The 144,179-nt window shown below is 40.7% G+C and overlaps 3 protein-coding genes and 2 long non-coding RNA genes across 9 annotated transcripts; 3 read left to right on the top strand and 2 right to left on the bottom strand.

The window, feature by feature from the left end:
* Window positions 1–2,673: 2,673 nt before the first annotated feature.
* On the top strand, window positions 2,674–3,628 carry LOC121987893 (tetrapyrrole-binding protein, chloroplastic-like). The gene has a single exon (XM_042541598.1). The coding sequence runs from the start codon at window positions 2,729–2,731 to the stop codon at window positions 3,467–3,469; it is 741 nt and encodes a 246-aa protein (XP_042397532.1). The 5' UTR covers window positions 2,674–2,728; the 3' UTR covers window positions 3,470–3,628.
* A 23,820-nt stretch (window positions 3,629–27,448) lies between these two features.
* On the bottom strand, window positions 27,449–32,461 carry LOC121986078. Of its 4 annotated transcripts, XR_006113337.1 has the most exons (7): window positions 32,231–32,440; window positions 31,922–32,155; window positions 29,641–29,960; window positions 29,408–29,533; window positions 29,183–29,331; window positions 28,878–29,121; window positions 27,449–28,794 (listed from the first exon to the last, which is right to left on the bottom strand). XR_006113337.1 is itself a non-coding variant. In XM_042539877.1 (3 exons), exons 1-3 carry the CDS (start codon window positions 32,260–32,262, stop codon window positions 31,752–31,754), a joined length of 354 nt encoding a protein of 117 aa, XP_042395811.1. In that variant the 5' UTR covers window positions 32,263–32,461; the 3' UTR covers window positions 31,550–31,751. The 4 variants fall into 4 exon arrangements, 1 of the variants encoding a protein (XP_042395811.1); XR_006113336.1 differs by having other exon boundaries at window positions 27,449–29,121; window positions 32,231–32,439; XR_006113338.1 differs by having other exon boundaries at window positions 27,449–29,121; window positions 29,216–29,331; window positions 32,231–32,439.
* Window positions 32,462–57,748: 25,287 nt separating this feature from the next.
* On the top strand, window positions 57,749–66,620 carry LOC121986075 (DEAD-box ATP-dependent RNA helicase 3, chloroplastic-like). Of its 2 annotated transcripts, none has more exons than XM_042539876.1 (5): window positions 57,749–58,494; window positions 59,013–59,075; window positions 59,241–59,303; window positions 64,801–64,807; window positions 65,517–65,797. In XM_042539876.1, the coding sequence occupies exons 1-5, from the start codon at window positions 58,321–58,323 to the stop codon at window positions 65,660–65,662; spliced, it is 453 nt and encodes a 150-aa protein (XP_042395810.1). In that variant the 5' UTR covers window positions 57,749–58,320; the 3' UTR covers window positions 65,663–65,797. The 2 variants fall into 2 exon arrangements, with proteins under 2 accessions (XP_042395810.1, XP_042395809.1); XM_042539875.1 differs by lacking the exon at window positions 64,801–64,807 and adding an exon at window positions 66,466–66,620 and having other exon boundaries at window positions 57,783–58,494; window positions 65,517–65,803.
* A 161-nt stretch (window positions 66,621–66,781) lies between these two features.
* Window positions 66,782–117,100, bottom strand: LOC121986076. The gene is made up of 2 exons (XR_006113335.1): window positions 116,922–117,100; window positions 66,782–67,049 (listed from the first exon to the last, which is right to left on the bottom strand). It is a non-coding gene; the product is annotated as an uncharacterized LOC121986076 (long non-coding RNA).
* A 704-nt stretch (window positions 117,101–117,804) lies between these two features.
* LOC121987892 lies at window positions 117,805–119,749 on the top strand. Its single transcript, XR_006113759.1, has 3 exons — window positions 117,805–118,020; window positions 119,148–119,268; window positions 119,534–119,749. It is a non-coding gene; the product is annotated as an uncharacterized LOC121987892 (long non-coding RNA).
* The last annotated feature ends 24,430 nt before the right edge of the window (window positions 119,750–144,179 follow it).

Here is a 144,179-nt window from a genome sequence, read left to right as displayed (position 1 = left end):
CCAACCCGATTTGATCCATCGAAATTGATACCTTTAGTTAGCATCACGGGAAGGGAAAGAGAGAAGAGGCTCATATTAATGGTGCAATTGTCAGATTGATCGGATAATTAATAAATTTAAAGTTTGAATTTTAATTATGGTATATTATAAGAGATTTTTTCTCAAGTAAAAAATTGAGTTTAAGAATATCGGCTATGTGAATGAGCCTCCATAAATTTTAATTAAAACTAATCGATCATCTGAAAATTCATTAATTCTAAGAACTAAATATCCGATCTTAATAAAAAAGAGAAAAAATAAGGACTAATGACATCTTAGGATAATTGTTGTTGTTTGGATGAAAACGCCACTTCTTTGGATCTAGTTCGTGTTTCTTTAATTGTTATGACTAATCGTAAAAATGAATTAAATTTTAAAAATATATTTCATATTTATTATAATTTCCTCCCTTCATTAACTTCATGATTTCCTCTTTTTTTTTATACTGCTAGTTGGTAAAGGGTATTGACCGACAAAAAAAAATAATTAAGAATTTAAAAATGGAAATGAAAGACGCATATGATAAATTAAACGTGCAATTCATTGAATATGCAGTGATCACAACATGATTAATAATAACAATCTAAAAAAAAAAACCAAAAACAGTTAAACGGCATAACATAAAGAGAAAAACAGTTAAACGGCACAACATAACTTCAGCCGAGCCAATTTCCACCATGACCTAATTACCTTTGCTCGGGTCACGTTGCACTGGAGTACTCTAGATACTCCAACATAAGGTTTCTGTTTAGGCATGTATTTGTTGAGCGCAAATAGACCTCTGTGTATCAAGATTTCGCACATTGGCACCGAACTTTAAATACAAATAATACTCTAAATCTATGTCAGTTATGATGCAGTTGTCAAAATTGTGCATATCGGTGCTTCCAGCACGAATGAATCGCCTTCATCACTAAGCACCTTCCTGGGCTCTAAATAGCATATATTTCGACTCAATTGAATAGAATCCAGCCAGTTACATGATCAAACTTCTGTTCTATAAGTAGGGGAAAAAAAGTTAAAGAAACTTTTTGTTGTCAACTGATATGGCGCATGATGGTAGGCCCGATGAAGTCAGTCAGGTGGAAGTCAAGGGAGCGTGGCAGTCAGAAGTCAAGGGTGTGTGACAGTCAAGCCAAATGGATGTGGTAGTCAGAAGTTAAGGAGACGTGACAGTCAAAAGTTAAGAGGACGTGACAATCAGAAGTCAGGGGGACGTGACAGTCAGGAGTTAAGAAAATGAGACGGTCAACATAAAGGGGAAGGACCACCAGCGCCCACTAAACATATAATGTCAGATCGGGATATACAGATCGATATTCCAGACCTGCAATATAAGGAACAATTAAGGAAGAGCCACCAGAATTATCTCTACCGATCGGGTTTTTGTAAGCTGGTCTATATACATGAGCCCGTTAAACCCGGTCTGGATCTTGCGGGTGGCTCAGCTATACCCCGATCAATTCCTCCGACCACCAGTCATTAGGAGGTTCCCCATCCGTACCCGGTCGGCGAAGCACTACCCGACAACCGAGCACAGGAATCCTAACCACCTGTCAGGGAATAACTATTACATATCAGGGTATATTCCAACGGTCTGTGACTCTCTACTAATAGAGCCTTCCTCTCACCTATAAAAGGATGTCACGTGTTATTCACTGCTAGACAGGTTCTGACACCCGATATTTTCTGACACTTGTCAGATTCTAGAAGTACGCACTGTCATATAAAAAAAAAAATCCTCTCCCTTACGCAAGTACACTCACTTACCTTTTTGCATCTGTTTTATACTTTTTCCTTTCGTATACTGTTTTTCTAGAGAAAAAGTACCTGACTTGAACGTCGGAGGGTCTGCTTCGGGGACTTTTTCCCTAGTTTGTGGTCCCTAACGTTCCGTGTGCCTGTCCTAGTGTGCGCAGAACTTTTGTACCTCTGTCTTAGTCATCACCTCTTGTCAGTAGCCTATGGGGGTCCTTCTCAGGGCTTCCATACGAGCAGGAGGCTTCAGCCACCTTCCGTCAACGCCAGCGACAGCTCACCTGGCCTTCGTCTAACTCAGATTCCGGACAAGATCATCAACCTTTATCATTTTATGGTGTATGTAAGTTCCCAAGAAATACCATGTAGCAATAAAAATAAATTGGTGCAAGGATACAAATGAAAAATTATCCTTTATCCATCACACACCTCTTCTTTGCTTATCATGGCATCTTGCTGCTGCCTTCAACAAATTTTTTTCAAATCTAGAAGTGATCGAGCTGTTTGCACAAAATTATAGGCAATTGATGAAGTATGAACAAACATAACAACACATGGATCATAGGGTGTTTTCAACTTTTCATAATGGAATTAAAAGCAGGTCTTAGAAAACTTACTCAAAGAATATATATATAGGGTATGCTGTGGTAAGCAGCAAATATGTCATTTTGTTAATTTATTTTACATGGTTCAACAAACCAGTTCAGATCGGCCCGGCCCGGCCCGTCCCAGCCTCCGGCCGAGATCCAGTCCATCCGACGTGGCCTCATCCTCGCCCAAATCATTGTCAGCAGCATCTGGCCTCACCCTAATTGAACCAATCACAGCTCTCCATGTGAGTTCACTGGATCTGCTCTTTCATCTATTCCCACCCTTCTTTTCTCATTCATCCCAATCCATTCCCCTCTCTCTCTCTCGATCTCTCTCTTCAATGGCCACCGCTACCTCCCTCCATTCCCTCAACGGATCCTTCCTCCACCACCACCACCATTTTTTCACCTCTTCCCATGATTCCATCTCCTTGAAGCCCACCACAAAATCCTACAGCCTCTTCACCATTTTCTCTTCCTCCTCCTCCGTCACCACCTCTTCCTCTTCCTCTTCCTCCTCCAGTGCCCTCGACGCCCTCGCCGCCCACCTGTCGTCAAGTGAATTCCTCCAGGCAGACGAAGAGACCCGCCGCCTCCTCATCGCTCTCGCCGGCGAAGCCGCCCAGAAGCGCGGCTACGTGTTCTTCTCGGAGCTGCAGTTCATCCCTGCCGAAGAGCTGCGCGCCATAGACCGGCTGTGGAAGAATCACAGCGGCGGCCGGTTCGGCTACTCCGTGCAGCGCCGGCTGTGGGAGAAGTCGAGCCGCGACTTCACGCGTTTCTTCATCCGCGTCGGGTGGATGAAGAAGCTGGAGTCGGAGGTGGAGCAGTACGGTTACCGGTCGTTCCCCAGCGAATTCATGTGGGAACTCACCGACGGCACGCCCGAGGGCCACCTTCCCCTCACCAACGCTCTCCGAGGGACGCAGCTCCTCCGCAGCATCCTGACGCACCCTGCATTCGAGGAGGAAGAAACAGGGGAGGCAGTGGAACAGAGCGAGGACGAGGAAGCAGAGAAGAAACGTAATGTAGAGCCACAGCCAAAGATGAAGAGACTCCTCAATCCAGATTACTCCTTTTGAAATCAACTGCCCTATTTCATATGCTCTAGACCCTATTTCATATGCCGTAGTACTCTGTTCCCTGTTTTAATTTTCTGCGTCTATACACATGAAACCGGATGCAGTCGAAATGTATGATGAATTGCGTCAATTAAACAAGTTTCTGCGTTGGATTGTTTGCGAGGTTGAGCAGACAGTGGAAGAACAATTAAGATAGCCTTTTGCTTCTTGTGAAACTGATTCTTGATATTATTCAGTTGAGATTGTGAGATATTGGGAGATGGGTAGAGATTTGAATTCATCTGAAGAGATGAAGATGCTCATCATTTAGGAGACGAAAAATCTATGAAGAATTATAATGATCAAATTGTACGAAATTTCTAACACCCTTAACTCAGGTGTGAGTCCATCACTAAGGTGAAGCTTAGTGAAATCACATATTCATATTAATCTCATGCTTTATAATTTAATGATTATAAAGTATGCCATCTTATGCTTATTTCTGTCAGTTACGATCTTAATTCAGCACAAAGGTTTTGACTGAGGAAATAAACCTACCATCAAATATAATATAGTGATCTTGCTTCTCTGTGGTAATCATCCATTGATTAAAAAATTACGTTTGATTTTGCTATTGAAGGATCATTTGTTGTTGTGATCCTTGAAGTAATTTTGCATTATTATGTGAATCTACAGATTCTACCATTTGACTTGGGCATTTTTTTATTGCAATCTGCCTTTAAGGATATGCATAAGAAACATGGAAAATTGAGTATCATTAAACCTGGATCTGCATCAGTCGTTCGATAGATGTCCTTCCATATGATCAGATATCCGAGTTCTCCCTCTACTCTAATGATATTTCAGACGGCAGCTCTTAGAAACCAACAGGAGACGTGAGCCTCGAAAGGATTATTGGAACAAAAAAAATTGGAAACTCGAGTCTTTGGAACTGCAATCGCTTCCATGACTAACAACACAGAGGTTCGCATCTAACTAGCTAGCTTGCAAGATGCTGAATTTTAGTTTTCATCTGGCAAGGTAGAACTGACCATAGCATGGAAGAGTTGCACTTGTTCTTTTAGTTGGATCCCATCAGTTTTTGTGGGTTTGTAGTCTGAAGGTTCAACGTTCTTCTTATTGTTCTCTTTCTTTTTGAAAGGAAGCTGATACGGTTGATAATGGAGAGACCCAAGAGGAAGGAGTGAGAAAGGTCAAGGCCATGTAGCGGTCAAAAGTCAAGAGAACGTGGCGGTCAATAGTCAAGGTGACGCGGCAGCCAATGGTCAGGCTGACGGGGCGGTCAAAGGCAAGCATGCGAGGTAGTCAGAGGTCAGGCAGACTAGTTGATCAAGGGGGCAAAACAGTTGCAAGACGAGGGAAGACGGCAGGCGGAACACCGGGCACGGGTCGGATCGGCCGAGCTGTTTTGAGATGATCCGAGCTACAGGCCCGCGATCCAAAGGACTGGAAGTATAGGCCACGGGTCGGAAGCGGCAGAACTGATCAGAAGTATTCCGAGCTACAGGCCCGCGATCCAAAGGACTGGAAGTATAGGCCACTGATCGGAAGCGGCAGAACTGACCAAAAGTATTCCGAGCTACAGGCCCGCGATCCAAAGGACTGGAAGTATAGGCCACGGATCGGAAGCAGCAGAACTGATCAGAAGTATTCCGAGCTACAGGCCCGCGATCCAAAGGACTGGAAGTATAGGCCACGGGTCGGAAGCGGCAGAACTGATCAGAAGTATTCTGAGCTACAGGCCCGCGATCCAAAGGACTGAAAGTATAAGCCACGGGTCGGAAGTGGCAGAACTGATCAGAAGTATTCCGAGCTACAAGCTCGCGATCCAAAGGACTGGAAGTATAGGCCACGGATCGGAAGCGGCAGAACTGATCAGAAGTATTCCGAGCTACAGGCCCGCGATCCAAAGGACTGGAAGTATAGGCCACGGGTCAGAAGCGGCAGAACTGATCAGAAGCAAACCGAGCTACAGGCCTGCGGTTGAGAGCCAGGAAATACAAAGCGCAGGATACAGGTCAGGATCGACATAGCTGTGTATAGACGGATGGGCCTGCAGGTCTGTAATTCAAAGGCCCGGGAGTGCAAGTCACAAGGCACAGGTCGGCAGTAGCAGAGCTGTGTAGAGGCGAGTCAAGCCGGCAGGTCTGCGATTCGAAGACCCGGGAGTACAAGTCACAAATCGTAGATCGGGGTTGGCAGAGCTGTTCAGAGTCAGCCCGGGTGGCAGGGGGTGCTGAGGAGTTGGGTCTGGTAGAAGGAGGCAAGGCAGAAGCAGACCATAATAGATCGGATAAGCTGAGCCATGCAGGAGCCGGAAGAGCACAGTTGACCGTCAAGGGGTCATCATTGCGTACCAGCGATGAGTGTGAAGGCAGGGGTTTCTAAACGGGAAGATGCTTTCATAACCAATGGCAACGCGACAGATGTCCTCCACTACAAGACAAAACCCATGCGCGAAGGCGGAAGTTCCTAAACAGAAAGATGCTTTCACGACAAATAGCAGTACGACATGTGTCCGGAACTAGACGACAAAGCCCAGCGCCTAACGTTTTCAGGGAGGATGGCAGGTTCTAGGAGAGGAGGCATAAAAGGGGAGAAATCCCTCGTACGCAGGTACGCACACACACTCCCTCGTCACCTTTTTTCCACAACTGTTTTCTTTCTTCTTCTTCTCTCTGTTTTTTCTGGGGAAAAAGGACCTAACTTGAGCGTCGGAGGGCCTGATCCGGGGACTTTTTCCCTGGGTTCTGGTCTCTAACGTGAAGGGGGGATCGTCTGAGTGTGCACAGGGTCCTGCAGCAACGTCAGCCGCCCGTGGGAGCCGAATAACCCACGACTTTCCGTCAACAACCACGCCCCCGCGACAAGCCTCCGTCCGACTCAGCTTCCGGACGGGATCAAATTTGGCGCCGTCTGTGGGAAACACAACAGCCTGATTCGGAGCGTGAAGATGGAGGACTCTGGTCGAAGCTCTGGCAGGAGGATCAACGTAACCATGACTGCGGGGGAGTATGAGCTCTTCAAGGAGGTTAGAAAGCAAGCCGCCTCTGAAAAACAAGGAACGGTTTCACGACCTCGCTTGGCGCCCGAAGCATCTAAAGAGCCAGATCCTGCCTCCGACAGGGGCTCGAAGAGGAAGTAGCAGGAAGAACCTCCCCGTGCCTCTTTCCGGGAGCCTCGCCGCAACTACCATCGAGCCGAACCTCGCGAGCATAGTCCGAAGAAGGAGGAGCCGCTGGCGTCAGTGGCGGAAAGTTCTTTACACCCACCTCGGGATTCAGGAAAGGGAAAAGCTATAATCTCTGTCAGAGATCTGCTTGAGGATCCGGATGACAACGTACCCTTCTCGGCTCAGATCCTGAAGGAAAGCCTGCCCAAGGGGTATCGAGCCCCGAACATTGGAGAATACGATGAGAGCAAGGACCCGGAAGAGCACCTGAGGAAGTTCAAGAACGCGACTATTTTGTATCAATATAGCGATGCTGTCAAATGCCGAGTGTTCCTACACACCCTGTCCGGGTCAGCACAAAAATGGTTCGATGGATTGCCCCCAGAGTCCATCAATCGCTTCATGGATTTCAAAACGGCCTTCCTACGCCGTTTCGCCAGTAGCCGTAAGTATCAAAAAACCGACCACTGTCTTTTTGCTCTCAAGAAGGATCCGACCGAGCCCTTGCGGAGCTACATCAACCGGTTCAGTCAGGTGGCCAATGACGTCCCCTCCGCTACCTCGGAAATATTGATGAGTGTCTTCTCCCACGGATTGCGAGAAGGGGAATTCTTCAGGGACCTCATCAAAAATCCCGCCCGGAGCTTTGACGATATGGTGGAGAAAGCTTCTTGTTACATCAAGGTGGAGGAAGCTCAGGCCGCTAGGCGGAAGGCTGAAAAGACGGTGGCTCCGGGCAACCAACCTGAAAGGAGAGCATCGCAGCCAGCCCAGCCCTTCCAGCGTGTTCAACCCAGGTCGGCCCCCCAGCCCGCTCAGGGAGTCAGGCCAGCTCCACGAGTTGCCGCCGTACATGCGCCCAGGACTGGACCAAGGGGAGCACCATATTGCACATATCATCGATCCAGGACGCACGATCTTAGTAACTGCTTCCAATTCCCCCGTGACTCCAGGCGAGCTGCAGAGCAGGGCTTGCCTCCCCCGGTGGTGGCGCCCTAAATACAGAGAATGGAAGAAGAGCGGGCCGCAGCGGGGCGTGCTGGCAGGCCCGGCCCGACCTAGCCGGTCCATCTAACCAAGCTGGTCTCGGGGAAGACCGAAGAGATGCCGGAGAACTGGAGAACCGGGGCAACGTCGCTGTGCGAGAGATCGGTATGATTTCAGGAGGACCCACTGACGGGGACTCAGGCCGAGCCCGTAAGTCACACGTTCGGCGATTGTATGTGGGAGCCGTGGGATGCAGCCACGAGCAAGCTTCCGGCCCTGTTATTAGCTTTGGGTCTCAAGACCTGGAGGGTCTGGAGCTGCCCCACGACGATGCCCTCATAATCAAGGCCGTTATTGCTAACAGCCGGGTGGCTCGGGTCTTTGTGGATACCGGGGGCTCAGTCAACATTTTATTCAGAGTTGCGTTCGAGGAGATGAAGATCGACGCCGCTGAGCTCCAACCTGTAACCACTTCCTTATATGGGTTCACAGGTAATAAAGTCAGACCCATGGGTCAGATCAAGCTGGCCATTTCTATGGGCACTGAGCCATTGGTGCGCATTCGGAGGAGCATCTTCATTGTTGTGGATTCGCCTTCCTCCTATAACGTTATCCTGGGAAGGCCAGCCCTGCATGAGTTCCGGGCTGCCGTCTCCACCTTTCACCAGAAGATCAAGTTCCCGGTCGGCGAGCAGGTCGGAGAAGTCAAAGGCGAGCAGAAGGTGTCTCGAAGCTGCTACATAGACATGGTCCGGGTGGAGGCACGCAAAAGCTGGCGGATCCAGGATGGAGGTGTACATGCTATCCAGGAGGAGCCTCTGCCTATTGCCGAGGAGTCTATCTCCTGCGAAGACATTCAGTTGCATCCTGACAGAGCAGAGAGCATCACTCGCATTACTAGTGACCTGCCGCCGGAGCTGAAGGCGGAGCTGATACAGTGCCTAATCCGCAATAGGGACGTTTTTGCTTGGTCACCAGAAGAGTTGCCCGGGGTCCGACCAGAGGTAGCTGAGCACAAGTTGCATGTTATACCCGAGGCCAAGCCAGTCAAGCAGAAGAAGAGAAACTTCTCCGCCGACCAGAATAAGATTATCCGAGCTGAAGTGGATCAGCTCAGGAGGGTAGGACATGTTCGAGAGGTGCAATTCACGTCCTGGCTTTCTAACGTCGTATTGGTGAAGAAGCCTAACAACAAGTGGAGGGTGTGCATAGACTTTCGCGACCTCAACAGAGCCACTCCCAAAGACTGTTATCCTCTCCCGCGGATCGATCAGGTGGTGGATTCTACTGCTGGCTGTGAGAGGATATACATGATGGATGCTTATCAGGGATATCATCAGATACCCTTGGCTAGAGAGGATCAGGAGAAGGTCAGCTTCATAACGGCCGACGGTACTTTTTGCTACACGGTCATGCCATTTGGACTCAGGAACGCGGGGGCTACCTACCAAAGGATGATGGACAAAGTCTTTCGAAGTCAGATCGGGCGGAACATAGAGGTATATGTTGATGACATCCTGATCAAGTCCACCTTGGCGTCCAGCCTAATCAAAGATGTAGAAGAAACCTGTGGGACTCTGAGGCAATATGGTCTAAAGCTGAATCCCCTGAAATATCTGTTCGGGGCCAAAGGAGGAAAGTTTTTGGGGTATCTGGTGACCGAACGAGGAATAGAGGTCAATCCTGAGAAGGTGCAAGCACTTCGGGACATGCAGATCCCTCAAAATCTGAAGGAAACCCAGAAGCTGGTCGGCAGGATAATAGCACTGTCCCGATTTATCTCCAGATCTGCAGATCGAGCGACGCCCTTCTTCAAAGTGCTCAGGAAGGCAGCCAAGTTTCAGTGGACGGGGGAGTGCACACAGGCCTTTGAAGAGCTAAAGCAATACCTGGAGTCCTTACCATCACTATTTAAGCCTGTTGTGGGAGAGCCTCTTTGGGTCTATTTGTCAGCCACCCCTGAGGCCGTGGGGGCCGTGCTGGTTAAAGAGCAGGACAATGTACAACGGCCAGTGTATTTTTTCAGTCATCTATTGAAGGGGGCTGAGTCTCGATACACGGCCCTGGAAAAGTTGGTTTACGGACTTGTTCTCATGGCTCGGCGCCTCCGACCCTATTTCTTGGCACATCCTATTACCGTTCTGACAAACAGTACAATGGGTCGAGCCCTTACCAAGGTGGAGGTAGCAGGTCGACTTATCAAATGGGCAACCGAGCTAGGGGAATATGATATACAGTATCAGCCCCGGACCGTTATCAAAGCTCAGGCTCTGGCGGACTTCTTGACAGAAGTTTACCAAGCAGACTCGGAGGAGGTCTGGAAAATTTATGTAGACGGATCAGCTACCCATCGGGGAAGTGGTGTAGGCGCACTCTTAATATCTCCGCAGGGGGACATTATGCAACTGGCTGTGCGGCTAAATTTCAGAGCTACCAACAATGAGGCAGAGTACGAAGCCCTATTGGCAGGTTTACAGGCAGCTCGGCATGTGGGGGCAAGCCGAGTCGTAATATACTCAGATTCGCAGTTAGTAACTCAGCAGGTGACCGGGCATTTCGAAGCAAACAATGAAAAGATGCAAGTTTACAAGGAGGCCTATGAGAAGATGAGGAAAGATTTTAAAGAGGTCATAGTCACCAAGATTCCCAGGGCTGAAAATGAAAGGGCAGATGAACTAGCTAAAATGGCCAGCTCCCTGACTACTTGGGTGCTTGATAGATCTATAGCGCAGACCTTCCTTATAGCTCAGATCGACCTGCAAAATAATTTGGGAGGAGTAATTGATTGGAGGGCGCCCATAATGAGTTTCCTCCAGCAGGGGATTATACCCACCAACCTAGAAGAGGCGCGTATGCTCAGGAGACAGGCCCATTCTTATATCATGATTGGAGATCAACTCTACAAAAGGTTTTTCTCTAGACCTCTGCTCAAGTGCTTGAATATAAAAGAAGCGGATCAGGCCTTACGGGAGATACACTTGGGGTGCTGCGGTAATCACGCGGGTGGGAGAACGTTGGCCCGGAAAGTGCTATTGGGCGGGTATTTCTGGCCTACCTTGCAAAAGGATGCACAGAAGTTGGTGAATACTTGTCTGTCATGCCAAAGGTACCAGAACCTGACGCACCGACCTACAGAGTTGCTGAGAACTTCTATAGTGTATTACCCGTTTGACCAGTGGGATATGGATATCGTGGGACCTTTCCCGATGGCCACGGGGCAAAGACGTTTCTTGCTGGTAGCAGTAGATTACTTCTCCAAGTGGGTGGAAGCGGAAGCTCTAGCCAGAATCACGGAAGACGCAATGATCCAGTTCTTATGGAAGAATATCTTTTGCAGATTCGGCTTGCCTCACAAACTGGTGTCGGACAATGGCAGACAATTTCAAGGGCGCAAGATACAAAATTGGTGCAAGGGGTTCGGCATAACGCAGGCCTTCACTTCGGTGGCGCATCCGCAGAGCAATGGTCAGACAGAGGTAGTTAACCGAGAAATAGTGCGGGGGCTCAAAGTCAAGCTGGATCACACAGGAGGCAGTTGGGTAGACGAGCTTCCAAGCATTTTATGGGCCTATCGTACGACACCCCGGGAAAGTACAGGTCTGACACCTTTTCATTTAGTATACGGCAATGAAGCGGTGGTGCCCCTGGAGGTCGGGATACCGTCCGTGAGAAGAATGATGTATGACGAAGGGAACGCAGAGCGACGGCTGGCTGAGCTAGATTTCATCAGTGAAATCCGTGAACAAACAGCTGCTAGGCTGGAAGCATATAGACAAAGGATGAGACAGAATTATAACAGAAGGGTGATCCCTCGTTTCTTCGGAGAAGGAGACCTAGTCTGGAAGTAAGTGAAACCCTTAGGGGAAGTGACAAAGCTAGCGCCACAATGGGACGGACCGTACAAAGTCATCAAGAAGCTGGCATCAGGGGCCTATTATTTGCGGGATGCTCAAGGAAGGAATCTAGACCGACCTTGGAGTGTTAACTACCTACGGCCCTATCGAGTTTGAAGGGTGCCGACTCTATGGGTATGAGCTAGGTCGGCCGAGGGTTCCAAAGACGGTAGGATAGTCAATCAAAAATTCGAAGAGGCATGTGTACATGTAAAAATTTCTCAATTTAAAGTGGCTAGTACAGATCATTTGAAAGGAGCAAAAATCTCATCCAGAAAGCCCTGAATGATTTGGTCGTGATCCAAAAAGTCTGATGAGGGGATGGAGCTCAAGAAGCCCTGTGCATGCAATTGCCTGATAACCCCAGCCGCTGTGTATGGCACGGTCGTAGCGAAGCGTGCCCCAGCCTGGGATAGAAATCCGGGAGAAGTCAGATACGACATTCGGCTTCGCAGGCAACGAGCCTCCTCTCCTTCTTGATAGACGGTTAAGGCGGTGGATACTCCAGTTAATGTCGCTCGGGATTGTGACAGTTCTGCTTTCAGCGCCCTCAATTCTGCTGCTTGAGTTTCCAGTTGAGCCGCTTGAACTTCCAATTTCTCGCTTCTCTCCTGCAGAAGGGTATCCCTGGACTGTATCACCTGAGCTTGGTGGGCTAGTTGTTGCTGATACCCTGCCTCAGATGCAGCTCTCTCCTCCCTCATGGCTCGGAGCTCATCCTTCACCTGTATCAGGGACCGTTTCTGACGGTCAGTCTGATTGGTTAGGGCCTGAATCTCCGCCCGCAAAGCATAACTGGCTTGGGCAGGGTCGTTCAGTTGCAGCTCTAATTCGGAGACTCTCTCCCGGAGTTCTTTGCTTTCATGATGGAGGGTGTGGAAAGATTGGGTCAGCACTAAAGATTCTGCATGAGTCTGGATGGAAGATGTAACCCTCGGTTAAGGTCAACCAATACCCAGTGTAAGGTGAAGAGTACTTACTTTAGCCCAGGATTTCGAGAACCTATCCATCTGGACTAACGGCGGAGCACCACCCATTTGATCCATGCTCTCTGCCCATAAACTGCCGAGGCAGTCTTTCATCATGAGAAGGCTCGTGGGGGCGTCAGGCCGCCGAGCTAGAGCAGCTTCAGAAGGGATGGTGGTCCGGTAACGATGGCGGGTGGAGGAGGAAGGCTGAGAAGGGCCAGCGTCAGCATCAGGAGGAGCGGGAGGTGACTTGGGAGCAAGCCCAGTTGGCGCGGGGTTTTGATGATCACCTGGGCTGTCTCCCTCTTCAGTAGTAGGAGCGGAACGGAATGCAGCTGGCCTTCCCCTGTAAGGGTCGGGAGAGGCTGCCAGAGAAACAAAACAAAAATGAAGAAGGGGTTGTCTCCCTCTTCAGTAGTAGGAGCGGAACGGAATGCAGCTGGCCTTCCCCTGTAAGGGTCGGGAGAGGTTGCCAGAGAAACAAAACAAAAATGAAGAAGAGAGTAAGGTCAGAGCCAGCCCACGACGACCGCAGGGGGTGATATGTTAATAAAAGGATTAGAGTTAACCGTTTATAGAGCCAGACCTGGTCTTCGGTGCCTCCTGTGAAGCAGGGGCTGGTTATCGGAGTCAGAGTCATCAGAGCGAGGCTGACCCTGTGAAGAGGCTGTCGCACCCCTGTCTGAGGCGCCCCGGCCGGATGAGCTTAGGCCTGCATGATGAAGGGTTGCGCGACCACGTCGGGAGGTTCGGGGTGCTCCTCGGAAGACGCGTCGGGTCGGACGGCCGGCTGGAGCACGACCCCGACCTCGGCTCGAGGCGGCAGGCGAAGGAGAAGCGGCGTGTGAGGCAGGGCTGGAAGCAGGCTGAGTCGCTGCCCCGACTGAGGCAGATCCAAGATGAGGGAGTAGCCTCTTATCCAAGATTGCCCGATCGTGCCGCATTATCTCCAGGTCATCGAGGGGTAGAGGCAGAACCTCTGATGCACGATGCAGAACCTCAGCTGAAGGCGCCAACACGAGAAGTCATTCTCACAGGGAAAGTGATCGAAAAAGGAGGCACTCAACACGAACTTACCTAAGGATCGCGGTGTGTCAGAGGTACAACGGCTTAGCTTGAAGAAAGAGAGTAGGTCTTCAGATAGCAGCCTTGTCAAATCCAAGCGCCACTCTTCCATTCGAGTAGCAGCCGTGGCATAGTGAAGATCCATGTGGAATTCGTCCAGCGCCGGAGTCAGAGGCAGTTCAGGTTGCCAATGCATGGGCCAGTCTATTTCCTCCGGAAATCGGAGAAAAAAGAATTTTTTCTTCCAGTTAGCACTGGGAGAAGGAAGAGAAGAAAAGAAAGCAGTTTGGCTGCGGGCTTGGAAATCAAAGAAACCATCGGCGCGCCGAACGAGAGCGAAGAAGCAATGAAAAAGGGGAGCTGACCAGGAAACCTCACAAACTTCGCAAAGTATTACGAAGCCACATAGAATCTTTATAGAATTGGGAGTTAGCTGACCTAGGGGAAGCCTAAAGTAGCGACACACTCCAGACAAAAGAGGATGAGGGGGCAAGCGAAGGCCAGATACAAATTGTTTAGTAAAGAAAGTGCACGAACCAGGCGGAGGGTCGAAGTACAAGTTCACACCAGTAGGGATGATGGGGCGAAAGCTAGTGGGGAGTTCGTAAGTGTACCGTAGGTCATCCCAATCTAACTCAGCGAAAGTTGAAGCGCCTGGGAAATGCTCCGCCAGCAAGGAAGTCCAAGAAGGAGAAGCCATTGCAAGGAAGATTATCTCAAGAGGTAGAAGGAATGAACGAAGAGAGGGGACTAGGGAAAAAGGAAGGAGCGCGGCATGACCTCGGAAAAAAATCAGTCGGCGGCAGCGACGCTTGGGTGCTCCACGATGGCGGCGAACCATGAGGAATGGGAAAAAGCAAGAAGATACTTATAGGTATTGCGGAGGAAGGACATTTTCGTAAGATGGACAACGGACGGTTGAATGCGGGGTACGGAAGAACCCTGATGCGCTGGTCCGCCTTGTGATGATCCTCGGAAATATAACCGGGGGGCATTATGGGAAAGGCAAGGGCACGAGATACGAAGTGTCTCCCAAGGAAGTCGCTTCAACCAAGGCAAAAGGGTACGGAAGAACCATTGGAAAGATGGGTAGATCGGGTCAGCGGGCTGCGGGGATATGCGAGGTAAAAGTTAGCCCTGGCCGGACTAGGTATAAAGGCAGTTATCGGAGGAAGAGCTACGTGGCTGAACGAAACGGGTGAACAAGCAAGGGCGAACAGATTAGCAGAGACCTACCAAAGTCCCGGGCAACCTACTAAGAAAAGGAATAAGCTAAAGATGCATGAAGGGGAAGCGGGACAATTATCCAAAGTTCAATACGACCACGCGAACAAGTACAATCAAGGAAGGATCAGCCTCAACACATAAGAGGTGAACATTACAATATATCACTCATCATACGACATCAGGGGGAGAAGGCACACAATCACTGAAAGTCAGCCCGGGGTCGGCTGGCACTATGTCGGCGGATGCGGGATCAGCAGACGCTTCAGACGCAGCAATGGGAGGGGCCTGGGCAGAAATATCCTCGGGAGCGAAATCGGCTGCAGGCGGAGGAGCCTCCAAGAGGAAGAGTCCCTCATCTGCTTTGAAGGACGGGAAGGTTTCTTGCGACAATTCCCTGGTTAGGCGAGCTGTGTCCAAGAAGGTGGCAGGAGGTGCCGAGCGTAGGAAACCTTGCTCAAAGGCCTGCCTGATCCCACCAGCGGCTCCATGGCAGAGCAGCAAGACCATCCAGCGTCCCAGCTTATGGAGGAAGAAGGAAGAGCGGACATAGGCCAGTCTATACGCCTTCAGCCGCTCTGACTCGCCAGCTCGGTACACCTCCAAACTGCCCCGGTTCTCCGCAGCCTCAGCGTGCGCCACGGACAAGTCGCTCTGGCCCTGAGTAGCTGTTTCCTGGGCCCTCAATAACTCCGCTTGCAAAGATTGGAGAGTGGCTTGGCAAGCCTCCCATTGTGTCCGCATGGTTGCTTCCCGGCTAGCGGCAGCGCTAGCTAAGGCCTGGGCATCAGCCAACCTCATTTGCAAAAGTTCCTGACCTTGCCGTAGCACCGTCGACTCCTCTGATTGGGAGAGCAGCTCTGCCTCCTTGGCTTTCAGCTCAGAAATTGTCGCTCGGTGACGATCCGCTTCAGAAGCTAAGGAAGATTCACTTGTCTTCAAAGCCGCCTCCAACTGTTGAAGTTTATCAAAGGCAGCATGGGAAATAGCCCGAGCAGAGGCCGCTGACTCCCCAACGGTACGCAGATAAGCGTCCAAGCTTCCCAGAGAAGGCTCAGGAGGAGCGGAGGAAGTCGCAGGGTGCTCCAATTCCTGAAGACGTGCCTTGAGCGCCGCGTTCTCCCGCTGAAGTTCGGTCGCTCGCTGTACGACACTCAGACTCGCGGAGCAGGTCTGCAAGGGGCCGGAAGAAGAAAAAGGAGGTTACAGAAATACACGGATGAAAAAAAAAATAGAAAGAGCTTACCGCCACTAGGGAACGAGCAATTTGATCAAATTCCCCCAAAGGAGAACTGCTATCCCAGAACTGCTGACTGGCTGATTGCCAGGTGATGGCCAGGTCCCCATAGAAGTTGACCCTACCGAAGAGAGGCGATGAATCGGCAGCGGGCGTGTAGGCAGGGTCAGTCTCTGAAGGGATCCTCCAGGAAGCTTCAAAGGCCAGGTCTGTAGAGGGCAGGTTCGGGAGTGGCGTGGCCGAGCTTGGAGGCGCAAGAAGAGGCGGAGGACATCAGCAAGTCCGGGGGCTGGTCGCTAGAGGACGAAGGCGGGGCAGGGAATATACCCTGGATGGGCACCGAAGCGGTCAGGTCTAATGGCGGGTCTGCCACCTCCAGATCAGAGGCCCTCTCCAGGGCCAAACTTGTCTCCTGGGTCGAGCTCGTGTCCGAGGACCTGATGGGAGAGGAGATGCTCACTACACGTTGACGGCGAGGAGGCGGAGGAGAAGTTGCGGTGGCTGGGGCCATCCTTTTGCCTTTGCGTGACAGGCGCAGCTTCATAGTTGGAGGGAGAGAAGGCACTTGTCCTGCAGGTGGTGGCTCAGCTGTAGGTTGATCAGAGATGCGAGGTAGGGCTGAGTCTGCATCAGGAGGTTGGGTTTCCAAAAGCTGCGGACCGGCGGCAACGGCGGGATCAGAAGGTAGACCTTGCGTCAGCTCTTCATTCAGAGCTTGCAGAACGGCCACCGCTGGCGTCTCTTGGCTGGCAAAGGAGCGGAGTAAGGCGGCCACTGCAAGAATAAAGGGAAAAAAGCACCTCAGTTAGCGAAGAGCGGCATATAAAAAGTAACATCTTACCGAAAGGAGCTCCGATTTCTGTGGAAACAGGACTAAAGCCAAAAGTGTGCAGAATGCCTTCCAGCATCAGCACAGACAGGCGAACAACAACACCCCTTAGCTTGTCCGCAGCTGCGGAGCAGGCAGGTTCGTGGACATGTGAAGGGAAGTCCGAAGCAAGGAGAGAATGTCATTGAGAAGGCCCTGTTAAAGGGGCAGGGGGCTTAAGGAAGAAAAAGCGAGACCTCCAGCTTTTATTGGAAGAAGGTAGGTCATCAAAAAACTTAAGGCCCGGCTTGGCCTGAACATTGAATACCCCTGCCTCAGCTCGCCGGAAGGAATAGAAGTGATGGAACAGTCTAGCGGTCAAGGGAATTCGATAAATACGGCATAAGATGATGGTTCCGCAGACTGCTCGGAATACATTGGGAGCAAATTGAGAGATACCGATATTGCAGTACTGACTCAACTTAGAGAAAAAAGGATGCAAAGGAAAGCGAAGACCGCCTAAGATTTGATCCTTAAAGACAGTGATAAACCCTTCGGGAGGAAGGATGTTCAGCTGTCGTGGGAAGGCGAAGCTCATATGTGGTGTCTAGCCCCAAATTTGATTGCAGTGAAGACAGGTCGTGATGGTCTAAATCAGAAATGTAATGTGAATACCAGAGGGGGTCCTTACCATCCATGACTGTGAGGGGCAAGCAGGCGAGGGGGATGAAGACAAGAAGGGTCACAGGTCAGACGCAAGCAGAAAGACGAGGAGCTGCACCGCTAGAAACGGTCGCGAACGAAGAGAGGAGGAGGGCGAAGCGTCGGAGTAAGGAAAGCGGACTGCCTTTAGGGTTTATAAAGCTCATTCATTCTTAGGAACCATCGAGAGTCGAGCCGACTATCTTTTTGGGGTAACGCACCTCAACGCCGTCGGATGGGAAATAAGCACCGAAGGGTGCGAAAGGGGGTCAGATGCTGGCGTCAGGGGGCGTGTGCAATAAAGGCGCAGGACAGGTGTCATCGCGAGAAGGAACGCATTAAAAGTCGACAAGGCAAGGTAATCATGAAGGGGCGTGGCCTCAAAAAAGAAGCATTCTTCGTGAAAGGCTCGAGGCTAGGCGGGAAGTTTCATGAAGCTGCGGAGGCCAAGCAATTCAAAAGGGTCACAGATAAGACGGGACAGTGGAAGCGATTGCCAGACCAGAAAAGTAGCCCTGATCCAAGCAGCTAGCCGGGCGCGTCGCAAGAACTGAGGGGTCATCATAAGATACAAAGGCACTGCGGTCCAGGGGTTGAGTAAGGTTTTTACGCTCCCTTTTTTATTCTTATTTCTATACTGTGCGAGATGCAATTGCAGGAAGAAACACAGCGCATATGAGTAAGCCCAAAGCTAGCAATAACGACCAGATTAACTAAAGCAATGAGGCTGGCGTAAGCGGGACAGATGGGGGTGAAGAAGAGCTATGCATCTATGCCTTTGCCGTTCGGGGGTTATTACTGGTCTCGGACCAGCGCCATCGCCACCGGTCTCGGATCGGAGTATCCAGACTCTCGCCTCAGTGCGAGTTATAAGTGAGCTCTGCTCTCACGCCCAACGACCTTTCAGGTCGGCTCCCATGCGAGAATTAAAAGTGAGCCCTGTGCTCACGCCCAACGACCTTTTAGGTCGGTAGTCCCAGACTCTCGCCTCAGTGCGAGTTATAAGTGAGCTCTGCTCTCACGCCCAATGACCTTTCAGGTCGGCTCCCATGCGAGAATTAAAAGTGAGCCCTGTGCTCACGCCCAACGACCTTTTAGGTCGGTAGTCCCAGACTCTCGCCTCAGTGCGAGTTATAAGTGAGCTCTGCTCTCACGCCCAACGACCTTTCAGGTCGGCTCCCATGCGAGAATTAAAAGTGAGCCCTGTGCTCATGCCCAACGACCTTTTAGGTCGGTAGTCCCAGACTCTCGCCGCAGTGCGAGTTATAAGTGAACTCTGCTCTCACGCCCAACGACCTTTTAGGTCGGTAGTCCCAGACTCTCGCCTCAGTGCGAGTTATAAGTGAGCTCTGCTCTCACGCCCAACGACCTTTCAGGTCGGCTCCCATACGAGAATTAAAAGTGAGCCCTATGCTCACGCCCAACGACCTTTTAGGTCGGTAGTTCCAGAATCTCGCCTCAGTGCGAGTTATAAGTGAGCTCTGCTCTCACGCCCAACGACCTTTTAGGTCGGTAGTCCCAGACTCTCGCCCCAGTGCGAGTTATAAGTGAGCTCTGCTCTCACGCCCAACGACCTTTCAGGTCGGCTCCCATGCGAGAATTAAAAGTGAGCCCTGTGCTCACGCCCAACGACCTTTTAGGTCGGTAGTCCTAGACTCTCGCCTCAGTGCGAGTTATAAGTGAGCTCTGCTCTCACGCCCAACGACCTTTCAGGTCGGCTCCCATGCGAGAATTAAAAGTGAGTCCTGTGCTCACGCCCAACGACCTTTTAGGTCGGTAGTCCCAGACCCTCGCCTCAGTGCGAGTTATAAGTGAGCTCTGCTCTCACGCCCAACGACCTTTCAGGTCGGCTCCCATGCGAGAATTAAAAGTGAGCCCTGTGCTCACGCCCAACGACCTTTTAGGTCGGTAGTCCCAGACTCTCGCCTCAGTGCGAGTTATAAGTGAGCTCTGCTCTCACGCCCAACGACCTTTCAGGTCGGCTCCCACGCGAGAATCAAAAGTGAGCTCTGTCCTCACGCCCAACGATCTTTTAGGTCGGCCCCACGCGGGAATCAAAAATCAACCCCCCCTGTGAAGATCATAAGCGAACTCGACGTCCACACCTAACTACCTCTTAGAGGGATATGCCTCACATTGTGCGAAGCGTTTTCAAATAATCAGGTCAGCCACATCTGACTTCATTTTAGCTCCTTTATGCAAATTGCAAATATGCAGCAAATATGCACGACACGGAATGCGGGAGGCCATACACCATATTCATACAGCATTAGTGTTGACCGTGAAATCAGGAATCATGAAGCGACTCTTATCTCTTACAATACATGAAAAGGAATCATGAAGCGACTCTTATCTCTTACATACGGGCCACTTTCTAAGAATCCTTGCTAGGTGAAAATTAAGCAGGAAAGACTATGCCGGAAATGGACAGACAGACAAGTACAGCGACACAGCTCAATAGGTAGGGGATACAGCTAAGGCTACAAGCAGGAGCGTCTTGTGGGAAAGGAGCCACTGAGACAACTATCACCCAGACCATCTTTAACTCGGGGAAAGGATTGGTCATGGAGAATGAACACTGCCGTGTGAAGAAATGTCTGGGGACTCAGGAGCCCCCGGGGTGTTCAAAGCTCGAGCCAGCTCCGCGTGTAGGGAATCGATGACTGCTTGTTGCTGAGCGATAGTGTCTTGCTTGACGTCAAGGCACGTGCGGAGAAGGGATAACTCTATCTCATGCTCTCGTTGCAAACGGTCTTGACGACTAAGTTGGTGCAGCAGATCAGACTGGTATTCGTCTTTCATCACCTTTTCTGCATGCACGCGAGATTTTGCAAGACGATACAGGGCGTCCATATCATGCAAGGCAGCCAGCTGACGAGCTCGATCCCTGGACATGCGCTCTAGTTCGCGTTCTTTCTCGGCAAGTTGCGAGGTGAGTTGATCTATCCGCTTTTGGGAGGGTAGTTGATCAACCTCATCAGAAGAAGGAGAATGCATTGCGTTGGGAGGAAGCTGGTGGAACGCGGGCTAGCAAAAGGAGGTAGGAAGCCTGAAAGAAGAAGAACATGACAGGGAGGCGGCTGGAAGGTCCTTTAAAAAGGGGGGAGCGTGTCTTCAAGTCAAAGCAATTGGGTAAGCACGGTACCCCAAACGATTGGTAAAGCAATTAAAGAGGCTCAATATCCCAGGCGACGCGACACAAAGGTGGATGTGTGAGGCAGGAATCAGAGCCCGCAGAGATATGCTGAGGTAGAGACACAGAGATAGGCTGAGGTCATAGAGATATGCGGAGATCTTAAAGATATGCTGATGTCTAGTCAGTCAGACTGTCGTCCTCCTTCGACTAGACTTGTGAGGGAGGCTTGTGATACGGTTGATAATGGAGAGGCCCAAGAGGAAGGAGTGAGAAGGGTCAAGGCCATGTAGCGGTCAAAAGTCAAGAGGACGTGGCGGTCAATAGTCAAGGTGACGCGGCAGCCAATGGTCAGGCTGACGGGGCGGTCAAAGGCAAGCATGCGGGGTAGTCAGAGGTCAGGCAGACTGGTTGATCAAGGGGCAAAACAGTTGCAAGACGAGGGAAGACGGCAGGCGGAACACCGGGCATGGGTCGGATCGGCCGAGCTGTTTTGAGATGATCCGAGCTACAGGCTCGTGATCCAAAGGACTGGAAGTATAGGCCACGGGTCGGAAGCGGCAGAACTGATCATAAGTATTCCGAGCTACAAGCCCACGATCCAAAGGACTGGAAGTATAGGCCACGGATCGGAAGCGGCAGAACTGACCAGAAGTATTCCGAGCTACAGGCCCGCGATCCAAAGGACTGGAAGTATAGGCCACGGATCGGAAGCGGCAGAACTGATCAGAAGTATTCCGAGCTACAGGCCCGCGATCCAAAGGACTGGAAGTATAGGCCACGGGTCGGAAGTGGCAGAACTGATCAGAAGTATTCTGAGCTACAGGCCCGCGATCCAAAGGACTGAAAGTATAAGCCACGGGTCGGAAGCGGCAAAACTAATCAGAAGTATTCCGAGCTACAAGCTCGCGATCCAAAGGACTGGAAGTATAGGCCACGGATCGGAAGCGGCAGAACTGATCAGAAGTATTCCGAGCTACAGGCCCGTGATCCAAAGGACTGGGAGTATAGGCCACGGGTCGGAAGCGGCAGAACTGATCAGAAGCAGACCGAGCTACAGGCCTGCGGTTGAGAGCCAGGAAATACAAAGCGCAGGATACAGGTCAGGATCGGCATAGCTGTGTATAGACGGATGGGCCTGCAGGTCTGTAATTCAAAGGCCCGGGAGTGCAAGTCACAAGGCACAGGTCGGCAGTAGCAGAGCTGTGTAGAGGCGAGTCAAGCCGGCAGGTCTGCGATTCGAAGGCCCGGGAGTACAAGTCACAAATCGTAGATCGGGGTTGGCAGAGCTGTTCAGAGTCAGCCCGGGTGGCAGGGGGTGCTGAGGAGTTCGGTCTGGTAGAAGGAGGCGAGGCAGAAGCAGACCATAATAGATCGGATAAGCTGAGCCATGCAGGAGCCGGAAGAGCACAGTTGACCGTCAAGGGGTCATCATTGCGTATCAGCGATGAGTGCGAAGGCGGGAGTTTCTAAACGGGAAGATGCTTTCATAACCAATGACAACACGACAGATGTCCTCCACTACAAGATAAAACCCATGCGCGAAGGCGGAGGTTCCTAAACAGAAAGATGCTTTCACGACAAATAGCAGTACGACAGGTGTCCGGAACTAGACGACAAAGCCCAGCGCCTAACGTTTTCGGGGAGGATGGTAGGTTCTAGGAGAGGAGGCATAAAAGGCGAGAAATCCCTCGTACACAGGTACGCACACACACTCCCTCGTCACCTTTTTTCCACAACTGTTTTCTTTCTTCTTCTTCTCTCTGTTTTTTCTGGGGAAAAAGGACCTGACTTGAGCGTCGGAGGGCCTGATCCGGGGATTTTTTCCCTGGGTTCTGGTCTCTAACGTGAAGGGGGGATCGTCTGAGTGTGCGCAGGGTCCTGCAGCAACGTCAGCCGCCCGTGGGAGCCGAATCACCCACGACTTTCCGTCAACAACTACGCCCCCGCGATCAGCCTTCGTCCGACTCAGCTTCCGGACGGGATCAGAAGCCTTTACTAAAAGCTATCAAACCGATAGCAATTTCAAAAAAATTATACTCTGGAAGGTATTTTAAAAGAATAGGATATTAATTTGCTTTTATAAATTTTAGTGTATTTATTTTACAAAATAAGAGACATTAACGTTGATTTTTGATATAAACATAATGTATTTTGATTTATATTCGTAAAACTCAATGATATAATTATTGCATAAATATTTAGATTAATTTATGGGCGATAAAAAAAAACCGGCTCCATCTATTTATAATTTACATGATTTGTTGTTGATTTGCTTTGCGAGTTAGTTCACAAAAATTATCCATAAATCGGGTAATCAAATAATGTAAAATTTATATTTATTATTTAGTGGACGTATAAATTAATAAATATAACTTTTTTTTTCAGGTAAGCCGTTTATTCAATTAAAGAAAAAAAAATAATATTTATAATTTATATAGATGTTTGTGGTTAACAGTCCTCATCAATTGCCGCCCTGTTCTATTTACAAATTTTAATCCATTTATTAAATGGGTATTGATCCAGCGCATAATGGTGGGGTTTGATAAAAATTAAAGTCAAGAGGACATGACAATCAGAAATCAAAGGGACGTGACAATCAGAAGTCAAGATATTTTGACAGTTAGGTAAGACTGATTGAGGACATCATAACAGGGTACCCAATCGGATTTTTCACAGACTAGGATTCCAGATCTACGATGCCTAGGTCTACGGCACGGGGGGCAGTCGAGGTGCTGCCTGATTTACTCCGATCGGTCAGGTTTTCTAGCTCGGTTACACCATACTTGATCCTCCCAGTAAGCTAACTCCCGACCATCCCGCGTTGCCCTAGACATACCCGAACGGGACAGAAGGCGCTAGACGACAACAAGGCCATGGAATCGTAATGGTCTGTCAGAGAATAATTACTGTCTGTCAGAGAATATTCCACTGGTCTACTGATATCCACGAATGGAACCTTCTTCACATCCACAAAAGGTTGTCATGTGTCTTTCATCACCAGACAGGTCCTGACGCCCGATATACCCTGACACCTGTCAGATTCTAGAGGTACACACTGTCATATAAAAAGGGAGGACCTTTTCCTTACGCAGGTATGCTCTCTCATACATTCGCACTTGTCTTCTATTTTTCTTCTTTCTTCGTATACTGTTCTTCTGGGAAAAAAGTATCTGACTTGAGCATCCGAGGGCCTGCTCTGGGAACTTTTTCCCTGGTTCTTGGCCTCTAATGTTCCCCGTACTTGTCTGAGTGTGTGCAGAGCTCAAGGACTGCCGGCTCAGTCATCGTCACCCGTCAACACCATTTGAGGGTCCATTCCGGGGGTCACATACAAAAAGGGAGTCCCAGTTGCCTCTCTGTCAACGTCAACGACAACTCATCCAACCTTCATCTGACTCAGATTCCGCACAGGATCATGTATTATTACTCATACTTAAAATTTAGTTTCTTAAATAAGATTCTCGACTGCGAGTTCGACTATTTGTGTTCATGATTAGTCAACTACTAGAGTTTAGTAGTTGATTGATGATGGTCAAACTACGTGATTTTGTAGATTTAATGGTCAAATTCAACAAGTAGTTGATTGATGGAAGCTAGAAATTGATTGATAAGCTAAAATTAACACGAACAACGGCCTATAAAAGTGGATTTTGAGGGAAATCGAAGTATAGGAGGTTTAAGGACGAAGCGTTGCTGTATTTTCGGACTAACAAGAGACAATCAAAGCAATAAGAAACATCAAAACTTATTTGTGTAAACGTATATGTTTCAATTTCTTTTGATTTCATTGTATCTATGTATCTCTGTATTTAGTTGTAAAATAAGTTGTAAGAAATTTCTCCTCCTCTGGAAGTATCCAAGAAGGATAAGGATAATAGTAGTAGCCATTAGGACTAGATTTTGGACATAGCCACCTTTGGAGGCGGTGAATCAAGTAAAAACCAACCTTGTTTGTGTTGTGTTATCGATTTATTCAAGTTTTTGCTGCATCATCAACTCAACGCAATCAAAACTATTGATCTCTAGTTCGTCTTACTAAATTTTAGTTTAACAATAAAAAAGGATAGTTTGATGTATGAAGCTTCTGTCAATCCGAGATCTTATCTAAAATCAAATCATATTAATTTATTGTAGGTGATATTATCCAACATTAGAAGAGGGTATTAAAAAAATAATCACCACCCAGATCGACCTCCAATAAACTATTATATGGATATGCTTTTATCTCAAACGGTTATGAGCATTTTTATGTGAGCACTTTGGTGTCTTACTTATTATAAAATAATTATTATTTTTAAATAACATATGGTATAAATAACATTTTTAAATTATTATAGCGTCGGAATAATAATAATAATAATAATAATAATAATAATAATAATAATAATAATAATTTATTATTATAACCAAATGTTTTATGGTGGAGAAAACATTTGAAAGAAATATTTTGAATGATCATTATATATATAGAGTCTTCGTTGTGAGTGTGATGTAATGATAAAACACTTAAATTACATTTGGTGAAGGGTAAACAGTCTTTTAGTAATCAATATTATATTATAAGATTGATTATTAAAATTTTAAAACTATAATATAATATAATCTGAATTATAAAAAAATTATAAAATTTTATATTCTAAATTATAACGTGTAATCTAATTACATTCTAAACTAATTATATTACAAACTTGATTACATTATCTCTAGTCAAATATAATCTTACTGAAATGAATATTTTGAAAATCCATTTCTAAGTGTGGTACATAAATTATATTTTGAATTTATTCAATAAAATTATTTAAACATCAGAATTCAAATCTCAAATAGAATCAATATCTTGAAGATCTCAAATTTTTAAATATACATAAATTATATTCCAAATTGAGAAATGATACTGGGCGCGACAACCCCGTTGGCAGCCGGTGTGGCCACCCTCACCTCAGCCCTCTCTCTCCGCTTTGCGAATGAAGACTACTCACGACAAATTGCCTCACGTGCCCTACCTTCTTCGAAAGCGCCGTAGCCGCTTCTCCTTCCGTTCTCGTCCTCCTTCCAGTGAAATTAGTCACGTGCCCTAACTTCTTCGAAAGCGCCGCAGTCGTTTCTCCTTCCGTTCTCTTCCTCCTCCTAGCGAGCCTCGTCTTCCTCCTCCCAGCGTTCTCGAAGAGAGGAGCGTTCTCACTCACGGTTCTCCCTCAGCGAGGCTAGTCTCCCTCAGCGAGTCTCGTCTCCTACAGTATTCTCCAAGGAATCGAAGATGAACATCAAGTTATAGCAGCAAGGAGCAGTGACTTTGAGTTTGAGTACTCTTTGAGGTAATCAACTTCTTCTTCTACATCTTTTCTTTTTGCAATTCATGGTAACCCAACCCTAACTCATCCACGCATCTTCCTTCTTCCCTCTCTCTTCCAAGGAATCAAAGAAGCACATCAAGTTATAGCAGCAAGGAGCAGTGACTTTGAGTTTGAGTACTCTTTGAGGTAATCAACTTCTTCTTCTTCTTCTTGTAGATGTTGTAGAGTGTCTCTGAGTTTTACTGGTAGTTATGGAGTATCTCTGAGTTTTACTAGTAGGTGGGATTAGTGCATGAACTTAATTTTGGTCGTTCAAAGTACTTGCAGATGTTGTAAATTTATCGGTAATAAAGAAAGAAAATATATCTATGGTAGTACTGTGAAATGAAAGTTTTTTTCTTCATATGAACTCTAAACAAAGTAGTGCAACATTCATGTTATGAATTGTCAACTATTATATGAGGTAGTATCATGTGTTGTTAGATTTCCAGTCGATTTTGAACAGATGAATTTACCTTCGAATTGACTGCTCCTTTTGATCGATCTTTATGATGTGATGTAGTATCATGTGTTTTGGTTGGTTTTTAATACATGTAGGTGAAGAAAGTATAATGGAAGAAGGAAAAATTGATTCAAATGAGATAAAGGATAACAATGACCATGCAGATCAAGACTCATCTCCATTTAGTGTAAATGAAGTCAAGCTTCCTGAGATTGGAATGACATTTTCATTTGAAGAAGAAGTTCATTGCTTTTATAATTCTTATGCTTAGAATGTTGGTTTTGGTATTTGCAAATTAGGTGGTAGAAATGGAGATGATGGAAAGCAAAAATATTTCTCTATTGGATGTGTTAAAAATGGTAGGAAAGTATCTCAAGCAAAAAATGTTTTATAACCTCGACCTTCTTCTAAGACGAATTACAGAGCTAAGATTAATGTTGCTATTTAAAATGATCAGAACTTTGTGATAACTAGTGTATGTCTTGAACATAATCATATCTTGAGCCTTGGAAAGTCATGACATTTTAAATGTAATAAAGTATTGGATTCAGCTTCAAAGATAAACTTGGTATTAAATGATCAAGCTAGAATAATCTTAAGTAAAAGTTTTCAATCTTTTGTAGTTGAGGCGGTAGGCTATGAGAATTTGGTATTTGATGAGAGAAAGTGTATAAATTATATTTCAGAAGACAAATAAATCATTTCTCTTCCAAATTTATCATATAGACAAATAAAAAAAATCTTCTACCTTCAAAATTAATTAAGCATAACCTAATCAAGCAAACCGTCCCTGAATTATAAAAACAATTCCATCCAACTTAAAATCAATATTAATCATCTCACACAAATAAGCACCCCTTAACGATTGTAGCAGTTTTTATGACAAGCACATTCTTCGTTGGTAATAAAAGCAAGCATAAGCACTCATGCTCACTTAAACAAAACAAACCACAATATAGTTGGTAATAAAACCATAACTTAAGCATAAGAATTTACTTGATAATATAATCATTTACAAAAGGCATGCAGCAAGCACAGTGATAAGCACTCGTGCGTAGTCAAACAAAACAAACCATTGTTCATGGAGGCAACACCTTTTGCCCTGAGATTAAATTTACAGCCAACAAGCTACCATTTAATGCAGTATTCACCACGAGGCATACAAGAAATTTGCTTCAGACAAAACAAGATTAGACAAGCAAGATCACACAAGGTAGTTATGGAATTTGCTGTTGCTTTGAAACTTGCTACAGTTGATTGTAACTTTTTTCAACTTCATAGATGCTCATTTCCAATTTAGATATCTAAGCATTATTGAGGCTCTTTTGCAAAATTGCTGAATCTTTAGTCTTATGGGCACTAGTTAGATTTTGTTCAAGTTACAAGATGGTTTTTCCAACTAAGTAATGGATGACTGAAGCCTATCAATGTCGGCCTTTTTCTCTGCAATCCTTGCTTCAATTGATGTCTTTCTAGTCTCAAATTGTCTCTGATTGTAATGTGTCAAGCAGCTTTTAGAGCCAAGAACGTAATTGACTGACATCAACTTCATTCTCCTCCAGGAAGGCTAGCGCTCTCATCCTCTCCTCAAAAGTATATTGAACATCATCAATATGTAACAGTTTTATATTGGTCACTAAGTTGGCAAAAGACAACATAAGACCTATAGCCATCCCTTCTCGAAATTCCATAGCATACTTCTCCAGTAAGCAAAAATGAGGATTTTGTGGCATCAACTGGAATACCTTCATCGACTCTATTGATTGCCACATTGCTGAAGTCCTTGAAAATTGCAACAATGTTTCACTTTCTAGTGGCTCACTAGGGTGGGGAACTATTAGGACTCCCTCATTGTCAATGGTAGTCCCCATTGGTGTTTCTCTTTGATGGATTTCAGCAAGAACTTCCCCTACCTTTGAAGGTACACTCGGGCCTCGAATGCAACATTTTGCACTGTCCGTAGTCTCATAAGAATACAAGACACTGGATTCACATATGATCTTGAGGCAATGTCCAACAAAGATTGCAAGGATTGACAGGTCACAATTTGTTGTGAAATTGCTTCACCTTCACAAGAAGATACAGTTTGGTCACGACCAGATGCGGCTTGCTCCATTCTGGAATGGTAACGAGTGGGTCTTTGATTTTCAGGTGTGACTTTCGCTTTTAAGCTACCATCCTAATAGCTACCCTTGACTTTCTCTGGTCAGTTGTGACTACCAGATGCGACCTTGACTTTCACTGTTCAGTTGATAACCCATTTACTCCTGTCAAACCAACAAGTGCATTTCTTAATGATGCCAAGTCTACAAGATCCATGACCTCTTCCACAAACATCTGCAAGAAATAGCTTGAGATAATCTTTAGGTGAATCAACTTAAGTAACGTAAGCTTGGGACCATCCTTTTTAGCTGACAAACCTTCCTTGTTGCAGAATCAACATCAGCAGATGATCGAAGCAATGCAGAATAAACAAGAGATTGAGATGGTGATATTTCCTTCTATGTAGCCACCTGTTTTTCTCCCAGCCAACACATCCATCAATGTTGCCTTTCCACCACCACTGATGCCCATTAGTGCTGTAAGTACTCCTGGCTTTAAACATCCACTTATACCCTTGAGGCGCATCAAACAATTTTCTTCCGCACCTTGACTTTTCATTTCCTGTGCAAGGCACAAGGGTAAGATACAAGTGTTAAATAAGGTATATGTATTTGTATCGTACATAAGGATATATTATTATCTGCGGCATGCCCACATAGTATCGTATGTTGTGAAAGGTAATGGAAAGCAGAGTGAAGGGGAGGATCATGCCCTTCTTATTTATATCACTAGATGTTTCATTTGTGCTATCTTCCCTCATAATTCCATCAGCTGTAAATCAAGTTTCCAGTCAATAAAATTGTCAAAATGAGAAATTAAGTTTGTATTTCATAAATATAATATATACCCTTGGATGAAGAGGGTGGACTAGATTTCTTCCCTCTAGATAATTGGTCCAACACTTCACCAATTAGATTGGTATGTTTTTCCTTTTAAGTCTCCTCAGATATAGGTGGATGAAATTTGACAAATGCTGCAAGGAGAGATACGAGCTGAATAGCAATCGAATTTACAACATGAAGTCATAAACTTCTGGATGATGCATTTCCTAATAAGTTAAAAAAAAAAAAGTGCACTCACGTTTGAGAAATGTAAGAGCCATTGTGAAAAGAGCATTGAACAGAAGTACGTAACCAACCAAGGCCCCCAAACTGATCCAATACCATTTTGCTTCAGGGGAAATTCCCTGTGCCCTCAAAACACATACTCCTAGAGAAGGCTCTGTTTGGTTCCAAATCTGCGAAACTCTTAAATTTTACTTGCTGATACTTGATTCCACAAAAGAAATGTTCTCACATAACTCCAACTGTGACCCAATAATTCATTCACTGAAATTGCATTTTGTGCATACATAAGAGGTGAGATCCAATAACCCCATATCCACCATTTCTTCACATCATCTGCAAAGGAGTTTTGTATCATCAGATTGTGAAGGTAAATAAGACGTCAATGTTTTGTTTTGCAGATCAATCATACTATTCTACTTGCAGAGCAAGATGGTATAGGCAAGTAATTGTGACTTCGTGAAATAATAAAACCACCTAGCAGAAGGCAAATTAGTAGAGCAAAAGACCCAAAGGTATTTGCACCTATCATGCTTCTACCCAACGCCCCATTTCAGGTGTGACTAACAGGTGATGCATTTAGTTGATAACTACATGATGCATTGTTAACTTCTTGACTTTCATTAGCAGCTCCACCATTTACATCTGGAAGTTGATGTTGATAGAGAGGCTTGTTTGGTAAGACATAAGCTGGTAATATTCGCTTAGAGTGATGCTACTCCCTTGAGGAATTTTTTTCTATTATTTTCATTGAAGTGCATTAGTCAAGTTCAGTCGTATACGTCGAAGGGCAGTCGATAAGTAAATTACATTCCGGTGTATTGTTGTATTCTGGTAACATGGTCGTCATGTCTTTGCAAGGTTGTAAAGACTCAAGGAAAGTCAACTTAACAGAGTCAGATTCACGTGCATGTTCACCCCCATCACTTGAAATGGATAAATAAATAGGAGAGCATCTTTCGCCAGTTTGTGATTTCCATTTACTACCAGTCGATCTTGATCGCATTCTTTTGTCAGTTTGTGGTTTCTATTTACTACAGGTAGATCTTGATCGCAATCTTTTGGTAAACTTTTAAAATATGAAGATGTTCATAATTAACAACCAAGGGTTCCTAAAAAACTACATATTAACTTTATTATGTGTTAATTCATGAAAAATTCCAACTTCCGTAAGCACTTATTCCATGTGCCTAAGTTTACTTCTGTAGGGTTATTAAAATACTAGCCTTCCAGCTTTCTTTAGGAACAAGAAGCTAACTAACAATAAGTAAAATAGTGAAAAATTCGGAACAAGTTCAAGTATTGACCTAGCAATGTCGAGATTAACTTAACAAGATTTAATCCTACACCAGCAACAAGCATAGAAGAGATTAACAATGAAAGAATTTATTTGAAAATGTTAGTCATATGTAATATATTAACTAGACCATGCGTAGCTATTAGCATGGTAGCTTGAAAGCGAAAGTCACACCTGAAAATCAAAGACCCACTCGTTACCATTCTAAAATGGAGAAGGTCACATTTGGTTGTAACTAAATTGTATCTTCTTGTCAAGGTGAGGCAATTTCACAACAAATTGTGACCCGATAATCCTTGAAATCTTTCCTGGTGCGATCTTTGACAGACATTGCCTCAAGCTCATATGCAACTCCAGTATCTTATAAGATCACGAACAGTGCAAAATGTTGCACTCAAGACCGAGTGTACCTTCAAAGGTAGGGGAAGTTCTTGCTGAAATCCATCAAAGAGAAACACCCCTGGGGACTACCATTGATAATGAGGGAGTTCTAATAGTTCCCCACCCTAGTGAGCCACCAGAAAGTGAAATTTTGTTGCAATTTTCAATGACTTCAGCAATGTGAAAATCAATAGAGTTATTCTAGTTAATGCCACAAAATCCTCATTTTTGCTTACTGGAGCAGTATGCTATGGAATTTCGAGAAGGGATGGCTATAGGTCTTATATTGCCTTTTGCCAATTTAGTGACCAATATAAAACAGTTACATATTGATGATGCTCAATATACTTTGAGCATCAGTGAGATTGAAAAAAGTTACAATGCAACTTTCAGAGTAACAGTAAGTTCCATAACTACTTTGTGTGATCTTGCTTTTGTCTAATCCTGTTTTATTTGAAGTTTCTGGTATGCCTCGTGATGAATGCTGCATCAAATGTCAATTTGTGGTCTGTAAATTTAGTCTCAGTGCAAAAGGTGCTGCATTCATGAACAATGATCCCTATAGCTGACTTGTTGAGAAATAGAATGATTTAACCTTTGTGGAAGCAAGAAGGTCTACCTGTTGAGCCGCGAGGACCCAATCGCCGCTTCTCCAATGGAGCTGAGGCCAGAGGAAGAACGCCTATGGAGGACGGGCCAGGGAAGAAGGCCGCCACGACGCTGGACCACACTAGATGTGGAAAGTGGGATGGGAAGGTTATCGTCGTCGACTAGCTTCGTAGCGGCGACGGCGCGGCTTGTGGCGGACCAACCAAACCCCAAGAAACGCTCGGCCCAAGAAACGATTTTGGCCCTAGAAAAGATTTTGGCCTCAAATTGATTTCAAGACACATACAGCAAATAGAGACGAAGTAGGAGAGAAGCTTACCTCGACTTCTCTTGCTTCTGAAAATTTCTCATGAGCAACAAGTGGAAGGCCACTTTTTCTTCTATTGATACATGAAATTATAGTCTTACATATATTATCAAGTACCAAATTGGATCATGCAACCCTTGAGTAAACACTAAAAGAATGTTAGATGATTAGATCAATCCTTTGAGTCTGCTTCTCCAAGAACCATTTTGCTTGCTGATTTTCCTGCAAGTTGCTCCCCAAATTTAGGGTGATATGCATAGGCGTAGGCGCGTAGCTACGTTAGGACCAGTGGTGCGATCACACCCCCGGAATTTGAAAAAAAAAAAACTTGGGAAAAGATTTTATAAGGACCTAATTATAAATTTTATAGACTTTTTTGCAAAATTAGAATAAAAGCCCACCAACCGAACTTCTCTTTCTTGAGCCGAATTTTTTTATTCTCTTTACCGTGTTTTCTTCTTCCACCTCTAATCCCCTTCTTATTTTATTACCCTAACTCTAATTTAATCATCAAAATCCTCCCCATTGTTATCATTGCCAACCATGTCACTATCATCCTACATTATTATTGCCAACGTCATCATTTATTGCTAGAACCGCCATCGTCACTTTGTCGATGCTCCACAACAAACGTCTTTTGATTGAGGTGAATTTTTCTAATTTAGTCTATTTTAATTAAGAATTTAAGTATTGGAAAAACACATAGTATTAAATTTTTAGATATTGATATGTTTGTTGGCTAGTCAAATATATCTGATCCTGTCCGAAAGCTGAATCAACGGACGCTGGGCACGTGGCGCTCTCCGAGTCGCTAACGTAGATCTCCGATTGGTCGTGCGAACCTCCGGCGAACCTGCACAGAAGTCGGGCTGGGAAGGGGTTCCCAGCGGCGACCCTCCGACGCTCAAGTCAGGTAAGCAAACGAAGAAGAAGTGGCTCCCAAAAATATTGTCCAAAACATAACTCAGGCGAAGGGTGGGGACCTTTATATAGGGCTGTGGAGAAGCGAGTGCACACATATCGAAGTGTACACGTGTCCTTTCCCATACCGTAGTGTGGGCTTGTCAGAGGAGCTTACCTGACTCCATACTGCTACAGTTTGAGCACGTCTCTGATGGGACAGCGGATCCTTCTGTCGTAAGATTTGGAATATGGCCAGATTATAGAGCATGCCCGTTGTCAGAAGATGTCCCTTGTCCTTTTCTGCTTACTCCCTGCCGGGTGTCCGGCCGGCCAGCACGCGCCTTGCGTCCGGCCGGTCACATATCGTGGTCTACTTGGGAGATTTTCAGTAAGGTGCTCTGTGGAGACCATTAGCAGTATGCTACCTTATGTCTTCGGCCGAACATGTCATCCGCTCGGCCTTACAATCCTATTCAATGAGCGCCGGAACCCCGACTCCTGCCGGGGCGCATTTCATTTTTCAAATTATCCAAATCTTCTAGTCTACATGCATTTGCTAAGGTAAATTTTAACTTTACATTTTTTTTTTTCTAATTTAACCATATTTCTAGTTAGCACTTTAATAAACTTAAATAACTTTTTAGGAGATTGGAAACGTATCTTACTTACCGTGTTGACTTTGTTATCCGATGCTTCCTCTTCGTCGCTGCTTTCTTCCGAAGATTCTCCCCCTCTGCCGATACACATTTTTGAGGTACTTTCTTTGTCCTTCTAATGGTCCACCATTAGTGTCAGTCCGACATAGGCCTTGATTTCAAACTCGAAGGACGACGACTCATCCCATGTAGCTTTTAAGTTCTTGTGCTTTGTTTGTTTTAGCCCTTTGTCTATTTCATTCTCTTTTTTTCTTTAGTTTAGGGCAGTCATCCTGGATATGCCATTCTTCTTGGTAATTATAGTATTGTACCTTTCTTTTGCTCCACATGTGTTTCTAGCCTGCAGCTTGTTGAATTTGTTAGATTTGATATATTTACTAAAGTTTCTTGCCATTAAGACTACTTCATCTTCGTTGATAGAGACTTCGGAGTCTGGTTTGTCCATTTTTGCCCTTAGGGCAATGTTCTGATTTGGCTCATTCTTTAGTTATGTACATTTAGATTTATGAAGTTTTAAAGTAGAAAATAAACTTTCTAATGAACTTATCTCTATGTCCTTAGAAATATAGTAGGAGTCGATTATTGAGGATCATTCGGGTGTTCTCGAAAAAGCATTCAATGAATACCTTTGTGAATCTCAGTTTGTTACCATTTCTCTGAGATTCCTAAGTCTGGTGATGAGCTCCTTCAATTTGGCGTACAGTTAAGTGACAGACTCTCCTTTTAGTCGGAGGTTGATGAGTTGGTTCTAGAGCAGATCTTATCTTGTGAGTTTCGCTTCCGAGGTTCCTTCGTGCATCTCTAGGAATTTCTCCTAGAGGTCTTTTACTAACTCATAGGCTCTGATCCGATTGACTTCCTGGGGTAAAAGTACACTCAGCAAGTGGAATTCAGCTCGTCCGTTCGCTACGAAGTCAGCTTGTTCTTTATTGGTTCATAGGTACTCTTCTTTTTCAGCTCCTTGTTGATTTTTGGGAGCTACAAAACTGTATTTAATTGCTAATAAAATTTTGAAATTAGTTTTAAAAAATACCTTCATTCACTTTTTGCATATTGCAAACTCCCTTCGAACTTAAGCGAATAGATGCTTGGTCTGCCCATCGTCTTATTGCTTCAATCAGCGGTTAGTCATTCTGAGGTGGTTGGACTCTGATACCAATTGTTGGTCCGCGTAGGTCGGAAAAGGAGGATGAAGTGCCTGAGAAAAATAAATACTTTCTTGATCTTTAGACTTGATTAGTTGAGCATAATTAATTAAAAATAAACAACAACATAAAAATAATAGAGGCTATAGTTTTATTTGATTACAATCTAGGTGGTTGTCAATCCAAAGCGTTTGAAAAGAGATCCACTAGAAATCTCCTTTGTTAAAGATAAAGAAGTCTCTTACACTCTTTAAAAGGTCATAGAAAGAGTAGGAATGAGTTAAAAAAAAAAGTTATTATGTTGTGGTTGTTTAATTTCTACCTTCAAAGGACTTTTTATAACCTCCTGGGATCAGTCACTGTTGGTAGGAGGCACCTCCAAGAGGGTCTAGGGCACCTCCAAATGGATAAACATTTATCCTCAACTAAATGGTTGTTGCTAACGGATATGCTTGATTGGAGGTGCCTTCAATGAGCTCGAAGGTGCCTTCGCACTGTTTATGCAAGGCACCTCCCAAGCTATTGGAGGTCATTCCATGAAGCATATCAACCTTCTGCACGAAGGCGCGAGGGCACCTCCAAGCCTCTTAGAGGCGCCTTCCATGAAACATATCAACCTCCAAGCTGATCTTGTTTGCATAGGTGATGCTCTGGTTAACCAGAGTTGAGCTCATCCGAACCCAACTCTGACTTTCTTCTCGAGCAAACTTCCTCCCCGATTTTTCGAACGTCGCACATGTCCTTCTCGTCCACCAGTGTACTCTTCCGCGACACCTCATTCCTCGGATGTACTGAGCCCGGCGACTCCCTTTCCGTGCCATTCTTCTCGCTAGCTGCATCTTCCACTTGATTTCTTGTGTTCCCAAGTTCCTACATACTTAGACACAAGGATCAAATATATAAGACCTAACTTGACTTGGTTGACCACATCAAAATCAACTAGGGGTACTTACACTTTGTGTACGCTAGTTCATACCAAATGAAGCTGGAGGAGGTGTTGCCGAAGCGATGGAGGGCCATCCAGGAAGCCTCCACATGGTCGAGGTGAAGGTCAAGATTCTTCTCTGTTGGACCCCATGGTAGTTTTGATGTGATCAACCAAGTTGGTTAGGTCCTGCGTTTTGTCTGAACCCTGTGTCTGAGTGTACAGGAACTTAGGAGCGCAGGAAGTCGAGCGGAAGACACAGCTAGCGAGAAGGACGGCACGGGAAGGGAGCCGACGGGCTCGGTGCATCCGAAGGACGAGAATGCTGCGGAAGAGTACTCCGGTGGAGCGAGAAGAACGTGTGCGGCGTTCGAGTGACGAGAAGCTGGACGAAATACTGCTCGAGGAGAAGGTCGGGAATTGGGTTCGGGTGCGCCCTATTCCGGTGGGCCGCAATCACCCAAGGAGCCAAACCGGAGCAAGTCAACTGGGAGTTGACTTGTCAACGGTTCGGTCGACCGAACCTATTGATCGGTCGACCGAACCCGTCTTTAACCGAAGCCAACCGCAGCAGACATGTTGAATGCCACGTCAGATGCTGACCGTTGGTGAAGCTGATCGGTCGACCGAATGCTTTGATCGGTCGACCAAACCCAAGTTTATCCAGAGACCAAGTCAAACATTTTCATTGGGCCAACGCAGAGGAAGACCGTTGGCCGATCGGTCGACAGAATACAAGGATCGGTCGACCGAACCTAAGCTCGATCCACAGAGACTGCACCTGGACGGAAGATTGGGCAGGTACAGCAGGTTCGGTCGACCGAACCTGGGGATCGGTCGACCGATCCCTCTCGAGTCAAACCTGATCCCGAAGATCAGGTTAACAGATAGACTCAAGAACCCCTATATAAAGGGGGTCTCGGGTAGCTATTGACATACAACGATTTGATACGAAAAAGCAACTCTGTAATTTCTGTTTAAGCAACTAGTGAGCTTCCAAAGTGTAAAAGGCTTCTCCGCCTTCAGAGAAGGAGTTTTTCTTACTGCGCATTTCATCGCCCTGGATTAACAACCCTCTTGGTTATAACTAGGTTAAAACTCTGAGTTCTATTTCTTTTCTATCATTTTATTTTGTTATTAAGTGTTGCTTTATTTTAAGAGTTGAAAAGCTTTGAGGAGGTTTATTTTTACTTGCAGGCAATTCACCCCCCTCTTGCCGGTCCCCGCTGCACCAACAAGTGGTATCAGAGCCCAATAGCCTCAGAGGGACTAACCGTCATCTGAAGCACAAAGATCAGAACAATGGCCGGCGCGAACATTCTGTAGGACCGTTGGGCCGGCTAGAAGGGAGGGTTGAATAGCCCTGCAAGAATCAAAACGCAAACACCCTTCTCGAACTCTTAAACTAACACTTGCATAAAATAAGAGAAATAACTAAAAGCAGAAAAGTAAAAGGCACACCGAGATTTACTTGGTTACAACCGGGAAGGTTGTTAATCCAAGAAAGCGTAGCACTAGTATCTCCTTCAGGCGGAGAAGCCTTTTACAGCAATGAAGCGCAAACAGAAGCTTAAAACAGAAAAGCGTACAAGTATAGAAAGAATGCTTGAGTTCTCAGTTCATTTGAAGCTTCTGGACCAAGACTATATTTATAGCCTTGGTCGGGGTGCCTGGAAGGGTTCCGGGCGCCCTAGGGGGGATAAATTTTATCCCCCAACGTTCAGATCGAGTTTTGACTCGATCTGGTGAAAATACTGGGTCCGAACGCCCGGAAGGGTTCCGGGCGCCCCGGGCTGCTCCGGGCGCCCCGGAGCCCAAAGTCAACCAACGTTGACTTTTTCATCCGGGGACCACTGCTCCGGTTTGGTTCGGCTCGGTTCGGGTCTTCTACTCCGGATCCGCTTGCTTGGGTGATTTCTGCTATCCGGAAAAGGGCTCACCCGAACCCAACTTCCGGTCTTCTCGAGCGTGCTTCCCTCCGGCTTCTAGTCCCTCGGAATTGCCGCGTGTTTCCTTCTCGTCCGCCAGCGTACTCATCCGCAATCTTCGTCCCTCGGTCGTCGACCTTCTCGCTAGCTGCATCTCTTGCTCCCCGAGCAATCTTCCGCTCCGGCTTTCGTCCCTCGGAACCACCGCGCACTTCCTTCTCGTCAGCCAGTGTACTCTTCCGCAGCACCTCGTCCCTCGGACTGTCGTCCTTCTCGCTAACTGCATCTTTCGCTCGAATACCTGTGTTCCTAAGCTCCTGCATACTTAGACACAAGGTTAGATACACACAGGACCTAACTTAACTTGTTGATCACACCAAAACAGCCTTGGGGTTCCAACAATCTCTCCCTTTTTGGTGTGATCAACCGAAGTTAAGTTAGGGTTAAAATAGACATTAAATGAAATTAAGTAAATTAACTTAATTTGTAATTTAATTACAAAAAGATAGAAACAAAATTAAATCTATCTACCTCAGTACAAAAAGATAAAAAAATTAAATCTATCTACCTACCTCCCCCTAGACTTATACTTTCCCTTCTCCCCCTTTGATCACAAAAAAATGAGGTTCCAAGAAAAACAATCTAAGGGTTAAAGACTTAGAAAAAGTATTTCTAAAAAAATTTCTAAGTTTTTAAGAGATTTAGAAAATTTTTCTAAGTAATTTAAGCTGAGATTTCTAGTTTCAAGAAAAAGGTTCTTAACTTAAAAAAATGATTTTTGAGAATCTTTCTAAAAAGAATTTAAGTAAGAATTTCTGAAATAAATTTTTAAACTTTTGAGAGTCTTAAGTAAGAATTTGACTTAGGCAAAAAGTATTTTTCTAAGTATAAAAATTTTGAACAAAAATGTTAAAAAAAACTTTGACTGCATTAATTAATTCTAATTTTAATGCTTTGACAGAAGGTTAAGTAAACATTTATTTCAATATTTTGGCTTCCAGGTCGTGGCGAGACACTAGGCCTTCTTGGTTATTGGAGCAACAACCACTTCCTTAGACAAAGCCTTATAGAGAAACTTATTGTTTAATTTTCTCACTGAAAAGCGCTAATTTGAATTTTAAAATTTAGACTAAACAAGATTTAGGAACCCAATAAAGGTTCCAGCTTACTGGATTGATTACAAATTTCTTAGGGACATATTTTCTAGAGATATTCTTAATTTGTCCCGGGTGATATCTATAATACCAATTTAAAATTTTAAACTTTCTAGAATTAGATGAGCATGCATGGTTTTTCAAATTATCTACTTGAATTTTCAAATAATTATTTTCAAGTTTCAATTTTTCATTTTCCAATTTTGATTTATCTAATTCTTCTAGAGGGCAAGACTTAGCTAAAATTATTTTTTAATTTTTTATTTCTTTTTCTAATTTACAGCAGTCTTTAGTTAATAACTTAACAAATTTATAAAGTTTATCGGGAGGAAGAGAACGTACCTGACTTACCTTATCGAGTTCGTTTTCCGTGTCTCCCCCTGAACTGCTGCTTACTTCTGACGAAGCTCCCCCTTCATCGATGCTCATTTCGGAAGAGCTTGACTCAGAGTCGTCGTCTTGATGACTTGCCATTAGAGCAAGTCCGGAGAATGCCTCAACTTCCGACTCCGATGACGTATCTTCCCACGTCGCCTTTAGGGCTTTTCGCTTTTGGATAGGCTTCTTACCCTTTTCCTTGTTCTTGTTCTTCAGCTTGGGGCAATTATCCTTGACGTGCCCTTCTTCGTCGCAATGGTAGCAGCGGATCGTCCTTTTCTTCTTCCCCTGCGGATGGTTAGTAGATCTGGATTTACAAAGTTTCTTGAATCTTCTTACCATCATTACCATTTCCTCGTCGTCGAGAGAAGATTCCGATTCAGGTTCGTCTCTCGAAGCTTTGAGGGCGACGTTGTTCTTCATTCCTGCACATCTTGACTCATGCACTTCAAATGTTGAAAAAAATTCTTCTAATGAAATTTTTTCTAAGTCCTTCGAAATGTAAAAAGCATCTACTAGTGATGCCCATTTTGAATTTCTTGGAAATGAATTTAAGGCGTACCTGAGCGAATCTCGGTTACTTACCTTTTCTCCGAGATTCGTGAGTCCGGTGATGATTGCAGATGTGCGACTGTCTCATCTTCCCCAAGTCGCAGGCTGGTGAGCTGATTGCGAAGCAGATCTCGTCTAGCGAGTTTGGCTTCAGACGTACCTTCGTGCAGCTCGAGGAACTTCTCCCAAAGTTCCTTTGCGGAGTTGTATTTACCGATCCTGTTGACTTCTTGAGGCGGAAGAACGCTTAGCAGATGGTACTCTACTTTGCCGTTCGCCACAAAGTCAGCCTGCTCCTTTTTTGTCCATTTATCTATTTCCTTGTCCTCTGGAGCTTCAAAGCCAAATTTCATTGTTAAAAATAGTTCAATATCTGTTGTAAGAAATACCTGCATCAGTTTTTTCCATGTAGCAAAGTCCCCTTTGTATTTCGGCGGGTGGATGCTTGGTCCAGCCATGACGTTGCTTCGTTCGGCGGTTAGTTCTCCTGAAGCGCCTCGGCTCTGATACCACTTGTAGGACCGTTGGGCCGGCTAGAAGGGAGGGTTGAATAGCCCTGCAAGAATCAAAACGCAAACACCCTTCTCGAACTCTTAAACTAACACTTGCATAAAATAAGAGAAATAACTAAAAGCAGAAAAGTAAAAGGCACACCGAGATTTACTTGGTTACAACCGGGAAGGTTGTTAATCCAAGAAAGCGTAGCACTAGTATCTCCTTCAGGCGGAGAAGCCTTTTACAGCAATGAAGCGCACAACAGAAGCTTAAAACAGAAAAGCGTACAAGTGTAGAAAGAATGCTTGAGTTCTCAGTTCATTTGAAGCTTCTGGACCAAGGCTATATTTATAGCCTTGGTCGGGGCGCCTGGAAGGGTTCCGGGCACCCTAGGGGGGATAAATTTTATCCCCCAACGTTCAGATCAAGTTTTGACTCGATCTGGTGAAAATACTGGGTCCGGGCGCCCCGGACTGTTCTGGGCGCCCCGGAGCCCAAAGTCAACCAATGTTGACTTTTTCATCCGGGGACCACTGCTCCGGTTTGGTTCGGCTCGGTCCGGGTCTTCTACTCCGGATCCGCTTGCTTGGGTGATTTCTGCTATCCGGAAAAGGGCTCACCCGAACCCAACTTCCGGTCTTCTCGAGCGTGCTTCCCTCCGGCTTCTAGTCCCTCGGAATTGCCGCGTGTTTCCTTCTCGTCCGCCAGCGTACTCATCCGCAATCTTCGTCCCTCGGTCGTCGACCTTCTCGCTAACGGCGTCTCTTGCTCCCCGAGCAATCTTCCGCTCCGGCTTTCGTCCCTCGGAACCACCGCGCATTTCCTTCTCGTCCGCCGGTGTACTCTTCCGCAACACCTCGTCCCTCGGACTGTCGTCCTTCTCGCTAGCTGCGTCTTCCGCTCGACTACCTGTGTTCCTAAGCTCCTGCATACTTAGACACAAGGTTAGATACACACAGGACCTAACTTAACTTGTTGATCACACCAAAACAGCCTTGGGGTTCCAACACATTCATCCCCCAAAGTTCGACGGAGATTTCGCTACATGGAAGCAAAAAATGGAGGTATTCTTTAAAACAGACTTTGATATTTTAATTACTATGAAATATGGTTTTGCAGCTCCTAAAGACAAAGAAGAAAACACGTGGAGCAAAAAGGAGCAAGCCGATTTCGTCACCAATGGAAAAGCTGAGTTCCACCTCCTCAGCGTTCTGCCACCTCAGGAGGTAAGTAGGATCGGAAGCTACGCCTCAGCGAAAGATATCTGGGAGAAATTCCTGGAGCTTCACGAAGGTACCTCTGAAGCGAAGCTGGCGCGGCGCGACATCCTCCGGACACAACTAACAAACCTCCAGATGAACAACAGTGAGAAGGTAGCGCAACTCCAAGCGAGAATCAAGGAGCTGATAACGCAATTAACGAACCTTGGAGAAGAAGTAACCAACTGGGATTCCATCCGATATGCGCTCAATGCCTTCCCGAGGACTTTAGAATGTGCGTCCTTAGTAGATGCTTACTACATCTCTAAGGACTTTGAGGTAAGTAGTTTAGAAAACTTGTTTTCAACTTTCAAACTTTACGAGTCTCGACTTGCAAAAAAACCAGTAGAGAAGTCGAACCTCAACGTTGCCCTACGAGCTGAACAGGACGATCCCGACTCCGAAGCGTCAATCGACGAAAACGAAGCTGCGTTAATGGTAAGACATTTTAATAAGTTTTTTAAATCTAACAAGTTTAGATCGCAGTCAAGTAAACGTCATCAAAAAGGAAGGACAGTCCAGTGCTACAATTGCAACGAAGAAGGGCACATCAAGGATGATTGCCCAAAATTGAAGAGCAAACAGAAAGATAAGGAAAAAGCAAGAAGCCAGCTCGACCCAAGCACAAAAACCTGAAGGCGATATGGGACGACTCTTCATCCTCCGAGTCAGAAGTCGAAGAATTCTCGGGACTAGCACTGATGGCCAACCATCAGCTAAAAGAAACATTTAGCTCAGAAATGAGCATTGATGAAGGGGGAGGAACATCAGAAGAAGAAAGCAGCAGTGAAGGGGGAGCGTCACCAGATCAGGTAAGTAAGGTATGCAATCTAACCCCGACTCAATCTTTTAAATTTATTAAAACTTTTCTAAAGAATTAGATAAATTAGAAAAAGAAAATGAAGATTTGAAATCAAAAAATGAAAATTTAAAACGGGAAATTGAAAAATTGAAATCTGATGCATGCTTAAAGATAAATGTTTTTCCAAAATCAAAACTTAAAATTTATGGAAAATTAAACTGGTATATAAGGAAGCATTAGGGTCAACTTAGGAAAATTCCTAAGAATTATATACCCCCTAAGTTTTTGACTAATCCTGTAGAAAGGAACCTTTATTGGGTTCCAAAATCTGTGCTAAACTAATCTCTTAAAATTAAAAGCTTTATAGAGAGAAAATTAAACATTTTCTTTATGAAGGCTTTGTCTAAGGAAGTGGTTGTTGCTCCAATAACCGAGAAGGCCTAGTGCCTCGCCACGACCTGGAAGCTGAAATATCGAAACAAAAATGTTTAATTAACTTTCTGAAAAAACATTAAAAGTATAATTAAAATGCTTTGAAAGTATGCAAACATTTTTATGGCTTCTCTAAGTTTTGGATTTTTGGAAATTTTTAATTTAGAAAATAGAATTTTACTTAGAAATTCCTTTTGAAAATTCTAAGAAATTATTTTAGAAATTTTTTATATCTTAAGAACTTGCTTCCCCGTTTTTGTTGTGATCAAAGGGGGAGAGAAAAGTACAAGTTTAGGGGGAGCTAGGAAAATTTCTCTCTAAACTATGTTGCAATTTAATTTATTGCAAATTTATGCTATACTTGTTAGTTTAGTAATTTTCTTAAAATTACGTTTGTCTATTTTTAACCGTAACTTGAACATGAGTTGATGCACATCAAAAAGGGGGAGATTGTTGGACCCTATGGTAGTTTGATGTGATCAACCAAGTTGGTTAGGTCCTGCGTTTTGTCTGAACCCTGTGTCTGAGTGTGCAGGAACTTAATGTTGGGATCTTAGATGGCTAGAGGGGGGGTGAATAGCCTCTTTGAAAAATACTAAACACAAATTTCTTCAAGAAACTTTGTTAGCACAGTGGAATTAGAAAACTAAGACAAAGAGAGAACACAGCACACTAACTCAGAGATTTACGAGGTTCGGGGATAACTTGCCCCTACTCCTCGGCGTGTCCGTAAGGAGGACGACTCCTTGATCTTTCGGTAGATCACACCCCGGACAAAATCTGGCTAAAGATGTCTCCTTCTCGGTGGAGCAACCTCTCAACAGAGTCTCAGTTGATTATAGAATTAAGCACAAGACTTACAGTGGCTGAGAAGAATGATCAGATAAGCTTACAGCCACGCGAAGAAGAAAAAACGGAGCAGAGAGCGCACAACAACCTTCTTAGCAAGGAGCTCACAGCTTTACCAACTTGCTTTCTCAAAGGATTGATCAATGCCTTAACAGAGAATACAGTTCTGCCTTTTTGAACCTCTCTTCTTCCTTCTTATGTCTCTCTGCTTCACTGGCTCGAATCACCGCCGCCTGCAGAATCGCTGCTGCCAACAAGGCGTAGCCAATCACCTCTTCTCCTCATCTGGTTCTCTGAACCCATGCCAATGGAAATCACTGGCATCTCTGGATACGAACCAATGAGTAGAGGTCAAACTGAGCGCAGTCCAATCGCAATCAGATTCGTCAGTGAACGTTGATGCCTCAAAAGCATCTGTTGCAGCAAATCACAGTGTAAAGAGCACTTGTCTTCTTCTCTTAATGAAGCTTAATTTGAATTCAACCATGAGAGTGTGACCTGCAACCTGCAAGCTAAAAAGACTCACAGCAGATGGTTAAAAACAGATGGGTGAAAACAAATACGGCAATCAGAAAAAGTACATGCAAAACAGCAATACCGTGGGTCGGTCTGCAGACCGATCCATGCTTTCTGGATCATCGCTGATCGGTGTGCAGACCGATCAGGAACTAATCTGATCGGTCTCCAGACCGATCAGATGTCGCTGCGCACAGCTTCTGATAATCTGATCGGTCCCGAGACCGATCAGATGTCGCTCTTCCCAAGCGCTTACAGCTTCCTGATCGGTCTCCAGACCGATCAGTAAAATCACAGTAGGCTACTGATCGATTTCTGATCGGTCTGCAGACCGATCAGTAATCGCTCAGTAGCCACTGATCGATTCCTGATCGGTCGTCAGACCGATCAGGTGTCCAAGGTTTCACTGGATCGGTCTGCCGACCGATCCAGCTTCTTGACTCAGTCCGGGTCGAGCCCTCTCTGACCTAGTCCGGAGAAACGAGCTCCCTAGCCCTCTCCGACTTCATCTGGTCCTAGAGAACGAGCTACCGAGCCCTCGAGCTACCGAGCCACCGAGCTCCCGAGCTACCGAGCTACCGAGCTACCGAGCTTCCGAGCTACCGAGCTACCGAGCTCCCGAGCTACCGAGCTACCGAGCCACCGAGCTCCCGAGCTACCGAGCTCCCGAGCTACCGAGCTACCGAGCCACCGAGCTCCCGAGCTACCGAGCTACCGAGCTACCGAGCTACCGAGCTACCGAGCCACCGAGCTCCCGAGCTACCGAGCTACCGAGCTATCGAGCTCCCGAGCTACCGAGCTCCCGAGCTACCGAGCTACCGAGCTACCGAACTACCGAGCCCTTTCTGACTTCGCATGCCAAGTTTCCTTCTTGGACTTTTCAACACCAGATGTCCGATCACCCTTGATCCATCTGGATTTTCCCTTGCCTGGCTTCACTCACCAGGACTTGCACCTAGCTTCACTCACTAGGATTTTCACCTGGCTTCACTCACCAGGATTTTCAATCTGCCTGGCTTCACTCACCAGGACTTTCCAACTGCCTAACATCCCAGTTAGGACTTTCTCAATCAGGTTAACCAAGTCAACCTAGATTAGTAATCAATCTGAGTTAAATATCTGATACAAACTTAAATCAGTGTCAATAGCAAAACAACATCCAGGTCAGACTGTATCAACAATCTCCCCCTTTTTGTTGTTTGACAACACGATTTATGTTTAGATCAGAAATGCTCATATACCCATAATTTTTAGGGAAATCAGGATCCTCCCCCTAAAACGGATATACCTTAGTTATCTTCTCCCCCTTTTTCATATTGACTCGATGAAGTCAATTCATCACTTAACTTAACTTAGTCGAATAGGTGCGAATTAGGTAAGAGGATTCACAAAGACTCATCCTCTCCCCTAAAATCAACCTTTCATTCATTTCTAAACTTAGTTATCTTCTTCCCCCTTTGTCAAACACCGAAAAGGAGCGAACAAGGTAAGATAACTTAAAGAGCTCCCCCTTAATCCATACTGTCTTCTGCTTAATCCCCCTAGAATTCCTTCTAATTGTATTTTAGGACAGTAAAGAATAAGGAAATAAAAGACATATGAATAGTATAGTAACAACCAAGAAAAGAACAACAACTATATAAAGAAGAATGAGTAGCATAACAGTAAGTAGCATACAACCAGGTCAGACATAAGTATCTAGCAACCAGCACCAAAAACATAGACAGTCAAAATGACACACAAAATGTATCAATCAATATCCTCAACAGGAGGAACCTCATCATCATCTGCCGGAGGCACGTAACCCTGAGGCGGCATGCTGGAGCTCGAAGGTGGATGACCCGAGAAATGCTGCGGGGGTGGGTAATTGGCCATCCAGCCTAGAAGCAGCTGCTGAGTCACCAACTGCTGGCTGCGCAGATCGTCGTAGCGCTGGTCAATCCGTATGCGTAGTCCATCGAACTCAGCAGTCATCATCTCCTCGTGGCGATCAAACCGGCTCTCCAACTCAGCGATCTGCCAGCGCAGATCTGGATCCGCCTCGCCAAATGCAGCAGCAGCAGCAACCTGTCGTCGAGGTAACTCACCTAGTGCCCTCCCATCCTTCCACCTAACTGCCCCATCCTGTCCTAAGATTCCATACTTGGAAAATGCATGTTTCCCAAGTCGACAATCCTGCTAACCATCTTTACCATCCTCCCCTTAGAGACGTCAACACCCAGGGTCTCAAGCCAATCAGTAATTACATGCCCATAAGGCATATAGATGGTGTAACCGCTTGGCTCGCTATGGGATATGATAGAAGTATAGACACTCGACATGATATCAAAATCAAGACGCCTACGCAACCCATAAAGCATCAGACAATGATACGGTCGAATCTCTGCCAATGGTTTAGAAGTAATAGGTAGAAGACAGTTTGTGACGATTTTGAAAAGAATGTAATCAGGAGCAGAAAGGCCAAGGGCTGCAAATGTAGGAAAGTCGACATCTAACTCATCTAATCCATCCGGTCTCGGATGTCCAAAGAAGTACTCATAAATCGAGTCAGATGAGACATCAAGAGGATGAGGCACGGGTTCAGGCAAAGCAGGATAGAATGAGAACACCGTCCCCGAACACAAACGACAGCCTAAATAATCAAAGAAGGCAATTAAGCTGAAATCAACGGTTTGCTTAGCCACTCTTGATCTATAACTACCATCAATAGTCTGATGAAGGTTGTTATAGAATTCAGAAACTAGGTCAAAGTTGATATCCCTCTCTAAATATACCAAGGAATCAAGTTTATAGTAGGCTATGGTCTCCGTAATCGCTGGACAACACTCACTCATGTATTTTTTTATCGACTGATCTACATGGGAGCAACTTGAAGGTCCTTTCCTTAAAGGATTGTTCAAACTGTTGGTTGGGAAATCTTCCCGAACTGGATGGTTGAGGTCGGGAGGTTTCTTTGGATTTGGATTTATCTTTGGACTTGGAAGTACCCTCACCTACTGGTTTCTTCCTAAGGGGTTAGGAACATGACACAGATGAAGCAAAAGAGCACAACCCGAGCACCACCCCAAATCACCGAATCAGTGAGAAAGGAAACAAATGAAGTACTAACGAGAAATAGAGCTGATGAAGTTACCTTGGAGCCATTTCTCTGGTTTTCGGAGAAGGAAAGAAATGCTGAGGCAGGAGGGAGGCGTCTAGGGTTCGGCGATCAAGGGGAGGAAGAAACGGGGAAAAAAAACGGCTAGGGCTTCGTATGTAATGGGAAAGGAGGGAGTCGGGAGGAGTTAAAGCCAGGGATCGATTTATTTCCTGATCGGACGGCTGTTCGATCAGGAGAAGTCCTGAACGATCAGATTCACCCGAGTGAATCGGCGACACCTGATCGGTCAGTGGACCGATCAGGGATCATCCTGATCGGTGCCCGGACTAATCAGGGGGCTTTCTTCGTGCGTTGATCGGTCACTGGACCGATCAGATACCAAACAGAGAGTTTGGCTTCGTTCTGGATCGGTCGACAGACCGATCCAGACTTTCCTGATCGGTCTGTGGACCGATCAGTGTCTGATAACCCGATATCAATAATTTCAGTAACTGAAATACTGAGCCATGAAGTCTGAAGAATCCGGAACTCAAGAATTCAGAACTTCCCTAAGACATACCCTAGAACTTAGGAATCACCAAACACTAATATATCCGAAATATGACTTCTTATGGCCTGAACTTGTTCATAATCCAAAAGTTTCAGACTCTTATCAAACAAAACCTCACACTAACTCCAACCATATGGAGTTCTGTCTTCTTGGTCCTTAAGAATTCAAAACATATTTTTGCTAAACTCATCTCTATGATCAGGTTCACATTTGTCAAAATATAAACAACTTGTCCTAATTTCCAATCAAGGCATGAAATCTGGAATTTTTTATCCTTGTTATGTTTAGTTTCAAGTTTGTCAAAATATATCCAAGTTGCTATTATTTCCTTTAACAACCTATCGTTTTATCAATCAAAGTCATGAAATGAGCCAAACAACAATACCAATCAACACATCAACCATCAACCATAATTAGATAATTTCTAGGCAAAAGTCCAACCAAGATTCCTTGGTTGGAATATATGAGTAAGATCTAGGAGCCAAATACACATGAATTATGTAATGGCCTTCCCCATACTCAATTAATGTCTCTTCAACCTAATTATTCAAGGGATGCATGATACATTTTGAATAATTTGGTTGATCCTAGCATCTCACCCCATATTTAGCAAACAAAAACACTTTGTTAAACCTTATAGTTTGTGTGAGATGTCCTCAAGTTGCCCAAATTAATTTTCCAATTTTTCTTGTTATTTTAATGGTCCTTATTGATCATGATGTGGTCAACATGACTTATTGAGCCAAACACATTCCCAATTCCCTCCTTAAATGACTAAATTCATTTTCCGGAAGGGGTTTTGTGAAAATGTCGGCTAAGTTTGACTTTGACTCAACATATGTGAGTGCAATGTCTCCCCTAGCTACGTGATCTCTAATGAAGTGATGACGCACTTCAATGTGTTTGGTCCTTGAATGATGGACTGGATTTTTCGTTAGGTTTATTGTGCTAATGTTGTCACACAACACTTGCACTCCCTTATACGAAAGTCCATAATCTTCTAGAGTGTGAATCATCCACAACAATTGTGATACACTCTCTCCCATGACAATGTATTCAGCCTCGGTCGTGGAGAGAGCAACACAATGTTGCTTCTGACTTGACCAACTAACTAATGATGAACCTAAGAATTGGCAACCCCCACTAGTGCTTTTCCGATCCAATTTGCACCCAGCATAATCGGAATCGGTATAGCCTATCAAGTCAAAAGACTCTGTACGAGGGTACCATAGACCTACTCGAATTGTGCCCTTAAGGTATCTCAATATTCTCTTAACTGCAATTAAATGAGATTCCTTGGCACAGACTTGATATCTAGCGCACATGCCCACAACAAAAAGTATGTCTGGTCGACTAGCTGTGAGATATAGAAGACTACCAATCATGCTTCTATATTGCGTTAGATCAATTGGTTTTCCACTCTCATCATTGTCAAGGCGAGTGTTTGTCGCCATTGGAGTGGACACTTCCTTAGAGTCACTCATATTGAATTTTCTAAGCATCTCTTGAGTGTATTTTGTCTGATGGACATAAATTCCATCTCGAGTTTGTTTGATTTCAAGTCCGAGGAAGAATGTCAACTCTCCTACTAGACTCATCTCAAACTCACTTTCCATGTGAGAAATGAATTCATTCAAATAGCCCTTGTTATTTGAGCCACAAATTATGTCATCGACATATACTTGGGCTACAAAAATGTTTTCACCATCTCTACGTAGAAATAGTGTTGGGTCTATTTGACCTCTTACAAATCCCTTCTCTAGTAAATAAGTTGACAGCCTTTCGTACCAAGCTCGAGGTGCTTGTTTAAGCCCATAAAGAGCTTTCTTGAGCTTGTATACGTGGTTTGGAGCTTCGGTACTCACAAACCCCGGTGGCTGCTCAACATAGACCTCTTCTTTGATGAATCCGTTTAAGAAGGCCGATTTAACGTCCATTTGATAGAGCTTGAAACCTCTATGTGCAGCAAAAGCTAGCATCAAACGAATGGACTCTAATCGGGCCACGGGAGCATAAGTCTCATCATAATCGAGACCTTCGACTTGACTATAGCCCTTGGCTACAAGTCTTGCCTTGTTTCTTACAACTTCTCCTTTGATTTAACTTATTTTGAAGACCCATTTAGTTCCAATAATGGTGGTCTTCTTAGGTCTAGGAACTAAGTCCCACACTTGGCTCCTTTCAAATTGACCTAACTCATCTTGCATAGCTAAGATCCAATCAGGATCGTGCAATGCCTCATCAACTATTTTTGGTTCAATCTCTGAAATCAATGCGACTTCATTAGACTCATTTCTAAAGAATGACCTAGTCCTAACCCCTTGTTGGATGTCTCCCACAATTTGGTCTTGGGGATGACTAGTGGCTATCCTAGACTGCCTTGGTGTTGACGGTTCCTCATGAGTGGTCTCACTCGGCACAGGCAAGGACTCAATATCAGGCAAAGGATCAGATTGAGTTCTTTGTTGCCTTTGCTCATCAACATCAGAGTCAACTTCGACTCGTTCTTCATTTTGATCATTCAAACTTAGATTTCTAAGTTCAAATTGAATTTCTCCTACATCCCTTGGTTGATCATTTAAGTTAGTGATTTCTTCAAAAGCTACATCAGAGGACTCTTCAATCAATTTAGTCCTACTGTTGTAGACTCGATAGGCTTTGCTGGTAAGAGAGTACCCGACCAGTATCCCTTGATCAGCCTTAGCCGTGAACTTCCCAAGATGATCCTTGGTGTTCAAGATAAACACCTTACAACCAAACACCCTAAGATGTTTAATTGTAGGCGGTTTCCCAAACCAAAGTTCATGGGGAGTCTTTCCTAAAAACCTATGTATTAAAACTCGATTTTGCACATAGCAAGCTGTATTCACAGCTTCAGCCCATAAGTAGCTCGGTAGTGAGTACTCATTGAGCATGCTTCGTGCAGCCTCTTGTAGGACTCGGTTCTTTCTCTCCACAACCCCATTTTGCTGTGGGGTCCTTGGAGTAGAGAACTCATGCCTATATCCCTTTTCTTGACAAAACTCTAAAAACCTATGATTTTGAAATTCCCCACCATGATCACTTCTAATGGTTTTAATTGTTGTCGATTTTTCATTTTCAGTTCTTCTACAAAAAGAAATAAAAATATCTATAGTTTGGTCCTTATGTTTCAAAAAGAAAGTCCATGTGTATCTAGTAAAATCATCAACGATTACCAAGCAATATCTACTTCCATTCAATGATATTACACTACTGCAATCAAATAGGTCCATGTGCAATAAATCTAAAGCAGTAGATGTACTTACAGTGCTTTTACCTTTATGAAAAACTTTTGTTTGCTTACCCTTTTGACATACATCACATAGTTTGGTCTTGTGGTACTTGATGCTGGGTAAGTCTCGCACTAATCCTTGGTTGGCCAACTTCCGGATGTTCTTCATGTTTACATGTGCCAACCTTCTATGCCATAGCCAAGACTCTTCTTCTTTCGACATGAAACACTTAATCAAAGCATTAGTAGCACTTTTAAACGATACTTGATAGATATTATCAACCCTTGTGCCTACTAGTACCGTGTCAAGTGTGTCAATGTGTTTAACCAAACATTGACTTGAATGAAATTCAATTGTGTAACCCGTATCACACAATTGACTGACACTTAGGAGATTAAAAGTCATCCCCTTAACTAGAAGGACATTCTTGATATGAAGACATTCGGATATATGAATGTCTCCAACTCCTACAACCTTAAGGCTACCATTATTACCAAAAGACACATTACCTCTACTTTTGTTTTAAATGGTTGTAAACAGTGATTTGTCCCCGGTCATGTGCTTGGAGCATCCACTATCAACAAACCAAGTTGATAGATGCTCCCCCTCGACCAATGCCTACAAGACACGGAAGATAGAGGTTTTAGGTACCCAAATCTTGGGACCTAATGCTTCTACAACGAAAGACCTAGGAATCCATGCCTTGGTCATACCTTTCCTAATTCCATGAGCCCTAGAAACATGTGATCTACTATTTTGAGTTCTAGACATTAGAGAGATGAAACTCGACTCCTTGGGTTGATACCCTAGCCCGGCCTTGTTGTAGACTGCCCTTTGGGCATTTAGAATCATGTCTAGAGTCTTAGAGCTAGTTGAGAACTTCTCAAGCATTTTCTTGAGTTTCTCAACCTCACCCTTTAAAGCCTTGTTCTCATCCTCAAGGACTTCTAGATGTAGGTCATCGACCTCATCTTCCCTAAGGGTCCTTAAGGTTTTTACTTCTTCTTTTAACAATTTATTTTCTGTTTTTGACTTTTTAAGCAATGTAGATAAGTGAGTGATAGTCTTATAACACTTTTCTATATGAGAAGGGGTTACCTCTTCATCATCCGACGATGATGAAGCCGCGGTTGAAGCGTCGCTTGAATCTCCCTCACTTCCGGAGTCCGAAACCTCCCTTGCCATGAGTGCTAATTGTCGTGTGCTCTTTTCCATCTTCTCTTCTTCCTCCGATGAGCTTGATGAGGACTCATCCCAAGTGGCCTTGAGAGCCTTCTTCTTCTTGACTCTTTCCTCCTTCTTTTTGGCTCGTTCCTCCTTCCTCTTTAATTTCGGACACTCGCTCCGAATGTGTCCTTTCTTGCTACACTCATAACATATAACATTAGATTTATCAAAATTTTGATCATTAGTTTTACTTTTTCCTTTGTATCTTCGGCTTCTTCTCATAATCCTTCTTACGAAGTTCGCCATCTCACTTGATGATGATCCACTTTCATCATCGGATTCGGAGGAAGAGGTGGATGAGGAAATCTCCTTTTCCTTCTTCTTTTCCTTCTTCCTTCTTCCATCCTTGCTCTTTGGTCCTGCAAATAAAGCAATACCCTTCTCTTTTTGACCTTTGTTAGCAAGCTCATGAAGTTCCATCTCACAGAAAAATTCATCTAGTTTAACAATGGAAAGATCCTTGGATACCTTGTAGGCATCTACCATAGATGACCACAAGGCATTCCTCGGAAAAGATTTAAGAGCGTACCTTACTAGATCGCGATTCTCCACTCGTTCGTCCACAGAGTGTAGACCGTTGATGATCTCCTTGAATCTCCCATGAAGTTCACTTACCGTTTTATTGTCCTTCATGGTTAGATTTTGGAGCTGATTCAAGAATAGGTCCCTCTTGGCAATCTGAGAATCTCGAGTTCCCTCTTGGAGCTCGATGAGTTTGTTCCATAGATCTCTTGCACTCGAGAACGGACCTACCTTGACGAGTTGGTCCTTGGCGATTCCACATTGCAAGGTGACCATAGCCTTGGCATCGGCTTGTGCTTTGCGGAGTTGTTCGGTAGACCATCTTGACGAATCGAGTTCCTTACCTTCTTCATCCTTTGGTGGTGTGAAACCTTCCTTGACTGAGAACCACATAGCAATGTCGGTCTTGAGGTAATACTCCATGCGACCCTTCCAATATTGAAAATCTGCTCCTTCGAAGTAGGGTGGTTGATTTGTGCTAAAGCCTTCCTTCATAGCCATCCTTGTTTGCTCTTTTGGGTGTTAATCCGAATCAAAGAGCCCCTGGCTCTGATACCACTTGTTGGGATCTTAGATGGCTAGAGGGGGGAGGGGGTGAATAGCCTCTTTGAAAAATACTAAACACAAATTTCTTCAAGAAACTTTGTTAGCACAGCGGAATTAGAAAACTAAAACAAAGAGAGAACACAGCACACTAACTCAGAGATTTACGAGGTTCGGGGATAACTTACCCCTACTCCTCGACGTGTCCGTAAGGAAGACGACTCCTTGATCTTTCGGTAGATCACACCCCGGACAAAATCTGGCTAAATATGTCTCCTTCTCGGTGAAGCAACCTCTCAACAGAGTCTCAGTTGATTATAGAATTAAGCACAAGACTTACAGTGGCTGAGAAGAATGATCAGATAAGCTTACAGCCACGCGAAGAAGAAAAAACGGAGCAGAGAGCGCACAACAACCTTCTTAGCAAGGAGCTCACAGCTTTACCAACTTGCTTTCTCAAAGGATTGATCGATGCCTCAACAGAGAATACAGTTCTGCCTTTTTGAACCTCTCTTCTTCCTTCTTATGTCTCTCTGCTTCACTGGCTCGAATCACCGCCGCCTGCAGAATCGCTGCTGCCAACAAGGCGTAGCCAATCACCTCTTCTCCTCATCTGGTTCTCTGAACCCATGCCAATGGAAATCACTGGCGTCTCTGGATACGAACCAATGAGTAGAGGTCAAACTGAGCGCAGTCCAATCGCAATCAGATTCGTCAGTGAACGTTGATGCCTCAAAAGCATCTGTTGCAGCAAATCACAGTGTAAAGAGCACTTGTCTTCTTCTCTTAATGAAGCTTAATTTGAATTCAACCATGAGAGTGTGACCTGCAACCTGCAAACTAAAAAGACTCACAGCAGATGGTTAAAAACAGATGGGTGAAAACAAATACGGCAATCAGAAAAAGTGCATGCAAAACAAACAATACCGTCGGTCGGTCTGCAGACCGATCCATGCTTTCTAGATCATCGCTGATCGGTCTGGCGACCGATCAGGAACTAATCTGATCGGTCTCCAGACCGATCAGATGTCGCTGCGCACAGCTTCTGATCGGTCTGCGGACCGATCAGACACTAATCTGATCGGTCCCGAGACCGATCAGATGTCGCTCTTCCCAAGCGCTTACGACTTCGATCGGTCTCGGACCGATCGGTAAAATCAAAGTAGGCTATCGATCGATTTCGATCGGTGCGGACCGATCGATGTCGCTTCGCAGCCAGCGATCGATTCTCGATCGGTCGTCGACCGATCGGTGTCAAGTTTCCGGATCGATCGCGACCGATCCAGCTTCTTGACTCAGTCCGGGTCAAGCCCTCTCTGACCTAGTCCGGAGAAACGAGCTCCCTAGCCCTCTCCGACTTCATCTGGTCCTAGAGAACGAGCTACCGAGCCCTCGAGCTACCGAGCTACCGAGCTACCGAGCCACCGAGCTCCCGAGCTACCGAGCTACCGAGCTACCGAGCTACCGAGCTCCCGAGCTCCCGAGCCACCGAGCTCCCCAGCTACCGAGCTACCGAGCTACCAAGCTACCGAGCTACCGAGCCACCGAGCTCCCGAGTTACCGAGCTCCCGAGCTACCGAGCTACCGAGCCACCGAGCCACCGAGCTCCCGAGCTACCAAGCTACCGAGCTACCGAGCTACCGAGCTCCCGAGCTCCCGAGCTACCGAGCTCCCGAGCTACCGAGCTCCCGAGCTCCCGAGCTCCCGAGCTACCGAGCTACCGAGCTACCGAACTACCGAGCCCTTTCTGACTTCGCATGCAAAGTTTCCTTCTTGGACTTTTCAACACCAGATGTCCGATCACCCTTGATCCATTTGGATTTTCCCTTGCCTGGCTTCACTCACCAGGACTTGCACCTAGCTTCACTCACTAGGATTTTCACCTGGCTTCACTCACCAGGATTTCAAATCTGCCTGGCTTCACTCACCAGGACTTTCCAACTGCCTAACATCCCAGTTAGGACTTTCTCAATCAGGTTAACCAAGTCAACCTAGATTAGTAATCAATCTGAGTTAAATATCTGATACAAACTTAAATCAGTGTCAACAGCAAAACAACATCCAGGTCAGACTGTATCAACACTTAGGAGCGCAGGAAGTCGAGCGGAAGACGCAGCTAGTGAGAAGGACGGCACGGGAAGGGAGCCGACGGGCTCGGTGCGTCCGAAGGACGAGAATGCTGCGGAAGAGTACTCCGGTGGAGCGAGAAGAACATGCGCGGCGTTCGAGGGACGAGAAGCCGGACGGAAGACTGCTCGACGAGAAGGCCGGGAATTGGGTTCGGGTGAGCCCTATTCCGGTGGGCCGCAATCACCCAAGGAGCCGAACCGGAGCAAGTCAACTGGGAGTTGACTTGTCAACGGTTCGGTCGACCGAACCTACTGATCAGTCGACCGAACCCTTCTTTAACCGAAGCCAACCGCAGCAGACACGTCGAATGCCACGGCAGATGCTGACCGTTGGTGAAGCTGATCGGTCGACCGAATGCTTTGATCGGTCGACCGAACCCAAGTTTATCTAGAGACCAAGTCGAGCATTTTCATCAGGCCAGCGTAGAGGAAGACCGTTAGCCGATCGGTCGACCGAATACAAAGATCGGTCGACCGAACCTAAGCTCGATCCACAGAGACTGCACTTGGACGGAAGACTGGGCAGGTATAGCAGGTTCGGGCGACCGAACTTGGGGATCAGTCGACCGATCCCTCTCGAGTCAAACCTGATCCCGAAGATCAGGTTAACAGATAGACTCAAGAACCCCTATATAAAGGGGGTCTCGGGTAGCTATTGACATACAACGATTTGATACGAAAAAGAAACTCTGTAATTTCTGTTTAAGCAACTAGTGAGCTTCCAAAGTGTAAAAGACTTCTCCGCCTTCAGAGAAGAAGTTTTTCTTACTGTGCATTTCATCGCCCTGGATTAACAACCCTCTTAGTTGTAACCAGGTTAAAACTCTGAGTTCTATTTCTTTTCTGTCATTTTATTTTGTTATTAAGTGTTGCTTTATTTTAGGAGTTGAAAAGCTTTGAGGAAGGTTATTTTTACTTGCAGGCAATTCACCCCCTTCTTGTCGGTCCCCGCTGCACCAACATTCTCCAGCTCGTCGATCACCGTCTTGTTGTTCTTCCCCAAACCCACCACATTTCAAAAAAAAAAAAAAAAAAAAGAGGAGAAGAGAAGTAAAAATGGTACATTAATAAAATATTAAAATCGAAAAAAAAGGAGAAGAGAAGTAAAAAGGGTACATTAATAAAATATTAAAATCGAATGTTGCATTACCTAAGTTGAATAAAATAATATTATATTTTATTTTCCTTCCCGTGATCTTGATTATGTGATTACTTGATAATTACATAATCAAAGTTATATATAATAACATGAATCAATCATTCCCTAAGTCTTTATCACAACCCCAACAGTTAAGATAGAAAGGAAGCTTCCTTCATCCAATCAACACATTGCTTATACTAGAGAGTTTAACACAAAAATCTTTAAGGTAATTATCTATATAGTTAACCCTAGTATAGTAAACTCTAATACGGTTTAGTTAACCCTAGTATAGTAAAGTTAAAGATGAACCCCAAATTAAAATAGATTATCTAGGATATAGATCAATGTCAAATTAGCCCAAGCAATAAGTTGGTGAAGAAACATAAACAAAGCTAACATCTAGGTGAAGATGGGATGATTTCAACAAGGTAATTGTTAAAGTGACTCCTTTTTCTGTTGTTGAGGAAAGTCATCGATGATTTCAACAGGGGAGCTATCGATGTGGTCCTCCCATGGACTTTGTGGAGAAGGCTTCACACGTTGAACCGCCTGCCACACGACTTGATACACTTGAAACCATTGCCGAATTAGGCAATCTGCCAGACGTAGTCGCCTCTATGCATTCTCCCCATGACCTCTGTGTACGCGAGCTCATACCAGATGGAGCTGGAGGAGGTGTTGCGATGGAGGGTCATCCGGAAGCCCCCACATGATTGCGACGAAAGCCAAGATTCTTCTCTAGCCTGTCGATCACTGCCCAACCTTCGATGTGGATGCAGAAGCTCTCTATAATATCGTCCAGTTGTTCTTCCCCAAACCCACCATATTTCATAAAAAGGAGAAGAGAAGGAAGAAGGGTAAATCAGTAAAATATTAAACTCAGATGTTACATTATCTAAGTTGAACTAAATAATATTATGTTATATTTTATTTCCCATAACTTTGATTATATAATTATTTGATAATTATATAATTAAGATTATGTATAATAACTTTAAATTAAATCGTATCCTATATTATTATCACAATCCCAACAGATAAGATAGAAAGGGAGCTTCCTTCGTCCAATAGACACTATGCTAGAGAGTTTCAAACAAAAATCTAGAAAGTAATTATCTATATAGTTAACCCCAGTAGTAAACTCTATTATGGTATTGTGTACACTAACCGTTTTGTTTTTTTTTTTAAATGCTTGAATGATTTTATATTCATATGTGTAGTTAAAATAAGACATGGAATGCTTTTAAATTTATATGTGTAGCTAAAATAAGATATACAGTGCTTTTAAATGAATACGGGTTATGTTATATTATTTTATGAGTAATAGAAATATTGTTTGATAGTCCTCACCCGATGATTCGTTTGTCTATGCATACCCTACATTGCTTTCCCCTTGGACCGACTCATTTGCTCTCGCTGTCTGCCTGTTCTCATCCTTACGCCAACCTCCCCCACATGGTCGCCGCCGGCGCGGCGATGCCTGTTCCTTCTCCGAGGACCGCCTCCCCGCCGAGGTTCTCCACAGCTTTCGCCGCCGTCGCCGCCCCAGGCCGGAGGCGGAGGCCGACAAGGACGCGGCTACGTCCAGCTCCGCGGCCGAGAAAGTGCCGGACGAGTGGGGAGGCGAATCTAGCGGTCGCGGATGGTGTGGCTGATCGCAGAGGCGCCGCTTGAGGAAGAGCCGGCGGTGATGAAGAGGAGGGCGAGCCCGCAGTCGCCCCTCGATCTGTGCCGCAGCGCGTCGGCGAGCTCCGCAGAGAAGCCGGAGGTGGCGCCGAGGTCTCTGGCCCTTGCGGACGAAGCTTGCTGCATCGAGGTGAGCAGCGCTTCCCCATCACAACCGCTTCCTTTTCTGGTTCCATACCACCCGTTGCTCTATTGAAACCAAACAACTGGATTACTCCTTCCCAATTTGATGAATATTTTAAAATTCTATATCGAACTTCGAGGGTTTTCAAGAACAGATTGAATCCACTCCTCGAGTTCTGGAATTTGGTACTCGTGTTTTCTTCTCAAACGTTCCGATGAAATGATTCAGAGGGAATATAAATTTGAGATCGATTTTTTAGATCTTGGTGTGGTTACTTATGGCGTGCCGCGCATCATGGGCCGTTACAGATTCCATCATTTCTAAACATTTATTGTAGTTTTTTTCCCACAAAATTTATTTCTGTTTTATTTATTGCGGTTTTAATTTGCATCCTCGCTGCCAAATTGGAGGGGCTCGTTTTCTTCGCTGTCTTATCTTCCAAGTAATAATGATAATTATGAGCGCATTGGATCCGCTTTGGCGCTGTCGACTTCAACAATTCTGACGCTCCTCTTTTCTCTTAGGTCGTGGCGGCGCCGTCGATTCCGGCCTCCGCCCTCATCCGACGGCCAGCGGCGCGGAAGATGGTATCTTCTCTTTCCTCTCCATAATTGGTTTTTTTAATGGCCTCACGAAAACCCCAAATGTGGACCTTTGCCTTCAATTACAAGTCACTTAAAATTGGAAAGCTTTCGCCGTCTTCTTCTTTGAATGATATTTAACTGAGGTTGTCAATTGGGTTTGGTGAGCAGACAAAGCTGGAGCTGCAGGCGATGGAACGGACGCTGTTTGAAGAAAGGGCGAAGCTTCGCAAGGTTTTATTCTTTTTTCCCCTCACTTTTGGTTTTTTTGTTTTTTCTGAATTCTTCGCTCGTAGTCCGAATTTAGCCTGTTTGATTCGATCGTCTGATTCTTAGCTAGTGTAGGCGGCCGGAACGATGCACTATCCTCCTGGACTGGATAGCTGACATGAATTGAAATATCATGTCATGGCGATTGAAATGGACGAAATATTTTATTTCACTCGTCAATCGGCACCAGCTCAAAGCACACCTAGCGGCGCAGAGGCGCCGTACAAATTCTGTGGTCATCTGAAGGGTCGCCTGACTCCAACGGCTGCGCCGTGGTCCCACAACCCTGCAGCCGCGCTGGAGGGGTCGGGCGACCCCAGCGATCGGCTGCCGGAGAGGTCGGGCTACCCAATGACCACGTACGAGCGGCCAGGGCCGTCTTAACTATTGTTAAGGTTCTAGGCAGGAAAATAAATTTAAGGTCTTAATATTTTTGTGAAAATTAAAATATATTATTAGAGACATTTAAACTAGGCCAACTTTATCTTTATCAAACCTTATTGTATTGAAAAAAATAAAAATTATTTTAATTAAACTTTCAAACATAATTTGTTAAAAAATATATATTTATCTAATAAATATTTTAATTAAATAAAATAAGTTAAATTTTATCAATAAAGTATTAAAAAAACTAATTAATTTAGTAGTAATAAATTATTATAATATTATTAATATATGGTATAATTGCTATTTTTATAAAAAATATCGATCAATTTTAATTTTAATGAAAAAAAATTTATTGTAATGGTAAAATTATTGTTTGTGACTTAGGGTACGTTTGATTGGGGTTATTTTTGATAATCTTGATTATCTAATCCTGTTTGGTTTAGATAATTGATGATTCCGATACGTCAACAAAACAGACATGCAATCAGGAATTGAAAAATCTCGGAAAATTCAGGTTTTTCTTGATTCCGAGTTCAATAAATTTGTTTTATCTAAAATACCCTCGGATAAAAAAATATGTGACAAGAAAGAAAAATATAAGGAAAAAAGTAAAAAAATATAAAAATTAAATAAAAAATTAAAAATTAAAAATTAAAAATTAAAAAAATTAAAAAATGTAAAAAAAATAATAAAAAAAATTTAAAGAACATTAAAAAATAAAAACCATTAAAAAAATAAAAAAAAACATTAAAATATAGAAAAACATAAAAAAATTATAAATAATTTAAAAATGAGAAAAATAAAAAATAGGGAAAAAGTAAAAAAATACAATAATAAAAAAATTTAAAAAAACAAAAAAGTAGAAAAAATGTAAAAACCCATATAAAAACAAAAAAACGTAAAAAAATTAAAAAAAAACATATAAATATAAAAAAAATGGAAAAAATAAAAAACATAAAAAAATTACATAAAAATAAAGAAAAATGTGAAAAAAACAAAAAAAAACATAGAGTTTAGAAATTATTATTATTATTATTATTATTATTATTATTATTATTATGTATAGTAAATTATAAAATATTAAAAATTATTATTATTATTATTTTATTATTATTATGATGTATAGTTAATTATAAAATATTAAAAAATATTTCAAAATTTTTAAAATTAAATATAAACTTAAAATAATCTATAAATTTTAAAAATATAATTCTTAAACTTTTCAAATATTTATTTTTAAATAAAAAAATATAAAAATGCATTAAAGAAAAACATTATTTATAAAATTGCCTTCAAGAAAAAAATATTAAAATATAAATCCAACATGTCTTAATAATCAATTATTAACAAAATCAATATATCTTTATTTTTAAAATTAAAAAATATCATACTGTTCCGGTACGAGAATCAAATATTGAGACATATTGAGATTTTAAACTTTGATATCCGATAGAGGTGCCAATTAGATTAGATATATTGGGTGATTTCGGGTTGGCTTGAAACAAGGATTTTTTTTTTTAAAATTAATCTGAATCCGATCTCGAACATAACCCAAAAATCTTAAATTCGAGCCTAGATAATCCGACTAATTTGAATAATCTGGTTAAAAATAATTTTTATATAATTTTTTAAATATTTTTTTACTTCTATCTTAAGACTTAATAATTATTATCATCATCATTAGAATAATCTTAATATTAATATATATATAAAATTATTATTTTTCAATATAAATTTTAATTTAATTTTAAAAAATCTACTAAATTCTAAATTAATTTCAACTCGAATCAATCCGGTCAATTCAGATTTGATTGAATTCTAATACCATCCAAAATCTCCAATCCAAACCTGAACTCTCTCTACTCCAATCCGAACTTGACTTGGACTCTCTATTCGAATTTGATATTTTTTGGGGTGCGTTAATGAATCGGAATTATTATAGACACCACTAAATTTAACTTAAAAAAAATAATAAAGGGAAAGGAGTAACACGTCGTTGTTAATTAATTATGTATTTTATTTATTTAAAAATTTAAAATATATAATAATATTTTTTATTTATTTATCTCCTGCTAAACTCTCTCCCGGGGGGTCGGTGCCGTGCATCTACAGGCCACCGCAGCCATGTTTTTTTTTTAATTTTTTTTTTTAGTTTTGTTGAAGTTTTATTTTTAAATATGTAATTTTTATAAATAAATTGTTATTAATAATAGTTATACAATATTACAAATTATTTCAAAATTTTAAAATAATTTTAAAAAATAATAAATATTTTATTAAAAAATTATTTTTAAAATTAAATAAAAATTTAAAACAATCTACTTTTTTTTTAAAAACAATATAAATCTAAAACTTTTCAAATAAATTTTTTAAAATAAAAATTGATTAATACTTTCAAAAATAAAAATTTATGATTTTAAAACATTTTTATAATTATTTGTAACATTTCAAATGATTTTATAGTTCTAAATTTAAATTTACTTATTTTTAAAATTATTTTTTATAAAATTTTAATAGATAGTATCAAATATAAATTTAACATCTCTTAATAAGCAATTATTAGTGAAATTAATATATATTTATATGTTAAATTTTTAAAAAATATTGTTGTTCCAACCTGAGAATGAAATTTTAACACGGATCGAGATTTTAAATATATTTGATAGGATCGGGTCGGGTGGATCCAGGTAGGGATAAAAATAAGAATTTTACAAATAAAAATCTTAATTCAAATATAATCTGAAAATTTTAAAATTCAATTAATCAATTCAAATAATTCAATTAAAAATACTTTTTACTATTTTCCCTATATTTTTCATTTTTATCATATTAATCTATAAAAATTTTAATTTTAAAAATAAAATTTAATTTAATCCTAATAGAACCACTAAATCCTAAGTTTAAATCAATCCGGATCAATTCATATTTGACCTGATCCTAACCTAATCTGAAAATCCCCAACTAGTACTTACACCGGAACTCGAAAATTTCAAATATGAACTTGATATTTTTCAAATCGATTCGGGTAGTGCTGATAGATCGGGTTTATCGGTGACACCCTAGAAACAACGAAGCGGCGGAAGAAATAAGGCGTTAACGTTTCTCATACGTCTCTGTGCGATCGCTCTTCTTCTCGATCGCACGATCGCTCTTCCTCTCGATGGTGCGATCTCGATCGCTCTCCCGTCTCTTCGAGGTCGTGCGATCGCTCTTCCTCTCGATCGTACGATCTCGATCGCTCTCCCGTCTCTTCGAGATCGTGCGATCGCTCTTGCTCTCGATCGTGCGATCTCTATCGCTCTTCCGTCTTCGTGCGTAATTCAAATATCTTAGCTTGGCGTTTGAGAAACTTACTGGATCGAGGGAGAGGGAGGAACTTTCTCCTCATGGATCCAGGGGGAGAGAGGCACTTACTGATCGAGCAATACGGCGAAGACCTTCTCAGGTCGGGAAGGAAAGAGGAGATCGGTCAGCTCATTCACATTCTCTGCAAAGATACAGAGCAAAACAACGCGATTCTTCTGGGCGAATCTGAAGATGTACGAAAGGTAATTAATAAGCTCGCGCAACGGATTGCATCGAAGAAAGTGCCCGACGTATTGAAAGGGGTACGATTTTTTGAGCTTGATCTATCGGCATTGCTCTCTGTTCCAGCTGAAATAGCGGGAATTCTACAAGAGATAAGAAGTTTTAAAGGTAATATTATTCTTTACCTCGGTCAAATGCATCTTCCAACGATAATGGAATTTTTTTCCTCGTTGATGTACGAACGACTTGTACGGCTGGTTGTCACTACCACTGTGGAAGACTACTCGTACCTTCTGACGCACTATCCCAGTATAGAGTCAAGATTTCAAGCGCACTCTATTTTCCCTGAAATGAAAGTCAAACAACTCTGGGCGAGATTCGAAGGACAACCCATTCAGAAAACTTTTAATCGAGCCATTCATGCTTTTCCGAAACTAAAACGTTCCTGATTTCTATGAATACTGTAATAAGTGGATAATTCATAGCATTTTTCACTTTTGTCTCCTGTAATATCCACATTTTGTGGATAAAACATTTCATTTTTCACTTTTATATGATGTACTTCTGAAAATAAAATTTGTTGAGATTTGATCATATGGTTGTTTCTACCTTTGAGTTTGTGCTTTTGTAATTGTTTGCTGTTTCTACCTTTGATTCATTTAATGCAATATTTGAAATCTCCGGATAGAGCAATCAGTTATTTCCATGTGATTCTCTTTTTTTCATGTTTAACTTTCCCTTTTGGTTATTGCGTCATCCCTTGGTGGTTTATTTGAATAGTGTTTTTCCACTTATAGAATTTATTTAAATTTCCTGACTTCATATATTTTTGTGGCTACTTATTGCTCTTGTACTTTGTTTTGCTCAGCCTGTTGGTTGAATGAAGAAAAAGAAGGGTTTCCAATATTTGTGATAAGAGTTGTTTTCTTGCTTTTGCAAACTCCATGATTGCAATACATTTCTGTTGAAAATTGCTTTGTAGATTGTATGAATGTAAATGTCATGGAATAAATATGCTGTAAACAGCCTGATATCTTGCATTTTAATTTTGTTTTTCTCCCTTTCCTTTCAACCCATAATATAGACTCCAGCACACGAATGACATCTAGTTGTGTATAAATAACGATGAGAAAACTAGAGTGCTAAATGACTACCTACATACATGTATATATCTATATGTTTATTGATATAACCATGCAATGTATCACATATTGAGGGAACAATGAAATAGTATAATGACCTTAGAACTCTTACTACTTATATCAGAACAATGATTTCGTATTAGATTGACTGGAAATTTCGGTTTAGAAGCAATCACATTTAAGTGTGAAGGGGACAAATGTATAGATAGTTTGAAGTTGAGATTCACAATATGTTATAAAGTTTGAATTACATGGCATTTTTCTGGCCCCAGTTTTAAGCTGTTCAGTTATACTTTATATGCATCAAGATTCTTTGAGAAATCACTGTGGAGTAGTTGTCTGTTCAGACACTATTTGATATTTTGACATCATACACAATCACTACAATTGCCCATTTTTTTTAGGTTCAAGGTGCTTTTTTGATTTGCCTGAACAGATTGCAAAAGGTTCCTAAAAAAACATCGGCTTCAAATATCCTACATAATAACTAATATTGCCAATTCCTTTCAGGTTCAAGGTGCTGTTTTTGATTTACCCGAAGAGATTGCTAAAGAATTGTTAACTAAGCAATTGCCTCCGGGAAGTTCTCTAGTCAAGATCACCAAGGGGGTTCATTTGTTCTTGTTCTCATCAATTTTTTTCCTTCCATCTCATTCAACTTCTAAATTTAAGGCTACTGTTTCATTTCATGAAATTGTGTTGATGTTTGTATAGAGTCTGTCTTCCAATGTGGTGTTCTTTGAGTATTCATGAAATGATAGATTCTTTTACATTTCTGGCATATTTTGGCCTTTGGATTCACATGAATTGTATATTCCGCAATTATACTGGCAGCTTTCTTCAGAGCTGTATTGCCACTGGATGGTCTAGCCACTCTATTTGGAGATGTTGAGGAAGAACTTAAGCCTGAATCATTATAATATATTAGTATGCTGGTTAAGTATGGATGCTCAAGTTCCTTTTATCATTCAATCTAATGTATAAAAATCCCAAATTGATGATCTTGATTGCTACTCGCTTGTATTCCTGGCATATCGAGTTGCAATCTTTTATCTTCTCATTCCATTCTATTGAGATGATTACATAACTCTTTCCTGTTTTTGTTGTGGTACTTTTTTAGAGCTCCCTATCCTACAAGATGATGGTCCTGCCACCGACTTCTATGGCCGATTTTCAAATCGGGAACGGAGTTATAGAGATGGTGGTTCTGGGGAACAAAGTCAGAGGGTTTCGAGAAGTTGGAGTGGACGAAAACTATGTCAGTGATGATGGCTATGGACGGGGTGGGCAAGCATCCAGATATGACAATAGCTGGTCTCAAAACGCTAAGTCACGAAGAAACAATGAAGACGACGGGCTAATTGGTGAAAGATCTAGTCGTGCACCCTCATTTGGCAACCGAGAAAGGTATTGCCCATCCACTACATGGCCATCGGATTTGTAGGGAATTTATTGCTGATATGGTCAACTAAAACAGTGAATTTGCAACCAGTGCGTGATTAGATTTTCTATTTTGACAAGGTTGCCTAAATTTTGATCTAAAGCTGCATTGGTATTTCTCTTCTCATGTTAGCATTTTTAACTTTATATCTTTAATGCTTGGGTTATCCAAACTTTTGTCTGAGTTGGGGCATCCAGACACAGATGGAAGTATCTTTCTTTCACTCGTTGTTTTCCTCGTTTTTGTTTTGGCTTTTGACGTAGAGAGAATGCTTTGTGACAAACATAGGTCAATTAAGGTAAACAGTAGTTTGCAATCATTGGGGTCCATTACTTGGATGGAAATAAAGACACAATTACATATGTCAAGGGTTCTCATTGATTTATTTTGAATTTCATAGATATGTTGAATAACTTAGCTAATTTGCATCTGTAACTTAGTGTAGAGTTTATTATTGCAAAGCAATACCGATTTCTTCTATTCTTCCTAGTAAATTGTTCGGCATACTTGCTACAAATCCTGTCTGACCTTGTTTTTGCTTTAAACAGAACATTGTCATTTTAAACAACGAATTACAAGTACTGTCATTTGTACAAAATTCTGTTATTTATGTCTGTATTCTTCGCAGAGGATTTGCAGATGCTGGCTTTAATTGCGACCGGTCTGGCCACCATGCTTCATAATGTCCAAACAAGTGGAAACTTTCACAGACATTCTCACCGAATTCGTCCTTATCCTTCAGCTCTTAGATGTCTTCAAGATCCAATGGCTGACTGCATAGAAGTAACTAACATCATAATGGCCATTGCTGCATCGCATTGCAGCTACACCATGCAGAGGGTGAGATCTAGCTGATACTAAAAGTGAAGTTCTTGATCCAAGGGTGACTTAGCTGATCGTAGATTAGTTCCGCACTGTATTTTCTCTTCAATCATATAATCGGAGGATCTTCAAAATGTTGTTTGCCTTTTTTTTTTATTATCTGAAATTATGGTCAATCTTAAATACTGTGTGATAGCCCTTAGGAGTGCAGGCACTGCGTTCTCTTGCTGGTCTTATTGGACATAAATATGTGAGTTGTATCTCTGCTTATAGCTGAGTAACTTTTCTTCATTTTCATTGGACTTTCCAGTTTATCTATAATTGTGGTACACTATGTTCTTGATTAATCGCTTCGAGCATTGGGTGTGTTTGGTGGGATGCTTCAAATCACTGCTCAATGTTAAATGGAGAGCAAGATCAAACATTATAATATTGTGCATTAATATCTTTTTATTATTAAGTTTAGAAGTAGAATCACATTAGGTTGCAAATGAAAAAGTGAATTAAATGTTGGCGTGCGAGTTTGACTGTGAGAGTTTGTTTATGTTTGTTTAATATATACAATGTTAATTAAATGAAAGTTTGAAGAGTTTATTAAACTAAATGAATCAATTTGAATATATTCCGTTTGTTAATTGTTATATATACAGTGTATTGTTCATAAATATAATTTATGAATTATATTTATCAATGGTGATCTTACCCAACTTGTAAATAGATAAATAAATTTGAAAATGAAAATGTTTCAATAAAAAAAACTAGAAAAGTTTAATAAGTAACCTTGAACTAAGCTCAAATTTAAGTCAAATTTGAAGTTCAAGTTCATTAAAAAAAAAGTATAAATGTTTCAAAAAAAACAACTAGGAAAGTTTAACAAGTAATCTTGAACTAAGCTCGAATTTATGTCAAATTTGAAGTTCAAGTTCATTAAAAAAAAAAGAAAAAAAAAATGAGGAATCGTTTCATGGTTTTAACTAGCATCAAATATGAATGTTTTCCAGACCAACCAATTATAAGGATAACTGATTTTATCGTATGAAAATTTTCTATTAGCTATTAGAATAAATTCAGAAGGACTTATAGCCGATCGCTTAACATCCTAAATTTATCATTATACTAGAAAAAAATATCTTACGGTGTGCCAGAAACAAACCATAAATACTTGAGAGATTGAGTGTATGGATGTCGTGCCGTTACTCCATAATCCGAGATTTTTTTTTGTTCATTTTAAGTTCTGCTTAGCTTAGCTTAACTTAGCTCGATTAATTTATGGATCAAGTTTGAATAATATAAAATTTAATTTGGCCTAGCTCCAGATGGTAGATAACAAATGATGTGCCTGCATCGACTTTAAAGAGTTGAACAAAGCGTGCTCCAAGAATTATTATCTTTTGTCACGCATCGATCAAATTGTGGACCCAACCTCAGACGAAACATGGAGATCTACGTGGATGATATTTGATTAAGTCTCTCCGAGCGATCGACCTGTCCACCGACCTAGATGAAACTTGTCGAACATTAAGAGAGTATGGACTTAAGTTCAATAGCAAATGTTTGTTCGGAACTAAAAGCGAGCGTTTCCTAGGCTACATAGTGATAGAACGGGGAATTGAGTTCAACCCAAGTAAGGTGCAAGCTCTCCAAGACATGGCTCCCCTGCGTAATCTAAAAGAAGCACAACGGTTGATCGACCAGATCACAGCGCTGTCTCGTTTCATATCAAGATCAACTGACTAGAGATTACCCTTCTTCAAGATACTCAGCTGACCAGAGATTACCCTTCTTCAAGATACTCCGTTGGGTAACCAAATTCTAATGGGATGCGGAGTGCGATAAAACTCTAGAGGAACTAAAGAATTACCTATCCACTTTGCTTATACTTGTCAAACCAATAGTTGGCAAGCCCTTGTGAGTATATTTGTCTGCTAATAAGAGTGATGTCAGGTCAATGTTAGTACTATAAGAGGGGAAGGAGCAACAACCTTTGTATTTCTTGAGTCATTTATTAAAGTAGGTTGAATGCTGCTACGTGGATGGGTAGTCCATTCCGTAGGATAGCGGAATCGAAATACTTATGATATCACCTCGAGAAGACAGAATACAACTATCCGTGCGGTTGAACTATCGAGCTACTAACAATGAAGCTGAGTATGAAGCTTTGATAGCCGGTTTATAGGCCGCGAAACATGTGGGAGCTGCTCGGGTCTTGATCTACTCGGACTTCCAGTTAGTGGCTCAGCAACTATCGAGTAAATTTAAATTTAACAATGAACAACTTGTTAGGGTCGATTTGTAGATAGGGGGTGGTGGGGAGGGGGTGAATAGCTCATCGCGCTTCGGTTGCTTGCTTGGATGATTTTGTTGTTGTAGTGGAAAATATTCAAGCAACTCTCACAACGCTAATACAAGGAATTTACTTGGTATCCACCTCAAGAAGAGATGACTAATCCAAGGATCTGACACTCACTCACTCATCCACTATGAAAATACTCATTCTCGGTAACTATCGGAGGTGGAGAAGCCTCGTACAAACTCTCAATACAACAAGAAGGAAAGGGAAGCAAATACAAGTAAAATCTTACAAGATTTACAACATGAAATTGAAACCCTAGCTTCTTCTTCTTGTGTGGAACGTCTCGTGACCTTGGAAGTGCAGCAACACTTTGCTCCAAGAAGCTTCAAGAAACTGGCGTGAACCTGTGAGAATCGTGAGAGAAAAATAGTGGAGAGTGCTACAGAGTCTCTGCGAGGAAGAAGGCTTTAAACTCGATGCTTCCTTCGCAACGATCACATCCTAATCGATTGTGGACGTTTGAATCGATCGACTGATATATTCAGAGCGCCTGTCGTTATGAGGAAGAAGGCTTTAAACTCGATGCTTCCTTTGCAATAGTCATATCCCAATCGATTGACCAATCAATTGGGGAGACTTGAATCAATCGGCTGATCGATTCAGAACGCCTCTGCGTTTTGCTAGAAAAGGCCTGAATCGATCAGCTGATTGATTTAGCTTTTATCGCGACTCGCATGATTTTCAACCCCCAATCGATCGACTGATCGATTGGTGGTGCCCAATCGATCGACTGATCGATTGGACACCATTCTATTTGCCACCAATCAATCGACTGATCGATTGGGATGTTGTTTATCGTAGCATTCTTCCAATCGATCGGCTAATCGATTGAGCTTCGGTCCAATCGATTAGCTGATCGATTGACCACCCTTGACTTGCTTAACTTTGTTGGTGCAACCTTAGGTCAAGGTTGACCTGGTTGACCTGACTCGAGTTGACCTGACTCGAGTTGTATTTTGATGTTTGACTTAGGAAGATTGTTGGTGCAACCTTAGGTCAAGGTTGACCTAGTTGAGTTGTATTTTGATGTTTGACACTCGTGGAAGAGTTGTATTCTTGATATGGGACAAGAATAGATGTTTGGGAGATTATTGGTGCAACCGTATGTCAAGGTTGACCTGATTCGGGAAAGAGTCCCAGTATGGAGACTTGGCAACGGAAAAAGTCCAAGCAGGGAACTTGGCACTGGAAAAGTCCAAGCAGGGAGCTTGGCACGCGAAAAGTCCAAGTGTGGAGACTTGGCACGGGAAAAGTCCAAGTATGGAGACTTGGCACTGGAAAAGTCCAAGTATGGAGACTTGGCACGGACAAGTCCAAGCAGGGAGCTTGGCACGAGGGAAAGTCCTAACTGGGATGTTAGGCAGGTGGAAAGTCCTGGTGAGTGAAGCCGGTGGGAAAGTCCTAAGCGGGATGTTAGGCGGTTGGAAAGTCCTGGGAAAGACTTGTGATACAGTGATAAAGACATACCCAGCAAAAGTGGGTGAAAAGTAGTGAAAATCGATTGATGTAGAGGTCAAAGTCAATAGGGGTCAAAGGATCCTGCAAACGCTATGGGCTGCTTGATCAGATTACATAATCGATCGAACATGACTATCCGACTGGGCCTCTAGCTTGGTATGGAAAACTAGACTGTCGGCACCATCCTGGGCCTCCAGCTCGATTGGAGTTGGCATAGCAACCGTGGACCGACAAGCTCTTATCATCGGTAAATAACAATTTCCCTGATCCGCGGTCAGAATCGATCGGGCCTCAAGGTCGATCGAGCTCAATTTTCCTCCACTCTGTTCTAGGAATGTGTCGAGTGAGCACCGAATTAAGTGTTGTACCCCATGAGACCGATCAGGCATCCTCCCGATCGGTCCACGACCGATCGAACTATAGCGAGACCCATACATGTCTTTTTGTACTCGATTGAAAGTTTATGTCACTAACAACAGCAGTTTCCAGCCTTCTTCGCAGGTATAAAGGAGACGAGGGCATCTTCTGTGCTAGAGCTTCTTCCTTTTCTCTTCTGCTACAGAGCTGCTGTTCTGGTGCTTGAGCTTTGCTAAGCTCTTTTTCGCAAGCTTCGCGTGAGCTTCTTCCTTCGGCTGGGACTCCGACTGAGCTGCTGCTGTGGTTGGCGTCTGAGAAGCTGTTGCTTCTTCAACAGTCGACAAGAAGGCAAGGGTTGTTTACATTTGCTGTGTATTTACTTCTTGCTTCTCTTGTATTTGTACTCCTTATCTTGCTGTTGCAAGAAGTAGTTGTGGCGAGGTTTCTCCACCCATAAGGAGCTCATATTTAGCTGATTCTCCGGGGACTCATCCACCGACGGATTGGTAGGCTTCGTCCACCTTACGGACACGCCGAGGAGTAGGAGTTCATCTCCGAACCTCGTTACATCGGTTTGTTTTTCTTCTCCTTAGTTTCTTCCTTGTATTTCCGCTGCGACTAACCCTAACTGTAGGAAGAACGCGAGAATTTGGGGCGGCTATTCACACCCCCCCTCTCTAGCCGAGTACGAACGATCCCAACAAGTGGTATCAGAGCGAGGTTGCTCTTCGACGGATCAACACCCGGGGGAGCACGGGCTAGAGATGGATCTCTACGGAGAAGATGTCACGATTCAACCATTCTACGAGTCTCACGACAACTTCACATATTGGAAGGTAAGGATGATGTATTTTCTTAGGACTAATATGTTAAATTGGTTTTGTGTACAAGAAGGGTTTTCCCCTCCGATGGATGAGGAAGGAAAACCTATCAAGAAGAAGGAGTGGACGAAAAAGCAAATCCGACAATCCGAAATCAATGACGAGGTAACAAAAATTATTGAATTTGCTTTACCTAATAATGTTTTGTGCAAGATAGATAGGTACAAAAATGCCAAGGAATTGTGGAACAATTTGGCAAAATTCCATGAAGAGGAGCCTAGTGAGCCAAGTAGCTCACATCATGGAGGAAGCGAATTGGGAGTTGAGGGCTACTCAACATCCAAGGAAGAAGAGGAGGAGAGCTCTTGTTCAAGATCGGAGCAAGAAGAGGCATCTACCTCCGGAAGGGATGAAGAAGAAAGCTCATCTACATCCACAACCCTAGGTAACTCAAACACTGTGATTTCAAGCAAATTACACATAATGTGTTTTGAGTGTAGAAAGTTTGGGCACTACAAGAGTAAGTGTCCAAAGAGGGTTAGAAAGACTCCACCAGCACCAAAGGTCAAGGAAGCCGGAGTCCCGACATGCAAGAGCAAGAAGCACGTGGTGTGCTTCCAATGCAAGCAACGGGGACACTATAGGAGTCAATGTCCAAGGGAGAGGCAACCTCACAAGGACAAGAGGCCAAACACATGTAAAGGGGGAGCTAAGGCAAACCCTAAGGTAACATTTAAAGCTCATTCTTGCAATTCTAGTAGGATGCATGCTAGTAGTCTTATTGCCATTGTCAATAATGATAAGCATGTTAACACTAGAAATCGATACATGTACTTAGGAGCCAAGCATGTTAGCCTAGATAAGAACAATTCTAGAAATGCTAACCCTAGAATTAACTCATCTAAGGCTAAGGAAAATCTAGATAGAAATCCCAAATCATCTAGACACATGCCTAGGAATACCTCAAAGAAAAATGATAAATCAAAACTTGAGGTATTAGAGAAAGAAAATCAAGTCTTGAGGTCAAGACTTGACTCTCTAGAAAAGGCTCTTAAGGATTTGACTCTAGGGTATAGGGGTCAAAAACCCAAGTCCAAGGACAAGAAAGGTTTGGGTCACAAACCTAAGTCCCAATTGGTCAAGCCCACTTATCATAATGTTTCATTCGATTATGGAACAAAACCTAGGGCTAGGAAGACAATTACCAAGGTCACAAGGGGAGTCACCCCTATAGTTGACCTTGATGAGACCCAAATGACCAAGGCTTTAAAGCCTAAGAGGGTCATTAGGAGGGTTGCTAGGGAAGTTATCCCTAGTGAATATTTAGTGAACCCAATGAGCTCTAATAGGTATTGGGTTCCTAGGAGCATCTTCTCTACCCCATAGATGGGTTAGAGAGTGTCAACTCTGATTAGAAGGGTAGTTAACCCAACTTTGAGGAAATTGACACTCAAGGAGCATTTTCAAGGTTTTGAGAACTTTTGAAAATGAAATGGAATTATCATTTACTCCTTTGAAGAGTTAAATGTGCCTAAAGATTGGAAATTTCATTTTTAATCTCAATTGACACAATTTGGAAAAATCTAGAGAACTCTCGAGGAAAAATGAAACATGCCAAGTTTTGAGGATAAATTTGATCTTTAAGTGACATGAATTAATCTAGAGTTCAAGAAGTGTCAAAATTAGGATTTTGGCATTTTGGGGCAATCTAGGATTAAATTTGAAGTTAGCCAAGTGGTTAAGGATACTTAGATAGGTAATCTAAGTATATTTATTTATGCTAAATCTTGCCATGATTGTTTGCCCTCACATGTCATGACATCATGTTTAGTTTTATTATCATTTGAAATGTCATGATAATGCTTAGGCTAATTTTTATGTCATGTTTATTTAAGTTTCAAACTTTATGCCATGACATCATGACATTGGCACATGTTTTCATTTATGATACCATTTTATGCCATGTCATCATCTCTTGCATTAATAATCAATTGAATTGATTTAAGGATGAAAAACACATTTTGATATTGAGATCAAATTTGTGTTTAGAAAATGCATGAGACCTTAGTCTAAGATACCTAAACCCATATCTCACATCAAAATTGCCATGGATGTGTTTGATACACTTTAGATGTGTGTGAGATATTAGGATCATGAATTAGGATCAAGGTGCATAGTTCTCGTACCTAGATGAGCCTAATTCAAGAAATGGAAGATCATAGGGAAAGCTTGTGTACAAGTCATGTACATTTAGCCCTAAGATTATGGTCCTAAATTAAAAGGTTTAAAATCATTTTGAAATTGATTTGGAAAACCTTGATGAAGCCATCTTAGTGATTGCATTCATCATTGAACATTGTGATACAAAGTTGAGTTAAACTTGAACTATTTCAAAGTTTTTGAACTTTGTATCAAGATTGAAAAATGGAAGTTATTTTCATAGAAAACTATCTTTCCATGATAGTATATGTTATGAGGAATGTATCCTCAAAATTTCATAATTTTTCGAATTTTCTGAAATTTTCTAGGAGTTTCTGAATTTCGGGAAGGAAATTCAGTCTTCCTGTTGATCGGTCATGGGGACCGATCAGGAAGTCTGATCGGTCCGCGGACCGATCCCACCTCTCTGTACGAGAGGTGGCGTGTCTCTGGTGAACTCTCTGATCGGTCTCCAGACCGGTCAGATGGCTTACGAATCCATCTGTTGTGATCTGATCGGTCACCAGATCGATCAGATACACGATCGTATCGCTCAGTGCGTGCCGACTGATTTTCAGCAGGTGTCTGAAATTTCAGTTTTTGGGAGTTGAGTTTCGGGTTTCTAAAGGTTTGAAACTCTCCAAGACATTGTTGGTGCAATGGTCAAGGGGGAGTTGACCTTTAGGGGGAGTTTTTACCTAATTGTCAAGAGGAGTTGACTCTTAGGGGAAGTTTTTACTCCTTAAGACTTTTGAGGATTAGTGACATAGGATTGTCACTAAGTTGATTGTTGAGTTTAGTATCAAGGGGGAAATTAAGAGTTTCAATGAAAGGTATGAGACTTTCATTAGGAGGAAACTCTTGACCTTGATTCTCTCTTTTTGATGTGTGTCAAAAAGGGGGAGAGTGTTGGAGAATGGGAGAATGTTCTAGATAATGTTCAAGGAAGAACATTGAAGAACATTGGGAAACCTAAGTTAGGTTATCGGATTAACCTAACTTGATTATGGTTTTGTCAAACATCAAAAAGGGGGAGATTGTTGGTGCAACCTTAGGTCAAGGTTGACCTGGTTGACCTGACTCGAGTTGACCTGACTCGAGTTGTATTTTGATGTTTGACTTAGGAAGATTGTTGGTGCAACCTTAGGTCAAGGTTGACCTAGTTGAGTTGTATTTTGATGTTTGACACTCGTGGAAGAGTTGTATTCTTGATATGGGACAAGAATAGATGTTTGGGAGATTATTGGTGCAACCGTAGGTCAAGGTTGACCTGGTTGACCTGATTCGGGAAAGAGTCCAAGTATGGAGACTTGGCAACGGAAAAAGTCCAAGCAGGGAACTTGGCACTGGAAAAGTCCAAGCAGGGAGCTTGGCACGCGAAAAGTCCAAGTGTGGAGACTTGGCACGGGAAAAGTCCAAGTATGGAGACTTGGCACTGGAAAAGTCCAAGTATGGAGACTTGGCACGGAGAAGTCCAAGCAGGGAGCTTGACACGAGGGAAAGTCCTAATTGGGATGTTAGGCAGGTGGAAAGTCCTGGTGAGTGAAGCGAGGGGAAAGTCCTAGCGGGATGTTAGGCGGTTGGAAAGTCCGGTGAGTGAAGCCAGATAGAAAGTCCTAAGCGGGATGTTAGGCGGGTGAAATCCTGGTGAGTGAAGCCGGTGAAAGTCCGGGTGAGTGAAGGCAAGGGAAAATCCAGATGGATCGGGGATGATCGGACATCCGGTGTTGAGGAAAGTCCAAGTAGGTCAAAGGGATTGACCGGACACTTGGCGAATAGCAGTCAAGGGTGACTAGATGCTAGGAATGAAGTACCAACAGGTCGAGGTTGACCGAATGTTGGTTTGGAAGGCTTGGGACTCGGTTTGGGCAAAAACCAAGTCACTAGTTATCTGATCGGTCTGGTGACCGATCAGTGTGCTACTGATCGGTATTTGATTGGTCTACAGACCGATCAGAAGGTGATCAGTAGCCGCGAGAAAGACGCCTGATCGGTCTGTGGACTGATCAGGAGCTTCCCTGATCGGTCGTGGTGACCGATCAGGAGACGATGTCGCGGAAGGAAGAGCTTCAAAGCCAAGAGTTGGGATCGGTCTGTGGACCGATCCAGTTGTGGCCTGATCGGTCCATAGACCGATCAGGGTTCTAGCCGTTGCAACGCAACGGCTAGTTTCTTCGCTGTTTCTTCTTCGCAGTTTCTTCTTCGCAGGTATAAAGGAGACGAGGGCATCTTCTGTGCTAGAGCTTCTTCCTCTTCTCTTCTGCTACAGAGCTGCTGTTCTGGTGCTCAAGCTTCGCGTGAGCTTCTTCCTTCGGCTGGGACTCCGACTGAGCTGCTGCTGTGGTTGGCGTCTGAGAAGCTGTTGCTTCTTCAACAGTCGACAAGAAGGCAAGGGTTGTTTACATTTGCTGTGTATTTACTTCTTGCTTCTCTTGTATTTGTACTCTTTATCTTGCTGTTGCAAGAAGTAGTTGTGGCGAGGTTTCTCCATCCATAAGGAGCTCATATTTAGCCGGTTCTCCGGGGACTCATCCACCGACGGATTGGTAGGCTTCGTCCACCTTACGGACACGCCGAGGAGTAGGAGTTCATCTCCGAACCTCGTTACATCGGTTTGTTTTTCTTCTCCTTAGTTTCTTCCTTGTATTTCCGCTGCGACTAACCCTAACTGTAGGAAGAACGCGAGAATTTGGGGCGGCTATTCACACCCCCCCTCTCTAGCCGAGTACGAACGATCCCAACAAACTTAAGCTCAAGGGTTCCCAAAATTAACATCCGGTCAACCGTGACCTATTGAAACTTCTCATGCCTAGTATCTGGTCAGCCTTGACCTACTAGGACTTTCTCACCAAGTGTCCGGTCAATCCTTTGACCACTTGGACTTTTCTCCTCGTGCCAAGTATCCCGTCAACCTTGACCTACTTAGGCTTACTGTCTCGTGCCAAGTGTCCGATCCTCCAAGACCCACTTGGACTTCCTTCCACCAGATGTCCGGTCACCCTTGACTAATCTGAATTTCCTTGTGCCAAGTATCCGATCAACCCTTTGACCTACTCGGACTTCCCAACACCAAGTGACCGGTCAACCTTGACCCACCTGGATTCCCATGTGTCTGGCTTCACTCACCAGGTCTTTCCATCTGCCTAGCTTCACTCACTAGAACTTTCTATTTGCCTAGCTTCACTCACCAGGACTTTCACCTGGCTCCACTTACCAGGATTTTTCCACTGCTCGGCTTCACTCACTGAGGCTTTCACCTGCCTAGCTTCACTCACTAGGTCTTTCACCTGGTTTTACTCACTAGGATTTCCCAACTGCCTATCTTCACTCACTAGGTCTTTCACCTGACTTCACTCATCAGGATTTTCCAACTGCCTGACTTCACTCACTAGGACTTTTCACTTGCCTAACCTCTAGTTAGGACTTTCCCTGTTAAGTATCTGGTCAACTTTTGACTTACTTGACTCTTTTTCACATTTAACTGGTCAGTCCTTGACTAGAGGAGAATTGTATCAATAATCTCCCCAATCGGACGATTGCATTTGCAATCTCCATGTATTGTCAAACATCAAAACCCAAACATCAAGACTCAAGCTTGAGCCAACTCAGCTTAGTCAACCTGGTCAACCTGACCCAGGGGATATTGCACCAACAATCTCCCCCTTTTTGATGTTTGACAATACTTTTAAGCCAGGCTAATCCTATAGACTTAACTTCTTCTTTATGACAAAACATGAATGGGGATTTTCTTCATTCTCTCCATTTCCTAGAGGGCAAACTCCCTCTTTAGGTAATGAAGACCTAACTTAAACCCTACATTTTTCCCCTATTGGCACATATAAAAAACTCTCCCCATAAAGAGTTACACAACGTTGTTCACAACCTCACATGTTGTTCACAACACCACAATGAAGGTCCCATACCCTTCATTGTATCCAATGCTCACCCTTGATCATTAGACCACTTCACAATGCTCATCCTAGAGCATTCACAGCTTAACAATAAAGATATTCACTCTCCATTATTTTTCAATGCTCAACCTTGAGCGTTTACGCTAAGGAAGGTTAACCACCTTCCAAGGTGTATGAAAAATTAATTTTTATGTCCTTAAAGAGTAACTCTCCCTAAAGACATGCTCCAAACTTCTGTCATTGCATCAATAATGACCTGAAATCCCTAAATCTTTAGGAAACCCAAAAACTGAAGTTTTAAGGTTTAAAGGATTTAAAAATTGAAACCAACCTCATCCTAAACTTCAACCTAGTATTCCTTAACCATTTCTCTTTATTTTCATCATGAAAACTACCATTAAATGTATATAACTATATTCCAAGGGGTTAGGAGTGGTTAATAGGGCTAAAAATGACTTAAAGTGTTGAAATCAGACTTTTCAGCCAAAATCAGCCTTCTCAATCAATTAAACTTTATTCAATCGATCGCATGATCGATTCCGTGAGCTTCTATTCGCGGAAAAAGTGCTTGAATTAATCCACTGATCGATCTAGGCTTGAGTGAATCGATCAACTGATCGATTCAGGGAACTTCTACTCACGGGAAAACTCTTCTCAATCGATCAGCTGATCGATTGAGCCTTCCCAATCGATCGCCCGATCGATTGGGTTTCTGAATTTCTGAAATTGAATTTCAACCGAGATTCAAAAATGTCCTAAAAATTCTACAAAATTTTAAAAATCATGAAACTTCTTATAGACATTATTTAGGATATATATAAAATAGTTTTCTAAGAAAATACTTTCTATTTTTAAAGAGTGATACAAAATTGAAAACTTGTAAAAACTTCAATGTTTCTTCCAAATTTGTGTCTAACTTTTCAATGGTGAATACTATCAAAAGATAGCCTTCACCAAGGTTTTTCAAAGTGTATTTAAAATGTTTTCCAAAACCAATTTCCAGCAATGTTCTTTGGGCTCAATGCACATAATTTGTACATTAGCTTTTCCAATGATTGGAATACACATAACTTTGTGTTTTAATGAAATCAAAACTCAAATAGATGCACTAAATCAATATCTTGAATTTTGTTCATCATTCTAACATCTCACTTGTATATAATGTGTACTAAAGCATATACAAGTCAACTTATATTCTTTGTGAGATGTAGATATTGATTTTGCCCTAAACTAGGAATCATGCATATTTATCTAGGCATTTTAGGATTTATGAACATCCACTTAGGATGTCACTTGTTAAAATGTCATTATCCTTAATTACAAGGAAATTAAACTAATATATGATGAGTTATGACATACATAAAAAAAAAATAAATTTTTAAAAGAAAATATACCATTGCTACATAATGTATGTATGACATGACATGATATTTTATTTATTTTTCATAATAAGAATGAATGCAAAATATAATATCATGGCACATGATGAGCAATCAATCATGACAATTAACATAAATAAAATGTACCTAGATAAACTTTCTAAGTGTCTTAAATCCTGAGCTAAATTAAAATCTAATCCTAAGTTGCCCACATCTTCTAAAAAAAATGTCAAAACCCAACTTGACATTTCTTTAACTCTTAATTAATTGTGCCAATTAAACTTAAGTCCAATTCTTCAAAATTTTGACACATTTTACTCTTCCAAAGAGTAATCAAATAATCCTTTCCATTTTCAAAGGTTAACAAAAACCTTGAAAATACCTCCAAGTGTCAACTTTATCAAGGTTGAGTTAACCACTCTACCCATTTAGAGTTGACACTCTCTAACCCATGTAGGGCATAGAGAATATGCTCCTAGGAACCCAAAACCTATTGGTGCTCCTTGGATGTTCTAGGTATTCACTAGGGATAACTTCCCTAGATACCTTCCTAATGACCTTTTTAGACTTCTTAGAAGCCTTAGTCACTTCCTCTAGGTCAACTCTAGATATTGCTTCCCTTGTGACATTCTTGGTGATTTTCTTTGACTTCTTAGAAGTCTTAGTCACGTTGATCTTGGAAAAAAAATACTTCTAGGGATAATTTCCCTAGTATCTTTGACTTGACCCCTAGACCTAGGATTTGTTCCATAGCTATATGAAATCCTATGATAAGATGTCACATCCTTCTTAGCCTTAGGTTTGTACCTCAAACCTCTACGACCATTGGATAGATCTTGATGTCCTAAACCTAGGTTTTGTTCATTTTGACCCTTAAGAATATTTTCCATTTTCTTTAGGGTCATTTCTAATTTGTCAAGCCTTGACCTCAAAGCTTGGTTTCCAACCTTAATCCTTAGTTTTGGATTTTTCATTAAATCCATGAGCATTTTTTTTCTTAGGCAAGTATCTAACATCCTTAAGGTTATTGCCTAATTTGTTTTCTACCTTTTTAACCCTAGGTGTGATAATCTTAACATGATAAGTCACATGTTTTTCTTAGTCACATGTTTTTCTTTAATTCTATCATGGTTTCTATGTTCATGATAAATAGCATTAAAATGATATAAATTATTTCTAGCATGCTTTTTATCATGAGTCAAAGGAATAAGTTCAATAAATGATACATTGGATTTTACTTTGGAAGCGCCCCCTTGACCTGTGCTTCCTCCTTTAACTTTGGTCGACTTTTTCCCTTTAGGACATTGACTCCTATAATGTCTTCTTTGATTGCAAGAGAAGCACACAATGCACTCCTTGTCCTTGCGTTCCATTGAACCAACTCTCTTGGGCTACACGATTGTACTTATCCACCACTATGTTCATTTTGCACTATTCATCACCTTTGATCAAATTACTGATTTGAGTGTCGGAGTGCTTGTGTCAGGACCCTTTCTTTAGCCTGGTCGCTAATGCTCTCTTTGCATGCAGGACCACACAGAGTCACGTTTTGCTGAGTTAGAGCGTTAGCAATTAGTCATTTTCTCCGCTTTCATACAAACCAATATTATTCACATGTAAAACAATACAGTTCGAAACCAATATTATTCACATGTAAAACAATACAGTTCATACGTAGAAATCAGAAATGAAAGGATCATAATAATTATAATTCAATGCGAATCTCATATTATATGTTCTTAGAAATAAAAACAGAAAACCTTAAAAATAATTAAAAGTAATTCAAAGCAATTAGAAAAAAGACATTATTGTTCAAAATTTTAAAAAAAAAGGAACAAGGAGAAAGAAAAGTCTCAAAGACCGACATTCTCTAAACGCAAGAGTCTGAAGGCCACATGGGATGAATCATCGTCCTCCGAATCTGAAGTCGAAGCCTACGCCGGACTTGCTCTAACAACAATCCACCTAGATGAAGATGAGACCAACTCAGAAATGAGCATAGATGAAGGGGGAGAATCATTAGAAGAAGAAAGTAGCGATGAAGGGGGAACATTAGAAATTGAGGTAAGTAAGGTACGTGCTCTATGTTGGAACCCCAAGGTTGTTTTTGTAGGACCGTTGTGGCCGGCTAGAAGGGGGGGGGGGTGGAATAACCTTGTAAAACAAAAACATCCTTCTCGAACTCTTAAACTAACACTTGTAAATTAAAGTAAGCAGAAAGTAAATCAGAAAAGCGAGGCACCAGATTTGACTTGGTTACAACTAAGTAGGTTGTTAATCCAAGGAATGTCACACTAATATCTCCTTCGGGCAGAGAAGACTCTTACAGCAGTGAAAGCGCAAAATAAAGAAGTTAATATAAAACTGAAGCGTACAAACGTTGGAAATGAATTGCTCTGAGTTGTTGAAAAGTTTCTGGACCAAGGCTATATTTATAGCCTTGGTCGGGGCGCCCTGAGGGTTCCGGGCGCCCGGGGGGAATAAATTTTATCCCCCAACGTTCAGATCGAGTCAAAGCTCGATCCTGGGAAAAAGTCACCTCCGGGCCCCCTGGTATGTTCCGAGCGCCCCGATACGTTCCGGGCGCCCCAGTCAGCTCCGGGCGCCCCGGACCCAAAAGTCAACTCTGGTTGACTTTTTTAGTCCGGGTCATCTGCTCCGGCTCTGGTCGCCTCGGTCCGGGTCTTCAATTCCGGATCTTCTCGCTTAGGTGATCTCGACCATCCGGAAAAGGGCTCAGCCGAACCCAACTTCCGGTCTTCTCGAGTGGGCTTCTGCTCCGGCTTCTCGTCCCTCAGAATCACCGCGTGTTTCATTCTCGTCCACCAGCATACTCATTTGCAGTCTTCATCCCTCGGTCGCACCCCGTGTCGTCCTTCTCGCTAGCTGCGTCTCTTGCTCCCCGAGCAGTCTTCCGCTCTGGCTTTCATCCCTTGAAACCACCACACGCTTCCTTCTCGTCCGCTGGCGTATTCTTCCGCAGTCTTCGTCCCTCGGACGCACCGCGTGCCGTCCTTCTCGCTAGCTCGTCTTTCACTCGGCTACATGTGCTCCTAAACTCTTGCACACTTAGACACAAGGTTAGAAACACACAGGACCTAACTTAACTTGTTGGTCACACTAAAACAACCTTGGGGTTCCAACAATCTCCCCTTTTTTTGTGTGAGCAACCCAAGTTAAGTTAGGGTAAAAATAGACATAAAATAAACTTAACTAAATTTGCAATTAAGTGCAAAAATAAAACAAGTTAAATTTTGGTCTACCTCCCCCTAGACTTATACTTTTCCTTCTCCCCCTTTGATCACATAAAAAATGGGGTTTTAAGAAAAAAATATAAGGGTGAAAACTTAGAAAATTTGAGATCCTAAAAAATTTGCAATAATAAACAGTCTCTGTAAAAAAATTTGTAAGTAAAAAATTTTAAGAAAAATTTTCTAAGTGAAATTATAAAAAAAAAATTCTAACTTAGACAGCTTTGCAAAAAAAAAAAAAAATCTAAAAAAACTTAAGTAGAAAATTTCAATTTCAGAACAGCTTTTAACTTAGGTAAAAAATATCTTCTAAAATTTTTTTTAAGTGTAAAAGGAAATTTTTCTAGGAAACAAATACTAATTTTTTATTTTTTTTGTTTAAGTTAAAAAAAATATTTTTGAAATTTTTTTTAACTCTTTGCAAAAATTTAAAAAAAATTCCAACTTAAGATTTTTCTAAGTAAAATTTTCACGTAAAAGTATTTTTCTAAGTATACAAATATTTTGAAAAAAAATGTTTGAAAATATTTAAAAGTATTAATTAATTTTAATTTTAATGTTTTGACCGAAAGTTAATTAAACATTTATTTCAATATTTTGGCTTTCAGGTCGTGGCGAGGCACTAAACCTTCTTGGTTATTGGAGCAACAACCACTTCCTTAGACAAAGTCTCATAGAGAAATTTACTGTTTAATTTTCTCACTAAAAGCATTAATTTTGTTTAAAATTTAGACTAAGCAAGATTTAGGAACCCAATATAAGTCCAGCCTACTGGATTAACTAAATATTTCTTAGGTACATATTTTCTTGAAATATTCCTAATTTGTCCCTGGTGATATCTATAATACCAATTTAAATTTTTAAATTTTCTAAAATTAGATGAGCATGCATGATTTTCCAAATTATCTACTTGAATTTTCAGATCTTTATTTTCTAATCTCAATTTCTCATTTTCTAATTTTGATTTGTCTAATTCTTCTAAGGGACAAGATTTAGCCAAAATTATTTTTAAGTTTTTTAATCTCCTTTTCTAATTTGCAACAGTCTTTTGTTAATAGTTTAACAAACTTAAAGAGTTTATCAGGAGGAAGTGATCGTACCTCACTTTGTCGATCTCATTGTCCGTTTCTCCCCCTGAACTGCTGCTTTCTTCTGACGAAGCTCCCCCTTCATCGATGCTCTCGATGCTCATCTCGGAAGAACTCGAATCGCAGTCGTCGTCTTGATGACTCGCCATCAGTGCGAGTCCGGAGAATGCTTCGACTTTCGATTCGGACGACGTATCGTCCCACGTCGCTTTTAGGACTTTGTGCTTTTGAACAGGTGTTTTACCTTTATCTTTATCCTTGTTCTTTAGCTTAGGGCAGTTGTCTTTGACGTGCCCTTCTTCGTCGCAATGGTAGCAGCGGATCGTCCTTTTCTTTCTACCTTGTGGATGGTTAGATTTCCTAGATTTACAAATATTTTTAAACCGTCTTACCATCATTACCATTTCCTCGTCATCGAGAGAAGACTCCGACTCAGGTTCGTCTCTCGAAGCTTTGAGGGCGACGTTGTTCTTGGGCTCTTTCGTACCTGTACATCTTGATTCGTGCACTTCAAATGTCGAAAAAAAATCTTCTAGTGTACTTTTTTCTAAATCTTTTGAAATATAAAAAGCATCTACTAGTGATGCCCATTTTGAATTTCTCGGAAAGGAATTTAAAGCGTACCTTAGCGAATCTCGGTTACTTACCTTTTCTCTGAGATTCGACAGTCCGGTGATGATCTCTTTGATTATCGAGTGCAGATGCGCAACTGTCTCGTCTTCCCCAAGTCGCAGGCTTGTGAGCTGATTACGAAGCAGATCTCGTCTAGTGAGTTTCGCTTCGGACGTCCCTTCGTGCAGCTCGAGGAACTTCTCCCAAAGTTCCTTTGCAGAGTTGCAGTTGCCGACTCGATTGATTTCTTGTGGCGGAAGAACACTTAGCAGATGGTATTCTGCTTTGCCGTTCGCCACGTAGTCAGCTTGCTCCTTTTTCGTCCATTGATATATTTCCTTACCCTCTGGAGCTACAAAGCCAAGTTTCATTATTAAAATTAATTCAAAGTCTGTTGTAAAAAATACCTGCATCAGTTTCTCACAGGTAGCGAAGTCCCCTTCGAATTTCGACGGGTGGATGCTTGGTTCGGCCATTATCTTTGCTTCGATTGGCGGTTAGTCCTCCTGAAGTGCCTCGACTTTGATACCACTTGTAGGACTGTTGCGGCCGGCTAGAAGGGGGGGTTGAATAGCCCTGTAAAACAAAAACACCCTTCTCAAACTTTTAAACTAACACTTGTAAATTAAAGTAAGCAGAAAGTAAATCAGAAAAGCGAGGCACTGGATTTGACTTGGTTACAACCAAGGAGGTTGTGGTTACAACCAAGGAGGTTGTGGTTACAACCAAGGAGGTTGTTAATCCAAGGAATGTCGCACTAGTATCTCCTTCGGGCGGAGAAGCCTCTTACAGCAGTGAAAGTGCAAAACAAAGAAGCTAATCTAAAACTGAAGCGTACAAGCGTTGGAAATGAATTGCTCTGAGTTGTTGAAAAGCTTCTGGACCAAGGTTATATTTATAGCTTTGGTTGGGGCGCCCTGAGGGTTCCGGGCTCCTTGGGGGGGGGGGGAATAAATTTTATCCCCCAACGTTCAGATCGAGTCAAAGCTCGATCCTGGGAAAAAGTCACCTCTAGGCGCCCTAGTACGTTCCGGGCACCCCGGAGGGGTCCGGGCGCCCCGGACTTTTTCGGTCTAGGTCCTCTGCTCCGGCTCTGGTCACCTCGGTCCGGGTCTTCAACTCCGGATCCGCTCGTTTGGGTGATCTCGACCATCCGGAAAAGGGCTCACCTGAACCCAACTTCCGATTTTTTCGAGTGGGCTTTCGCTTCGGCTTCTCGTCCCTTAGAATCATCGCGTGTTTCATTCTCGTCCACCAGCGTACTCATCCGCAGTCTTCGTCCCTCGGTCGCACCCCGTGCCGACCTTCTCGCTAGCTGCGTCTCTTGCTCCCCGAGCGCCTCGTCCCTTGGACGCACCGTGTGCCGTCCTTCTCGCTAGCTGCGTCTTCCACTCGACTACCTGTGCTCCTAAGCTCCTGCACTCTTAGACACAAGGTTAGAAACACACAAGACTTAACTTAACTTGTTGGTCACACTAAAACAACCTTGGGGTTCCAACTGTTTTGATGTGATCAAACAAGTTAAGATAGGTCATGTTGTGTTTTGACCCTGTGTCTAAGTGTGCAGGAACTTAGGAGTACAAGAAGTCGAGCGGAAGACGCAGCTAGCGAAAAGGACGACACGCGGTGCATCTGAGAGACGAGGTGTTGCGGAAGAGTACACCGACGAACGAGAAGGAAGCGTGCGGTGTTTCCGAGGGACGAGAAGCCGGAGCAGAAAACTGCTAGAGGAGCAAGAGACGCAGCTAACGAGAAGGTCGGCATGGGGTGCGACCGAGGGACGAAGAGCTGCGGATGAGTACGTTGGCGGATGAGAAGGAAGCACACGACGATTCTGTTGGTGCGGTTAGCACTAACGATTTAACCCAGGTTTTGATGAATAACAAATCAGGTTAAGTTAGTCTGTTGTTGTCTAACACTCTGATCGAGTATGCAGGAGAAGTCCAGACAAGTCGACGGGCTGACCGGATGTCTGGCACGAAGCCCAGCTAGGTCGACGGGCTGACCGGATAGCTGGCGAGAAGTCCAAGCGGGTCAACAGGCTGATCGGACGCTTGGCGAGAAGTCCAGCTAGGTCGACGGGCTGACCGGATAGCTGGCGAGAAGTCCAGACGGGTCGACGGACTGACCGGACGTCTGACAGGTAAGTAAGTTAAGTCACTGGAGGGGAGTGACTGCGAGGACGCGTTCCCAGGAAGGGAACATTAGGCGTCGATCCGGCTTAGATCCATTTCGGATATCTAAGTCGAGATCGTGACTAAATTTCGGTCTCGGAAAGACGGAATCTAAGTCATACTATTTGTGTTAATTCATACTATTATAAAATGTGCTAACAATCTATTTTGCAGGATATATATTGCCTCGGACTAACTTTGTTTTGCAGGAAAAGGGAGTTTTCTGGAACAAGGTGGTCCGGGCGCCCGGAGGGGATCCGGGCGCCCGGAAAGCAAATTATATCCAGGCCAAGTCATCGCCACGTGGAGCATCTCGGTTTGAGCAGCTACGTCACATTCCAGGCGCCCGGAGCAACATATAAAAGAAGCCCCAGGCAGGAGCTTCAGTATCAACCTTTCACATCTGAGAACTCTGAGATTACTCGCTCTGCTGCTCTGCGCTCCAACGACGCTCACAAAGCTCCGACGACACGATCCCGCTCTTTTAAATTCCTTGTCTGTCGGTACAGCTTTGTTTTTCTTTTCATTAGCATCTTTTTGTACTTAAATTGTAATTATCCGAATTGCTAGTGAATTGCCCAACGAAAGTACTCAAGGAGTACGGGCCTTCGAGTAGGAGTCGTCACAGGCTCCGAACGAAGTAAAAAACCTTGTGTCTACTTTACTTTTCCGTTGCGCTTATACTCGATATTTTCGAATCGATATTCACCTCCCTCTATCGAATCTAATGGTCCTACAAGTGGTATCAGAACAGGTACCGCTCTGATTTGATGTAACCACCAATCAAGCAAAGGGGGCTCTGCGCTGCACTTATACGCCTTTCGTTTTTTTTCCCTCCAAAACGATTTTTGAAAAATACATCGCTATCTTTTCACCATTGTTTAGTATTTAAAAAATATTACATTTTCAAAATTTTGAAATAATATTTTTTTAAATATTTTATTAATATTTTAATAATATTTTATTATTTTTTCCGAAAATAGTGAAATATTATTTTTTCGGCACTGCTAATCCAAGACCAAGTCTTGGGATCTTTTGTTTGTTTCTCTGTGTGCAAGAAATTATGACTCTTCTAGAAGGACGGAACCCCTGCGAATCACCACCCTACGATCATGAAGACTTCAACTACCGGAAGCGATTAATGGAATGCTTCTTAGGAAGCGTAGACATCGATTATATGCTAATTTTGAGGAAACCTTCTCAAAACTCGGAACTGAACAAAAAGGTAAGTAACATTATTTGTAATGTTTTACCTAACAATATTTTATGCAGATTAGAAAAGTACACGAGTACATATGAGCTGTGGACTCAGTTGATCAAGCTTCACGAGACACCGATGGAGCTAGAAGATCAAGTTAAAGTCAAATATGAACTCGAGTCAAATCCAACGGAGAAGCCTACTGAATTAGGGGTTGCACTCAAGGTTAGTGATATTTACCAAAATACCCCTGCTAATAGTAGTTTAAAAAATATGAACATTGATCTGGTTATTTCTGAAAATATATGTGAAAATAATATAGTTGCCAATAATTACAAAAATACCCCTAGGATATTATCTGATAAAACAAATCCAATTAATTTAAAAAATTCAAACTTGAACCTAAACAAATCTGAAAACTCAAATGATAAAGATGACAAGGTTAATATTGATCTAGATAAAATTAATAAATTATTTAATAATCTAGAGAATATTAATCTAGAAAATCCTATCCAAACCCAAGATAATTTAATTAATAAAAAATTAAATTTTAACGATAAGAATACTCTAATAAATTCCACTAATTATATCAACTTAAAAAATAAAGAAAATATAAGAATAAAATCAAACACTTTGATAAAATCAAAACTAAATTTAACAAAATTAAAATTAAATGTTAAAAATAACATATTAAATAAAGATAATCTGAAAAATTCAAAATTAACAATTAATAAACGGTTAAAAGATAAATCTTTAAGGAAATATAATTCAAACAATTTAATTAATTCAAATTTAAAAATGAATAAAAACTTAAACTTTAAAAATAAGCTATTAAAGAAAGATAACTCAATTAACCTAATAAAAATGAAATTGAATGAAAAATTTAAATATTAAATACATTCTCTTAAAGAAAGATAATTTGACTAATTTAATTAATTCAAAATTAAAAACTTGAATCTAAATTACAAATTAAACATTAAATGTTAATCAAAACTTAACTATAATAAACCCATAACTAAAACTAAATTAGTGACCAATAATTCAGGGGAGGCTCCAGAATAGCTGTCATCTCCAAAACTAACCTACCCGACAGGGTAATTAGGACTAGTTAAAGAGGGTTCAAGTTTAACTTGAATCATGGTACTGGTGAAGTTTTTCGATGATAGTACGTTGGGGAAGCTTGGACATCGCATGTCTAGAAAGATATGACTTCAATCTGGTGCATTTGGCCAAGTGGAACTGACCGAAGCTACCTTTAAATGGATCCTAACTAGTTAGACCAAGGTTTAGTACTAAGCTCCGTGGATAGGACTATTCGGAAAACCTCGAAAGGTTGGTTACTTCTAATGACGTCCAAGTGACTCACCAAACTTAGAAGTTTATGTAACGACCCAATTTTCCCTATTTCAAGTTTTAAAAGTTCATAAAAATATTTGAAAATGCTTTTAAAATATTCTAGAGATTTTTAGAAATTTTTAGAGTATTTTTACGTAATTTTTGGAGCTTGTTTAGTATGTTTACAAAAAAGAAAGAAGCTTTGACCAAAAAAGTGGAAGTTGAGACTCAAACCCAAGACCTTCGGCCGAACTCGACTTAACCGAACGCAGCCAAACAACTGGGCTGTTCGTGATTTGTTAACCAAGTATGTAGCGAGATGTATTTAAGTTATTGTAAAGGGCAAAAATAAAACCTAGGTTATAAAGGGTTAAGTGTTTTTCCCGTGACCTAATCCCATCTCTCCTCCTTTCTTCCATCCCGTGCATGCGCCGATTCTGCCGAGCGAAGGAAAAACGAAGCCAGCTTCGTCTCCGACGGCCGGCCGAAGGGGATTTCCACGAACTCTTGCGGATCCGAGCTCTCCTCGTCAAGGAGAACACGCGGAAAGGAAGGAATCACCGAGATCTTCACCTTCTCCGAACCCTAGAAGCTTTAGAGTTCTCTTCTCCGGTTGTAAGTCCAAGAACAGCGAGGTGAGTTGCTTCTCACCTGCAGTAGGAGTAGTTCCGCGACATTGATCTTCTTTTCCTTTTGATTTCGGAATTTGATTTCACTCCTTATCATTCATAGCATGCTCCTTGTTTCGAATTTTCTATGAAGCTTGCTGCCATGTTTGCCGTCGTGAGTTTCCTTAAGGATACAAGAGGGGAATTTGTTTAGGTTTTGATATTGGGTTTGATCTTACCGTGTAGGTTATAGTATTTTCTGTCATAGGTTTTTCTGTTAAACCTGAAAAGAGCAGCCCTATATTTAGCCTTTCTGTATGGACCTTAATTTAGTTTTTAGCATGAAGTGCTGTTTTTGGTGGATTATTGCCGAAGGGTTATGCTTTGCATTGGACAAGAACAACCCTATATTTAGTATATCTGGTTAGACCCTTTTTGGTGCTGTATAGTGGCTTTGTTTTCCTTGCTTCTGTTTTGTACAGCATTAGGATAGCTTGGAATTAAAGAGTAGTTGATCTATTAAATTCATTATAGTTACTACACTAATAAGCTTAGGGGATGTAGAAACATGGAACAATTAGAATTGAGATTGTAATTGAGTCTATTCCGCACTTGTAGTTTGTTATGTTTTATCGTTGGAGTATTATCTGTTTACTGTTGCTAGAGTAGTTTCCTTCTTCTTATTGAGTTATTATACTGCGTGGTTGTGTGATTATATGTTCCAGCCGCCTGTGGCTGAGTATACACTGTTTGTATTGTTGATTTGGTCACCGGTACAGGGAAAATTCTGTCGAAATTTTTCGGTAGGGATTTCTCGTAGTTAAGTAGCGTACCGGTTAAGTAGAGTTAGTAGTTAAGTAACGGTCACTCTTAGAGAGTAGTAGTAGTAGTAAGAACGATGGTCGTTACAGTTTATCCAAAGAATGCCTATTTGTTGAGACTAAAGCTAAACCTAAATCTAACACAAGTTAAACCAAACTCTGTAATTAAATCTAATTCATCTCACAAAATTATAGGATTCCCTGATTGATAATCTAGATCGGGTGAGATGAATAAGGATTAAATTAATTAATTTTCAAACTAAATTAAAATTAAATTTTGAATTTCAAATTAAAATTAAATTTCAAATTTCAAATTAAATTTCGAATTTCATTAAAATTAATTAAAATTAAATTTTGAATTTCAAATTTAAATTATATTTCGAATTTCAAATTAAATTAAATTAAATTAAAATTAATTTTTTTTTAAAAAAAAATCTATTTTAAAAATTAAACTTAATTTATTTTAACTTAAAAAAATTTATTTTACCCTAAAAATTATTTTAACTTAATTATTTAAAAAAAAAATTCTTTAAAAAACTATTTTAAAAAATTCTTTAAAAACTATTTTAAAATATCTTTAAAAACTATTTTAAAAAATTCTTTAAAAAACTATTTTAAATTCTTTAAAAAACTATTTTAAAACTTTTTTAAAAACTATTTTAAAAACTATTTTAAAATTCCTTTAAAAACTATTTTAAAAATTCTTTAAAAACTATTTTAAAAACTCTTTAAAAAAAAATCTATTTTATAAAACTCTTTAAAAAACTATTTTAAAAATTCTTTAAAAACATATTTTAAAAAATTCTTTAAAAAACTATTTTAAAAATTCTTTAAAAAACTATTTTAAATTCTTTAAAAAATTATTTTAAAATTTCTTTAAAAACTATTTTAAAAATTCTTTAAAAATTATTTTAAAAAGAAAATTCTTTAAAAACTATTTTAAAATTTCTTTAAAAACTATTTTAAAAAATTCTTTAAAAAACTATTTTAAATTCTTTAAAAAACTATTTTAAAATTTCTTTAAAAATTATTTTAAAAAAAAATTCTTTAAAAACTATTTTAAAATTTCTTTAAAAATTATTTTAAAAATTCTTTAAAAAACTATTTTAAATTCTTTAAAAAACTATTTAAAAATTTCTTTAAAAACTATTTTAAAAATTCCTTTAAAAACTATTTTAAAAATTCTTTAAAAACAATTTTAAACTATTTTAAAAATTCTTTAAAAACTCTTTTAAAAATTATTTAAAAAACAAAATTTTAAATTCTTTAAAAAAAAATTCATTTAAAAAATTCATTTAAAAAATTATTTAAAAACTCTTTTAAAAAACTCTTTTAAAAATACTTTAAAAATTATTTTTAAAACTCTTTTAAAAATTATTTTAAAAATTATTTTAACTTAAAAATTATTTTTACATAAAAATTATTTTAACTTAAAATTATTTTAAAATAAAAATTGTTTTAATTAACTTAAAAAATATTTTTAAAATTATTTTAAAATTAAAAATTATTTTTTAAAAAAATTCATTTTAAAAATCATTTTAGAACTATTTTAAAAATTATGTATCATTTTGAAAATTCTTCTTATTTTTTTCACTATAATAAAATTCTGTTAACTTAAAAAAAATAGTAATAATAATAAATTATTTCTATAGATTATTTTCACTTTAAAAATTATTATTTTAACTTTAAACTTAATTATCTAATTAATAAATAGAACTTAACTATTTAAGTTTAACTTCATTTGAGAACTAAAGTTGACTTGAATTAAACCTTACTTAACTGTGTCTAATAATTTCATGCTAACCTCAAACTAAATTAATCCCACTTAAAAGGAAGTAAATAAAAAAAAAACCCTTTCAACCAACTCAATCAATTAAATTTAAATTACTTTATTAAGTATTAAATTATTAAATCAAGTAAAAATTAATCTATAAATTATTGATTATGGTCAACTATTTTTGATTTAATCTTGTTAAACCTTAAACTGAAGTTTAAGCGTCTGAATCTAATATTAAATCAAACTCAAGAATACAGAGATAAATATTTACCAAATCCCCTAAAACACTTAGGTAGACAAATGTGTTAGGGCTTAAAATTTAACACACTCAAACCTTAGCATTATATTAAGGGGGAGTAATAAATAAAGAGGATTAATAAATTAAAGAAGTATCAAATTCAGGGGGAACCTATCTCTTTAAAATCTCTCTAGAAAATTCTACCTCAATTTTTTTTCTACTTTGAATATATTTAGCAAATATTGTTAAAATTTTATGTCAGGTTCAGGGGGAGAAATAAAACTAATTCAGTTTTTCAAATTAAATTTTAAACTTAATTTTGAAAATCAAAGTTTAAAAATCAATCGTCAAAATCAACTTGTTTAAAATTGTGAAATTTTTTAAAAAACAACTCAAAATTGTTTGTTTTAAAATAACAAATTTTTTATCCTTTTTACTTAGTCTGTGAAAACTAACTCTTATAAAACTAAGTTGTTTTTAAGAATTGAGTTTTACTTTTTATTGAAAATTGATTTTGAAAATTTAACTTAGTTTTGAAAATTGAATTTAAAATTCTAGTTCTTAAAATTTGATTGTACTTAATTTTGACATTTTGATTTGAAAGTTAAATTTTACAAAAATTTGTTTAAAAATTGTTTTGTTATTGAAAATTGTGGAAATGAGATTTTTCAAAAACTTAAGTTTACAAATTAAATCTTTTACAAACTTAGTGTTGAAAAATAAATTTTAATCCGTTTTGAAATATAATCTTTTTCAAACTCAATTTTGAAATTTTTGAAAACTTATTTGAAAAGCATTTCAAAATTGAAACCTGTGTTGAAAAATTTAAAATTTGATCTTGAAACTTAGAACTTATACACTTGTGTGTGAGATTTTGTCTATCTAACCTTAGCTATTTTTCTAAAATCTAAAAGCTAATGCTTTAAACAAATTTTTCAAAAGTTTAACTCCCCCAGATTAACTTGACATGACTCCTTACTTTGTCGGAAGTTTGTATTTTTAATTACTTTAAACATGTTTATTTTTGATGAATGCCAAAGGGGGAGGGTTAGGTGGTTAAGTTAGCTAAACCAGAGTTGAAAATACAAACTAACTTAAAAACCCTTTAAATGCTTGTCTTTTCGTGCATATGTTCTCACTAACTTAACCAGGTTGTCATTCCATCAAAAAGGGGGAGATTGTTGGTGCGGTTAGCACTAACGATTTAACCCAAGTTTTGATGAATGACAAATCAGGTTAAGTTAGTCTGTTGTTGTCTAACACTCTGATCGAGTATGCAGGAGAAGTCCAGACAGGTCGACGGGCTGACCGGATGTCTGGCACGAAGCCCAGCTAGGTCGACGGGCTGACCGGATAGCTAGCGAGAAGTCCAAGCGGGTCGACGGGCTGACCGGATGCTTGGCGAGAAGTCCAGCTAGGTCGACGGGCTGACCGGATAGCTAGCGAGAAGTCCAGACGGGTCGACGGGCTGACCGGACGTCTGACAGGTAAGTAAGGTAAGTCACTGGAGGGGTGTGATTGCGAGGACGCGTTCCCAGGAAGGGAACATTAGGCGTACAGCTTTGTTTTTCTTTTCATTAGCATCTTTTTGTACTTAAATTGTAATTATCCGAATTGCTAGTGAATTGCCCAACGAAAGTACTCAAGAAGTACGGGCCTTCGAGTAGGAGTCGTCACAGGCTCCGAACGAAGTAAAAAACCTTGTGTCTACTTTACTTTTCCGCTGCACTTATACTCAATATTTTCGAATCGATATTCACCCCCCCTCTATCGAATCTAACGGTCCTACAGATTCCGAGGGACGAGAAGCCGGAACGGAAGTCTGCTCGAGAAGGCCGGAAGTTGGGTTCGGGTGAGCCCTATTCTGGATGGCTGAGATCACCCAAGCAAGCGGAGCCGAAGCGGAAGACCCGGACCGAGGCGAGCTGAACCGGAGCAAAGGGCCCAGACCAAAAAAGTCAGCAAAGGCTGACTTTAGGGTCCGGGCACCCTGACCCATTCCGGGTGGCCAGAGTAATGGGTCCTGGTGCCCGGAATCATTTTGGGCCCCTCGACTGCAGGCACCCCCCAACACTGAGGCGCCCTGACTCCGGGCGCTTGGAACGCTTCCGGGCGCCCGGAACCGAAATTCTATCAAGTCGACGTGGGCGTTGACCATTGCGTGGGGGATAAATCTTCATCCCCTTCCAGGCGCCTGAAACCCTTCCAGTGCTCCGACCAAGGCTGTAATGCAACCTTGGTCCAGAAGCTAGAATCAAGACAAGCAATTGCATTTCTAACACTTGTACGCTTTCTTTTAGAGTTTAGCTTCTATTTGTGTGCTTAAATGCTGTAAGAGGCTTCTTCGCCTGAAGGAGATAGTTAGTGCACTTCAACTTTCTTGGATTAACAACCTCCCCCGTTATAACCAAGTAAAATCCCTTTGCCTCTCCTTTTATTTTCTGTTTAGTTAATTTATTTTATGCAAGTGTTATTTTGAAAGTTCGAGAAGAGTTGTATTTTTATTTTTACAGGGCTAGTCAACCCCCCTTCTAGCCAGCCAACGCGATCCAACACTATCTCCCAAACAGTCCTTTAAATTTATTAAAAGTCTTGCTAAAGATCTAGTCAAACTAGAAAAAGAAAATGCTGAATTAAAATTGAATTTAACACAAGCATGTCCTCTACAATTGTATGATAATTTAAAATTAGAAAATGGAAACTTAAAAATAGAAATCGAAATTGAAAAATAACCATGCATGCTTGAATAACTTTCAAAAAATAAAAATTAGAATTTATGATAAGTTAAATTGGTATTGTTAGAATATTGTAAATATAATAACTAGGGGTATTATTGTAATTATGTTGTATATCCTTCTCTATATAAGTCAATAAATCTGTGGTATTTAATACACGATTTTCTCTTAATATGGTATCAGAGTCAAACCCTAATTTTTCCGTCGCCGCCACTAATTCCTGCCGTCATTAGTCACGCTTGGACAGGGGCAAATATCTCCCGATCTCTCTTCTCCCTCTCACGTCGCCCGTGAGCACAAGATGTTGCCTCTCCCTTGCGAGTTGCCTACTTCTCCCTCTTGCATCGCTCGCAAGCACAAGCGTCGCCTCCTTTCCTTACACGCCTCCTTTTGCGCGCCTCCTTCCCGATCGCGAGCACAGGCTGCCGCTGCTCTTCCTTCTGCGTGGAATATCCTTGCGTCGTCGCAACCAACCCTAAATTTTCCATCACCGTCGCAGTAAACCCTAAATTTTCTAGCGCCGTCACAGCAAACCCTAAATTTTCAAGCGCCATCGCCGCAAACCCTAAATTTTCCAGCGCCGTCACAGCAAACCCTAAATTTTCCAACGCCGCAGCAAATCCTTAATTCTCTCCGTGCCTGTCTCCAAGGTGTTATGACGTCGTCGAAGAGTCGGGATGCTGCCCTCTTTCACCGAGCTGATCAATGACTGCGTTGCCGCCACCGGATCCGACCCAACAACCTTCCTATAATGACTTTCTGAAATGATTTGAGGATCGTTAGACTTCTGATTCCACTGCTGCTGTTGTACACACTGGTAATTCCTTTACTGGCATATTTCACTCTTCAGGTCCTTGGGTTCTTGATTCCGGAGCCACTGATCATATCACTGGTAATAAATATCTATTTTCTTCTCTCACTACTTCTGGTTATTTACCAATTGTCACCGTGCCCAATGGTTCCCAAAGTGAGTCCAAGGGTATTAGTATTGTTCATCTTTTTCCGTCTCTTTCTGTTCATAATGTTCTTTATGTTCCTGGAGCTCCTTCTATTGTCAATAAGTCAACTTACTCGATCTCTTGATTGTGTTATTTCTTTTACTAAAACGTCTGTTTCCTTACAGGACCGGAGTACGGGGAGGATGATTGGCTTCGGATGTGAGTCTCATGGTCTTTATCAGCTTCAACAACCCTCTCTTGTTGGCTCGACGACATCTCCACTTCTTATTCATGCTCAGTTAGGACATCCAGGTCTTGACAAGTTGAAATAATTACATCCTAATCTTTCTCACTTAGAGTCTTTATCTTGTGAGTCGTGTCAGTTAGGTAAGCATGTTCGTAGTTCTTTTTCTCCTCGCAAGTCGGGCTGCGCCCCCCTTTACTTTGGTACATTCTGATGTTTGGGGTCCGAGTCGTATTTCTTCTACATTGGGATCACGATATTTTGTTAGTTTTATAGACGATTTTTCCCGTTGTACATGGTGATATCTGATGAAGGAACGTTCAGAATTATTTTCTATTTTTCAATCTTTTTTTCATGAAATCAAAACTTAGTTTGATATTTCTCTTCGAACTTTGTAAAGTGATAATGCACGCGAGTATCTTTCTACTCAGTTTCGTTCCTTCTTGGCATCTCATGGTGTACTGCATCGCACGTCTTGCTCTCATACCCCTCAACAAAATGGAGTTGCAGAACGCAAGAATCGTCATCTCCTTGAGACCACTTGGATTCTTCTCCATTCTCATGTTCCTCATCAATTTTGGGGTGATTTAATCGTATGCCTTCTTCCTCTCTCCAGGATAAAATACCTCATCATATCCTCTATCCACATAATCCTCTTCATCTTTTACCACCTCGAGTCTTTGGTTCTATATGTTCTGCTCATGATCTTGATCCTAGCATTGATAAACTCTCTCCCCAATCTCATAAGTGCATTCTCCTTGGGTACCCAAGGTCTCAGAAAGGGTATAAGTGTTATTCGCATACTCTTCGTCGATACTTCATCTCTGTTAATGTCACATTCTTTGATTCGGTTTCATTTTTTGGGCCTCCCGCTTCCCAGTCTGAGGTTTCTCCCTCTCCACCTGCACCAGTGACTATCTTTTGTCCTCCGGAGGCGCTTCTATCATCCCCAGCCTCATCTCCTCCTTTGTAGGTTTATCAGTGTCGTCCTCGTCCTGCTTTGCCGCCGACTGACCTTGAGACTGTCATGGACACATCTTTAGAGCCAAGTCATTCGTCGTTTCCTTCGGTCCCATCTCTTGACTCTGATATTCCTATTGCACTTCGAAAGGGTATGCGTTTCACTCGTAATCCTTCTCCTCACTATGTTTCTTTGAGTTATCATCGTCTTTCTCCTTCCTATTATTCTTGTCTTTCTCCCTTGTCGTCTGTTTCTTTTCCTAAGACTGCAGATGATGTCTTTGCCCATCCAGGATGGAAATAAGCTATGCTCGATGAAATTTGTGCTTTACAGAGTAGTGAGACTTGGGACTTCGTTCCTCTGCCACCTGGGTAGTCAGTTGTTGGTTGTCGATAGGTGTATACGGTGAAGGTTGGTCCAGACGGGATGGTTGACAGATTTAAGGCGCGTCTCGTCGCTAAAGGCTATACTCAGATCTTCAGAGTGGATTATGGGGATACTTTTTCTCCTGTTGCCAAGTTGTCTTCTGTACGCCTATTTTTGTAAATTGCTGCTATTCTCCATTGGCATCTTTATCAATTGGACATCAAAAATGCATTCTTACATGGTAATAAGCTCGAGGAAGTCTACATGGAGCAACATCCGTATTTTGTTGCTCAGGGGGAGTCTTCTGGTCTTGTATGACCTCAAGCAATCACCCAAAGCATGGTTCGGTAGATTTAGTACTGTAATTCAACAGTTTTACATGATTCGAAGCGAGGCTGATCATTCTGTCTTTTATCGCCACTCATCTACAGGTTGCATCTACGTAGTGGTTTATGTTAATGATATTGTCATCACAGGTAGTGATCATCTTGAGATTTCACAAGTGAAACAACTTCTTTTTAAACATTTCCAGACAAAGGACCTCAACAAACTCAAATATTTCTTGGGGATAGAAGTAGCACAGTCTAAACAGGGGATCGTCAAATTCCAAAGAAAGTATGCAATGGATATTTTGGAAGAAACATGAATATTAAACTCAAAGACAGTCGACAACCCTATGGATCATAATGTCAAACTCCTGCCAAATCAGGGGGAGCCTCTTCTAGATCCTGAACGATAAAAAAGATTAGTAGGGAAACTAAGCTACCTTACTGTTACTCGTCCAGATATCTCATTTACGCTAAGTGTAGTAAGTCAGTTTTAACTCTCCATGCAAAGAACATTGGAATGCTGTAACTCGCATTATTCGATATATCAGAGGTGCACTAGGAAAGAGTCTTTTGTATGTAGACAAAGGACATACTCGAGTCATAGTGTACTCTGATGCAGATTGGGCAGGATCTCCCACTGATAGAAGGTCCACTTCTGGATTTTGTATATTTGTTGGAGGTAACCTTGTTTCTTGGAAAAGCAAAAAAGCAGAATGTTGTGGCAAGATCCAGTGCAGAGGCAGAGTATCGGGCTATGATCATTACTAGTCAAGAGCTTATATGGCTAAAACGATTATTTTAGGAACTTAGGTTTGGGAAGGTTACACAAATGTCATATATATGTAACAACCAAGCTACCATGCATATTGCCTCGAACCCAGTTTTTCATGAGAAGACAAAGCATATTGAAGTTGACTGTCATTTTGTTAGAGGAAAGTCATATCAGGAGAAATATCTACTAGTTTTGTCAACTCACATGATCAACTAGCAAATATATTCAATTAGTCACTGAGAGGTTCTCGAATTGACTACAGATGTAACAAGCTGGGTGCATATGATCTATATTCTCCAACTTGAGAGGGAGTGTTAGAATATTGTAAATATAATAACTAGGGGTATTATTATAATTGTGTTGTATATCCTTTTCTATATAAGTCAATAACTCCGTGGTATCTAATACATGGTTTTCTCTTAACAGGTATATTAGACATCATCAAGGTCAACTTAGAAAAATTCCCAAAGAATATATACCTCCTAAATTTTTGATTAACCCAATAGGAAGGAACTTATATTGGGTTCCAAAATCCTGTTTAGATTAAAACATGTTTTTATTAAGACTTTCAAAAAGAGTTAAATATTTAAATTCCTTAAAAGGTTTTGTCTAGAAGTAGTTGATGATCCAATAATTAAGAAGACCTAATCCCTCGCCCAACCGGGAAACCGATTATCGAATTAAATGTTTAATTGACAAACTGATAATCAATTTAGATAATGTTTTTTTTTAAATGCTTAATTGTCAATTACTTGAAAATGCTTTTATGCCTAAAAACATGCTTTTATAGTTAAAAATTATTTATTTATTAATTTGAATATAAGTATCCTATTTTTTGATGTGATCAAAGAGGGAGAGATAGGTATAAGTTTAAGGGAGTTAGAGTTTAGGGGGAGTTTAGAATATTTATTTTGTTAAATTGTTTTCAAATTCTGAATTTTAATAGATCAATTCATTTTATACTTAGTATTGCAATTTCTTTTTAATTGCAAACTTTATGCTTGAAATGTTAGCTCTGTAATTTCTTTAGATTACTTGTTTGTTTTTACCCTAACTTGAACTTGGGTTGATGCACATAAAAAATGAGGAGATTGTTGGACCCCGTGGTTGTTTTAATATGATCAACCAAGTTAGGTTAGCTCCTGTTTGATTTTTGATCCCTGTGTCTAAGTGTGCAAGAGTTTAGGAGCACAGGAAGTCGAGCGGAAGACGCAGCTAGCGAGAAAGACGGCACGGTAAGGGAGCCGACGGGCTCAATGCGTTCGAAGGACGAAAGAGTTGCGAAAGAGTACACCGGTGGACGAGAAGCCGGAGCGAAAGCCTGCTCGAGGAGAAAGCCGGAAATTGGGTTCAGGCGAGCCCTATTTCAGTTGACCGCAATCACCCAAGCGATCAAAGCTTCGGAAGAAGAAAATGAGTCAGTATGAGCTGGAAAAACAAGCTGAAGGCCCTCAACAAAGTGTTGAAGGCGCCTCCGCCTCTTCAGGCGGGAGGGCGCCCTCCATGCCTTGAGGGCGCCCTAAAACCAGTCAAAATGACCATTTGCGAGTGGATAAAAGTTTATCCACTCGCCTCGGCTGGAGGCACCCTCCACCTCTTCGGAGGCGCCCTCAAGCCTTTAGATAGAGTTTCCAGGAGCTATAAAAAGACCCATGGAGCTAGGAAATTATTAATCAACTCTTGTACTAACTTTCTAGCAACGCTTAGAGCTTTCAGTGTGTAAAAAGTTTCTCCGCCTTCAAAGAAGGAGATTCTTAGTGAGCTGTTCAACCGACTTGGATTAACAACCACCTAGGTTGTAACTAAGCCAACTGCTGAGTCTTCTTTTATGTTTTTCTTTTATTATTGTTGCATTCCTAGAGTTGAAAAGATCGAGGAGGATATTTTTTTATTTTCAGGCAATTCACCCTTCTCCTCTTGCCGGCCCGCTGCGCCAACAGATAAGTCAAAAGGAGTTTCAAGAATGGTTTGGCAAGGCTATGTTCATGCTGCTGCGATTGCTTTCTCTACTTAGCTGTGTCGTGAAACAATCTTTGAAGCTCTTCAATGGTGGAATCGAAGGCCTCCATCTGATGGTTTGCTTGTGGGATCACCCATACTTGTGGCTGGGGTTGCTTGCATCCCAATAGTTGCCCTCCACTTCTCTCATGTTCAGGTCAACTCGAATTCTACATCTTGTCACACAAGTGGAGTCATATTAACTCTTTATGTTTTTGATTCATTTTCTGTGTCTTTATAAGCATTTCTGTTGGAAGCTTTGGTTGTTTACTTCATACTAATCATTTCCTTGAAATTGATCTATCCATTATTAATGTTATTTCTCTGATAGATAAGCTAAGTGTTATTGTTGCAAAGTTGTATTTTTTTCTGAAACTTTGTATTCTGTAAATTTATTTACGCATTTTTTCTGTAGAAAATAGTATAACTATGACGACTACCAACATTCTTTTTTCAAGGAATCACAAAAGCAAACAGACAATCTCCTTCAAAATAACAAAAATGATATAAAAAAGAATGGTAATCTGGCCATCACAAAACAACGAAAAATAAAACCAAGGGAGGAAAAAGAAAAACACAGAGCTAAACAATGCAAGACGGATAGTTGTCACTTTCATGTAATAAAAATGCATGAAGATCTAGGAAATATTGTTGGTCAAAAAGGGCTAAAAATGTTGTGTAATAATCAGACCAGATGTGCCAGGTGAACAAATGCTGAATATCCTCATTAAGGATGCACATAGAATGTGTGATGAAATGTAGGGAGATCCCTTGACAACCTTCTCAAAAAGACATGGCAATAGAAAATGTAATATTGTGACTACATTTGACATCTGTCTGTGATGAGATTTTATCAAATTCAACTTGAAGCTTTGAATTTAATCAAAACTTTGCTGCTCATAAACTTTGCAAACTTTGAATTTAATCAAAATAGAACTCTTATTTTAAAGGTGGAGATGATTGTACAGATGTTTTGTCTGCTGGACCTTTGTTTTCAAGTGGTAGGACTCTCTCTTTGATTTGGTGGTGGTCTTGTTTTCATCTCCTTGTGAAAAAGGATAATGAGATTCCTGTATAGCTATACTTCCATGGTTTTCTGTTGGGTCTCATTCATGATGGCATTCTTCCTTTTCTGGCAGTTGCCGTTTGGAGTACAGTGAAAATTGACCAGGTGACGGTTATTGAGGAAAGGGCTAAGTTTGCTGAGGCGTTTCTTGGTTGATGTTAATAAACTTTTACCTTAGAATTGTAGGTAGAATCAGGAGGTAAAAGGTTCTTTCATTCACTAATTTATGAGAACATTTCACTCTTTTGTTACTGATGTGATTAGAATTGGGCATAAAGAGTGACTGTGGAGCCAAAGATAGAGTCCCAAGGTAGGTAGCATTATGGAGAGTGGGTGAGCTTCCTCTTCCGATATTGGTGTGGTTAAAGGAAGATTTCTGATGACCTTTTTGGTTGCAGGAGTATTGTTAAATCTGCGACTAAAAGGGGTGGTGTTTATTTTATCGATCTGTTCAATGATAATATTGTGGAGGTGGTTTAATAGGACTTGATGGATGTGCTGACTGGTGATGGTGGTAAAGTTGTCGAAGGAGTTTTGAGGTGCAGGATTCTTTTGCTACGGAAGGATGTGTGCTGGCTGAGAATCTGTTTGATCAAGTCAAGGGGTCTAATAAGATAAAGATTTCTTCCACTCATACCTCAAGAACATTAAAAATAGGGAGCAAAGTTTGTAGAAGGTTGATGTTAGTGGTGCTGAAATGGTTTTTTCTTCCTTTGGGGTTGCTCTTGGGCAGTTGGATGTAGTTGATTCTGAGGCTAAGCAGCAGGAGGTGACATGGAATTGAGATTTTCTGTGAGAGATTAATTGATCAAAGTTTCTTGGTAGTTGTGGAGGTGTGGATGATGTTGTGGATGCTAATAAATCACCGGATAATAGAATTTAATGAGAGGAAGGGTAATGGAGTTTAAGCAAAATTTGGGAAGGAAGATTCTCTAAAAATAATTTGTTAAAGAAAAAGAGGTTTCCTTGTGATTTTTGTGGGGAGACTTTGATGGACGATCTGATGGAGTGAGGATGTGTTCTTTATAATTGCTTGTTTACTGATGATTGTAATAATATTGAATAGTCAAAGTTCCAGGAAGAAGGATAGTGAGCAGCTTTTTTATCTTGTTAGAAGATTTCTTGGAGGAGGTTTAGTGAAGAAGCTTCTTCAGAAATGTGTCTATGACAGCAGCTAGAGTAGTGTCTGGGCTCCTGCTGATGGGAGGTTGGAGGGTCTAATTATGTTCTTGCAGGAGTGTTCTTGGGTTAGCAATTTAAGTTGTATGAGCAGTGGTTTCTGATACTAGTACTGTTTTTTTTTCCTAGTGTGTATGCTAGCACTTTTGTTACTAGTGGAATTAAATTGTGGGAGCTGTCGGTTCACAAATCACAATGTTAGTTGGCATTGGCTTGTAGATTGTGTTTTTATCTGTGTTTGTCAAACTAAAGATAGGAAGGATGATGTGGGTTTTTCCTGGGTAAGATTTGCTGTTGGGTTTATAGAATTTATAAAGAGAATTTTCCTGATTTTGGTTTCTGGTGCAATAAGTAGAGGTATATATATTCTTATGTTCCTTGGCTGAAGATGTTTGAGGAGTCTAACGTTACTCATTTGTTGAGATTTACATCAAATCATTGCCCTTCCCTATCCTATGAAATAGGGAGAAGTTGGTTTACAGGAAGGGCTTTGTTTTTGAGCACTACTGGAAGGAATATCTTGTGCTTTTAAGTGATTAAAAGTCAATATGAGTGTGATTGTTTTTATCTCTCTGATGTGGGATGCCGCCGTGCTGTTCATGTAGCGCCCGAAAATTCTCAAAATTATTTTAGAAATATTCTATGATTTTTCTGGAATTTTATGATATTTTTATAGAATTTTTAGAGTAACGGAAGTAGTAAAAACAAATAGAATCGTAAAAGGGTCTAGGCGAGTATTGAACCCGGGACCTATCAGGTCCGATAACCTTTAGATAGCTCTAGTAACCAAGTGAACCCAGCAAGGCCGTGCTAAAAGGAAAGGGGAACAATTATATTTATATTTGAGTTGGGACGAATTACCCACTTAATATAAATAGGGGATTTAAGTGAGGAATTATTATTTTTCTTAAACGAGAAAACTCCTCTCCTAAACCCTTACACGCCGCCCCCTTCTCCTCTTCTTTCTCTCGGCGCACCAAGCCCCAAGGGCTAGGTTTCCGTCCCAACGGCCATAGGAGCACCTTCCGGCGACGACTTCGACACGAGGACGTTTCTCTCCGCGAGAAGAACGCGTAGACGCAAGAGAATCGTCGAGAAGATCGTCTCCACCGGAAAACTAACAACTAGATTCGTAAGAAAACTAGCGCAAGAGGTAAGAAACCCTTCACCTGCAGTATAAGTAGCTGGTCGTATGTTTGTATGCATTGTTTTAGCCGTATGCAGATTTTCAGTAATAGGGTGTGAATAAGCGCACATCAAGCGTTTGATTAAATGCTTAGCTCAGTTAAATGCCACCATAGGCATTTTAATAGCTTAGATAAATGCAATAGAAGCATTTTTACCGCTTATTTAGTCTTGCTACAGCTTTTATGGGACTAGACGTCCAATGGGTGGGCTCCCACAGTTGCCCCTAGGTTCAGATAACCTAGTTCTGGGTTAAATAACCTAGTAAAATCAAGACAAGAATTATTAGCTTATGTTCAGTATTTTACTTTCTCAGTGACACTGTACTGGATTAGATATCCATTAGGTTGGGCTCCGATAATCATCCCTAGGTTCAGATAACCTAGTAACCCTACTAAATTCGGGACTTGCAAACCCAGGTTTAGTTATGGATGCGCGCATAGCACGTACAGATGCCGGGCCCATCAGCAGCATGATTACTACTTTAATCTACTTATGAATATAGTTTTCAAAACTTCACAACATAGTTATGTGAACTCAGTACAACTTTAGCATCGGTTTAGTATTAGCTTAGCTCAGCTTTTGTATCAGGTTAGTTTCTATTGATACAACATGATAGTTTATGATTAGCACTTATTGCCATGATCAGTTTCTCATTTCTATGTTTTGTCTGTCATGCCATGCTTTAGCATATTTAGTGCGTATTTCAAATAACATGTTTTCAAAGCATAAATCGTATCGTATGCATGTTTTGTGAGGTAGATGGTTTCTTACTAAGCTCTCAAGCTTACAGATACTCTTTTCCTTATACTGCAGATAAAAGTAAAGGAAAGATGGACTAGCGGAGACTGGAGGTCAATGCAAGGAAGATGTGTGTGGATGGAACCTGGAATAAAGACCTTGGAAGAACTAGAATATTTAAGAATTTAGTGTTTCTTATTATGTTACTCTTTGCCTATTTAGTTATCTAAATGCATGAAATTATAGAAAATCTGCTTAGCTTGTTAGTAACCATGTTTAGAATGTTAGTTGTTTGCTATTAGAATGTTTTCCAGTTATTTTAGAACTTGTGTATGCGAGTTTGGCACGAAACAGTGCTGAAATCAGAGTTTGTTGCGAAATCAGAAACCCCAATCGATCAGTAGATCGATTGGGGGCCCTCAATCGATCAGTGGATCGATTGGGAGCCTGGTTCCGCGAACAGTAAGCTTCTGGATCGATCAGCCGATCGATCCAGTCGCATTCGGTCGCGAACAGTAAGCTCCTGGATCGATCAGCCGATCGATCCAGTCGCGTTCTGTCGCGAATAGAGAGTTTGGGGATCGATCGTTCGATCGATCAGGAAATCACTCCCGCGAACAGAGAGCTCTGGAATCGATCAATGGATCGATTGGCCAGTCTGGATCGATCAGCCAATCGATCCAGAATATTAACCCGAGCACAGTAGCCATCGGAATCGATCCATGGATCGATTCAACAGCTTGCAATCGATTGAGTTCAATCTGGATCGATTGGGAAGCTGGGTTTCGACCAAGAGACCTTGTAGTTCAGCTCCTTGACCATAGGGGATGCAGGACACGCCATGTATACCTTAGATTGCATCCCTTAGCACATGTAGGGCCAAGAACTTGTATTAGCTTAGTAAAGTTTTAATTTGGTACAGTTTTCCGCACCTAGACTTAGTGATGGTCATGGATATAGCTAAGCACAGCGTATTGTGACGGTCCGGCCTTACAGCCTAGTTAGTAGAAGGCGGGTTGTTACAGAGTGGTATCAGAGCAAAAGTTTCATACTTCCTACACACACATCAGCATTGAACCTGCAGCTTCCAAGTAAGAACACCTCTCCTCTTACATATGTTTTCTTACTGTCATGTTTAGAGATAGCTAAAGCATGTTGATACATGATAGTGTTTGACATGGTTGATTATAGTAATTAGTTAAATGTGATAGTATTAGTTATGTATGTCCTCTATTCCTTTAGAAATGGCAAGAGGACGCCCAGCTAAGAGGACACCAGCTACTGAGCCCCAACATGAAGCAGACAGTTCAGTGCCTCCCCCAGACCTTACAGCATTAGTGGCTCAGTTACAGCAGCATCTAGCAGAACAGCAACAGGAGATAGCCACCTTAAAGGCTAATCAGCAGAATACTCTCACTGTCACCCCGGAACCAAACATAGCAACCCCAGTAGTTATAGAGGTTCCACCAGTCCAGCCTACAGCACCAGTAACCCCAGCAGCAGAGGCAAAGAGAGAAGCCTATCTGATCCAGTGACAGAGAGTCAAGCCCGAGAGCTTCTCAGGCACCAGTGAACCATGAGATGCTCAAGCCTGGTTCAAAACACTGGAGAGTACGATGGAGCTTCTGGACTGGCCAGAGCATGAAAAGGTGAAGTGCGCCTCCTTCTGCTTGACAGGAGATGCACGTATGTGGTAGGAGAGAATTAGAGCGAAGCGCCCGGTGAACCAGATGACATGGGCCGACTTCGAGAAAGAATTCTTCGAGGAGTTCTTCCACATGCAGGTCACAAACCGCCACTACGACGAGTTCACTGAGTTTCGTCAGGGCAACCTATCAGTTGAGGAAGCCGTGAAGAAATTCAATAGACTGGCTCGTTTATGCCCCGAACTAGTCAGCACAGAAAAAGAAAGAGTCCGATTGATGCTCAAGATGCTGAGGCCGAAAATAGCAATGAACGTGGCAGGCGGCGTTCATAGGCCGCAAACCACTGAAGAACTAGTCAGCAGTGCTCTGACCACCGAGCACTATCAGAACAATATCAAGCAGCAGAAGCAAGTCCTCTCAGAGTCCAAAAGGCAAGGAGGCTCAGGTACTCAGAAACAACAGGGCCACAGCTCTAATTGGAAAGGGAACTCCAGCAACAAGCGCAAACCAGGGAGTTACCCAAAGGGAGGACCAGCCAGCAAACAACCTAGTTATCCCAAATGTGCTACTTGTGGGAAATTTCACCCAGGAGTTTGTCCCAAGGGCACACGAGGATGCTTCGAATGTGGACAGGAAGGGCATATGGCTAAGCAGTGCCCAAACAAGACCAGTCTTCCTCAACCACAGCCGATACAGTACGGAGGCCAGCCAGTACAGCTACATCAGATGCAGGCCGTTTTAGATGGTCCACACATCAGCTAGGGTAGACTAGAAGCCCCTCCAGCTATGACAAATGCGAGGATCTACTCACTCACCAGAGAAGATGTAGCGAATGCCTCGACAGTTGTTACAGGTCAGATTAGTATTTTACAACAAAGTGCAACTGTCTTATTCGATACTGGGGCAACCCATTCGTATATATCCAGGGCTTTCGCCGAAAAGTTAGCAGTACCCCCAGATGTATTCAGTGGTCAGTTTTTGACGACGCTACATTCGGGAGAAATTATGACATCTACGCAATGGCTTAGAGCAGTGCCAGTCATTATAGCAGACAGAGAGTTGTTTGGCGATCTGATAGTGCTAGATATGGCTGACTACGATGTCATCATGGGAATGGACTTCCTGATCAAGTATGGTGCTTCCATAGAGTGCCGTAAACAGAAAATTCTATTCCAACCCGAAGCAGGAGTGCAGTTTGAGTACAGTGGAGAGCCAAAGAGAAAGACCAAGAAGTTTCTCTCAGCTCTAAAAGCACAAAAATTAATGGATTCAGGATGTACGGGATTCCTAGCACATGTAGTCAGCACCAGTCAGGACAAGGACCAACAGCTAGCCAAAGTCCGAGTCGTATGTGACTACCCAGCAGTCTTCCCTGAGGAGTTACCAGGTCTAGCACCAGACAGGGAGATTGAATTCGAGATAGAACTCATTCCCGGTACAAATCCTATCTCCAAAGCACCTTACCGCATGGCTCCAGCAGAACTGAAGGAACTTCATGAGCAACTACAGGAGTTGCTTGACAAGGGCTTCATACGTCCTAGTCACTCACCATGGGGAGCGCCTGTATTGTTCGTGAAGAAGAAGGTCAGGAGCATGTGCCTGTGCATAGATTACAGAGCACTGAACCAAGTCACCATCAAGAACAGGTATCATCTTCCCAGAATAGATGACCTGTTCGATCAGCTAAAGGGAGCAGCAGTGTTCTCTAAGATAGACCTCAGATCAGGCTATCATCAGGTGAAAGTTAAAGAAGGGGATATACCCAAGACAGCATTCAGGACTAGATACGGACACTACGAGTTCGTAGTCATGCCCTTTGGCGTGACAAATGCTCCAGCTACTTTCATGGACCTCATGAACAGGGTATTCAGGGACTACCTAGATAGATTTGTTATCGTGTTTATCGATGCCATTCTTATCTATTCAGGAACTCAGGAAGAACACGCAGAGCACCTGAAAATAGTATTGCAGACCCTTCAGCAGAACCAGTTGTACGCCAAGTTCACGAAATGTGAATTTTGGTTAGATCAGGTAGCCTTCCTGGGTCACATCATCTCCAAGGATGATATCATGGTAGACCCTAGTAAAATAGAAGCAGTGAGTAACTGGAAAAGACCTAAGAACGCCAGTGAAATCAGAAGCTTCCTAGGATTAGCAGGTTATTACAGAAAATTTGTAGAGAACTTCTCCAGAATAGCCTCCCCACTGATAGCTCTTACCAGGAAGAACAGAAAATTTCAGTGGACAGAGGACTGCGAGAACAGCTTCAGCGAGTTAAAAAGGAGATTGACCAGTGCACCTATTCTGACTCTACCAGAAAACACAGATAGGTTTGATATTTATAGTGATGCCTCTAAGTTGGGACTAGGAGCAGTGCTGATGCAAAATGGCAAGGTGATCGCCTATGCCTCCAGACAACTCAAGGAATATGAGAAGAATTACCCTACTCATGACCTTGAGCTTGCAACAGTCGTGTTCGCTCTCAAAATTTGGAGACATTACTTGTATGGAGCTCAGTGTAGAGTGTATACAGATCATCAGAGTCTGAAGTACTTCTTCACTCAGAAGGATCTGAATATGCGACAGCGCAGATGGCTAGAACTGGTCAAAGATTATGACATAGACATCCTCTACCATCCAGGAAAAGCTAATAAGGTAGCAGACGCACTTAGTAGGAAGTCCAGTGCTACCTTACTATCCCTAGCAGCCATGTCACCGCCCCTACATTAAGAGATCACAGATTTTGGTCTCGAACTCATAGTGGGATAGCTCTCTACTATGACATTAGCATCTAACCTGCTTGGTGACATTCAGACAGCTCAGAAGCAGGATCCTGAAATTCAGAAAGTCAAGCAAGGGTTAGCAGAATCAGAAAGTAGAGAATTTAGAGTGTCCGATAGTGGGGTATTATACTTCGGTGACAGGCTCTGTGTTCCAGATCAGGAGGAACTAAAGAGGAAGATTTTAGACGAGGCTCACAGGACTCTTTATGCGATGCATCCAGGTTCCACCAAGATGTACCAAGACCTAAAGAAACGTTTTTGGTGACCCGGGATGAAAAGAGATATCGCTAGATACGTTAGCACCTGTCTGACTTGCCAGAGAGTCAAGGCAGAACATCAGAGACCAGGAGGAGTTCTGCAGCCTATCCAGATCCCAGAATGGAAGTGGGAAGACATTTCTATGGATTTTATAGTGGGACTACCCAGAACAGAACTACGAATGGTTTTGATACCATCTGGGTAATAGTCGACAGATTGACTAAATCAGCCCACTTCTTAGCTATCAGGATATCCTACTCCATGGAACAGCTAGCTCAGTTGTATCTCAAGGAGATCGTCAGACTACATGGAGTCCCACGAACCATCATTTCAGACAGAGACAGTAGATTCACATCACACTTCTGGGAGTGTGTACAGTCAGCATTGGGCACTAAGTTAAAATTCAGCATAGCTTTCCATCCTCAAACAGATGGTCAGACGGAGCGAGTAAATCAGGTACTCGAAGATATGCTCCGAGCATGTGCCCTAGACTTCAAGGGAAGTTGGTGCAAATATCTGAGTTTAGCAGAATTTGCATACAACAACAGCTATCAGGCCACTATCGGTATGGCACCTTACGAGGCTCTCTACGGGCGGAGGTGTAGATCTCCAATCTGCTGGTATGAGAGTGGTGAACAGAAAGAACTAGAACTCCAGACAGATCTAGTAGCAAATACCACAGCAGCTATACAGCAGATCCGCCAGAGGATAGAGACAGCTCAGAGCCGCCAGAAAAGCTATGCTGATACACGGCGCAGATCCTTAGAGTTTTCAGTTGGGGATTCAGTGTTCCTCAGAGTAGCTCCCTTGAAGGGAGTAATACGTTTTGGGAAGAAGGGCAAATTAAGTCCCAGATATGTGGGACCATACCTTATCACTAGAAGAGTTGGCAAGGTAGCATATGAGCTAGAGCTACCACAGGAGATGTCAGCCATCCATAATGTATTTCATGTCTCTATGCTGAAGAAGCATATCCCAGATGCCACACAGGTGATTGAGCCCCAGTCGGTACCAGTCCGCGAAGACCTCAGCTATGATAGTCGGCCTATTCAGATAATAGACCGAGCAGTTAAGAAATTGCGGAACAAGAAGGTACCATTAGTAAAAGTCATTTGGCAAAGTCACACAGCAGAAGAGGCAACCTGGGAGACAGAAGCCAGTATGAGACAGAAGTACCCAGAGTTATTCTAAGTTCGAGGACGAACTTTTTATAAGGTATGGGGGATTGTAGCGCCCGAAAATTCTTAAAATTATTTTAGAAATATTCTATGATTTTTCTGGAATTTTAGGATATTTTTACAGAATTTTTAGAGTAGCGGAAGTAGCAAAAACAAATAGAATCGTAAAAGGGTCTAGGCGAGTATTGAACCCGGGACCTATCAGGTCCGATAACCTTTAGATAGCTCTAGTAACCAAGTGAACCCAGCAGGGCCGTGCTGAAAGGAAAGGGGAACAATTATATTTATATTTGAGTTGGGACGAATTACCCACTTAATATAAATAGGGGATTTAAGTGAGGAATTGTTATTTTTTCTTAAACGAGAAAACTCCTCTCCTAAACCCTTACACGCCGCCCCCTTCTCCTCTTCTTTCTCTCGGCGCACCAAGCCCCAAGGGCTAGGTTTCCGTCCCAACGGCCATAGGAGCACCTTCCGGCAACTACTTCGACACGAGGACGTTTCTCTCCGCGAGAAGAACGCGTAGACGCAAGAGAATCGTCGAGAAGATCGTCTCCACCGGAAAACTAGCGACTAGATTCGTAAGAAAACTAGCGCAAGAGGTAATAAACCCCTCACCTGCAGTATAAGTAGCTGGTCGTATGTTTGTATGCATTGTTTTAGCCGTATGCAGATTTTCAGTAATAGGGTGTGAATAAGCGCACATCAAGCGTTTGATTAAATGCTTAGCTCAGTTAAATGCCACCATAGGCATTTTAATAGCTTAGATAAATGCAATAGAAGCATTTTTACAGCTTATTTAGTCTTGCTACAGCTTTTATGGGACTAGACGTCCAATGGGTGGGCTCCCACAGTTGCCCCTAGGTTCAGATAACCTAGTTCTGGGTTAGACAACCTAGTAAAAGCAAGACAAGAATTATTAGCTTATGTTCAGTATTTTACTTTCTCAGTGGCACCGTACTGGATTAGATATCCATTGGGTTGGGCTCCCATAGTCGTCCCTAAGTTCAGATAACCTAGTAACCCTACTAAATTCGGGACTTGCAAACCCGGGTTTAGTTAGGGATGCGCGCATAGCACGTACAGATGCCGGGCCCATCAGCAGCATGATTACTACTTTAATCTACTTATGAATATAGTTTTCAAAACTTCACAACATAGTTATGTGAACTCAATACAGCTTTAGCATCGATTTAGTATTAGCTTTGCTCAACTTTTGTATCAGGTTAGTTTCTATTAATACAACATGATAGTTTATGATTAGCACTTATTGCCATGATCAGTTTCTCATTTCTATGTTTTGTCTGTCATGTCATGCTTTAGCATATTCAGTGCGTATTTCAAATAGCATGTTTTCAAAGCATAAATCGTATCGTATGCATGTTTTGTGAGGTAGATGGTTTCTTACTAAGCTCTCAAGCTTACAGATACTCTTTTCCTTATACAGCAGATAAAAGTAAAGAAAAGATGGACTAGCGGAGGCTGGAGGTCAATGCAAGGAAGATGTGTGTGGATGGAACCTGGAATAAAGACCTTGGAAGAACTAGAATATTTAAGAACTTAGTGTTTCTTATTATGTTACTCTTTGCCTATTTAGTTATCTAAATGCATGAAATTATAGAAAATCTGCTTAGCTTGTTAGTAACCATGTTTAGAATGTTAGTTGTTTGCTATTAGAATGTTTTCCAGTTATTTTAGAACTTGTGTATGCGAGTTTGGCACGAAACAGTGCTGAAATCAGAGTTTGTTGTGAAATCAGAAACCCCAATCGATCAGTGGATCGATTGGGGGCCCTCAATCGATCAGTGGATCGATTGGGAGCCTGGTTCCGCGAACAGTAAGCTTCTGGATCGATTAGCCGATCGATCCAGTCGCATTCGGTCGCGAACAGTAAGCTCCTGGATCGATCAGCCGATCGATCCAGTCGCGTTCTGTCGCGAACAGAGAGTTTGGGGATCGATCGTTCGATCGATCGGGAAATCACTCCCGCGAACAGAGAACTCTGGAATCGATCAATGGATCGATTGGCCAATCTGGATCGATCAGCCGATCGATCCAGAATATTAACCCGAGCACAGTAGCCATCGGAATCGATCCATGGATCGATTCAACAACTTGCAATCGATTGAGTTCAATCTGGATCGATTGGGAAGCTGGGTTTCGACCAAGAGACCTTGTAGTTCAGCTCCTTGACCATAGGGGATGCAGGATACGCCATATATACCTTAGATTGCATCCCTTAGCACATGTAGGGCCAAGAACTTGTATTAGCTTAGTAAAGTTTTAATTTGGTACAGTTTTCCGCACCTAGACTTAGTGATGGTCATGGATATAGCTTAGCACAGCGTATTGTGACGGTCCGGCCTTACAGCCTAGTTAGTAGAAGGCGGGTCGTTACAGTTCATCCTAAAAAATTTAGTTAGTGGAGTTATAAGAAGGTTGACAATATTGATAGGAAACTTGAGTTAACTTAGGAGGTAATGAAGATGTTGGCGTTGAAGGAGAGTTGTATGGGGCTTCTGCTTCTGCTTCTGCTTCTGCTGGCGTTAGAACTATTGCTAGGAAAGACTACACAGTTGATTGCTTGAGTTCTTGGTTATTTCCTATCTCCAGGGGCCTTTATATAGCTCCTAGAAAGTTTATCCCGAGGGTCCAAGGCGCCTCCAACAAGGTTCAAGGCGCCTCCATCGGTGTACGGATAGAACTCTATCCACTGCGAACGGTCAAATTTGACCAGGCTGAAGGCGCCTCAAAGCAAGTCTGAGGCGCCTCAGTTCTTGAGACGCCTCAGACTGAGGCTCGAGGCACCTCAGCTTGAGGCGCCTTCAACCAGTCTTCTCAGCTCCGTTTCTTCTTTACTTTGACTTCTGAGGCTCCGTTTGTTTGGGTGATTGCGGCCAACCGAAATAGGGCTCATCCGAACTCAATTTCCGGCCTTCTTCTCGAGCAGCCTTCCTCCCCGGCTTAACATCCCTCGAACGCCGCGCACGTTCTTCTCACCCACCGGTGTACTCTTCCGCAGCTCTCTCGTCCTTCGGACGCATTGAGCCCGTCAACTCTCTTCCCGTGCCGTCCTTCTCGTTAGCTGCGTCTTCCGCTCGACTTCCTGCGCTCCTAAGCTCCTGCACACAGCACACTCAGACACAGGGATCAACCACAAAGCAGGACCTAACCAACTTGGTTGATCACATCAAAAGACCACGGGGTCCAACAAAAAAAATCTGATTGGGATTAGTTGAAACTATTAACAAATCGTGGCACTTTTATAAATCAACAAGGGCATCAAGCTATGATGGTATAATAATAAGGATCAGAATGCCTAAAAATTAGAAAAGAGAAAGGATAACTCGAATATAAACAGGCAAAAATGCTGTTGCGAAATTAAAACTTTTTTGCCTAAATAAGTAATGAATTCTTCATGAAATAAAATCGACCACTTTAGAGTAAATTTATTAAAAAAAATACATGCTTGATGAAAAATAATAAATCTGATGTATTCTCGAAGAGCTTTTGATAGATGGCAATAAAACTGAATGAAAAGGGGATGGTGACAATAGTTGTTCTTGCTCCTTCGAAAGAAACCTAAGTTCAAAGTAATAACCCTGCTAGACCCAACTTAATATAAAAGTCATGTAAAACCTTTGTTTCTAAACACACAGCACATTAGTAGAGCATTCACTCAAGTACAAAAACAATATGGAGTCACTGAGTGAAGAAACTTAATGTTTAGTATCTTAACTGTGTCTTCATGCATATCATTAGTACATAGAACACTACTGAAATTGAACTATGATCCTCTTGAGAAGAAAACATAGTGATCTCGAAGCTAAAAACAATATTTTGATGATATTAAACAAACTTGTTGAAAACATGTGGATAGGCCCATCGATCAGAAGGAAGCATTAATCGCATTTGTCATTCTAAAACAGTGTCATGTGTTACTGGTGTTTCTATTATTGCCAGTTGATGTTATTGAAAATGCTGAAGACAATAGCATTGGAATTTGGAATGATATTTACTCAAGTAGAAGGTATTATTGAAAATGTTTTAAGACAATAGTACTGGAATTATTATTGCTCAAGTACAATACTAGTGCTGCTATCGTTGCTAGTTGGTGTTATCGAAAATACTTCAAGACAATAGTAGTGGATTGATAGTTACTCAAGTAGAATGATTATGTTTCCTAAAGAACTGGAAGAAAGAACAAGTCTAAAAAAAAGCTACTTTAGCCCTTTTTTTCAGTTCTTTGGTTCTCCATTTTCTTTTATAAGAAGTTTGTATTCAGGAAACAGGTTTTTAGTCCAACCTTGTATATTTTTTTGCTTCAGCTTGATGGGATAAATATGCATGGCTCTATTTAGATTGACCAGGTTTGGAACCCTTTTCAATGCAAAAGATTGATTATGTTTTAAAGAACCAAATGTCAAAGTGAAAATAAGACCATTCAAATCAACTCCTGTAACATTGTTTACTTTGTTCTGTTTTCATTAACATGCATGTTATTTTTTTTCGTGTTCTTGATTGGTTCTCACCACCACCACCAACAACAACAATCAAACCTTATCCCACTAGGTGGGATTGATTGGTTCTCACCAATCAGCTAAAATTGTTTCCTATTGGGTATCTACTTCAGTGCAAATTAGCTTTCTCCCAAATTCATGGAAACATGTCTCAATATGCTCACAAGGTATCCAATTACGACAGATATGCATTATAGCAAATTTCATAACCACAAAATAGAAAAGAATGAAGTGGATGATTTTGCAAAATTTAGATGTGGATTAATGTGTACTTTGAAATTAGAACATGAGGAACCAGAAGTCAACTGAAAACCACAACAAGATACCATAACACAAAAGCTCAGGGCTATTAATGATTATGAAGATGATGTTAAGTAGCTCGTTTATGACTTATATTTAATTTGTTGGTATGTAAACATTTGAAACACCGACAAATTCAATCGATTGCACGAGTCTTTTCCTAATTGACATTAATGACTTAAGACTCAAACATTAGAAACATAGAGATCACTCTATTATTTTGCTAATTGACACTGATGGCTTAAGGCTTATATATAGTAGAAACATCGCTAGCATTGAGAGTAGTGCAAGATTCCTATTTTCTGAAATTTTGTTCTTTTAAGGTTTGGTGTAGGTTGTTGTGTTGCTTTACTAAAAATTCATTATTATAGATTATATGTGTCTAAAAATTTTGGTAGTTCTATAAATTATAAATTCCTAATTATGAGCCAAAATAGTATTAATAAATAAGGAGCTAAGATTTAACTGAAATTATTGACTACAAAAAATCTAAAAGCATTAGGCTGGAATGGTGGTGATGCATACGATGAAACACTCATTTATTCCATATGTCTGCCTCTCTTTTACTTCCAATTATACCTAAATAACACCATGCTAAGAAATCAAACTTCTTAGTAAAAAATAAATCTAATTGCATTTTTTGTTCATATGTAGCAACTAGAAAATTATTCAACTATCTCCTGAAATTTCAAAGACCAAAACTATAACACATCTTGATTTAAACCTTGATTAAATCATTTTACTCTACTAGAGATTTCTTTGGTCCCCTCTACCCTTTAGACCTTCCATCCTTTCAAATCTTCTATCTATATAATTTATTAGTCACTCCAGAAATTTACTCTATTTTTAAAAAATAAAAATGAAGTAAAATTACTATTTGCACATTGTTAAGCATATTTCAATAAAAGATGAGTCAAATCATTTATAGAGGTTGTAAGAAATCAATTAATGATTTGTTGTAGCCATATTTCATATCCACTTGTTTATTTAAAAGGTAGCTCATGAACTAGGTAAATGTTTGAACCCTAATTAGCCTAATCATAAATCATATGCTTTATGTTAACCTAAAATATTAGATGTAACCTTAGTAGAGGCGTACCTACTCTTATGCCTAAGTTTCAACTAGAAGTAATTATTCTGAGCACTGTAAATAAATGAGTTATAATAATATACTAGAAGAATACAATATTGTATTCCTCCTAACTTGGTATTAGAATGGATTCCTCTTCTAAGCTTAAATTTCGTACTCAATCTCCTCAAGGGAGGCCATAAATTATTTTTGACAATGCGACCTTCTCACCATCATCGAAATCCTAAATTTTCTTTCTTTCAAACTTCTGTTATTATTTAATACCCGATACAAGCAATTTTTACTATTCTGACACAGTCGACACGAAAAGAAAGGAGATCGCGAGCAAAGGGAATCAGCGAGGAGAAGAAGTGTTTGAGGGCTTATAAAAAGGAGAACAAATAGATTTCTTACCTCATCGACAACAACGAAGAGAAGAAGACGAGCTGTTGTGAGCAAGCGGCAACGACACGGAGCCTCAAAGGTAATTGGGATTTGGGAGGGGATTGAGGGGGGATCGCTGGACACGTTGTGATTGTTGGGCGCATAGCGATCGTCAGAGGGTATGCAACCTATTTTTCATAAAAAAAATATCCATCATTTTTTTAGCAGCTCTATAATTATACAACATAATATAGAATTACTTCAATCTAATCAAAGTTTCTACTAATTTTCAACTTATAAAATTGTTCAAGGTTGATTAAAATTTCTATCACTAAATTAAAATTTCTTTAATATTGATATAACAATTATGAGCATAACTATAATTTATAACAATGTAAAATAAATTGGTAAAATTATTCATAATAATTTTAATTATAACTTTTATAATATAAAACAATTTGATCCTAATTATTTGTATATTTTTTTCTAAAATAGGATGAAACACCCTATTAATAAATTTTTAAAAAATAAATGTCAATAATAAAATAAAACATATCCTTTAATTATTTGATTTTATTTTAAATAGAGTTTGAATTAAAATAAATTAATACATTTTTGTAAGGAATAATTTCTAACTTATCAAAATTGTTTAAAATTAATTAAATCACACTAACTGAATTAATATAAAATAAATTGATTAAAATTATTATAACAATTATGACTATAGCAATTTGTTTGTAGTGTCTTGTATAAATATTTTTATTATAAAAAATAAAGATAAAATATCTTTTTAATATTTTTCTAAAAATGGAATATCAATTGATAATATCCTTTAATTATTTTATTTTAAATAAAATCCTAACTAAAATAAATTGATCAATTTTTTATAAGGAACCGATGACCGCCCGTCCTCGAATGGATGAAAATGCAGACCTCGCCGCCACCACTTTTTTGACCTCCACCTACCATGCTACTAAACCTCAATCCTAATTCCCAACTCAACAACTCGACGATGATGTCCGATGATTCCTTGGCTCGCCACTGCGCTTTCTTCTCTGCCTCCATGAGCGCTCCATCCTTCCCCACCTCTATGAGCATTCATCTCGGCGCCATATTGGTTCATATTCAGGTTTTCTTTGGAAGGCATCTTAATGCTACATTGTTTATCCCATAAATTTATAGATCCAATTTGAGTAACTGTTTATTGTTAAGGGATTGCTTCTCTGAGTTGAATTTACATCTTACTGGCCACTGAACTTGATTTTCTTTACTGGAATGGAGAACATGTTAGTTTCTCTAAATTAAAGTTTCAATATCATATTAATACTAACCGAGCAGTCTTCAAGTCCAGATAGTAAGATTAGCCCCTTGAGCTAAAAAATGTTTTTTCAGGATCTTGCTCCTTTTTATTACCATTGTGGATCTCTCTTCACTGGAGCTGCAGCCTTAGTTAAAGCAAAATTGGCCATGTATCAAGTGTTTGGAGATGTAATTGGTTCTTTATCTTAAACTACACAAGTTTAGAGTGTGAAGTCCTAAACCACAAGAAAGATATAGTAAACTGACATGTTTGTGTGGGGAAATAATATTTTATTATAGTTCAAATAAGCTCAAGAATCAAATAAAATAGTTTTAGCAATGAAACTGAATTATATTAGTTTTAATCATTTAGGTATATCTAAGTGCCTACTTTAGTGACGTTATTTGTTAAATTTCATGCTTAAAATTTATATTATTTAAAGTGCAATACAACATCTACAGCATTAACTCCACTTGTTAGCATGTATGCGTAGTAATTATACGGAATATTGTAGTGGAGAGCTCCATTCTACATCTTTCTTCTTCTAATTTGCAGTTCGTAGATTTCTTAAATTTTCCAATGTACTTGTTTTAATTGAATGTCCAGTTTTTGAGGTTCTATGTCCATATTTAGCCTTAATCGAATGACAAAATTAGTGGAGAGATATAATTCTTAAAAAGTTTAAATAGTTCATAATAGACTTGTTAGCATTGAATGATGGGGATAGGTTTGTTCATGGTGGTAAAGGTTAGGATATATTTGGTAATTAACCCTTTGTCTCAATGCTCTTGTATCTACACCAAAGACATTGCAATTGCCAATACCAAATCCCGATTAAAAATGAACATTATACCATGTCAACAATCTTGTCAACATGAATCCTAACTCTATTTTCATGTAGTTAGCACCAAATAATTAGAACTTACAGCTTTTCTCTTGCTCCTGTGCATCTGCAGAAATGGTTTCAAGAATGAGCTGACCCTTATGCTGAAGGCTCAACATCCTAACTTGATTCAGTTTGTTGGAGCTGTCACTCAAAATATACCCATGATGATTGTTTCTGAATCCCTTCCCAAAGTAAGTTGCATTGAATAACACAGGTATAGGTTTTAGCATAAACAATCTCTTCAGTTAATTGCTTCACCAAGAATCCAGCACCTTAATGTGTTCAAAATATTACCAGTTGTACCTTTTTTTCTCTACTAATTACTAAACGATGTGTTGCTGCTTACTTTCCAATTTCTGAAGATACCTGGAATTTGCTTCTTGCCTTTCTAAAAATGGCTCTGTTATGTGATTATGGCTATGACATATCAATCATTCTGTTGTTTTTGAAACTCAGGGCGACTTTGGAAGCTATCTTAGAAAGCAACGGCGTCTAAATATTATCAAAGCTCTTTGGTTTGCACTAGACATTGCTAGGCATGTTATATCCGCTCTTCCCTGCCAAGTTACTATTATAATTGTAAATTTTCTGTTGTAATCCATGAATAGTTATTGCTAGCTATTGTGATCCTCCTCAATTATTTATGACACTGCAAAGGAAGTAGATGCCAAATTGCTTGCATTATTTATATCTATATTTGTTGAAAATTTTAAGAGAAAACTCATCTTCATTTTCACCTTTTTTTTGAGAAAGGTGTTGGGATTGATTGTGTTGAGATGACCTAATACGTTGGGGAGGGATGAATAGTGATTGTACCTACATATACGTGTTTTAGACTACTATTGCTATGAGCTTAGAAAAGTCTCACTAGCCCTCGGGGCTATGATACAGTGGTAGGACATCCAGGTTGTCACTCAGGTACTCACGGTTCGAGCCCTACCTACGGCGAATTTGTAGAAATTTTTCACGCAACTAAAGGATGCTGGGCTCTTGGGTTGCCCGCTGCGAGCACTTCCCGATTTACTCTGATGGCCGGTGGAAAATTTTCGTAGGACTGGATTTGATTAATCATTTTTTTTTAGAAAAGTCTCACTAGTTAGCGTAATGAAAATGAAATGAACATAAGAATTCAAGCATACAAATTGCTAACATTAAAATGTAACGTGATTTTGGAGCCATTATTCCTACTCCATGATTTATCAGTGAATCACGGTCAGAAAGCCACTATATATGTTTTTCCTTCGTGGTGCACTGTTTGAGATGAAAAAACTCCTACAAGATCAACAATTATAAAAAAATAGAAGAGAAAAGGCAAAGAGTACAAGAGACTTCTAAGAGGATCTCTCTGTTTCTTCAACTTTCAAGCCTACACATTGGTTCCTTTTTATATACTTCATCATCTCTCTATTCTACACTTTCTGTTAGATGATACGTCGACTGGACCTAACCATGAGTTGACTAACAATTTGCGGTCGACAATGCCGTCCCGGCCCGTCACTGTCACCATCACATGCTGTCCCCGTCACTGCACGCACACCTCCATCGTCAACGTCACCACCATTGCACTCCACTGTCACTGTCGCCACCGCACACTGCTATCATTGCCATCACCGGACATTGTCGTCGCCATCCTCGTTGCGAGTGTCGTCGTTGTTGCATACCAATGTTGTCGTTGAAGCAATTCCACGACATCGTAACCCTGTGGCGTCACTGTCACGTATAGCTTTGTGTTATAATATCTAGCGAAGGAAAACTCAATTGAGGCCCCTCAATAGAAGTAATTTGGAATTGATCAGGTAGATTTTTTTTACTTGATTTTGTATGAAAATTAGCTTGTGCATGATTTATTGAATAAAATAAATATTATAGATTATTTATGATTTTAAGTTAAACCGAAGGGAATTAGTTATCATCATTACTACCTTGATAAATTTCTCATAAATGGCTTGTTATCTTTATACTCTAGTTCCTTAGCTGTCCGATCTATACCTCGTGGAGACTTTACCAATTAGCTAGACTATCACAAAATAACTCTAAATAAATAATGAAGCAGATAATATTGAATTTGGGGTGATTGGTCTGCCCTATAGAAGTTTTCATCGGTGCTAGAATAAATTAAGAAGTGCTTACGTTGGATGACCCTGAAGCCTAACATCCTATGATTGTAAGTTTAAAGGAAAAATCTCTTTAAATATGTCACGATTAGAGATCAAATCATAGAAGATAACTTTCCTGACTTTTCATTAGACCATAGCCCCATACCTTTTTAAAAAATTAGAACTATAAGAGAAATTATGATAAATTGAATTAAATAATCCATCATGCTAAATTAACCACATGATAGATAAATTGTATTAGACAGCTTCAGTTCGAAGGAATCGTGTGATTTATCAAACTAAGTTAATTAGAAAATGAATGCAACTTAAATATCGACCATTGAGCTTGCCACCATGGAGCTTCAGCTCAACGCAAGGCATCACGATTTATGTCAGAATATAAATCTAATAATTCTTAGAGTGCATTGGCTCCATGCTTACTAAAGACTCTTGAGTGCCTCCGAAAGAGAATTATTAAATATATTAATCGGACTATCAAATTAAATTAAATTAAATTAATATTAAAATATAATAATTGTTAAAATAATTTTATTATAATTATTAAAAGAATTTTATTATTTATTAATTGATCAACTGACTAAATATTTATATGGTCATAAATATTAACAAACAATAAAATTTATTATTACTCTCTTATTTATTTTATCCTATTTCTTTTTTTCTTACAAGGTATCATAGCCTTGCTCTTCTTCGTCCTTAGTTCCACGCACACCATCAATACTTAAAATCTTCTCTATGCTTTGTGACGACATTTCCTCTCAACACCACTAGAGCTTCCTCTTCAGTGTCGCCATGGCCGCTCCAAAGAGGAGGCCAGCATCCTCTCTAGCGTCTGTTTTTTCACCTCTGTGCCGCCTATCCGGCCTCATCACCGCCTCTCCCTTGCCGTCGCCACCGCTGACACTTTGTCGGCTTTCTCCGTCATCATCGCCACCGCTGGCACTTGGCCGCTGAAATCTCTCCTAAGGTACCAGCTAAGTCATTCCCTCGATCTTTTCTTTTCTAATTTATCCTTTTATTTCCTTTAAAAAAAAAACCTCCTTTCGCCTTTGTTCTTTTCTGTCTGATATTATATTTTTTTATTCTTTATTTTTTTTTCTTTTTCCTTACACGTAAAATCCCTCTTTATCAAGATCCAGATCTTTTTTTTAAAAAAATCCATCTCTTTGAATGACATCTCTTTTTCCTTACTCTCAGAGCACTAACTCATTCATCTCTGTATTATAATTTATAATGTCAAAATTTTCATCTCCATCATTCACCACATAAACAAACCTTATGATATAACTATCTTTCTTACCTTTAAATGTCATGTCTTATTTATCTATCAAACTTAACAATGATAATTATATACTTTGGAAGATGCACTTTCTTTCACTACTTCACATTCATGATCTATTTGGAGTTGTTGATGGTACTTCTCTTAAATTATAAGAAGACGATTCAAACTATATTATATAGAGTAAGAAGGATCAACTAATTATGACATGGTTGATTTCAATGATTAGTAAGCCTATACTTCTTACAATTGTAGGGCTTATTAGCTCTCGTCAAGTCTGGGAAGCTCTTGCTCGAACCTTTGCTTCCCACTCTCAGGCACATGTTCTTCAACTTTGCATGCAATTACAATCAGTGCAACGAGGAGATAAGTCTATCAATAAATATATGCAATTAATCAAGGCCATTGACAATAATTTAGCTATGATTGGCCATCCAATTTCAAATCCAGATTTACTAATTCATGTTCTTGTAGGTTTGGGGTCTCAATATAATAGCTTTATTCCTAGCATGACCAATCGAATATATCAAGTGTCATTCGATACCCTTCATGGCTTGCTCTCTTAACATGAGATACTTCTACAATTGCAATCTCAAAGGGTCTCACATTCTCTTGCTCTTTCAGCACATACGATTTACAAAATTGACAGTGCTATCCATTATCAACAATATCAAGGAAATCAAGGTGGAAGAAATAGAGGACGAGGGCGATAACAAGGACAAGGAGGAGTACAAGGTCAAGGACGAGGACATTGTCAGATTTATCTCAAGAATGGTCACTTTGCCATCAATGTTATAAGCGATTTGATTTAAATTTTCCTAGAGGTTTTGCATCCTCAACTCAAGCATTAACCTCAACTCCATCATATCATCTAGAAGCATTCTCTTTTGCAAGCAATCCTTATATACCTATGACAAATTCTTTAATCTCAAGATGACATCCAAATTCTGGAGCAACTCATCGTGTTATATCAGATTATAACATTCTTATAGAAGCCTCCTCCTATCATGGTCCTGACACTGTACAAGTAGGCAACGGTTTGTAGGATCGAAAGCGCTAGGGGGGGTGAATAGCGTTTGCGGCTTTTACTTTCGTTTCGGAAAACTATGAGTAAAATGTAGTGGAAATAAATGATGAACAATTGTAAAACACACGAATACCAAGGGTTTTACTTGGTTCGGAGCCTGAGACGACTCCTATTCTAAGGCTTGCGATCGTTGATCGCTGTCGGTGGGCAATCACTATCAATTTGCAAGATTACAATTTAGAGTACAACAATTAAGTATAGTAAAATAGTAACGAAAATTATACCGACAATGAAAACAGTAACTTTGAAGTTTTGGGTCGTTGATGTCTTGTTGCAGCTTTATCAGATCGTCCTTTTAGCAGCACATAGAAGAAAGATCGCAAATTTGAGTTTTGTCTTGGCTACTACTCGAACTAGGCTTAAGTAGCTCATGGAGGGCGTCTCCAATCCCGCCGATTTCATAGCGTGGATGAGCTCTGAACATGTTGCCGCTTATCCGCCTGAGGGTGCCTCCAACCGCATAGAGGGCGTCCTCCTCCCAGTGTTGAGGGTGCCTCCAGCAACCAAGGAGGGTGCCCTCCACTCTGTTGCACGGAGTCCTCAAGGAGTGCACCCAAGATGCCTCCAACATCCACGGAGGGCGCCTCGAGTACTGTTCATCTGAGGCAAAAGTATCCAATTTACTTCCTGCAAAATATGTTAGTCCAAAACACTAACCATACTATGCAAAACAAAGTTAGCACAATATAAACATGATAAATAAAGAATTTGACAGTCTTCAGACTGTCAAGTTCTGACTTCGAATTTCTCGTTCGGAAACCCTAGGTCGAATCGATGCCTACTGTTCCCTCACCGGGGAACGCTTCTTCACCTACTCCACTTAGGAGAGTTTACCTGTTGCCAGACCGGTCCTCCAGACCGACTGGACTTTTGCTCAATGCCCGAGGTTCCAGGACTTTCTGCTGGACGTTCGCTCCACGACCCGTCCAGTCTTTCACTTAGTTCGCGACACCAGGGCTTTCCACCTAGAGTCCCCGACTCTAGGACTTTTGCCCGAAGCTCTCGACCCGCCAAGACTTTCCGCCTAGGGTTACCACCCCTAGGGCCTAGGTTTACTACCTCTTAGGGTTTTCAACCTGCATAATCGTAGCTAGAACTTTTGCCTAAGTACACTTAGGACTTTCCTGTAAACTCATTCAAACATGTTAGATAACAAATAACCTTAACTTTGAACTCTTTGCCATGATCAAAACTTAAGTTCGATCGTTGGATACTTCCTGTACTAACAATCTCTCCCTTTTTAGTTATGACAACAAAATTCAAAGTTAAGTGAAAACATAAAATCATAGCATAAATGCAACATAGCATATCAAGATCAATACAACATAGCATACGTGCAATTTGTAATTTGTTAACATAACATAAGTGCAAATTGTAATTTGAAATATCTTCCCCTTAATCACTTTGCTACTTAACTTTCACTTTCCTCTCCCCCTTTACCATATATTAAAAATACCACTTCACAAAAAATAATAGAGAAAGGAGGGAAAAAGAAAAGATAATTAACTCCCTTGAAAGGTAACTTTCCACTTAATAATAGACATATTAGTTTTGCAAAAAATATATTAGTTTCATAATTTTTTACTTAGTAAAAATATTAGTTTTGCAAGTGTAAGGACTTTAGCTTAAAGGATGTGGAAAAAGTAGCTCAAAACTAAAAGGCAACAAAATCAACTTTAAGCTTAAAAAATTTATTAATGCAACATCAGGACTAAGTCAAAACATAATTTCAACACCAAGTTAAAAATAATTTGTATTTTAACACTAAGATCAATAATATAATCTTTGTTTCAAACATAATTTTTATTTCAAGACTAAGATGAGAAAATAATTTTTTATTTCAACACTAAGTTAAGAAAATTTTTATTTCAAAACTAAGTTAAGAAAATAATCTTTAAGAAAATTTTGTTTCAAAACTAAGTTAAGAAAAAAAATTATTTCACAACTAATTAAGAAAAACTTTAACTTAATTTGAGAATTTTGCTTCTACTTCCCCTTGATTAATACCAGTTAATTTTTGTAAAAAAAAACTATTCTTTAAAGACCTAGTGTCCAAGCATGAGTGAATAAAACACGTACTTTCAAACAAATGTCTAACCTTTAGTTACTAGCTGTTTACCATGAGGTAGTAGCTTTCACTTGGTTAATCAAATTAAGTAGTTGTTTCAGTTAGTTTGACTAAGTATGAATAACTTAATTTGATTAATATGATTTTGATATTTATTGCCCAGACTTATGTCGATGCACAGACATAAGCATTCTGAAGTCCAGGCAGTGCCCTATGCATCTCACACCATTCTAAGTGTTTTTCAGACACAAGCAAGGTAAACCAAGTGTGCTTGTGAGATGTTCTGGCTGGAACCTAGGGGTACATACTTTCTAGGGGTAAAATACCTAGGCTAAATTTAAATTTTGAAAAACTAATAAAATTAAAATTTTAAAAATATTTTTTCTAGATTTTTAAAAACATTTGAAGGCATACTTAAAAGGTAAAGAACCTAGTCGATTAAGCATAATCACCAAATGAACTACAAACAGAATATCTATACATAATATGTTAATCATATATAATTCATAGTTTGATCAACTTGTTGGGGCAATTTTCCTAGGTTAAGTTTGATAAGTTTGACTAAGCTTGGTTTGAGTCAAGCTTGAGTCAGGATTTGAGTTTTAATGTTTGACAATATAAGGAGATTGCTGGAGCAATCGTCCGGTTATGGGGATGGTCAAAGGGTTGACCAGGTTGATGAGAATATAAGTCAAGTAGGTCAAGGTTGACAGGAGAGTTGACTGGGAAAGTCCTAACTGGAGGTTAGGCGTATGAAAGTCTTAACTGGAGTTTAGGCAGTGGTGGAAGTCCTAACTGGAGGTTAGATAAATTGGAAAGTCCTGGTGAGGAGCCAGGCATTTGGGAAGTCCTGGTGAGGAACCAGACAACTGAAAGTCCAAGTGTGATCTTGGCAAAGGAGAAAGTCTTGGTGAGGATCCAGGCATTTGGGAAGTCCTAGTGAGGAGCCAGGCAACAGTAAGTCCAAGCATGTGGTCTTGGCAAGGTAAGTCCTAGTGTGACTTAACAAGGAGAACTCGATAACTAGGATGAGGCCGAAGGAAGTTCTTGAAGGCAAGGCGTGAAGGATGGGGAGATATCCGAGGGACGCAAGGCTGATGGAGGAGGCTAGAAGGCTAGTTCGAGGTTGGTCGAGTGTGGTGGTATAATCCGACAACTAGGATGAGGCCGAAGGAAGCTCCTGAAGACAAGGCGTGAAAGATGGGAGATATCTGAGAGACGCAAGGGTGATGGAGGAGGCTAGAAGGCTAGTTCGAGATTGGTCGGGTGTGGCCAAATGCTAGGCATGGAGACCCAACAGGTCACGGTTGACCAAGAATTGGGTTGGAGATTTTGGACTTGAGTTTGAGTCAAGTCCAGGCTGGTCAATCGATTGAGTGATCGATTGAACCAGGGTCCAATCGATCAGTTGATCGATTGGTGTGTGCTGCGATTATGGGAAGGCCCAATCGATCGGTCGATCGATTGGGATGTGGAATCACGAGCACAGAGGCTTTCCCAATTGATCGGGCAATCGATTGGGAGCTGCCAATCGATCAGTCGATCGATTGGGCAGCAGAAGCTCTCTCGCGGACGCGAGAGCACAGAAATGCTCTGAATCGATCGGGCGATCGATTCAGGCAGCCCAATCGATCAGTCAATCGATTTAGGCAGTCCCAATCGATCGGTCGATCGATTGGGAAGTGACCGTTGCGCAGGAAATGAGCGATGGACGGCTGGGATGGAGCGGTGCTGACGTGGCAATCGATTGAGATTGATTTGGATCGATTGGGAGCACAAGATATAGCCGTTGCGGAGCGTTTTTTCCATAGATCTTTGCGATCTTTTCATGCGGTCTTCTGAGATTTTCACCAGCGATCTTCTCCGAGATTCTTGCCAGTTCTTGAGGGTTCTTGGAGTGCATCTCCAAGATTCAAGAGGCAACAACAACAAGCAACAAGTAAGCAAGAAGAAGGGTGTATTTCAGTTGTATTCTTGTATTTTCTTCTTATGTGAGTGTTGTAGTGTTGTGTGTGTTTGTACGAGGCTTCTCCGCCTCCGGCTGCAACTGAGAAGGAATGTTTCATAGTGGAGGAGTGAGTCGGTGTGTGGATCCTTGGATTAGTGACCTCTTCTTGAGGTGGATACCAAGTAAACCCTAGGTGTTAGCATTTTGGTTTATTGTGTCTTTCTTTCCGCTGCATATCATCAAGACACAACCGCCGAGCACGCGACGAGACTCTATTCACCCCCTCTAGCGAGCATATCGGTCATAACAATTGGTATCAGAGCGAGGTCGCTCTTCTACGGACTAACCACCAAGAGAGCAAGAAGCTAGAGGAAGAAGATGGAGAGTGAAGGACCTCTCGGATGGGACATCCGGATTCCACTTCCATACGACAAAGAGGACTTCAATTTTTGGAGGAACCGATTGGAGACTTGGTTCCAAATGGATTGGAACCAATGGATGGTCTTGGAGGACCCATTTGAAGCTCCAACGGACAAGAAGGGGAAGTGCCTCTGACCTCGACATTGGACTGAGGAACAACAGGAACAAGCGGGGCCGATAAGGAGGTAACTAAAATTTTGCTAAATTTATTACCTTCTAGTATCATTTTGAGTGTAGATGAATGCACAAGTGCATGTGATCTTTGGAAAAAGATCATTGCCTATCATGAGAATCCCACTCAATTTCAAGGAGTGGAGGAGCCCAAGGAGAAGGGCTCATTGGTTCAGGAAGAGAAGGACCAATTCGATGTGGACACAAGGTCAACATTCGAGGAGAAGAAGGAAGAGGAGAAGAAGGAAGATAAGGAGAGATCTTCTACATCCTTAAGAGAGTAAGAGATGGAAGGATCCATATCCTCAAGAGAAGAAGAAGAGGAAGATGATGCAACCTCCACAATGCAAGTTACATCAAATGGAGAATCAAGCATCACTCCTACACATGAAGGTATAATTAGTTCAATTAAGATTAAAAACCATATCATTTGCTTTGAGTGTAGGGAGCATGGACACTACAAGAGCAAGTGCCCCAATTTGGCCAAGAAGAAGAGCCAAGTAGTACTCAAGGGCAAGGAGAAGCCCAAAGAGATAATCCCCACAACAAAGAAGAGCAAGAAACACATTGTGTGTTTCTTGTGCAACAAAAATTGACACTATCGAAGTCAATGTCCAAAGGGGAAGAAAACAACCAAAGTCAAAGGAGGAAGCACAAGTCTAGGGGGAGCTTCCAAAGTAAAAAACCAAGGTATCATTTAATGATTCCATTCCTTTGACACATGATAAAAAGCATGCTAGAAATAATCCTTATCATTTTAATGCTAATTATTATGAAAGTAGGAAGCATGATGACTGATAACCATGATTTTACTATACTATTCTCATTCACACAATCATGGTTTGATGTAGTTTTCATATATAGAATCCACATTTACACTACATTTTTATACTTTGTATCAATTTTGGACCTAATTGCAAATTAATCTATTTTCATGGTATTTGATGCTAATATTTGCTTATTATTTTGTAGGCATCAAAAGGGTCATGGACCCGATCAGATCAGGCTGCATTTGGGCTCAAATCAAGGGCTAAACAAGAAGATCAAGCCTCGGAGCATTATAGGCCGTTCATCCAAGATTGAGTAGATCTGAGCCATCCGTTGAAGATCTGGCCGATCCAACTTAAAAGGGAGCAGATCTGAGCTATTTATGAAGATCCAGAAGTTTTGATCCAGATCTGAGTTCATCCAGCCATTGATCCAGCCGGATTAATCTGGACCGTTCATTGAAGACTGGGCTGATCTGGACCATCCAGTGATGATCTGATCGATCCGACCTACAGGAGAGTAGATCCAGACCCTAGATCAACATCAGTACATTCAGATCGGATTTTGGATGACTTTCCACCGTTGATCTAGCCCAAATGAATCTCAGCCGTTGGATCTGAACTGAGGAGGTTTAAAAACCTGCGTGAGAAGCTACAGTAGCTGGGCTCGGCTTCGCGATTTTGAGCTAGAGTGTGTCTTCTTCTTCCTTGCGGCGCCGACGCTCCCATTCCTCAAATCAGATCCAGTTTTTCCTCTTCTTCAACGACGACGATCTCCAGCTGCCGGCGTTCATCTTCCAATGACCAGAGAGCTCTGAAGGAGGTTTCCCGATGGCGACTTGAATTCTGTCCGCCGCCGCGTTCCTGAGGGGAGGTTTCCCGTTCAGCGAATTTCGCATCCACCAGAGCTTCGAGGGAGGTCTCCTGAGAGCTTCTGATCTTGTTCCGATCTCCATTCCGAAGCAAAGCTAAGTAGATCTGATCAATCGACTTAGTTTTGCAATCCACAGAATTCTTGCTCTGATTCTCGGTTGATGAGATTACCAGGCGGGTGTGAGCTGAGAGGAGGTTTCCCGGAGCTATGAACATTCCCTGGTAATAGAAGGAAGTTTGTTTGATTGTTGTTGAATGCTTATAGGGGTCCCGAGAGCATTTCTGTCGTTTCACAGCAGATTGGAGAAGTTGAGTTCGGGATTTTGGTTTGTGGAATGCTTAGGTTTAGTTTTTATTATCTTTGTCTTAGATTCGTTCTTGAACTTGCTCAGATCTGATGATCTGATTTCGTAGATCTGCAATTTAGTTTTGATTTCTTAGCTTAATCATCTTATTCCCTTGAATTCCCGAAACCAATCTTTTGTTTCAGTTACTGAATTGGTTGCAATCTGTTTTCAGTATACACATTTACATTCTTAGTTGAATTAAGACCATTTCTACATTAAAATCATTTTATCTCAACCTTTGATCTTTGTGCTGAGATTGAATTTAATTATGGAACACTTTACTTGATGAATGGATTGTTTACCTCTGTCCAATGATGTTGTGAATGAATTTTGAATTTAATTGATAAATTGAATTGTGATATTGAATTAGATGTTGATTCAGTTCTTATGAGAGAGTCTGAGCTTTTGAGTTTATTGGTCATTGAGATGAAGAGTTGAAGAGAAGTAATGGATACATTTGATTAAATGAAGCATTCACGTTCGAATTTAATTGTAGTTACTAGATGAAATTGAAAAGAATCATGTTAGATGAGTGTATCCTCTCTTGTCTCTGTTCTTGATTTAATTAGATACATTTAATTTGAATTGTGAGTTAAATGGAAGTGCTAAGTTGAATTTGTTGACGTAAGAATTTGATTGGAACCAATTCCAGAATGCACACACATATTAGTTATCCTTGGAAAAATACGACTTGGGACTCCTTACTACACGCATTTTCTTTAGCTTAAATGGGTTCCAATCTTTATTAATTTGGAGCGCCTTGTGACATGCAAAAAGGCCGACACCAAATTTTGGCGCCGTTGCCGGGGAGCAACTAACTAGTAGTGTGTATAATTTTAGATTGTGTATTGATTGATTTTATTTGTTAGCATGTTGATTGATTTGATTGCTTGTTTCTTTTTGTATTTTCATGTTGATTTGATCTTGAATTTTTAAATGCTTTTACTGTTCACATTTTCATGTGATTGAAACTTTATGCTCTTGGGTCTTCTAACAATTTGTTCTAGTGTTGTAGTGAAGAACAGGAGATTTCTTTAGCATGGATCCATATTTTCAGAATTTTGGAGGTGGAATGGAGAGTTATCATTTTCAACCTGAGTATCAAATTTACACAAACATGGATCAACAAAATAGGTATGAGTCATTTTCTAATGGTTTTAATGCTAATTGGGTGGATAATTCATGTTTCAGGTATGAAAGTGCACAAGGACCATTTATTGAGCCATATCCAGTTTACCAGAGTTCATATGGGTTCCAAGAAGTTTCAACAAATTTTATGCCACAACCTTTTCAACAAAACAATCCTCAAATGGATGAGTCAACATGGAAACTCAAGGAGATGATGCAACAAATGATCGAACATCAAGAGCAACAATTCTCAAGGATACAGAACCTACAGTTACAGTTAGATCAAATTGCATTATCCATCAATCAGCCGCAAGCACAAAATTCAGAGATGGAAAGTAGTGATTCTGTCAGGCCTGACCCTACTTCCATTAATTCACATGATTTTTCTAATATCTTTTGTGATGATTATGTGATTATGCAAATTTCTGATCCTACTGATATTGTTGTTGAAGATGTTGTTAGTGAATCAGGTTCTGAATATGTTTTTGAAGATGATTTATGTGTAGGGGAATGCTTACCGGAAGCATTACCTCAAGAATCACCAAGAATAGAGGATGTAAGTGTAGGGACTTGTGCTATGGAGCCAAGCACCCAAGAATCACTACATGAAGATGTACATACACCAGAACTGGAGTCTGAGCCATTAGTTGATGAGATAGAGGTAACAAGCACCACTCCAGGTACCTTTCAAGATGACAAGGTGAGTATTTTGTGTAATTTTTCAGAGAATTTTATAGAGGTACCATGCATTGATTTTATTAGATGTGATGCATTTCTTGATATATTTTCTACCCACACTAATATTCTCCTATTTTGTTTTTGCCCCACATGTGTGTGGGAGGTGTTATGTTTTATTGATGTTGTAGGAGAACATAAGCTTCCGGAGTGGGTGCTTAAACTGAACCGACTTAGATCTCCGGAGAGAATTTTGAAAGGAAAAAGGATTAATAAGAAGAATTTAAGCGGAACCATGATTACTCCACTTCCGAGGTGGCTACTTCATCTAAACTTTCTTCAACCACCGGGAATGAAAGGGGAGTTAGTTCCAATTTTGCTTGCTCTTGCATTTTAATTCATGCTTTGTGATTAGTTTTTTTTTTCTAATAAATTAGTTATACAGTTCTTTAGTTCCATACTTACAATTGCATTTTGCTTTCATACTTTGCATTTAGTTTAATACATAGCATTTTAGTTGAATAAAAGTCTCCTTGGGGATTTTCTAAGTAATATTTGTAAGATGGTAAAAGTCTTTTAAATTTGACCATCAATTTTAGGTCATTTAACATGATTGGAAGCCTTCCTTACATGAAATTGGTTAAAATGGTGGTGGATTCCAATTTGATTAATTGAGCTTGATTGCATAATATTACCTAGTGAGGTCTACTTAAAGCCTATATCTCATTATTTTCTCTTGTGTGGCATGCACTCATAGCAAATTAAACTCTAGAACTTGCTTTACTTCTTTTCAAGGTCACAATAGCATATGTATGCATGGAAATAAAGGATATTTGTCATTTTTCTTCCCTCATTATTTCCCATTTCTTTCCCACAATTTTCTTTGAAACATTCTCATCTAGCATTCTAAATCTTAATTCTCTTTGCTTGTCATATTTCTTTTATTTCATTGAGAGTTTGGATGAATTGCTTGATGAGTAAGGATTCCAAGATTTCAAGTGTGGGGGAAAGAACATCACTGATTTGAAGTGGCAGAAATGTGTAGGAATGTGTTAAGAAATGCAGGATTTTGTGCCAAGGTGTATTAAAAATCAGGTACAACATTTAAACAAGTGAGAAGTTTAAGTGAAGCTTTGGGATTTGCAGTAACAAATGATATTCTTGTTCCTTATTGACATCTATAAATTGTGTAGTCGGATTACAAAGAATTTGAGCAAGCAAATCAGAATAGGAAGCTGATTTTTTTTGGCAATTAGTTGCTGGGATTTTGGGAGCAAGAGTAACAAGACAGTAATCAATGTTTAAAATTACTGTAGGGTAGAAATTGAAAGGTGTTACAGCTTCTACAAAATCCTTCATTATGTCTGAGATTTAAAGGTGTATCAAGCTCCTATTGGTACTGATTTCTGAAGTTTACAGTTCTTGTGGGCAAAATTTTTAGGCTGCAAGAAATGACAGTACTGATATTGTCATGAACCTGGGAAATATTCTGTTGAAAGTGAATATCTGAAGCTGAAAACTGGGTACTGCAGATGACAGTCATGAACAAAGAACTGAAGCAACACAATGTCCTGCTGAGAACAACTTTGATAATATTTTTATTTACCTTTTGAAGTGCTAGGACGAACAAGAGTTTATTTCTGAAATTGTGATAGCAAGGTTTGGACTTAATGTAGTAATGACTCTACAGCTTGGCAATTTGAGAATTTTTGTTACAGCAGCACCAAATCTGTTTCTGAGAGTTTTTGTTACATCGAATTGCTAGGAATGAATTTGCTAAAAAAAAAAAATGTTATCTGCTATAAAATTTTTAGCAATTTGGTTTGCTGAACACTGCTTGTTCTGGACAGTACAAGGTCCTGAGATCTAAAGAAGAAGAAGATCTTGTGAAGTGTTAAGTGAAAAGGAACCAATGGTTATCTTGCATAATTAGGCCTTACAAATTCTGTTACAAATTTCTGAAAAGATACAAAGTGTGAAAAATTCTTGAGGGCTTGAGGAAGCTGTACAGTGAGTTGTGTAAAGAAATTTAATCAGTTAAGTGCAAGAGTAGCTGAGATCTGAAATGGAACAATGAAAGCAGAAATTTGCAAATGAAGAAAAATGAAATCTGCAGAATTCTGAAAAGCTGCAGAAACATGGGAATGATGAGTTTAGTATCAACGTTGTGCCGGAAATCAGGAATAGCCTTAAAACCAATGTGAAACTCATGTTAAGTTCTGTTTTGTGCTGAAAGAAATGGCATTCTACCTTCCATGGCATCAACAAAACTAAAAAAATGGAAGCCAGAAAATTTTTTTTTTTTCCGGACATAGAAATGCAGAAACAGGAGGTTTTTGTAATCACTGAAATTTGATTTTCATGAACCATAATTCGGAATTCAATTAGTGGGTAGTATTTTATCAACACAGCGCTTGAGCATTGCATCATTTACTCTAAAAAGTTGAAGAAAAAGGTAACATTTGATACTCAAAACAGTGAGTTTAAAAATTCTGGACAGCAGATATTCAGAAACTGAAATGCAGAAATCTGATGTTGTTTGAAAAGAAAAGCAAGGAAATGTGAACAACTTGTTACAAGTGTATGGTGTTGTCTGATTATAGAGGTAGAGCTTTAATTTTATTTCTGCAGTAATAAAATTCTGAAGGAATTTCAAGTTGTCTCAATTCATGAATGGATTCTGAGCTCAACCAATTGCTGGAGGATCTAGAACAGCAATAATTCGAATTCTAATTCATAACTCTCTATTAACCAAGTTGAAATTACCTTGAATCCTAGAAACAAAAATGTTAAAATGGAAATCTGGTAAACTGAATTGTTTGAGGCTGCTGTGGAGTTTATTAGTGAGCCAATTTTCTTGGATTGGATTCCAATTGTAAACTTAGTTTCTGATTTAAAAGAATGTAAAGAATAGAAATGAGATTCAGGTCATGTTTGCTGGAAATTGATGTATCAATTTAGACCATTGTGTGTCAAATATTATGGAGATGTCTGATTAAAGACAACCTAAAGAAAATTTCCTTTCATTTCAGTGTTAAATGAAACCATCCTCTAAGCTCAGATTTTCATGAATCCGGCCAAAATCACCTTTGAATTCTAGCATCCGAAACTAGCTGTAGATTCTGATAATTGAAAATCAGAGTGCAGTTTTATTTCTGATCAAGCTTGATTCTTGAAATTGGTTTTGAATTCATACATTGTAGAGATCACTTCCATATTAGAGTGTTCCATATGATGTTGGTGGGGATGCTAAAGTCTTGATGTTGTAAAAGCTGAATTAAGGAGTTCACTTACTTCTATATCAATCAAATTGTGATCAAAGCAGCCTATGCAATCTGATTTCTGGAATTGATGAAATGCATGAATTCATTACAGAATTAATAATTGAAGCTGTCTGAAGTAACAGAGAAGCTGACCAGAATTTGAGTGTCCAAGATAGCATTATATGGCAATTTGTGTTACAAAAACCAGAATGGATATATAAGCTGGACAGCCATCGAATTGCAAAACAGAATAGGAGCTGTTTCCTGAAAAAGCTGGCTGGTAGCTGAATGTTACAATAGAGGGATCCCTATGAGATTTTGATTGGAATGGTGTAATAGATCTGATTTCTTGAATGTTACAATTGAATCAAATTTTAGAAGCAAGCATTTCAGAAATCCTGGTTTCCTGGTTTGGTAACTCAGAATCAAAATTCAATTTCTATCTCCACTCACACCAAATTTTGATACCAAGTTTACTAATTCCGAAACTGAAGCTTTTAATTTGAGAGTTTGCCTTGGATTTCAGATTCCAGAAATGCAGTGTTTTATATGATTTATAATTTGCTACTACTCAGATTGTATGGCTGTAAGGTTTATGTGTGCAGAAAATCAGAATGGAACTAATTGCTGATTTCAGACAGAATCCTGATTTGATTTGCTGGTTTTGGAGCTGTGATTGATTGATGTTGAATTTTGTGATCAAAGCTGCTATTGGTGGTTAATGGAATTTGATTTGGTCTTAAATCTGTCAAAGACAGAAACAGAGAAAGGGGAAACTGTGCGTGCCAATCTATGATGAATATTTGAGGAGCATGCTTTCAAAAATTTGATAGGATTTCTTTGATTGGCTAAATGAGTTGTTTTCAAATTGCAATACCTGAGACTGGATTCTGAAATTCTGTAGCAAATTTTGTAATTGCAATATTCAATTGAAGCTAATTCTGAAAATGCTGAGCTGAGCTGAATTTAATGCTTAATCTGAAATCTGAAAATAATTTTCAAATTGGAGCTATGTTTGTTTGAATTCTGTTGCTGATTTTCAGATTCCAGATTTTTATCTGATAAATTCTGCAATATTTGATTCTGCAGAGATGACACTAATGGAACAACAATTACATGTTGGTGTAATAAATCTGATGATATTTGAATTGAAGCTCCTATCGATTAATTGTTTTTGTTATGTATCCTTCTGGAAAGCTAGTCTTTGATAGACAATGATATCAGGGGTTGCTGGAATTGGAAATGCAGACACTTGCAATTTGAAGAAAGAAAAGGAAGAGAAGGAAGAGAAGAAGTGAACTGATTCTGAATTTTTGTTCAAGAGAGTTCTTTTAAAGGCTGAGAGGAGTGATTGTGGCTCATATTCAGGAATTATTCAAGGATCGGTAAAGTATCATTTAAGCCAGTTTGTTGAAATCTGTTCCTTTATAGAATCTGAGCTACTCTCAGCAGATCCATAATTTGAATTTCAAGAGAAAAACAGAATGGAAAGTGATGCTGTCATTGATGCATAAACTTCAACATGTGTATGACTTGGTCTTGTTAGTTCTTAATTAACAAATAGGCCAAGTGAGCTATTTTTATCTCTTTGACAAATAGAGTTGAATGGATTCAATCAATGAGGGATACTATCTTGTGCCAACTGATGTTGCTGTCCTCGTCAACAAAGCTATGCAGAAATAAAGCAGATTTTGATTTCTTGAAGCTGAGATGTGGCAATTTATTTCTTTTGCAGCTGGACATAGAATCTGTTTCGATTTGAAATATAATTTTAGAGATGGACCAAGCTGCTGAATCTACAAAAGAGTTGATGAAATTGATGAAGTAAAGACAAGGAAAGTAAGATGTCTGCAGAATGAAAACAAACACAGTAGTTTGAGGTGTATCAAATTGGTTTGGATGGAGTTTTATTGCCCGAGACGGCCAACAATTTAAGTGTGGGGGAGGGAGCTATTTTCAATTAGCTAATGTGAGTTTGTTTTTGTTTCAAATTGCTGAAATTGAAGTGGAAAACAGTGTAAAGGAAAATTTTTGTTGGCAAATCAAGAGTATCAAGTGTGAAGGAAGAGTATCAAGATTTGCGGTTTGCTATTAAATTGGAGGGGAGGTTAGCTTGGTATCTTGAATTGATAAAAACAAATGGTATTCATCTCTTTTTACATCAAAATGGTCAACTCATCAAGTATATTCCCCCAATACTCTAATCTCCTCAATTTTTCATTAAATACTTTTCTTTTGCCTATTTCATTCACTTTCCTTGTTCTTTTTGCTTCCATTTCAATTCTTCTTGATAATATCCTTTTGATTCATGTATGCTATGTTTATGGTGGTGGAGAAGTAGAATATAAGCAAGCTTATGGTAGTGAAATGTTGTGAGTTGCATTGAGTGAGCTCCACTTATACACATGCTTGAGTGTGAGAGATAGATTAGGTAAATCCCTTGTGAGATTGCAACTTGCTTAATTTTTCAATTGGATTGAAACTACCATACCTACTGAATATTGTTTGGATTGTATTCATGATTGTTGTGATCTTTATTATGGTCTTAGTTAAATTCTTTTTACTATCTTTTAGGTATTGCTAGGGAATTTTCTATGGAGATGATTTTTAGTTTTCTTTACTTTCACGGGACGTTCAAGAGTAAGTGTGGGGGAATTTGATAACCATGATTTTACTATACTATTCTCATTCACACAATCATGGTTTGATGTAGTTTTCATATATAGAATCCACATTTACACTACATTTTTATACTTTGTATCAATTTTGGACCTAATTGCAAATTAGTCTATTTTCATGGTATTTGATGCTAATATTTGCTTATTATTTTGTAGGCATCAAAAGGGTCATGGACCCGATCAGATCAGGCTGCATTTGGGCTCAAATCAAGGGCTAAACAAGAAGATCAAGCCTCGGAGCATTATAGGCCGTTCATCCAAGATTGAGTAGATCTGAGCCATCCGTTGAAGATCTGGCCGATCCAACTTAAAAGGGAGCAGATCTGAGCCATTTATGAAGATCCAGAAGTTTTTATCCAGATCTGAGTTCATCCAGCCATTGATCCAGCCGGATTAATCTGGACCGTTCATTGAAGACTGGGCTGATCTGGACCATCCAGTGATGATCTGATCGATCCGACCTACAGGAGAGTAGATCCAGACCCTAGATCAACATCAGTACATTCAGATCGGATTTTGGATGACTTTCCACCGTTGATCTAGCCCAAATGAATCTCAGCCGTTGGATCTGAACTGAGGAGGTTTAAAAACCTGCGTGAGAAGCTACAGTAGCTGGGCTCGGCTTCGCGATTTTGAGCTACAGTGTGTCTTCTTCTTCCTTGCGGCGCCGACGCTCCCATTCCTCAAATCAGATCCAGTTTTTCCTCTTCTTCAACGACGACGATCTCCAGCTGCCGGCGTTCATCTTCCGATGACCAGAGAGCTCTGAAGGAGGTTTCCCGATGGCGACTTGAATTCTGTCCGCCGCCGCGTTCCTGAGGGGAGGTTTCCCGTTCAGCGAATTTCGCATCCACCAGAGCTTCGAGGGAGGTCTCCTGAGAGCTTCTGATCTTGTTCCGATCTCCATTCCGAAGCAAAGCTAAGTAGATCTGATCAATCGACTTAGTTTTGCAATCCATAGAATTCTTGCTCTGATTCTCGGTTGATGAGATTACCAGGCGGGTGTGAGCTGAGAGGAGGTTTCCCGGAGCTATGAACATTCCCTGGTAATAGAAGGAAGTTTGTTTGATTGTTGTTGAATGCTTATAGGGGTCCCGAGAGCATTTCTGTCGTTTCACAGCAGATTGGAGAAGTTGAGTTCGGGATTTTGGTTTGTGGAATGCTTAGGTTTAGTTTTTATTATCTTTGTCTTAGATTCGTTCTTGAACTTGCTCAGATCTGATGATCTGATTTCGTAGATCTGCAATTTAGTTTTGATTTCTTAGCTTAATCATCTTATTCCCTTGAATTCCCGAAACCAATCTTTTGTTTCAGTTACTGAATTGGTTGCAATCTGTTTTCAGTATACACATTTACATTCTTAGTTGAATTAAGACCATTTCTACATTAAAATCATTTTATCTCAACCTTTGATCTTTGTGCTGAGATTGAATTTAATTATGGAACACTTTACTTGATGAATGGATTGTTTACCTCTGTCCAATGATGTTGTGAATGAATTTTGAATTTAATTGATAAATTGAATTGTGATATTGAATTAGATGTTGATTCAGTTCTTATGAGAGAGTCTGAGCTTTTGAGTTTATTGGTCATTGAGATGAAGAGTTGAAGAGAAGTAATGGATACATTTGATTAAATGAAGCATTCACGTTCGAATTTAATTGTAGTTACTAGATGAAATTGAAAAGAATCATGTTAGATGAGTGTATCCTCTCTTGTCTCTGTTCTTGATTTAATTAGATAAATTTAATTTGAATTGTGAGTTAAATGGAAGTGCTAAGTTGAATTTGTTGACGTAAGAATTTGATTGGAACCAATTCCAGAATGCACACACATATTAGTTATCCTTGGAAAAATACGACTTGGGACTCCTTACTACACGCATTTTCTTTAGCTTAAATGGGTTCCAATCTTTATTAATTTGGAGCGCCTTGTGACATGCAAAAAGGCCGACACCAATGACACTAAGGATAAATACATTCCTCCTCATGCTAGATCTACCATACCTAAGTTTAGGAAAGTAGATAGCAAGTTAGGCAATAATTCTAAGGATTATAGATATATGCCTAAGAATAGAAATGCTCATAGGGGTCAAAAAAAATCCAAATATATGGATTTAATGACGGAGAACCAAGTCTTGAGGTCAAGACTTGATAACTTAGAAAGGACCCTAGCAAGAATGAAAAATATTCTTAAGGGTCAAAAAGAGCAAACTCTAGGGAGAACTAGACAAGAGCCATCCAATGCTATAGAGGTTTGGGATACAAACCTAAAGTCAAGAAGGATGCGACTTCTTTTCATAGGGTTCCATATAGTTATGGGACCAACCTTAGGTGTAGAGGTCAAGCCAAGGGTACTAGGGAAGGAATCCCTAAAGGTTCTTTTGACAAGATCAATGTGACTAAGACTTCTAAGAAGTCTAACAAAGTCACAAAGAAGGTCATAATGGAGGTCATCCCTAAAGTTGATCTAGTAAAGGTGACTAAGGCTCCAAAAAGGTCAAATAAAGTCACAAAGAAGGTTACAAGGGAAGTTATCCCTAGGAGTAACCTAGTAGAAGTGACCAAGGCTTCTAAGAAGCCTAGAAAGGTCCTTAGGAAGGTGTCTAGGGAAGTTATCTCTTGTGAGTAACTAGAGCATCCAAGGAGCACCAATAGATTTTGGGTTCCTAGGAGCATATTCTCTACACCCTAGATGAGTTTAGAGGGTGTCAGCTCAAATTGGAAGGGTAGTTAACCCAACTTTGATGAAGTTGACACTCAAAAATCATTTTCAAGGTTATTATTAACTTTTGAAAATGAAGTGAATTATCATTTACTCTTGGAAAGAGTAACATGTGCCAAAACCTAAGAAAATTGGAGTTAATTTAACTTGGCACAATTGGAAAAACATAAGAAATACCAAATTGGGATTTTGATATTTTATTAGGGTAATTAAAGGAAAATCTAGGTCATAATGTAAGATGTTTACTCTTTGGATGTAACGACCACCCTTCTTAATACTACTACTCTCTAAGAGTGACCGTTACTTAACTACTAACTCTACTTAACCGGTATGATTAAAAATCACATGGAAATCCTACCAAAAAATTTCGACAAAATCTCCCCTATACCGGTGACCTTAAACTGATATACAAACACTATATACACAGCCACATGCGGCTGGAACAGATAACAAACTCTCACGCAGTTATATAAGTGTCAAAATCAAAAGAAAACAATACCACAAATCATCACACAAGAACACAATTCTTCTACTATGTCATAATCACATCAAAATAACAAATACTAACTCAAATACTCCTAACATAGCAAAAGACAATGGAAACTAAAATAAAACTTCTTTCCTAGTCCCAAGGCTTCCATAGTCCTGGCATCACACATCCTTCGAGCACCTCCTTGTCGCCTTCCTTTCTATATCTTTTCCTTTCCTGTATCTGCAGTAAGAGGAAGTGAAATCTATAAGCAAAATTTGTTTAGTAAGCGCTATCTAACTCACAAAAACACGAATATTCATGTATACAGAAAAAACTAGAAACTATATGCTCTAAAAGAAAATAAAGCATAAACATAACTACTCATGTCAAACTAATAGCAAAAAAAAACTAAGGAAACTACTCATGTAATTCCAATAACTAATCATGCTATATAAGGATAAAACTGCATGCTAGTAGATAAAGCTAATCATGCTAAATATCATATCAGGAAACAAACAAAACTAATACTGCATGCTAGAACTCAAAAGAACTAAACTTACTGATTCTAAGCATAAATGAAGCTTGTTTCATTTGTTTCAAAACTTATACTTTATTACTTTAAAATAATAATCAACTTCTCTTGGGCCCGGCATTGTACCAATTTGCGCGCATTCTTAATATGAGTCGAGGTAGCTAATCCCGAAACTACTAAGGTACTTCTAGGCGATCTTGTGCCTAGGGGCGATCTAGGAGCCCACCCAATGGACCTTGTGTCCGGTACATGCCATTAAAAAGTAAAATACTTATTTTCTTTTTAACTATAACTTCCTTATACTTGTTATTCTTTAGTACTTCTAATATATAATGCCTTGGCATTTTAATAAGCACCTTGTGTACCAAAATCCCTAAAGTCTTGACTTTGGGATCTATTTAAGCCTTGGCCTTTTACTTTCTTTTCTTTATCTTTCTTATACTTTTCTTAAACTCAAAATACTGTTAGGATATTTTTAAATATGCATCTATAAGTGAAATCAACTAGGTAACACACAATCATGCATATTTAAAAGAAATTTAAAGCCTTGTTCTACAATGCTTTCTATAAACTATCTGTATTTTAAAAATAAAGACTACAGCTTTAGTTGTTCCATAATTCCAAACCTCCTAAGCAGTTAGGTGAAGCAACCACATTAAACCTCAATAGTGCAATAACATTCAAATATCATAAAATCGATGGATCACAACTGCACAAATTCAGCTAACATGAGGTAAACTTCAACTCTACTCATTCTACAATCTTGCTCCTTTAGTCATGATAAAGAGTTATCTGAACTAACCATTACCCTATCTAGAAGAAAGATTTGTCATTAAACAAATATTGTACCAACATTTAGGATCATCTAGAAAGAGTAGAAATCATGCTCAGAATTGATCTAACATTTAAGTCTCTTTTCTCATCTTCTAAACTAAACTTCTACGCTGAAGTTACTACTTGCATATCTAAAACACTCACATACTTCTCACCTATTAAATTCATTACATCACTTCAAATCATCTTTTAGTCTTAATACATGATACTCACCAAAACAACATATTACATATGCTCATCTTCTCTCCTTCATCCACACTTCTGCACTAAAGAGATTACACTACCTACTTCATCATAAAATAAACCAAAATCACTGCTGGATCAACCTCCAATTAGCCTAATAAACCAATACTTAATCCAAGTCATTCTGTGTTCATTGTCTATTAGCAGAACAAAGGGAAACTAAAAGCTTAAAGATAAATCTAACTTTATATATACTTGAAATAAAAGCCAGTTCGTTGCATAGATATATATATATATATATATAAACTAAAACTGAAAATCTACAACTGAAATGTTTTCATGAAATCTGAAACTAACATGCTCCAAATTAATCTAACTCGTTCTAAACTGCAAGACTTCCTCAATTCTTATCATAACATGTAAAGAACATCTTTAACCCAACAGAACCTCACAAATCTACAAAGGAATATACTTGAAACCTCTTAATCTACACCGGAAATTTCCACAAGCAAGGAAAGAACTAAAATGTTTCTTATCTTCTAATTCTTTTATTATAGAATGCCTCGGCATTTCTTCGAGCACTTGGCGTGCTGCTGATCCCAAATTCTGAAATTTAGAGATCCTATCAAGACCTTGGTCCTTTCTTTACTTATAACTACTTATAATCTTCTAAAAAGATTTAATGAAACACATGCTTTAAATTAAAGAGCTATTCTTGCTAGTTAAGGAAGTAGTAAACTTCAAATCTGCACTCTAAAGAAACTAAACCATATACTCGTGCATATCTAATAGCAAAGAAAACTGGTCATGCTCAACTCATAGCAAACATAACTAGAAAATATACTCTTATTGTCTGAAGATCAAATCAAATAATATCTTCAACTTCAAATCAAACCATTAACTCCTTTGGAAACCGAATTTCTATCTACATAAACAGAATCAATAACTTGCAACATGTAACTGAAACATGTAATTGAATGACAACTAAATGCTTAACATATACTATCATATATGGATCAACAGCAAGGATAGGAACATAATTTAGAGATTCACTTCCGTGGCATTCAGATTTGACAACTGGACTTTTATATGGAAACAACTAAGCCACTGTTATCTAACTAAACACTTCCAGAACTAAACTAGAAATCTGCTACCATTTAAATCCTATATAAAGGCTTGAAAAGAAATAAATCTGCATTGCCACTAGACTGTTCTAAGCTCTAAATAGAGCTGTGCGTTTCTGCAGCAAACTCAAAGAAATCTGGATTGGAATGAACTCCAAAAAGGGGTTGTTCTAAGCTCTAAACAGAGCTGATCACGCCTACAGAAATGCAAAAAGGAATGTGGCTACTCTAAGCTCCAAATGAAGCTATTCGTGCCCCTATTGTAGCGTAAATCAACACAGAACTTGCTGGAAAATTAGAACCTAAACCACATGCTCAAAAATCTAAACCATCACAGGTTCATTGCCTGGCAGCAACAATATCCGAATTGCACAGCAAGCCCCAAAGGGAACTGCTCATGCCCCTTTCCCAG

Source organism: Zingiber officinale, chromosome 5B (genome assembly GCF_018446385.1).
Source record: "Zingiber officinale cultivar Zhangliang chromosome 5B, Zo_v1.1, whole genome shotgun sequence".
Classification (NCBI taxonomy): Eukaryota; Viridiplantae; Streptophyta; class Magnoliopsida; order Zingiberales; family Zingiberaceae; genus Zingiber; species Zingiber officinale.
Note: the sequence above shows the minus strand (reverse complement) of the source record. Positions and strands in the feature narration are given on the sequence as shown.

Excerpts from the sequence above, each read along its gene's own strand:
- LOC121986078 (XM_042539877.1), bottom strand. The coding sequence starts at position 32,262 with ATGAGAAATTTTCAGAAGCAAGAGAAGTCGAG. Across the intron at positions 32,156-32,230 it reads CAGAAGCAAGAGAAGTCGAG|GGCCAAAATCGTTTCTTGGG; the intron begins GTAAGCTTCTCT and ends AATCTTTTCTAG. Across the intron at positions 31,840-31,921 it reads GGGTCCTCGCGGCTCAACAG|CACCTTTTGCACTGAGACTA; the intron begins GTAGACCTTCTT and ends TCATGAATGCAG.
- LOC121987893 (XM_042541598.1), top strand. The coding sequence starts at position 2,729 with ATGGCCACCGCTACCTCCCTCCATTCCCTCAACGGATCCTTCCTCCAC.
- LOC121986075 (XM_042539875.1), top strand. The coding sequence starts at position 58,321 with ATGGTGTGGCTGATCGCAGAGGCGCCGCTTGAGGAAGAGCCGGCGGTG. Across the intron at positions 59,076-59,240 it reads GGCCAGCGGCGCGGAAGATG|ACAAAGCTGGAGCTGCAGGC; the intron begins GTATCTTCTCTT and ends TTTGGTGAGCAG. Across the intron at positions 59,304-65,516 it reads AAAGGGCGAAGCTTCGCAAG|AGCTCCCTATCCTACAAGAT; the intron begins GTTTTATTCTTT and ends GTACTTTTTTAG.